The sequence below is a fragment of the Notothenia rossii genome (genome assembly GCF_949606895.1).
Source record: "Notothenia rossii genome assembly, chromosome: 1".
NCBI lineage: Eukaryota > Metazoa > Chordata > Actinopteri > Perciformes > Nototheniidae > Notothenia > Notothenia rossii.
In genome coordinates, this window is record NC_136912.1 from 7753909 (window position 1) to 7875804 (window position 121896).

A 121896-nucleotide genomic window follows, 5' to 3' on the forward strand; every position below is an offset into this window, starting at 1 on the left:
ATAAAATGTATTTGAAAAGAATGAATGAGAATCATATCTGTGTTGTTGATCTGTAATATTAAAGTGTTACGTTGATTTGTTTGTCCTTCTTGGTCCATGCACTACGCATTTAAGTGGTTTTGTGTTAGAAAAAAAAAGCAATCAAATCTTGTTCTGGGTCTCTGGGTAGAATATCCTTCAACCAAGGTATTCTACATCCTTGATAGAAGGCCCTGGCCCTTACCGCGGCGGCGGCAACGGAGGGTGTGTGTGTGTCTACAGAAGGTTCAGTTGTGAAAGATACGGTTTGCCACTGATAAATACATAGGCTATATGTAAGTAATAAATAAAACCATATTGCCCAGCAAACATTAACTCTTAATAAAGATCATAATTATGTATTTAATGTCCAGAAGTACTGCTGCTGCATTAATGTGTGTCGCATTTTACTGCTGATCCAAGAGGCTTTTTAAATAGTGTGTGTAGCCGAAGAAGCAGGATCATTTTGTCGACACATAAAGGGAACAATTCATCCTCAAGTTTATGTTAAAAAGTTACAGGATTTTTCACTGGACCAGAAAGGGTTGAAATATGTCAATCTTAAAAAGAAGTCAGACTAAACAAAATGTCCTCAGTTTAAGTTGAAAATGTGTGTGTGTGTGTGTGTGTGTGTGTGTGTGTGTGTGTGTGTGTGTGTGTGTGTGTGTGTGTGTGACCTCTGTTTTCAGTAAACTTGCCTCTCTGTGTGATGATCCATCACAGCAGCAGAGCGTGGAGAAACAGGAGCTCACATAAACACTGAGACGGGTGATTTAAAAAAGAAGGCTTTGTGTCGTTGCTTTTCTGCACATAGCTCCAACTTAGGCTTTTATTTTCACAGACAACAGATACAAATAGTGATTTATTTACAGGTATTTTTGTTTTCTAATCTTATAAACAGTGCTGGAATCAGGTACAGTTAGTCAACTACTGTCTTAAGTCAAAATTAAAGGTACTTGTACTTCAATTCAGATTCTTTATTTCATGGCAATTACTTACTTCTCCTACAAAATATCTCAAAGGGTTGGACTGTCCTTTCTCTCCCTCACTTCCTGAACACAGTGACATCACTATGTAAAACTTGTGCTGCTCCTATTGGCTAGCGCTCCAACACATTGTACGCGATAGGCTAAGGGGCGGGACATCTCTAAGCGGTTGACCAATCACAACAGAGCCGGCCAGCTAACCAATCAGAGCAGACTGGGCTCTGGTTTCAGACAGAGGGTGAAAAGAGATGCTGCAGCACAGGCAGTACGAGAACAATAAAAATGAACATTTTTTGAACATTAAAGCATGGAGACATGTCCCAGTAGAGACACTACATACTGATATACACCTGAACATCAGCAGGAGAGGACTCTTTAAAGTAGAGACACTACATACTGATACACACCTGAACATCAGCAGGAGAGGACTCTTTAAGGTAGAGACACTACATACTAATATACACCTGAACATCAGCAGGAGAGGACTCTTTAAAGTAGAGACACTAAATACTGATATACACCTGAACATCAGCAGGAGAGGACTCTTTAAAGTAGAGACACTACATACTAATATGAACCTGAACATCAGCAGGAGAGGACTCTTTAAAGTAGAGACATTACATACTGATATACACCTGAACATCAGCAGGAGAGGACTCTTTAAAGTAGAGACACTACATACTAATATACACCTGAACATCAGCAGGAGAGGACTCTTTAAAGTAGAGACACTACATACTGATATACACCTGAACATCAGCAGGAGAGGACTCTTTAAAGTAGAGACACTACATACTGATATACACCTGAACATCAGCAGGAGAGGACTCTTTAAAGTAGAGACACTACATACTGATACACACCTGAACATCAGCAGGAGAGGACTCTTTAAAGTAGAGACACTAGTACATACTGATATACACCTGAACATCAGCAGGAGAGGACTCTTTAAAGTAGAGACACTACACACTGATACACACCTGAACATCAGCAGGAGAGGACTCTTTAAAGTAGAGACACTACATACTGATATACACCTGAACATCAGCAGGAGAGGACTCTTTAAAGTAGAGAAACTAAATACTGATACACAGCTGAACATCAGCAGGAGAGGACTCTTTAAAGTAGAGACACTATATACTGTTATACACCTGAACATCAGCAGGAGAGGACTCTTTAAAGTAGATAAACTAAATACTGATATACACCTGAACATCAGCAGGAGAGGACTCTTTAAAGTAGAGACACTATACTGATATACACCTGAAAACGAGCAGAATGGAGCCCATTTAAGACGATAAAAAGCGGATTTATCTAAATGTCCGACTTTTCTTTAAAAAAAACAAAGCTACAGATGCTTCTAATTAAACTGTAAATGTAGATAAACTGTGTTCATTTAAACCAAGCTGAGAACGACCCTTTCAATAAACAGCCCTTCATCTGTCTTCAGAGTCCAACAAGTTAATTTCCATGAACTTTTTACTTCCCCCTGTGGCCTCGCATACTCTTCCTGCCACCTCTTCAACTTTGACACGAGTTTGTCTATTAAAAAAAACGTGCAGCTGGAGGATCTAGAGTTTGTTGCAACAGAAAACTCCCTGATTTGGTTTGAAAGTCTTGACTGGGGTCAGAATGAAGCCCATTACGGCGGAGGCAGAGTATTTCATTGCAGCGCAGTGATTGCACGCCGGTTCCCAACAGTCCTGTAAAGCCCGTCCATAAATTTAAACAATCCTCGCTGTTTGAACGGAGAGGGGATTTCTACGAACTATGTGAGCGGCGTCCAGGGAACGAGGGGAGAAACGAGCAGACATATTGGCTTGAAGTGGACAGAGCTGACACGGGCCAAATAGTACTGTCATCCTGGGAAGAATTAAGTTTCTGGAGGAGTGTTTTCATTGCTCCATAGCATGTTGAGAAGCTGTAATGCTGCGTGCTGACAGCTCGGCCTGAAGTCTACAAATGAAAGCATTCCTGCGGGTGTCTAGATTTGGAGGGAAAACAGAGCAGCTTGATGAATGTTGACATGCATTAGCATTACCCGACGCAATTAGCTTCTTGATTTCCAGATCCATTGTGTTTGGCTTCTTCTTCTTCTTCTTCTTCTTCTTTGTTTCATCAGATGTGCGTCTTGTTTTGTTTAATCTACGAGACATTAGAGAGAAGCTTCTCTGAGCCCTCAATGAGCGAAGACGTTCATCTGAAACTCAACAACTCACCACAACAAGGTGGTTCTCGCTCGCCTCAGAGAGTCACAAACGGCTCTCTGGCACTTCAGGAAGTTATGTTTTCAGCATGTCTCTAACCAGTGTGAATGGGTGATGGCCAGAGTGCTTTACTGGCAGACTATAGATTAGTCAGTTATTCCACCAAAGCAAACATATCTAAAATAGGACAAATATTGCTTAATTTCCAGGTTCATATTTTGTATTTTGTGTCGTTTTGGTTAGCTTGTCGGCTCTGTTATGATTGGTCCAGAGCTTAGAGACCCTTAGCATATCACGTACAATGTGTTGGAGCGCTAGCCAATGGAGGCGTTTCATGCGGGAAAGTTCCCTCTGTAAGGGACACAGGGATATTAACCTTTGCAGACCATTTACATGCACACATTCTGTATAACACACTACAGAAAAGCATTATAGGGCCTCTTTTCCCTGCTTTTTAAGATCTGTAAAAAGATTGATACCATTAAAAGCTCCTTAACCTGTTAGGCCCGAGAGACCCCGGTACAACATTGTGCAGGAAACAGTGTCTGAGAGCCTCTTAACATTTAATAAACTATGAATGTTTTATATCCATGTAACGGGAAGAAACTCATCTAACTGATCATTTAAAAAAAAAATCAAAAAACCCCACAATGCTAACGCTGAGCCTCTGAATTAGCAACGAGCGAAAGATGCTAACAGATTACTGCGCCGAAATTCACTCATAAAACCTTATCATTTATCCTGTCTGCACATCCAACCCATCGATCTGATCGTGAGATGACACAGAATCGATGGGTACATACATTATCACTATATGATAAGAACTTGCAACTTTATAAACAAAAACAGACATCAAAACATGTGGCGCTAGGTAGCTAAAAACGCTAACATGGTTTACCTGTGTCGTAGTCTGGTCAAAAGTGGTCTTCAATGGCATTAAAACGATAAAAACGCTGCTGAAGTTAATCCATAGGTTAATCCAATGTGTCTGTGTCCCTTTGAAATGATTTCTGATAATCCATAAGCAATAAACCTGCTTTTCCGTTTCCAGATGTCAGAGCGAGAGATTTTTTTAGTTACTAAATCTCTCTAAAAAGGTCAAATGTCACTTGTTTTGTATCAATCTTGATACAGGGTACTTATTATATGTTGTACTTTGGATTCCTAAAGCTTTTAGTACCTTACCATCATCCAAGGGTAGTTTTCACTATAAGTAAAAAATATTTTTGGGATGGATACTATTTTTTTATTTTCAACCTTTATTTATGCAGGTGAATCCCATTGAGATCATTGATCTCTTTTCCAAGGGTGACCTGCTGCAAGTAGGTTCCACATGAATACATATAAACACAACAGAAAAACAAAAAGGACATCATACAGCATTTTTACACTGACTACAGTTTACATAGCTAGTAACATTTACAGGTTCCAACAGTTTCCGATTGGATAGCATCTATCCTTGCTTTAAAAACATTTAGTGGAACCAAATTGCTCAGCTTCCATTCCTTTTGCAGACTTTTCCAAGTTAGGGGAGCTGCTCATCTAAAAGCTATCTTCCCTAAGACAGTATAGCAGTTGGCACATTTAATAAAACCACAGCATTCGATCTCAGGCAGTAGCCACTTACAATTTGCTGTGAGATCAGGGAGCAGATTTAGGATGGAAGTTTCCCTAACATGGCTTTGTATATACAAATGTACCAGTGACTGAGTCTCCGTACAGTTAGTGAAAGCAAACCTGCCCTTGCATACAGGGTACAGTGATGGGTTAATACTTAATACTACACAAATCTCAGTGCACTGTGATAGGCGGCATCTAACTTGATCAGGTAATGGACAGGTGCATTCATATAGATCAGATCACCATAGTCCAGTACAGGTAAAAAGGTCACAGTGACTAGCCTTTTCCTGGCCTCAAGCGAGAAACAGGACTTGTTCCTGTAGAAGAAACCTAACCCTCAGTGTTTTAAGCAGGTTATTGACATGACGTTTAAAAGAGAGACAATCATCAAGCCAGATACCAAGGTATTTGTAAAATGTAACCACTTCAAGTTTTATTCCTTGCGTAGTTACAATATCTAAAACAGGCTCTGGTGTCTTTTTAGCTTTTGAAAAGAGCATTACCTTGGTTTTATCAACATTTAAAAGAAGCTTAAGCTCAGCGAGCTGAGTCTGAATAATGTTAAAAACAGCTAGCAATTCAACAACAGCCATGGATGGACTACTATAATTTACAGTTTTTTACTATGTTCAATCTGAATTTTCTTTAAAATAAAAAACATCTATATTGATTCTGACTTTTCTTCATCCAACTCACAGGTTTATCATTACTTTGAGAAAAAAGATTATTAATTTAACCCTTTTAGAAGGGAAGATATGGTCATTTGTTCTGGGAATGTCATTTTCGAGCCTGAGACCTGAAAAACAGGCTCGGGGCTTAACAGGTTAAAAAGTGTACCTTACAGTGGGAGTGCTTTTGTAAACTTGCAGTGCATAAAACTATTTCACCACTAAGGAAATCTTCAGGGAGTAAAATAAATGCAAAAAGGATAACTGTAAAAAACTTGTTTCCATTTTTAGTTTCTTCCTGATACCTCATCAAAAAGCTGCACACATGCCCCTCTGATGTGACCAGGTAAGAACCCCGAACTTACATAAAACAAAGTGCTGCCTTTCCTCTTCAGCCCCTCAGAAAGTCTGCAGGCCTCTGATTCCACTCTTTGTACTCCACTCAAAAACAAAGGGCTGGGACACCATCTGATAGAGATTACAATGGACCAGTCAGTGGCAATAAATGCAGAATTAGGTCCAGCCCAAACTCACGCAGGCTGCTCACTGGATCGGCCACTTTGTGGGCTAGTCTTGGACGTTCTTCAGATGGATGTGACCGAGCCACTTATCGTAGAGTTTATAGGCCGGTAATGAAACAGTAACTGGAGTCGTTTGCACGCATTAAAGTGGGTGTTGAAGTGGAAATGTGAAGGGAGGCTCGGGAACATTAGACCTGAAGTGCGGCGAGCTGTAAACTGTGTACGCCGGCTGAAGAGCGTCCATGGGAAGTATTTTCAAGCTTGTGATGGAGCAAATGTTGCCCATCTCCGTCTGTTCACCGGCTGCAGCTCAAAGGGAAGACGTCATGTCTGCCTAACTTTACTGTTGTTTGGTCCAGTTTCTCTTTCCCATTCTTCATGTGTGCTAAAAATACCACGAATCCTATCTGAGCCACATCTGCACTGTTTTAAATCAGACATCCAATCTTTCTTCATATCTTTGAACTGAATGAGGGAAAATACTGTATTAAATGCCTCAACCCAAATATTTCCAGCACAGTATAAGAAAAGAAACTAGATACTTAAGTTTATTACAAATGTTTCCAGTGAGTTGCCCTACTTTTGGCTAAATTCTCCCCATTTTGTGTCCGTCGGGAACAAAGAGGCACCCCGCTAAATCACTTATGGAGGCTGAACATAACAAATCCTTCCAAGAGAAAGAAAACAAACCAGTACTCAGGGTCAATCAGCTTAATGGAGCTGATTAAGCTCATGTTCTTAACGAGATGAAGCCTCTTAGGAAGAGCTGTTTTACTACTGTACACACATCTGATATAAACAATGAGGTGGAAGCATTTAGATCGTTTACTTTAGAAAAGGGAAAAATACCACACTGTAAAAAGTTATCTGATAGAAGTCCTTCATTAAAGGTAGGGTGCGCTAGAATTTGAAAATACACAGCCGGAAAAAATCTGCCCCTTCCTTCAGACTTCCTTACAGAGCCCCTCCTCCAACACACACGAACGCGCACATGACCAATGAGGGCAAGAGATAAGTTTGTGCACAGATGGAAGGCTGACAGGCAGGTAGGCCATCCAGTTACTTTAGCCGGGCCGGCTCAGATGATTGGTCGTGCTTTTTACAGCGCTACGGTGATGACATTTTTTAATGTATTTATTGTCAAAGCATTTCATATTTTCATTGCTATCGGGATGTTAAGAGCATTCCATGGAATATAACAAGTGTTTCTGAAGTGGATTACCTACCCCACCTTTAATGACGTTACTGCATTAGAAATATGGAGTGGAGCTCATTTTGAAGTAATGATTATTTCATTATTAATTGATTTATTGTTCTGTTTGTGAAATAAATAGTAAAGACAACATTTCATAAATATCCAGAGCTCACATCAGTTATACAACAATACAGTAATACACAAATAGAAATACAATTATAATAATAAAATAATAAAACAAATGATAATCAAAATAAATAAATGATTGTATTTGGAGGCAACAAGAGGCACAAGAAAATCTTACCAGAGAAGTGACAACCATGATTTTGTTTACGTTTGGTAGTTTTATTTATAACAAAACTCTTCCTATGTTTTGTCTCCAAGAAACTTGAATTATTAAATAAGTGAAGTTTCCAGATATATAAAGTAGCAGGAAAAATAAATACTCAAGTAAAGTTTAAGTCCCTCAATTTGAAGTACAGTACTTGAGACATGTACTTACATTCCTCCACTGGGTTAAAATACCAGTCATTGTTTTCCAGTAACAAGGCCATACATTGCACAGTGACTTAATCAAATAAGCTTTAAATACAGCTTGGGTTTAGAACGATCCCTTTGAGCCTGCAGAGCTGCTAAATCTTGCATCAACAGAAAGATCCTCAAATCAGTAGAAGCAACAAAGAGGTGAATATATTGGTGCAAAATGATCTGTTACATCAGGATGGTTGGAAGCTGCAGGTGCACCAAAAACATAAAACAACTATACTAGAAACTTGACTTGAAATACCACAGACCACAGGGAGAGCAGTAAAAGGCCCATGAATGAAAGAAGCCGTGTTTATACTCACCTGAAAGATCTGCTCGTGAAGTGCAACAACAAGGATCAGTTTCTCCTGCTAGAGGGAGCCTTTAAAGGATTAATCTGGTTATTTGCAACTACTGTAAAGTCTACCGTGGTTTTGTCCCTCATTTCTATGAGGTCTGACCACACACAACAAATTAATAGCGGAGATCCCAAATAAAACGTCCCCTTTAAAGTGCAGCAGGCCATGTTTCGCACGAGTAATTCGGGCAGCAAATGTATTAAAATGACCGTTTATTACAAGGAATATATTGATTCCCTTCATATTGTCACACAGCCCAGATATGTGTTGAACTATAGTGGGCTTGCAAGTCAATTAAAATAACATGTGAACATAATGAGTAGGCCTCTACTCAAATGTTTTAAACATATTTTAAACAAAGGATGGATTAAGTTATATTTTAATGTCCCTATACAGTAGGCACCTTAAAGGTCCTGATATCTCATTTCGATTATTTAACTTTCTTACTACGAGTATTGGAGTCCTAGTCAAAAACTCTGTATTCAGCCAAAGTTAAAAAAATAATTAGGTAATTTTAACATTACAGATTTCTGCCTTGTTTTTATTTGTGGTTTACTACTGGTTTGAAGGGGCAGGGCTAAATCAGAAAGACGTGTGTCATATATTTATGTGTTTTGAATCGGTGTCAGATGAAGGTTGATTGGTACTTTGGTTACTACACAGTCCTGCGATGCACATTTTGTCTTTAATGTTACTTACTGTAGTCAAAAATACGTACGATTTTAAGTTCCCCGAAGTTATCGTGTTACCATCCTGCAAAAATATTTTCAGTATCCAGACCTGAGACCAAAGGTGGATCATCTGTTGTCGTTTTCTGTCCTTTACACACACCTTAAATGCCTTTCTAATAATTGTTTCCCACCAGAATCTCAATGAGAGTTGAATTCCACGGAAAAGGTGTATGTTTTCTGCCAAAGTTAGAATATTTTGGTTATTTTAACATTACAGATGTCCTCCTTGTTTATAGTTGTTGCTTCCTACTAGTTTGAGGGGGCGGGGCTAAATCAGAAAAAGGTGTGTCACCAATCAGGACTTAGATCTGAATCAGTATGGTTGATTGGTTGATTGGTCACTGTCAATCAAATCTGATTAAACCAATCACACAGTCGTGGTTATGCAGATGTTTTAAGTTCAAGGCTCTTGATAAAATATAAGTTTTGCAGGTTTTGTAAAACTTGTGTTACTTATTTGAAGTATTTGAAGTTCTCAGGGGGCTTTTCAGTTTTCAGAAGTCTTGTGCATCCTGCGGAATATTTTTAGTACCCAGGTCTCGTCCAGTAGCGACCCTCTGATTTATAAACTGGTTTAGATTTCAGCAGCTTACAGATGAGTGCTGGTAACTGCAGCGTTGCACCCCGGAGGCTCTCTGGCACTTCTAAGGAGACAGTGATAGATTGGTGAGATTAGAGAGCTGCATATCTGACACTGCTCTCTGATCCGCCGGCCTGAAAGCGCTCAGACCTTTTCTAACGAGCCCCGGATCACATTTCAAAGACGGACAATGTCTACAGGGGGAAAAAAAGAGCCATTCAGCCCACTGCCAATGTAATGTAAAAACCAGGTAGCTGCCTCTTTCCTTCCTGACAGCTCGGCCACAGATTCCTTTCCTCAGTCCATCGAAGCCTGTGTTTTCTTTAGAGCAGCAGCAGGGTATTCTATTCGAAGGCACAGGCCATGAAATATGGTGTGTATCTGTGTTTGGCTGCGAGCCAGGCGGAGGGTCTGCATTTCTGCCCAACAGGACGGTGATGAATCGCTCAGATTTGCCCTCCGTCCACACAGTTGGAGAGCTGGAAACAGAGCTGCACTTTTCTTTTAGAAGACAGTACATGGTGGATTGTTTTTGAATCTCACTGTTTGTCTCCACCATGACGGAATCTAATTTAAAGGTCACCTATTATGCAAAATCCACTTCTTCATGTCTCTTCTACATCAACATGTGTCCCCTCTTCTTCATGTCTCTTCTACATCAACATGTGTCCCCTCTTCTCCATGTCTCTTCTACATCAACATGTGTCCCCTCTTCTTCATGTCTCTTCTACATCAACATGTGTCCCCTCTGTGTAAAGAGACTCTGAAAGTTTCAGGAACAAAGATTCTCTCTCTTATTGTCCTGATCATTTATATAAAAACCTGTCTGAAAATGAGCTGATCAGATTTTGGCCACTTTATGATGTCATGACGATGTTTTGGTTTGTGTAACCATTAGCCAATCACCAACCAAGGTCAAATCTGCTATCATTTTATGCACATGTGTGATTGTTGTATCTTCTTTGGACAGTTGGGTCATGGTCTGGTGTCACCATTTTCTTGGAAATCCAGCAGTGGTGTTCATGCTCAGAGTAAAGTTTGCATGAGAGGACACGTCATGCAGACCCAGATACATGTTTATTAAACACATTTCAATACAAGAAATAGAAATACATTCATGATTGAAAATAGTTGACAAATTTAGAGGTTACTCAAAGTAAACAGTGGGAATCAGTTCTTAATGGCTCCATGCTGGGAAATCCCTCGAATCAGGTCACTTTGGATTGACCGCTAAGGCTGATTTAAAGTTGCCAGTGCCGTTGTGAGCATTACTCTAGGGCCGCAGCGATCACACCACCAACACTAGTAGGGTTTCTATGTCACATGATGTTTCAGTTTGTACTTCAAACTAGTGCTGTGCAGACTAACTGTACTCACAGTAAAGCTGCCTTCACGTGATGCGTGATTTGCTCACGGAAAGATTGGGCGCAGGGCCTCCTCTGCTACAAACAGCTTCCATCTGATTGGTTGCACGTAGAAGGGTCAGCAGCAACTAGGACAACGTTTTAATTATTTGACCTTTGAATGCAACGCTCTGCGACAATTTTAAACAATGTGTGACGCCGAGGGCAGCGCTTACACCAAGTCTTTGGGCACTGCTCTCTCCATAGAAACACAATGGCATCGTCAGCTCGGAGCCGTCTTATGGCTGTTCAGCTTAACGGTTCATTTGTAATTCTGTGTTTGAATCTCACCAAAAAACTCAGCCCCAACAAAACAACAGTGATGAGTTACAGTGTGCTCATCACTACTTCAATCAATGGCAAATTACCAAACCTGATTGTAATAATCCAACAATATCTATCACACCAGAATTTGCTAAATGACATTAGCTTGCAGGCCAATGCTAGGCTGCAGTGGCTAGCCGTAGCTACCAAGTATTTCAATCACGATAGTTGCAATCTCTGAGATTTCCTTAGAGGACGCTTACTATCAAAAGACACACTTGGACCTTATATTTGATCTTATAGGTCATACTTTCAAACACAATTTTTCACTTTTCTGGGAGAAATTCTCTGAGTAAAAGAATACTTCTACCTTTTGTTGGCCCCTTTTCTAGAATTCATGCAACAGTGGAAGACTTTTAGCTGAAAAAAATCGAAATGTTGAGAATAAAGTTGAATGCAAATAATTTTTTCAAATATTTCCAGATTAAAGTTGAAATTTTAACAATAAATCAAACTATTAGCACACACTTCCCATCCTATAACAACTTGTATTGCAGTATTTACATGTTTGTACTTCAGTTGTCTCCACCATCATCTGCTCTAACTCAGTGAATCAGTCACTCTGCATGCATTCTTTTTCCACAGAGCATTCATCTCATTTTAAAGTGAGCTTGTTTTCAGTGTGTGCTCACATCACAGTGTGTGTGTACTGTCGGCCCAGCGGGATGTGACTCGCTAATCCTTCCTTTGGGGAAACGATGGAGGAGGAGAGCTGCTGCTGAAAGCTTCACAAACATCCCCTGCTGCTGCTGCACGAGTCTGGTGTCTCATGTCTCCGAGATAAACTGAGATTTACTGCTGCTCTGCATCTCTGATGTTCATTCCTGATCATCGCAATGGATCATCAGAATCAGAATCAGAAACAGGTTTATTACCAGAGGTGGGAAGTAGTGGAGTACAAATACTTAGTTACTTTACATAAGTACATTTTTCTGGTATCAGTACTTTACTCCACTACTTATTTTTCTGACGACTTTTTACTTTGACTTCTTACATGTTGAACACAAATACCAGCCTTTCTACTTCTTACATTTTCCAAACAGGCTGGTTCCTTTAGTTTGAATGTGTGTTTGGTGGCGTGATCATTATTATTTAGAGTCATTGCGTGCCTATTGATTTGAACAAGATCCGTGTATCCATCATTTCCTGGTCTTCTCTAAAGAAGAGGGACCAATTAAAACGTTGTCATGTTGCCGTTGTTCAGCATGGAAACATTCATTAGCTAACAATGACATTATTGTTCTATTAATATAAAGGGAGGTCAGGTACTCTTTAAAACAGCTGCTAGTTATGGGTACTTTTTACTTAAGCACATTTCAAAGCCCATACTTCTTTACTTTCACTTGAGTATAGGAGTTAAGTCAGTACTTCTGCTTTTACCAGAGTATTTTTAAACATGAGTATCTGTACTTCTACTTGAGGAAAGGATGTGAGTACTTTTGCCATCTCTGTTTATTACCAGGTAGGTTGACACGTACGAGGAATTTGACTTGATGTCGTGGTGCCAACCCGGTATCACGGCAAGACGTGAACATGTGACGATTTCGTCCCTTCCAACGTGACAGTTACACGGTATTGTTAACATGGCCCAAATACCCGGAAATGTCAAGAAAATGTTGTACCACGACAGTCGGTTGTTATTGTCAATATTAATATAATAATGATTTATTTTTTAATAGTCACACTCAATTTCGCCAATTTTCTTGTAATGTAGATAGTATAATAATGTGCAGAATATGACAATTTAACCTGTTAAGCCCCAAGGTCCCCGCCGGTGGGTACTTTTTTGTGTTTTACCAGATTAACGGGAATAATCTCAGCTAACTAAAGATACAAACAATTTTTACCAAAACAAAACACAAGATACAAAGATACCATTATTACTTATCGTAGCTGCACATACAAGATATACGATTAAAGCTGAGGTTCCACAGATTATTTAGGTATATATATCATCACTGAGTGATCCGAACTCTTGACAGGGGAAGCAAACACAGACATCACAACACGTACCTTTACGGAGCTTTTACGGGAGATCTTCTCACCGTAGCTGTCAATCTGATCAAAAGACTTGTTCAATGGCATTAAAACGAGCTAAAACGCGGCTGAATCGGTTAATCCATAGGTTGATAATGTTTCTGGGTAATATTTGTTTTAATTTATAATCCATAATTCAATTTTTATGTAAACATTGGAGAGTAAAAGTTAGCTGCTAATGGTAGCCACCAGTTATCGCAGCTTCCGGTCTTGGCTATATGGCAGTCTCACACACACACATTACCAAATAAGGAGTATGTGGGAGTTCCCCTCGATTCCATTGGCTCTGACGGTTAGAAAGAGATGTCAATCAGCAAAATCGGCCAAGGGGGGTCAGAGATATGGAAAATCCACCCAAATGACCCCAGAAGTGTTTTTTTTTGTTGCTAAATCTCTCTAAAAAGGTCAAATTTCACTTGTTTCGCATCAATCTTGATACAGGGTACTTATTATATGTTGTAGTTTGGATTCCTAAAGCTTTTAGTCTACCATCCCATCATTCAAGGGTAGTTTTCACTATAAGTAATTTTTTTTTTTGACGGACATAATAATTTACATTTTTTTACTGTGTTCAATCTGAATTTACTTTAAAATAAAAAACATCTATATTGAGTCTGACACTTCTACATCCAACTCACAGGAGTAACCTTGCTTTGAGAAAAAAGATTATTAATTTAACCCTTTTAGAAGGGAAGATATGGTCATTTGTTCTGGGAATGTCATTTTCGAGCTTGAGACCTGAAAAACAGGCTCGGGGCTTAACAGGTTAATGGTGGAGGTATAAACAAATATTAATAGATGTCTTGTAATGCACTGTTGAGGAACCTGCGACCTAAATTTTTCATTCATTGCATAACTACACTGTAGTTGTGTATAATATGATATGTCAATAAACCTTAGAAAATCTTGAAATCTTGAAAGGGATGTGCAAAATAGTCATTATATACAGTCTTTAATTAACTCTTAGTAGAGTATAACGAGTAATGAATATACTTTATAGGGATCCTATCAATATGTAATAATACAAATAATAAAATTCAATAACGTGCTTTAACCACCAGGTGTCCCTTTCTATCAGCTGTGCACCGTTATGGTGTAAATATAGCCTACCAATTGGATCAAATATAAAAGTCAGCCGAATTAGTATTGATACTGCAAGGAGAAGTATTGTGTGAAAAGAAATCTAAGATGTTGTTTAATTGCTGATATATTTATGATCCACGTCACGTTTTCAGTTTTGGCGGCAGTTCTTCCTGTTTGTCTAGAAGTCTTCTCATCAGGGCTCTATAAATAGAGAACTACGGCAGATGTGTAATATTTAATGCAACCGAACCGTGTATTACAATGCCATTATGTGATGACTTTCAAAGAGAAAAGCAAGCAGACTCGGAATAAAGTATTATTTAAAAATATGTTTTTCGGACTTCACGTCTCCCAGCATGGTATATCGTCACATGTTCAAGTCTTGCCGTGATACCGGGTTGCATGGTGCATACATAAAAGTAAAACAAAAATAAAAACACAGATAGTAGAAAACTATAATAACATAAAAAATAATAATAATAATAATTACAAAAATAGTCAAATTTGGCAGAATGTACATATCCAGCAGCAGCACCAGACTCTTTTTAGGCTGCTATGGACAATCTTGCACTAACGCACATTTCTTCACAAGTTATTGAAGTAACTGTTATTTTGTACATTGATTGTTGTGCTTTTATTTAGGTCTTAATGTGTGCATATGCATACATGTGTCTGTTGATTGTGTATATATAGGTATATACATATTTTTATATATAGTTCTTTTTGTATTCAGGATTGTGGGAAATGGTATTTCGATCTCTGTCTGTACACACAAACTGAAAGATTGACAATAAAGTTGACGTTGACTTTGATAGAAATATAATGGAATCGTCATAACACCAACCTTTCAAAACCCCACCTCATAATTAAAAGCGTGTTCATAAATATATTGCTCACACACAATACACAAAATGGAGCCGTGTTTTGTTTGCTTTGTGTACAGTTAAGCAGGGGCATCTGTGAAGTGTTTGACTCCAAAACACCAAACAAAATCTTTTTTCCTTAAACTTTCAGAGTCTCATTACACAGAGGGGACACATGTTGATGTAGAAGAGACATGAAGAAGAGGGGACACATGTTGATGTAGAAGAGACATGGAGAAGAGGGGACACATGTTGATGAAGAAGAGACATTAAAAAGTGGATTTTGCACAATAGGTGAAATGTAAAATAAGACATATTTTATTACAAGCCACCTAGCAGTATATAAATGAATTCAATGAAACACTTAATTGAATTGAATTTCTTTATTGTAATTGTACAGGTACAACAACATTGTAAAGTCAAGGAAATGTGGCGGAGTAGAAAAAATAGGTAGAAATACATTGAACATACTCAAAAAAGTACTTCAAAAAATTATATTAAATGAGGCTCTTTGAGTACATTTTACCAGCGATTATGCTACTATTTTATTTATTTAATAATCTAGCATTGGTGCTGGCAGGTGGAGGAGCAGGGATGTTGGCTGGGTGCTGGCAGGTGTAGGAGCAGGGATGTTGGCAGCTGGGTGATGTCCGCTCTCCCTGTCTCTCCTCACTAGCCATGTCCTCTCTTTCTTCACTCTCACTTTCCCTTCTCTCAGTCTCCTCATCCCTTCTTCCCTCATTCTTTGAGACTAATGTAAGTAGAAGACATGGCACTGTTAATTTTCGAAGATTCAAAATATTATACCACTTAAAAATAAGAAATATTACTTTTATTATTAATATTTCAGACTTATTATACCTGTGTCACCTTTCACACTATAGCTGTGATCATCAGCGATGAGCTTTGTAATTACAGGTCCCGGGGTGAATCGTGGTGCAGGGGCCCTCCTCCTTTTGACCACAGGGCGATGCACAAAGATGGTGGGTATAGCATCTGCTCTCAGCCTAGTCTTGCCCTTTTTGGTGTGGACAAACTGGTCTGCCTCAAAATGTGCCTGCAGAGTGACTTCAGGTTGCTTCCCACACACAACAACTCAGTTTTGTCTAACCACATACATATCCCATAGTGGTTGAATGCACAGTATTGGGGAACACTTTATATATATATACTCATTATATACTGTATGTAAAATACAACCAGGAATTTGAGACAAATTCATATCACATCCGTTACTGATGCCATTTGTCATACTTTGTTAAATTCACAAATAATAAAGTTCCATAATTTCAGTTGGGAACAAAGACCACACCTTATCTCCCCAAGGCAATTTCCCATCCAATAGAGAACCGCACTGACACGTCCTAAAACCCGGAAGTAAGTTAGCATTTTTACCACTTCCAGTTCCTTCGACAAAAAGCAATGCAATTTCTCCATAGGAATTTTTTGACACACATTGAAGAGACAGATCACGTTTTGTTCTACGACATTAAATCCATCAGCAGTGACCCCACTGGTGATTTTTTGAAGAGTTTACGTGTCTGAAAAACGATGGTTGTTAACAAGTGTCTGAATAGGACAACAAAAGTTGTCGAGGCCGTTTTACGTCATTACACCGAACACGTAAACACTCCCGCTAAGTTTGTTTGACCTGTTCTGCTTGAAAGCAAGTACCTGCGCTCTTGCAAACTGTTAAAACAAAAGCTTCAACTTGTACAATTTTGAATCTGTATTTTTGAATATGGATCTTAAGTTGGCGTGACGTTGAAGCAGCGACCCTGCTGTAGTTCGTTTATAGCATAACGTTAGCATTTTGCTTCTGGCGACTCGATTTATGATTTGAAATTATAAAAGTAGGGTAGACATGTGGATATTATCCGGCTGAACAAAACGTGATCCATTTCTTAAATGTGTGTCAACCACAGACCTTATTTCAAGCTATTTTCCAAAATCCTATGTAGAAATTGCATCGCTTTTTTGTCAAAGGAACCGGATGGAGTTTACTTCCGGGTTTTAGGACGCGTCACTGCGGTTCTCTATTGGTGTGCTATATAGGTGTGTATAACCCTTTCTCCTGTCTGTTTCTCCCTCTTTCAGCACAAGAACCAGAGGGTGATTCAATATGCGCTTTCACACCGGAGTACTTTTATTCATACTTTTCCCGTTTAGTTCTGAGAGTGCCTGTAATTTTGCGTTCACACCAAAAAGAGTACTTGCTTCAGAGAACCTTTACCTCCATTTTCAGTGCCTGCTAGAGAGGTGGGACTATCCTGGGGAGAAAAAAGGACACATTTCTGATTGGCTGGGAGAATTGCAAACCACGCCCCGTAAAACTCTGAAAAGTTTTTTGAAGCCGCCGTTGTATTTGCTGGCATTAGCATTATTAGCATTAGCCCCGCGCACCAACGGAGAGAGAATAACTTATGGCAACACAAAAAAAAACATGGGAGCGGTGGAGTGATGAGGAGGTGTCGGCGTTCTGGCGATTTACTCGGAAGGCTGACACCAACTCCGGGGACTTCTGGCCGTGACTTCGGGTGGCAGTATACGCGGTGAAGTTGTTTGCGGCCTGCCAGTAAACCCAGAGCCAAAAGTGACGCCAGCGGCTTCATTTGCGTAATCTTCCCCCAGGGAACTTATTCCGGTGTGAACGCGATCTGTACTTCTTTCCATGGGGGTAGTACTAAGTGCTGGGCACTAGGTACGGAAAAGTACTTGGTGTGAAAGCGGCTTTTGGAGCACTGAGACCCTCCCCTGCACCTGAGTCTCAGCTCTCAGAGTTTTTCAAGCCTTTCCCTGTTATTTTTATTCAACCAAAAATTAAGCTTCCCAATGGTGTGGTCTTCGTTTTGTGAAAAAGTGCAAATGCAGTGTTTGAATATGATTACCTCACATATTTTTTTGCTGTTGTTCACTGTTATGATGGTTAAATTGCTCCTGCTGACTTGAGCCAGCCATTTTTTCCTCCTCTCTGTGTCAGTGGGGAAGCCGTACATTCTTACTCCTTTTTCGGAGCGATTGGAGCATCCCCAGGCAGCACAGCAAACCATGGTGGAGACTATATGCCAGGACACGGAGGAAAAGGCACAGACAAACTGCATGACATGCTATACAATGTTTATTGAATTCCGTTTATTTATAATGGATTTTCCTAAAACAACACATTTAACATCATCATGTTGCTGCTGCTAGTCCTTTGATAGTCACCTGTCAGTCTCCAGTCCTTTCTGAATGGGACCACCTGGTTAAATAAAGGTTTGAATGAAAAAAGAAGATAATATTTGTTTTAAAGAATTCAAAGCAATAAACAACAGCAACAGGCTCTTTAACTAAGGCAACGTTAGCCTAACATGTACATTTAACAAGGCAGTTAAGATAGCTGTTCACACAAATCCTAATATTATCCCTAAATATTAGCAAATTATTTTTTATTTTTAAAACATATTGATGTAAATACATACACATATCGGTATTTTGTATAAATATTGCAAATCAAAACCTTTATTGACTATTAATTACCAAAAATCGCAGTTCTATCGCCTGTTATCAAATGGCCCGCCACGAACTTCCAGGAACTATCTGAGTCTCCATGAACAACGTGACGATCAAGCATTTTGGACTTCTGCTGTCGCAACTCTTTTTGATACGACGCTGCATTTTAGACTGAAATCCGCTTAATGCATCTCCATATGTATGGCAAGCCGATTTAGCTTGTATTAATTTCTGGAGGATATCACAAATAAATTCTTACTAGTAAGAATGCGAATTCTTGGCTTGCCATAGTATATGCGCAATTTCCGAACAGCTTTGTCGCTCTTGAAGGCACCGCCGCAAGGAACCCTGGGAATTACAACATGGCGGGACTCCCAAAAACACCGCCGAGTGTCCGAATTCTTCACATGAACAAGATCAACTGTCAATAATAACACATTTCACAACGTAAAAACATCAAACCATCGGTATTCTAATCGTTAACGGCCGCTCACAATGAACCGGGGGAGGGTCGAAGCTCCGTCCGGTCCGCCGGTGAAAACTAACCGACTGAGGAGGAGTTTCAGGCAGACTCAAAACACACAGACCGCGGAGGAGGAAGACTCTCCAATCAGACGAAAGTCGGGTCAGTATTTATTCATTTAAGTATCTTCATGTTAGGTTTCTGTTGGTAAAATACTGAATGTACTCTTCCAATATCAGAGTAGCATGATAACAAAGGTATCCCAACTGCAGCTGTGCACATGACAGGATGTGTGATTACCTAGAAGAGCATCAGGAATGTTGTAGGCATAGGATAGCTATGTGATTAACATGATGATTCAGCCTCTATGGAGATAGACATATGACAAGCATGATAATTTCTGACGTGGAGCTAATCTGAAGTAAACATTGAATACTGCTTTACGTCCCTCCATCTTGTGACTGTGTAACTCTCTTGGATATCAGCATGTGAAGGACACTGTTCAGGAACTAGTTGATGCTCTGTATGTGATGACTACTACCATTCTTGAGAGCATAATAAATACATGGATCCTGAGATTGAAGCTCAAGCCAGAGACCAGTGATATTTAACAGTTTATGAAGTTATTACCTGCCTCTTGTGTCTGCTATGACATAAACATCCAATCCAAGCCCCCAGGAAACCTCCGGCCGATGAAGCCCATATTTCTGCGTGCCGAGAAGAGATTGAAGATTCAAGGCTTTAATTGTCATGTGTGCATAGCTACATACAGTGTAGCTATGACAATGAAAATCTTAGGTCACAGGCTCCTCAAACAGTGCAACACAATAAAACAGATACGATAGTGCAAGTAAATAAAATAAAATAGAATATAGTAGAAATAGTGCAGAATAAGTCATTGGGATATTGATAAGTTGCAACAGATGGATGTTCTTTGAATGAGTCTGTAATGAGTAATGTTGTAATAATAATAATACATTGGATTTTTCTCGCGCTTTTCCTAATGCTCAAAGAAGCTTTACATAAAATCAGAAACGGAAACAGTACAAAGAAAACAAAAAAATAAACAGTAGTCCTAATCAAGTGCGAGTAAAGTGGGGGCATTACTTTTAAATTAGTGAAGTTAAGCAAAAATAAAATGCTGCTTTTTGGGTTTCATGTGGGGTAATTTACAATTTACCTGAAGATCATACAAATCCATGGGAAGGCTTTTGTGTAGACATGTTAACAAAACTATATTTAACTTTCAGACTTTTTAAAAGTAAGAACAAAACATGGAAAGCTAGAATCAGCTGGAGCTTATTTCTGTCTTTAGAAAAACTGCACATCTGTGTAATGATACATAAAAAAAAAGATGATCTATCAGTATATCTGAATTAACTATAGGAAGACATTCAAACCTTGACCTCTGACTTCCTGCAGAGTGCAGAAGAAATAGACAATAGAGAGTTAACTGAAGTTTATTAAGCTGGACATCACTGGTCATCGTTTCTGAATCTGCTTCTGAATCTAAATCAGCTCGTTTCTGTTGCTTCTCAGAATTTAAGTCCCCGACCCGGATCCCGAGGTCCAGGACGGGTGTTTTCAGTGCAGAGTCTCCGCACAACGACTCTGACTTCCAGCAGGACATCATCTGGGACCCCACCTCTCCTTTACCTAACAGATTCGGTAAACACCTGTCTTTGCAAAGTGTTATTGAGAACGTTTGATCAAGTTAATCATTTCAGTAACTGCTGCAGTGACAAGTCAATTCAACTATGAGCTGCTCAACCGAACATTAATCCACAACAAGATATTAATACTGACTTATTGCTGAATTCCTTTTTTAGTAGTGTAAACTGTACATTTTTGTATTTTATTTGTTACTTTTGGTTAAAAAAATATTGATTTTGAGATTTTTGGTTTGTTTTATTCCAGGTAAAAAATCAGCGAGGAAGCAGCCTGTTCCAGTTGTGAACATCTCAGACATCGTAAACAGGATCGCTCCAAAGGTCAGAAACAATCTTTTTTTATGAAGTTATTTGATTGTTTTTATTTGTGTGTCTTAATTACTGCATGTATTAATATTCATGCTGTATTGTTTCCTGTGTCTCTGAAGCATGGCAGACCGATGGTGGCAGAGCCCACGCTGCAGCAGTGGATCGGAGACACCATCCCCTGCACCCCCGACGTTCAGGTCCCCAAACACAAGAGGAAATCCCTGAGGTGGGTTCAGAAGAAGCAACAAACACACATCTGTTCGTTCTAGACTGTAACTGAGCTTCAGGTGTTTATCATAATCCGCTCGTTCGAAATGTATAAGTTTAATTAACGCACAATTAGTGCTGCGTACCGGTACGCCGAACCGGTACTGGACTTGTAAAAAGTTTCGGTTCAAGTCCGGTTAAAACCGGAACGTCGGGAACCGGTACTTACGTATATTCTCCTTTTTGTTCTAAACCATCTAAAACCTTCCATAGATCGAGAAATTTGCGCTGAGAAAAGACGAAAAACATTGTTTTGGCTTCTGATATGGCGGCCATTAAAGAACTCACGAAGTCTCGCAAAATATCGCAACTGCTCGCGAGATCTATGTGACGTCAAGGGAAGCTGGCTTAGACATAGTGGACACTGACAGCGTGGGATGCTGGTTGCCATATATGGTAGTGTAGCTAAGCTAACTCCTTTGTATGTATGGTGATATAGTGTCTGCCGAAAGAGCAACACTTCACCCAGACAATGTCAATATGCTGTTGTTCTTGAACAAGAACACATAGACTTGTACTCTTGCATATTGAGTCTTGTATGTACATCATTATGTATGTAGTTGTGTTGTGTAGTTAGTAACACATGTAGAGTTCTAGGAAAGACATGGTGTAGACACAAGTTGGAAGGGGGCACAATAAACCTGACGAGTTTGAATTTGAGTTGATTATGAGTTTATTTTCAATTGATAATTAGCTCACAGTAAGTTCACTTTAGTTACTCACACAACTTGACACAAGTCCGGACTTATAAGTCCGGACCTGAACCTGAACCTCTGGACTTGAGTCCGGACCTGAACCTGAATGTGAGTCCAGGTACACAGCACTACGCACAATAGGATTTTAAAGTTGTGAAATATTGTTCAATCACCGTTTATATAACTAGTGCACAAGCACAAATTGTATCTGCAACTATAAATCTTTTGCTCATGATCACGTGATTGAGTTTCCACAACAAAAGGTTTTTACCAACACAAATGAATATACAACTACAGGCTTTGAAATTGTTCCTAAAAAACAATTTTTCCAAGTTCAAAATATGTTGTTCTCATTTTCTCAAAAGTAAGATTCAGTGACCTATGCAGGATGTGATTTTTCCAGCATCTCATATCACTTTAACCTGAGTTTGCTGCTAGTAATAATTCCCTTTAGCTCATATAAATACTAATAATAACAATGCACTGAGCCATTTGTCAATACAACAGAGTACACTAATGAAACGCTAGGCAGATCTAATTAAACAAACTGTATCCAATACATATTACGTATACTTCTCCAAGGTCACAACAGGGGAACATATTGCCAAAGGACCAACAGAAATTAGATGTACACATTAGAAAATGGGAGGCTGTGGCTCAGTGGATAGTGTGCTGGACTTGGAATCAGGGGGTAGCAAGTTCGAGTCCCACTGCAGTCAGCATGTCGTTGTGTCCCTGGATTGTCCACAGTACTGAATGTGTGTAAGTTGCTTTGGATAAAAGCGACTAACAAATGACATGTAATGTAATAATGTAAAAAAGGAAAAATATCAAAACGTCTACCAGAAATATATTTAATAAGTAAAAAATAATAATTACAAAAATTCAACATATGAATGCTTAATTAACGCACATAACATAACATATTGTGGAAGCAAAATAAACAAAGCAAACAAATTAGTAAAAGGACAGTTTTTACAGCCTCTTCAAAATAGGAAATTGCACCTTATTAAAAAAATAAAGGCAATTGGTTTCCTTCTGTCAGATTTCATGTATGGACGTTGCATTTGCCTGAAAGCAAAACGAATAGTCACATTAGGAGTACGTTTTGTTTTCAAACCCCAAAGAATAAACTAATTGTTCCGTTTTTTCCCGACAGGCTGAACGGGGTGGACGACCTGCTGAAGCTCGCCAAGCAGTTTGACTTCAACATGTTTCATCAGGAAGAAGACAAGAAAGAAGAGCTGAAGGACCTTCATCAGCAGAGCCTGGAGCTCCTGCCAGACGACATCTTGGATCAGAACGACTTCTCCCCTTCTCTTCCTGGAAACCAGCCCCCAGCCGTGAGAGCAGGTCCAGACGTTCAGCTGCACCTGATGGACCAACACATGGAGGACGATTTGGACTTCCTGTTCGACGGACCGACCCAACATTTAAGCGGAAACTTAAGTCAGGTGTTGTCAGCTCAGCCGTCACAAGCGAAACCAGCAGCCAAAGAGGCTTCTGGGAAAACGTCTGCTTCCTCTCACACTCCCACTCCCGTTGTTCCCACGTCGAACACTAAGGACGACTTTGACGACGATTGGGAAAACGACGACTTGCTCAATGACTCTTTAGTGTTGGAGATGACGCAGAACCCTCATAAATTCATCTCCCCAAAGCACGCTTCAACCCAGAACCAACCCACTCAAGTCACATTTCCAAGAGAAAGTCAAAGAAATGTGGTTCAATCGGCTGTTTCTGAAGTGGAGAAGGGCAACGTGAGGCAAAGAGCGAGTTTCAAACTGGAGCCTAATCCTAATTTCCCTGTCAAACTAACCCAGACGGACACATGGGCAAATTCTAATGTGGATTCCAGCTCCAAAAAAGCAAATAAAGACACGTTTTCATCCGGAAACAGTGTTTTAAAAGTACCAGGTTCTCAGTATACCTGGAAAACATCAAACACAGTGAAATCACAACCACTGAAACCCCAATTTAATCAAAAGTCTACTTCTTCCACTGCATCAAAAATACAAACGTCAAACACAATGAAGTCAGATCCACCAAGACAACAGTTCAATCCAAATAATTCTGTTTCTAAATACGACTTGACTTCTTCTACTGCGTCAAACACTTCAAAAACAGCTGCTCAAAGTTTTCCAATAAAACCCGCAGTAGTTTCAACGCCCGCTGTCTCTGAACACCAAGAGGAGGACCTGTCGATTTTCTTTGAGTCCGACCCGGTTTGGGACGACCTCGCTGACGACGACCTGCTGTGTGAAATGTGCGAAGACATGGAGAACCAGATCCAAAACGTGCCAAAAGTTTCAACAAAACGGCCTCTTCCCGCAGGTCCAGTGGCCAACCAGAGAGCGTCGCTGCAGCCGTACAATCAGCAGACTTTCATGCCTAAAAAACCAACTCCTACAAATGTTTCCTTTGCCTCGGGAAGAGCAGCTGGCAGTTCATTGGCTGCTGGGTTCGTCTCTAACGTCGGTGCACAGATGACGAATTCTTTCAGATCCACACAAGTGAAGAACTCGTCTGGATCCACGAACAGCTCCATGCAGTCAGGAGGAAACCACAGAGAGAAGTTCACCTTCAAGAAGCCGAACAACCCGGTTTCTACTGTGACAAGTAATGGTAATATTCTACCCATTTCCTCCTTTAAAGGTCAATTAATCTCTAAAATCCTCTTCTTCATGTCTCTTCTACATCAACATGTGTCCCCTCTTCTTCATGTCTCTTCTACATCAACATGTGTCCCTTCTTCTTCATGTCTCTTCTACATCAACATGTGTCCCCTCTTCTTCATGTCTCTTCTACATTAAAATGTGTCCCCTCTTCTTCATGTCTCTTCTACATCAACATGTGTCCCTTCTTCTTCATGTCTCTTCTACATCAACATGTGTCCCCTCTTCTTCATGTCTCTTCTACATCAACATGTGTCCCCTCTTCTTCATGTCTCTTCTACACATGGTTCCCGCGGGGTCTTAAAAAGTCTTACATTTGATAATCTGAATTTAAGGCCTTAAAAAGGTCTTAAATATGACCAAAAAAATAAGAAAGGTCTTAAATATGATTTAGAAGGTCTTAAAAATGATGGGATTTGAAAGGTACTTCTGTGTTGCGATCGCGTCTAAAATGTGTTTTTGGGAAAATGTCCGGGCTGCAAAGTAACCAGTACGGTAATAGCCTTTCAGTTCCCCCCAACAATTTGTATTGAAATAAATCAACAAGGAACCAGTAATCAATAACTTTGTTTCCCCCGGCCCCTTATCGGAGAACACCCAGCTAGTAACCTAGCAACCAAGCTTCAGCTAGCGGCAGTCAGAAACTCATGTCTCTTTGAATCTACTTACAAATTAATATGGGGAAATGTAAGTTCAAACGTATTTGGTTGGAAAACATCTAATTTAGTGCTTGGTTGAAACCAGTGGAGGGGAACGTGTTTGAAGCCCGCCGCACCATTTGCAAAAGAAATCAGCGTTTTTTTTAGCTAATGTAGCGTTAGCTAGTGGAGCGTTAGCTAGTGCAGCAGCTCCCGCAGCAACACCGGGGGACCTCCGGGCGACGTTTGGGTCTAAGTCAACCCTATAAACGGAGGTGCTGTAGACGCTAAATACCGTAGTTAAACACCAATCATACAACAGCAATGATGAAAGATTGTAACCAAGGCAGCAGAGCTCTGAATATAGCTCTTGTTACTCTCTCACACACACACACACACACACACACACACACACACACACACACACACACACACACACACACTAGGGCTGCTCGATTATGGCAAAAATCATAATCACGATTATTTTTGTCAATAATTGATATCACGATTATTAAATAGGATTATTCATTGACTTTGAAAACATCCATTTATTGAACTTTAAAACAAATAATAAGTTGAACTTTATCTTTTTAACTGTTGATTACCCTGAACATATAATTCAACTGAAAAAGTAATACAAAAATTAAATAACTGATATATTTCAATAAATAATATCAAAATAATAAATACCAATACACAAGATCAACAAATATTTTGGAGCGCACTTCCACAAGCTACTAGACATATATAAATATGATAAATAAATATAAATTAGACTCAAATTAATTAGATTAAATATTTTGTCACTGTCACAACCTAGCAAAGCTAAATAATTGTTTTTTTCGATTATGTTGTTTTTGTAATTGTGGCAGGCCAAAATCGTAGTTGCGATTAAAATAGGATTAATTGCACAGCCCGAACACACACTCAAGCACACACACACTCACACACACACACACACACACACACACACACACACACACACACACACACTCAAGCACACAGAGACACAGAAACATACACACTTTTTGGCTAACACAGTTCTGTACTGTTATGCTGTTATGTTCAGTCATTGTTCTTATGTTGAACATGAATACATTTACTTTGTAAGTAATTATGGGACGTATTTCTTCTTTCATAGCAATTTTCCTTCATACTTTCTTGCCTTGAGATAGATCTTAAATTCTATTCAAAGTGGTCTTAAAAAAGTCTTAAAAAGTCTTAAATTTGAGTTGGCGAAACCTGCAGGAACCCTGTCTACATCAACATGTGTCCCCTCTTCTCCATGTCTCTTCTACATCAACATGTGTCCCCTCTTCTCCATGTCTCTTCTACATCAACATGTGTCCCCTCTTCTCCATGTCTCTTCTACATCAACATGTGTCCCCTCTTCTCCATGTCTCTTCTACATCAACATGTGTCCCCTCTTCTCCATGTCTCTTCTACATCAACATGTGTCCCCTCTTCTCCATGTCTCTTCTACATCAACATGTGTCCCCTCTTCTTCATGTCTCTTCTACATCAACATGTGTCCTCTCTTCCTCATGTCTCTTCTACATCAACATGTGTCCCCTCTTCTTCACGTCTCTTCTACATCAACATGTGTCCCCTCTTCTTCATGTCTCTTCTACATCAACATGTGTCCTCTCTTCCTCATGTCTCTTCTACATCAACATGTGTCCCCTCTTCTCCATGTCTCTTCTACATCAACATGTGTCCCCTCTTCTTCATGTCTCTTCTACATCAACATGTGTCCCCTCTTCTTCACGTCTCTTCTACATCAACATGTGTCCCCTCTTCTTCATGTCTCTTCTACATCAACATGTGTCCTCTCTTCCTCATGTCTCTTCTACATCAACATGTGTCCCCTCTTCTTCACGTCTCTTCTACATCAACATGTGTCCCCTCTTCTCCATGTCTCTTCTACATCAACATGTGTCCCCTCTTCTCCATGTCTCTTTTACATCAACATGTGTCCCCTCTTCTTCATGTCTCTTCTACATCAACATGTGTCCCCTCTTTGGAAAGAGACTCTGAAAGTTTCAGGAACAAAGATTCTCTCTCTTTTTGTCCTGATCCATTTCTATAAAAACCTGTCTGATCTGTCTGATCAGATTTTGGCCACTTACGATTTTTTGGCTTGAGTAATTAGCCAATCACCAACCAAGGTCCATTTTAAACTGTTAATATCCTTACATTCGTGTTAAATTATGAGTAAAGTTCAAATCTTCCCAGGACTTTGCAACCCTAACAAATCATGTGTTACCAGGTTAGTTAACTTAAAAACGTAATGTTTTAAACCGCATTTAACGTTTTAGGAACATCAGCCCTTAAACGCTTTACACCCCTCTTGATTGAAATTGACACCGTATCTTCTGTGTTTCCAGCAGATGTTGGTAAATGCTCGGCAGCAGAGATCGCTCTGAAGAAGCAGCAGGCGATGGAGAAGAGACGCCAGCGACTGCAGGCCCAAAACCTCCGAGCTCCGACCTGAGGAGGCAAACACACCTGTCTCCCTTCACCTGTCTGAAGCAAGCAGCTGTCAGAGATCCACCTGTGCAGTAGTGCTCTTAATAGCATTCTGAGGACTTAAATGTAAGGGTTAAGATATCCGAATAATCCAGACCGACATTTCCTGTACAGATTTATGTTAAAATTAAACTAATGATGTTTATGTCAAGTTCTAATCTATCAGATTTCTCTATTAAAGCTGTTATTTTCTTTCAAATCATGTCACATTTTTGACAGTTTTCGTGGGTGTTTTAAGTAAAGAGCTGGGATCATGGTTAGGCTAGTTTAGCATAAACACTGAAGGTAGGGGGGAACTGCTAGCTTGTCACTGTTTAAAGTATAAAAACACATCTAACTTTGCCTCTAATACTCACTGAAGCAAGGCTAGCAGTTTCCCCCTGCTTCCAGTCGTTATGCTAAGCTAGGCTAACTACGTCCTGACCCCACAGACGAGATCTCCTCAACAGAATAAGTGTGTTTCCTGAAACGCTAAACCATTGCTTTAATGCCAGATTACATAACGATAGTACAAATGTTTATTTCAATCTGTTTTAAAGAAGGATAAATATTCCTAATTCAAGCAACTACAAATTCAAGATGTTTGTGTGTTTTGTTCTTTGGCTCTTAATGTGTGTCATTTTATATTTGTAGGGACCAAACTCTTTTTGCACATCAATAAAAAGTAATTAGTCTTCTGTCAGAAGATGGATTTAGTTTTTAGTTCACATCAGTTTTCAGTTATCGTGCTAAGCTAGGCTAACCTCACTGTTCGGATTCTTGCTTTTCTAACCTTTTCCCTGTTTTCTACGTTGCTGTAATTTCACTTTATTTCCTGTAAAGCACTTTAACTGATTTCAAAGTGTTTCTACCAATAAAACGTTTCATTGTTGGTATCATTGCTGGTTGCTGTTATTGTTTTAAAAAAAAAATCTGACTCATCTAAAGGAGGCTCAGAAAAAGACATATTTCCATATTTGATAAATATGTTATTATCTGCATGAAAGATAACAACTATTAAACAAACTGTAGAGATACGAGTAGCATTGATGAACCAACATTAATTCTATATCACAAAACAGAAAAGTAGGACCACATATCTAAAAGGCTGACGAAACAGTATTATTTATTATAACACAGTACAAATAGAAATACTGCATTAACATACAAGTACCTCAAAACCAGAGGTGGTAGAATAATTCAGATCTTGTACTTGAGTAAAAGTAGAAGTACTCAGATCGTGTACTTGAGTAAAAGTAGAAGTACTCAGATTGTGTACTTGAGTAAAAGTAGAAGTACTCAGATTGTGTACTTGAGTAAAAGTAGAAGTACTCAGATTGTGTACTTGAGTAAAAGTAGAAGTACTCAGGTCTTGTTCTTGAGTAAAAGTAGAAGTACCAGAGTGTAGGAATACTCTGTTTCAGTAAAAGTCCTGCATTCAAAATGTTCCTCAAGTAAAAGTAGAAAAGTATTCTCATCAAAATATATTGAAAGTAGCGACAGTAAAAGTAGTCATTGTGCAGATTGGTCCATTTCAGAATAATATATATGATATGTTTTATAATGATTGATCATGAAAGTGTTCTCAAAGCTGGTAAGGGAGCAGCTAGTTTGAATGACTTTGTATACTGCAGGGTAGCTTGTGAATTTACTCCAGGTGGAACTAAAGTCTGATTTAACACTTGATTATATTTCACATCATTCATCCACATCTGTAAAGTAACTAAAGGTGTTGAATACATCTGTATTAATGTCATGTCTTTCATTTTTCATAAAAATACAAGTTTATACATTTTAAAATCCCTAATTGTTGATTGTATCTCTGTAGCAGCTTCAATCAATCGATCAATGTTTATTTATATAGCCCAATATCACAAATGTTACATTTGTCTCAGTGGACTTCACAGTTTGTACAGAATATCCGTATGACAATACGACACCCTCTGTCCTTAGACCCTCTGTCCTTAGACCCTCACATCGTACAAGGAAACACTTCCAGAGAAAACCCACAGTTTAAAGGGGAACATGGGAGAAACCTCAGGGAGAGCAACAGAGGAGGGATCCCTCTCCCAGGACGGACAGACGTGCAATAGATGCCGTGTGTAAATTGAAAAGATAATACATTTACAACATAGGTAGACCAAATGTTTGGAAATGCATGTGTGTATAATAGGAAGATGAATCCACGAGGATATCCATCCAGGACTTATGATCCAGGACCACAGCCACGACTCAAGATCCAGGACTCGCGATCCATGACACAGGACCGCAGGATCATCCATGACTCCGGATCCCGGCGTATATAGACACCAAAAAGAAAGACATTTGGGGAAGCTGGGTTAATCGGAACATGAGAGTACACAGGTATAGACAGAGAGAAAGAAGAAGTAAGATGTCCCCCGACAAACTAAGCCTATATCAGCAAAACTAGGGGCTGAATCTAATCTGCCCTAACTATAAGCTTTATCAAAAAGGAAGGTCTTAAGCGCACTCTTAAAAACGGATAGGGTGTCTGCCGTCCGAACACAAACTGGAAGCTGATTCCACAAAAGTGGAGCTTGATAAGAAAAGGCAGCCAGAACAGGAGTAATGTGGTCCCTTTTCCTAACTCTGGTTAGTACACGAGCTGCAGCATTTTGAATCAGCTGAAGCGACTTGACTGACTTCTTGGTACACCCTGATAAGGAGTTACAATAATCCAGCCTTGAAGTAACAAATGCATGGACTAGTTTCTCTGCATCGTTTTGAGGCAAGATATGCCTGATTTTTGCAATGTTACGTAGATGGAAGTAGGCGGTCCTTGAAATTGATTTTATGTGGGCGTTAAAGGATAAATCCTGATCAAATATAACACCAAGATTCCTTACAGTCTCACTGGAGGCCATATTAATGCCATCCATAGTTAGTATATCTTTAGATAATTTGTAACCAAATCTCCCAAATTAGAGATTTGTTTCGTTGATTCTTTGGGCCAAGTACAATAACTTCAGTTTTGGTCGTGTTTAACATCAAAACATTTAAGGTCATCCACGTTTTTAAGTCCTTAGCTTCACCTGAAGATCAGGGTTTGGGTTGTACTTTTTTTTTTGGGGGGGGGGGGGGGGCTTCATTAAGTCTGGCAGCTGTCTGATGGAGCAGATATATGTACAGAATTACAGATCCTCGCTCAGGTACTCGCTCCGACCGGTAAACCGAGCCTCGCTATCAGCAGACAGGTGTGTAACTGTAGTCAAATCACAGGCACACTGATGATATCTGCCTCGCTCTAATCACGCTGTCTTTGTCCCAAAAACCAACTCCACGATCCACTTTACTCCGTCTGTAAAATAACGTTTCTCTTTGCCAGGCAGCAGAAGACGTTTCTTTAATTAAAAAGGAACTCATTTTGGCTTTCAGAGTCAGTGTGTGAGACATCAGCTGTAACAGTGTGTGATGGGAGGGATTTTTTGTAATATATTTTATGTTTTTTATTGGGGTTAACATTTGTTTTAACTACATTCTGTTTTTTGTTGATCACGAAGAAGAAATAATCTCATTGGGTGAATTAAACCTAGTCAATAAAACACCTGCTGTGTTATTATTAATCATGTTCTTTACACAGTGCGTAGTATGGAAATGGCCTCTTTGACTCTTACTGTATATACCCTATTACATGTAGTGTGTTCTTCAAATCACAGAAGTTATTGTTGTTGTTTACAAAGCTTCATCGTGATTTGGTCTACAGAGGGGTTCGGGAATGAGTCCTAAAATACCGAAATTAGTCAACATTTCAATTTCAAATACAAATGTTTTTATTCAATTGGATTTTATGTCAAACATTTCCGAAGCTTCTACGTCTCATAAAAACAACGGTTGCTAACAAGTCAGCCAGCGAGCATTAGCCGCCTTTAGCTTAGCATTGGTGACGTTATGTCACGTGATCTTGATGTAGTTCCTTTTTTAGCCTTTCTGTTAGCTTTTCCTTCCAGTGAATGCATTTACAGTTCAAAAATCATAAATTGGTAATATGTGTGAATATCCTGCTGAGCCTCATAGACGTTTGTTTTCCAAAGATTTTATATTATACAAAAATCGAATGGAAAAATTACATTGGCTTTTTGATGTGGAAAGCAGTAAGATGTTAACTTCCGGTTTAATACTCTACCACTGTATGGTCTATATTAGGCCTATTCAACTGGCGGCCCGCGGGCCAGATGCGGCCCAGAACCAACTCCCGAGTGGCCCAGCCTCCCGTAGCCAAATTCCTACACTAGTACAGACCTTGAACGCAACACTCCACGTTGCATACAAACCACCAAACCACAACGCAGCACGTTTTTTGAAAGTGCATCTAGTGGAGCTAGTAACGGTGGTCCTATGATAGCAACTCTAAAACATGTCTCTCTCAACTCTGAAGCGTAAACAGAGACAAAACGGTCATTGATCTTGTGGAGCAGATCCAAGTCAAGCTGGACCTTTTCGCGACCGACTTGAGCACGGGTCGGATACTGCATTTTCCGACGCTCCCCAAACACATCACATCTCCGGCACAAATCACGGATGTGATGACAGATTTCATTGCGAGGTTGAAAGAGAACTTTGCCGGTCGATTGGATGGACTTGCTCTGCCCACAGAGGTGATGATGGGCTTTGCCAGAGACCCCTTCACTGTTGCAATAGAGGGGGACGTATCAACCAGAGCAAAGGAAGCGGTCCCCTGCATCGACAAGGGGAAATATACACTGGAACTTATTGACATGCAGCGCACTAACGGGCAAGCGAAGTTTTGGAGTGATGTCAAAAAACAGCAGTTCCCTGACGTTCAGAAAGTAGCGATCTGTGTGCTCAGTATGTTTGGATCAACATACACATGTGAATCAAGCTTTTCACACATGAACTCAATCAAAAGTAGCACTCGCTGCTCCCTGACTGACAGCACTCTTCACCAATTTCTTAGGATTGCATTGACATCCTATGAGCCAAAAATCACTGCTCTTGTTCAAAACAAAACATTTCCCTTCTCCCATTTAGAAAGTCAGCGACTACAAATCACAAATGAGGTGATAGTAAGCACCTAGTTTACTATAGTAGACGTGTAGTGTAGTATTCATTCATATGTTAGTTACCCGTATCCCTTGTTATGGGTTTGTGCACTGAAGGGTAACTTGACAGTTCTTTCTGTATTCATTTAAATGCACTTTGTAATGTGTCTCGGTCAAATGTGACCAAAACGTATGATTTTTTTGTTATTACTTGAAAAGTGAAAAAATAGTATTGCTACAGTACTACCTCTTTGTGTTGCATTGAAGCTCTTTTGCTGTTTTTTTTGTATGTGAGGACATTTATTAAGACTGCTATTATTGTATTCTGTAAATGCACTTTGTGATGTGCCTGGTTCAAAAAACATAACCTGACTATTTGACTTCTAAAGCAAACAAATGTAATGCTACAACTGTGCACTTTTTTTTCAGATTCTGTTAAATTAATGCTAATTTGTTTTGTTTTTATGCACTTTTTGACCTACCTTTGTTAGATGAACAATGAATAAAAGTTGCATGTTTTTCATCGCAGTAATATGTGTTGGTTTAAAATGTGTCACTACCCGCTTTTTACAGGCCGCTGAATGTCTGGCCCAGCTGAATTTTGTAGTTATAAAATCTGGCCCAACTGAATGTGTAGTTGAATAGCCCTGGTCTATATCATGATTTTTTTTAGGTTTTATATGTGCTGGGATATAAAAACCATATGTATTAGCAATTACAAACTTTTTCATTATCTTTTCCCAAAATGCTAATATCATACCTATTTAGCCAGATTCTTATTTGTCTTTCATTTATCCTCTGGTCACACCCCCCGAATGCAGCTTTGAGTTTGTCCAACCATTATCAAAAGTGATAGAAGAAGAAAACCAACCAATCCCTATCTCAGGGTCAGGTCACACCCACCCACTACTGTATCATTGCCGCCAAGTATCAAATTCAAGCAGTTGGAAATAAGGTATGTATTCATATTATAATAAAAGCGCATTTATTGTCACTATATCTATACTGTTGGGTACAAAAAATCAATGAATCTTTTAAGCTACCTTAATACTGCGAAACCTGCGAGGTAGACCATGGCATGTGCAGCCGCTAGCTTAGCAAATGCTAACGTAACATAAGCTAACGTGCTAGGTTGGGCTACCAACTGATACTTTGTCGTAAACGGAGAACGCTTGCACAGTGTGGGAATTTCAACCGCGTAGTGTAGTCTCAAATGTCACACGGTTGCTGTGTCACAATGACATCGTCAGCATCGCGGAGCTAGAAAGCTAACAGCCACTTCCGGTTAGCTAACATTTGGGTTAGCAAATCATTGCACACTAGGGGTTTCACCAACTAGTCGACTACCTCTACCACTAGTTGGCGCTGTAGGCCCTAGTCAAGTAGTTGTGAACAAAATGGAGACAAACGTGGGAGATGATGATGCCGACATTGGTGCTGAGGTGCTGCAAAATGCTCCGGCAAAACACGTCTGACATTCAGGGGTCCTCATCTTATGCGCAAATGCGCCGCAATTATGCGCTCTACAGTTTCAGTTTTAGCTCCGGCACTAAAAGTTCACGAGCGTGCTCCACTACTAACCCCCCGTTTGAACAGCTATTCGGACCTCATTTTGAGAGCAACAACAAAAAACGGGTCAACAGTGGCGCGGATGAGCTATGGGATTACTGCCAGCAGACACCCAGTATTTGCCCTATATATAGTGGCGGTGCAGCGCCGCTGCTGAAATATGCACGCCGCTGCTAGGGGGCGCCAGCCAGGTTCCCAAAAAACCTTTTTTTGACCATTGTCGCTCATCCTATTTTTCGGCCTTGATGTAACAACATTCGTAATTAAGTAAATGTAACACCCTTTTCACCCCGGTTACACTTTTCATTTTCCCTGTTCGATGGCCGCTGTAAGCTTATCAGGCGCCCTCAGCTCACAGCCAAAGTGCGAGCGTGGGAGCGAGAGAGCGAGCGAAGGAGAGAGAGAGAGGGTGCACCGGTACCGGCGCTGTTGTTATTAGAATCTGGTGCTGCGCTAACGGACATAAAAAGTAGATGTTTCTACAACCAGGGTGGAGGAGAGCTCTCCTGTCAGACTGAGAGGCTCAGTGAGGTAAAGGACTCTCTGAGTGTTTAGATAAGTTAATTTTAGTCTATCTTATCTAGAGGCTGCTGGGAGTCCCAGCAGCTTCTACTGAAGCCAGTCCCCAACTCCGGGGACTTCCGGCCGGGGACTTCGGGTGGCAGTATACGCCGTGAAGTTGTTTGCGACCTGCCAGTAAACCCAAAGCAGAAGAAGAAGAAGTTACGTCAGCGGCTTAATTTGCCTAATCCTCCCCCGGGGACTTATTCCGGTGTGAACGCGATCTGTACTTAGTTCATCAGAACTAAAGAGTTCTGATGAACTAAGTTCTGATGAACTAGCAATGAATAACAACAATGAAACCTAGCCAAAGTAGCTAGATAGCATTAAACATATAGCTGCTAATGCTATCAATATATTGCCAATTGAAGAATGCTGGTCACAGAAAAGAGTGTAAGCTACATTAAGTTATAGTAAAAAAGAAGAACGGCCTCAAGGAAAATAATTGTCATCCAGGCAGCTAAACTCAAACAATAGTTAGCGGTTCAACATTGGCAAAACATATTTATTTAAGTTAAAACATATTTATTTAAGTTAAAACATATTTATTTAGACCCCTAGCTTGCTCACATTATGACAATATCTGCTCACTTTGTTAAAAACGTTTTGTTTCTGTGTAACTTGCCTAGTGTTAGACTCTCCTCCGCTGAGACATCCATCCTCCACAGCAGCCAGAGTAGAGTAGAGGAAGAGAGGAGAGTAGAGTAGAAGGGAAATGGCAGTTTGGACGTTTGATGGACAGTTGGACAGTTGAAGGTCGTGCCAGCACCACCGGCTGACCATAATCCAAACGGTTCACAGAAACGCGCTCGGCCTTACCACCCAGGTCGACCACAAGGTGTTTGTCCCCGTGCTCCAAAACACGGAAAGGTCCGTCGTAAAGGGGCCTTAGAGGACCCCTGTGCGCATCATGCCGTATGAAAACGTGCTTTGCCGAGCGGAGATCCGCAGGAACCCGGGACACTTGAGTACCATGTTGGGCAGTGGGAATCGGAGCAAAAGTCTCGGGGGTGTCCTGCAGGCAAACCCGCTGTGCTGACACCGACCAGGGAACCGATGTGTTAGGGAGGAAATCCCTTGGAACTCTCAGCGGCTGACCGTAGACCATCTCAGCCGTGGAACACTGCAGATCTTCCTTGGGCACGGTCCGCAGGCCCAGCATTACCCAAGGCAGCTTGTCGACCCAATTTCCGTCCTTCAGGCCGGCTCTGAGTGCTGCCTTCATGGAGCGATGGAAACGTTCACAGAGGCCGTTAGCCTGAGGGTGATAAGCGGTTGTCCTGTGAAGCTTAACCCCCAGAACCACACGCCACGGAGTTCAAGAGCTTAGACGTGAACTGCGAACCCCGGTCAGAGGAAATGTCCGATGGGGTGCCAAACTGACACACCCACGTTGCAATGAAAGCCCGGGCTATGTCAGCCGCCGACGTCGACACGAGAGGAACCGCCTCCGGCCAACGGGTCGTCCTGTCGACCATGGTGAGGAGGTAGGAAAAACCCTGAAAGGAGGGCAATGGACCCACCAGGTCGATGTTGACGTGGTCAAACCTCCTCTCCGGCACCATGAAACTTTCCAAAGGGGCCTTCGTGTGGCGATGACAAGCCACGCACTCACCAGTCCAAGTCCTCACGTCCTTTTTAAGTCCCCGACAGACGAACTTCGCGGCCACCAAGCGCACCGAAGGTTTACCGCCGGGGTGAGACAGGTCGTGGACCGCCTCGAAAACGGAGCGCCTCCAACTGGCGGGAACGACCGGCCGCGGCAGGCCTGTGGAGACGTCGCACAGGAGAGTAACGCCTGCGTCACCGAAAACCACGTCTTCCAAGCGCAGACCCAAGCTGTCCTCCTTTAGGGCCTGTACGCAGGGGTCCGTGACCTGGTCCGTCGCCATGCGGGTATAGTCCAGGCCCAACTGGACGGCCCCGATGACGACCCTGGAGAGGTAATCTCCAACCAGGTTTGATTTGACAGACACGTGCTTAATGTCTGTGGTGAACTCTGAGATGTAAGACAGCTGCTGCTGCTGACGTGCAGACCAAGGCTCAGCCACTTTCGACATGGCGAACGTGAGCGGCTTGTTGTCGACAAACGCCATAAATTCACGGCCTTCCAGCAAAAAACAGAAGTGCCACACGGCCAGCCAGAGTCCAAGGAGCTCTCGGTCAAAGGCGCTGTACCTGCGTTCCCTGGGCGTCAGCTGACGGCTGAAAAAGGCAAGTGGCTGCCAAGCGCCCTCCACCCACTGCTCGTGCACCGCACCAACTGCGCAGTCCGATGCGTCCGTGGTAATGGAGATGGGAGCCGTGGATGATGGGTGTGCCAACAGGGCCGACTGAGCCAATGCGGTCTTGACCTCCGTAAAAGCAGACTCAGCTTCCGCCGTCCAGTCGATCGCCGGGATGGGGGTCGTACCCTTCAAAGCCTCATACAGCGGCCGCATAATGTGGGCGGCCCGGGCGATGAAACGGTGGTAGAAAGTCACCATCCCCAGGAACTCACGGAGCGACCGGGCTGTGAGCGGGCGAGGAAACGGGCTCAACCTTCGCCGGCAGGGGTGCTGCACCGCCTTTGGTGATGCGGTGTCAGAGGAAGTCAATGTCAAACACCCCGAACTGGCACTTTGCAGGATTGATTATCAACCCGTGTTGGCTGAGCCTCGTGAAAAAGGCTCGGAGGTGTGACCGGTGCTCTTCCACCGAAGCGTTGGCGACAAGTATGTCGTCCAGGTAGACAAACACAAACGGTTGGTCCCGCAGCACCGAATCCATCAGGCGCTGGAACGTTTGAGCGGCGTTCTTGAGCCAAAAAAGGCATCTGCAGGAACTCAAAAAGTCCAAACGGCGTTATGACTGCCGTCTTAGGAACATCCAGGGGATGCATGGGCACCTGGTGGTATCCGCGCACCAGGTCCACTTTAGAAAACACCAACGTACCGGCCAGATGTGCTGAAAAGTCCTGAATGTGCGGCACCGGGTAGCGGTCAGGTGTCGTGGCGTCGTTGAAGCGGAGGTAATCCCCGCACGGGCGCCAACCGCCGTTCGGCTTGGGAACGACATGTAGAGGAGAGGCCCAAGGACTGTCAGAACGGCGGACGATACCCAGCGTTCCATGGTTGAGAACTCCGCCCTCACTACTGCAAGCTTAGAAGGGTTCAACCGCTGGGCCCTGGCGTAGACTGGTAGCTCCCGATAGCGAGCCCAACAGCCCGTCGTACACCGCCTTGCCAAGTGTACACACGAGGGAGGAAAACGTCAAGGCATCAACGAAGCGTTTATTTTTCAGGTCCACCAGGAGTCCGTGACCACATAAAAAGTCTGCCCCGAGGAGGGGAAAAGAAATGCCTGCCGTCACAAAATCCCAGTTGAACCGCTGTCCTCCAATACAAAAACACATAGGCCTCACGCCGTACGTGCGAATGGGGCCGCCATTAGCCGTCGTCAACCGCGGTCCATGTCCCCCACGAGCGACGTCTTCCCTCTACGCAGGAACAACACTCCGTTGAGCTCCTGTGTCACACAGAAACAAGCTTCCTGAGACTCTGTCGCTGACGAAGAGAAGCCTGCTCGTGCTGCCAACGCTCAGGGCCACTACTGAGCGCCGGCTCCTCCGTTTCCCGGAGGCTTGTAACTGCAGGGAGCGACACACTTCTTCGCCCTAGCCCCGAACCGCGCATGTTAAAGACACTCTCCTGTGTCCCCACGTGGCTCCTGTGTCTTGGTACCGTCACGTCTAGCCTCCCCCAAGCCTTCTGAACTGTAGAGGGGGCGCAGAGCGTCACAGCTAACGCCTCTGCACCGGACTGCTGGGTAGCCAGGAAAAAACTGTCGGCCTCTTCAGCCAAGGCACGGGGCTCCGTAATAGACATGTTGGCTAGCGCCGTCTGAACCCGGGAAGGCAAGTTGCGCAGGAACGTCTCCATGAATAAAATCCGGGGGTCTTCCCCCCCTAGCAGATTTAGCATTTTCTCCATTAGCTGAGATGGCTTGCTGTCTCCTAGGCCTTGAATGTCAAGTATCTGGCGGGCCCTTTCCTTAGCAGATAAGCTAAATGTCTTAAGGAGAAGGGCCTTAATCACCTGCAACCACGTGGAAATATTTCAAATCCCTAGGGATGGGTACCGAGAACCGGTACTAAGTCAATACCGGTACCTGATTGGACGGTATCGGTATACCGTTAAGCCGCTGGACAAACGGTGCTGCTATCGGTATATGTGTTGTGTCTACTTCCTTAGTTTAACTTTAAACCATTCTGGTTGGTTGGGAACCCTCATCTGTGTGATGTATCCGTTTGAGACCCCTCTGATTGGCCACTATAAATGCCACTCGTCATCTCTCTCAACAGCGCTCTTATTATTGTTGTGAGACTCCCGCAGGCATGAAGGACAGAGCGAAGTGATCGAAGGTCTGGGTGCACTTTTAAAAAATGTAGTGGCGATAGTACAAGGTGCAATCTATGTACTCAATTAGTTGTTTGTAAAGGGCGTAACACAAGCAACTTAATGAAGCATTTGCAAACGAGACACTCATTGAATCTAAAACGGTGCTAGCGATACTGCTAGCCTAGTAATAATAGTGCTAGCGGGCTTCAGCCGCGCCGTGTGTAAATGTGACCTGAGTAAAGGCTCGCAGGCAGGTTAGCTGCTGCGCACAGGCAATATGTTTTGTTTACCTGAGTGCAGTCTTGCAAGCACATCGCCTTGTCTTTTTTTTTGTTTATTAACACTCACAGTGTATTAATGTGAGGTCCTACACCTATAATAATTTGGTCTTTCATTGAATGCTTTATAAATCAGTTAAACTTAAAGATGTCATTGTGAGATGGAAAACTGCATTTAAATGTTGTTAAAGGTCAACGTTTCAATGTATGTATCAGCAATTGTTGGTCGTTTACTAGGAATTGACATATTTTAAGCTCAAATATGTTGTTCTATGTTTAAACCTTCAAACACATTTTGACGTGTTTCAGTTCAGCACATCATTTATTTTTGTGATGATTTAAAAGTACAATCCAGAATAATATACGTACTCGCCTTTATCTTTTTGCCATCTTAGCCTTTTGACCAATTTCTTCATATCACAGTTTTGCATGATGTCACTGTAGGACAATGTTTTAAGGATCTCCTCTCGAGCTAGGTTGTCAGTTTGAAATGTCTGGATGAAGATGTAAATGATTTACAAATGTTAAAAAAAAAAGCTTCTTTTCATCCTCTATCTGAGGGAAAACCCCAAAAAGCATGAGAGGGCAAGCCAGGCCACTTTAAGTTATTTTATTTATTTGTGTCTGCTTCTGAGAAGCTAATGTATAAGTTATACAGTTATTTCTGCAAGAAAATTACAACACAATTACTGTTTAATCTTCACATCTTGTATTCATGTCTATAATTTTGAGCACCAAATTATTGAAAAGTATCAATAAGAGTATCGAATAATACCGATACCGATAAGCAGTACCGGTACCGATAAAATCCTAACGATACCCATACCTACAAATCCCTGTCACGGACTTGTCGGCAGGCAAAGTGTGCCTCCGCGTGTGCAAACCACGCCGCAGCGGCATAATCCCAAAACGCCGGCAGCTTTACAAAAAAATTGCAATCAGACATGTTCATTGAGTCTCCGGAAACTTTCTCGAAAACGTCAGGGTCACCAGTGTAGAGCCGATGAACGGGAGTCAGAGGCGGTGTATTCAGAATGGACTTCCACACTTTGTTATCCATTAATCAACAACAGGTAAGTACTGCTCTGCATGACAAGCTAGCATGAATGACCTCAAACCCCGGTACCCTCACTAACGGGTCCGGGTTGCAACACAATAATCTCATTGGTGAATTATGTATCATAACGTGTCACCACAATATCATACTATTACTATAGGAGTGTTCTATAGTGTGTTAAAAAAACAACTACAGAAACGCTATATATTATACTATAGTTAAGTTATGCTATTTAAAATAATATAGGAATACTACAAAGATCTAGATACATAGTATTACTATTGAAATATTATTGGGCTACTATAGCTAATGAAATGGCACTACAGAAAAAACTATAGTATACGATAGCTGGTGAAAAATACTATAGAACACTACAAACTTACTATAGGTGACTATACAACTCTTATAGTATACTAATACTATAGTTCATTTTCGTATCAGGGTGAACGGAGAAAAACCCAGTAATGCACGACTCAACAGCAGACTCAGATTCGCAAAATCGCAAAATAACCCTTTTTTTGTGATCAACATGTTTTATTAAAGCAAAAGACACCACTTTACACAAATATAACACATACAAACACCAGTACTGCAATGATTACGCAGTCCATGAGAAAAGAGGGGGGGGGGGGGGGGGGGTGTCTACATGACTCATATGACTCAAATGACTCCGGATTTTCCATCTCTAGTTGTAACCACAGAAGAACCATCTCTATTTGAAACAGACGAATAGGAAGTTTTAAAATGCTGACTTATTTCCGGGTTTTAGGACTCATTCCTGCACCACTCAGGTTACCTGAGGTTAAACGACCAGTATCTGTCAGTTGATGTGAAAGTCTGCTGCCCCCTAGTGGCCACAAGTTAAATTATGCAGATTTAAAGGAAACCACTATTTAAACATGTAATACCAATGCAACAAAACAAACAATGATTCCCTTTTTATAGGTTTAATAAATGCACCACACACACACACACACCCACCCACCCACGCACGCACACACGCACACACACACACACACACACACACACACACACACACACACACACACACACACACACACACACACACACACACACACACACACACACACACACACACACACACACTCTGGTGGTGTGTGTGTGTTTTCCTGGCCTCACCTGACACTAGAACATGGCAGAAATTGTTTACGGCGGGTTTTTCCCCCCGCTGCAGCCGACACTTACCTGCAGGTGAAATGAAGTTACCTGAGAGATACACTGAACTCTGAATGACTCCCCCTTTACCTCCCCCCTTACCTCACCACCTCATTAATAATTCCCGGGCCAAACCCAGTGACAGTTTGGTGTGTGTCCAGCTCTCTCAGACGACAGCCACTCTGATAAAGAGCCGGACAGGTTTTTACTGTAAAGACCTTTTTCTGACGTCTGTGATATGTTAACGTCAGCGGAAAAACAAACTACTAAACTAGGAACGGGTCATTTAAGAGTGTTGAACTCTGGTGATACCTAGTTTAATCAAATATAAGAGCAGGTTAAAGAGTAGAACAGACACAGAGGAGCATTAAGTGCTTCTACATTTCAATATAACACATTTTAATACTCTTTTTATTGTCATTTTTGTAAACATTCAGACATAACATACAACATACACCCGCATACGTACTCAAATGTGTGCAGAATAGTTACTGAGCATATAACGTACATCTCTCCATGGGTGATAATAATCTCATCTTAATCATGTTTACAAGATATCTATGTATATCTCAGCTTACATACCAATTACTTCAATAAAAGCACAGAGAAAATTCATAAAGAATAATAAATGATAATAATAGTGGCCTCATTACAGTGAGAAACATCAAATAGAAGGGAAAGAAAAAAAAGATATATACTAATAATAACAAATACATTTATTTTTTCCTTTACACATCATTGTATCTCTGTTCAGGATCATTTAAAGAAGGATTGCCAAGAAAGAAGTTTTAATGTTAATTATTGGTAAATCATACAACCAAATTGGGATCAATAAAGTTCTATCTTATCGTATCTTATGTAAATACAATTATACATTTATTTGGGTAATTTTTTGTTGTTGAATTTAGAATTGGAGGATGAAACCCTCTTCATTTTTGTCACACAGTGAAATTTGGTCTCTGTTTTTAACCAATCCTAATACTAGGAATACTTATTTTAGGTCTGTTCAGGGAATTGAACCGGCGATCATACGATTCCCAGTCCAAGCCCCTTCTGACTGAGCCTCGGCTGGATGAATAAAGTTTATGCAGGTCCTGTCATATAATTGTGATATGAGTAGGAGTATAGTGGGCTATTAAAATGTCATATTAAACAAAAGTATGTCATGAAAATGTCAAAAGAAGCATGACATACAAATGTTCAACTTCACAAGTTATTTAAAAAAAAAAGTCCAAGTATAGTGGGTGTGATATAATGTCATTAAAGTAAGCCATAAAAATGTCAAAAAAGGTTTGTCCCACTATAATGTAATGTATGCCATGAAAAAGTTATTTAAATAAAAGTAAAAAAAGTTTTAGTATAAATAGTCATTGAACTCATATGTCATAAACGTGTGATATGTGATAAATAGTCCTGGTATGGTATGTTATACACAACAACAATACTACACTATATACTATACTAACAAGTATAGTATGTCATAAATGTCACACAAAACGTACGCTAGGAAAATGTCAAACAAGACCTTTATTTAGTATATAGTTGAAAAAGTAATGTATATTTCGTCAAAATAAGATAGTTTAGTTTATCGATGTACTTTGTCCGTTATCTTTCAATGTTGGTATAACGAGGAAGATTACTCTATTCACAATACAAGCTTATTAACACGAGACCTATTTCTTGCAATATTAAGCATTTGTTTTGGCTGGACATCAAAGAGAGACATTATGGAAAACTTGGATTTTGGGTTGTTTTCCAAGAAGAGCTGCAAACAGCAGCTTGACATATCTGATGTTATTAGAAACAGTGATTTATTTTCGAAGAAATGTACATCATTGGTTGGCTTTGTAATAGGATACATTTGGACTGTGGCTGCGAGGGAGTGCGGTCGTCTTTTAATGGTTGATGGTTCGATCCCAGCCTGGCATTCAACATGTCGATGTGTCGATGTATCTTGTGAAAGATACTGAACCCTGAGTGTGTGTGTGTGTGTGTGTGTGTGTGTGTGTGTGTGTGTGTGTGTGTGTGTGTGTGTGTTTGTGTATGTGTCTGTGTGTGTCTGTGTGTATGTGTCTGTGTGTGTGTGTCTGTTGTGTGTGTGCATGTGTACGTGTCTGTGTGTGTCTGTGTGTGTGTGGCGCTTTTAGGGGTCATATAGAGCGCTATATAAGTACAGTCTATTTATCCAGAAAAAAAACAAAATACATAAATATTGGCCTAAAAATTACAGCAAACAGGTCATAGTATATATATATCTCTATATGACATATATATATATATATATATATATATATATATATATATATATGTCATGTAGAACATTAATAAAAACAAGTCATAATATTAATTATGCCCGTTGATGTCATACTAGCCTACAGTGTGTCATAAACATGTCGTAAAAAAGTCCGAGTATATTTTGTTTTTTCTTAAGTCACATTTTTCAGTTCCCATGATAAATAAACTGTGTTTTCTATACATTTGTAACATTTTCTGACTTGTCTCTGTCTATCCTGAGGCTGCTGAGTGTAAATCATGTTTCTAAGAGCAGTGTTTCTGTAGTTTCTCGGCCGTTATGGTGCAGATTGTTTGAGAGAAGACTTTTTTCCGAGACTCTGGCTCAGAGGCTTCCATGTTGGTTCGTGTGAAAATAAAACCTGAGTGCAAATCACAAACAGATGAGAGTTTGAGGAGGAGGCGGAGGGTCCAAGAGCAGCAGAGAGATTATGAATGAGACTTTTAATTGTTAGTGACGGCAACAACTCGCCCACTTCTTCTTCTTCTGCTGCTCCATTAGAGGCAGTCAGACCTGAAACATCAATTATCAGATGCTGTGGCACAGAATATAAAACAATATGAAGCATTAAGGAAAAGCAGTGGCGGCGCCAGAGTATTTCCCAAACGACACACCCACATTGCAATGAAGGCCCGGGCAACGTCTGCGGCCGACGTCGAAACGAGCGGGACCGCCTCCGGCCAACGGGTCGTCCTGTCCACCATAGTGAGGAGGTAGGAAAAGCCCTGAGAGGAGGGCAATTGTCCAACCAGGTCGATGTTGACGTGGTCAAACCTCCTCTCAGGCACCAGGAAACGCTCCAAAGGGGCCTTCGTGTGGCGGTGCACCTTAGCGCTCTGACAAGCCACGCAGTCACCAGCCCAAGTCCTCACGTCCTTCTTCAGCCCATGCCAGATGAACTTCGCGGCCACCAAGCGCACCGAAGGCTTAACGCCGGGGTGTGATAGTCTGTGCACCGCCTCGAACACAGGGCGCCTCAAGCTGGCGGGAACGACCTCAGCAAAAGCGACGTCCGCCTCTGCTGTCCGGTCGATCGCCTGGACGGGGGTCTTGCCTTTCAACGCTTCATACAACGGCCGCATAATGTGCGCGGCCCGGGCGATGAAACGGTGGTAGAAGGTCACCATCCCCAGAAACTCACGGAGCGACTGGGCTGTGAGCGGGCGAGGAAAAGCCGCAACAGCCTCCACATTCGCTGGCAGAGGTGCCGCACCGCCCTTGGTGACGCGGTGCCCCAGGAAATCGATGTCAGACACCCCGAACTGGCACTTTGCAGGATTGATGATTAATCTGTGTTCGTTGAGCCGCGTGAAAAGGGCTCGGAGGTGGGACAGGTGCTCCTGCACTGAAGCGCTGGCGACGAGTATGTCGTCGAGGTAGACAAACACGAACGGCAGGTCCCGCAGCACCGAATCCATCAGGCGCTGGAACGTCTGAGCGGCATTCTTGAGTCCAAAAGGCTACCGCAGGGACTCAAAAAGTCCAAAAGGCGTTATCACTGCTGTCTTGGGAATGTCCAAGGGGTGCATGGGCACCTGGTGGTATCCACGCACCAGGTCCACCTTGGAAAACACCACCGTACCGGCCAGATGCGCCGAAAAGTCCTGAATGTGCCGCACCGCATAGCGGTCAGGCGTAGTGTCGTCGTTGAGTCGGCGGTAATCCCCGCACGTTCGTGCAGGGGGGAAGCCCAAGGACTGTCGGAGCGGCGGACAATGCCCAGGCGCTCCATGGTTGCAAACTCCGCCCTTGCTACAGCCAGCTTAGAAGGGTTCAACCGCCGGGCCCTGGCGTAGACAGGAGGCCCCTCGGTAGTGACGTGGTGCTCCTGGCCATGCTTAGTGGAAAGCGCAGAGAAGGTGGGCAGCGACAGGTCCGGAAACTCGGCCAACAGTCTAAGAAACGTGTCCTCCCCCGACAGCGAGCCCGACAGCCCGTCGTACGCTGCGCTGCCAAGTGTGCACACGAGGGAAGAAAACGTTAAGGCATCAACCAAACGCCTATTCTTAACGTCCACTAAGAGTCCATGAGCACACAAAAAATCCGCTCCGAGGAGGGGAAAAGAAATGCCCGCTGTCACAAAATCCCAGCTGAAACGCTGTCCTCCGATGCACAAACACATGGGCCTCACGCCGTACGTGCGAATGGGACCGCACTCAACGCGGGAAATACGCTCTGTTGAGCGCCCGTGTCACACAGAAACAGGCTCCCTGAAACGCTGTCGCTGACGAAGAGGAGCCTGCACGTGCCGCCGACGCTCAGGGCTACTACTGAGCGCCGGCACCTCCGTTTCCCGGGGGTTTGTAGCTGTACGGAGCGATGCATCTCTTCGCCCTTGTCCCGAAATGTGCATGGTAAACGCACTCTCCGGTGTCTCCATGCCGGCTCGATACAGCCGTGTCCGGGCCTCCGCCATGCTCTCTTGACTGCAGATGAGCCGCTGGGCGTCGCGGCTAACGTCTCTGCACTGGGCTGTTGTGTAGCCAGGAAAAAACTATCCGCTTCCTCAGCCAAGGCACGGGGCTCCGTGACAGGCGTGTTGGCCAGCGCCGTCTGGAACCTAATAAAATATACTTTAAACACCAAAAATAAAAAGGCATAATATGTAGTATGACCAATTTAAAGACATTATATAAATGAATTATTATTATTGATGTATTAATCTGTTTATGTGTTCATTCATACTGCTGGTAAATGTAGAGTTATGTTATTTGTACTATCTATAATGCCGGTTAGGGTCCGAATACATAACAAATGATTGGTTGATTACATTTTGTAATATTAGTTTACATTTTGATCGTTAAAGTAACTAAAGTAATCAAATACATGTAGTATAATAGTAGGTGGTGCTAGTTTTAATTACTGCCGGTTAGTTAAATATATAAATAATACATCAAACAAAATATGAAATATATTTAGCATTATTAATTAAAACTATTAACTTAAAAAATTTAAATACATGTAGTAGAATAAAAACAACAACACAGGCCTTTCACATGTGGAGTAGAAGTATAATAAAGAAGTATAATGTAGAATAAAATGTAAATAAATAACAGTAACTCAACATTTTAAACTATTCTCTCAAATGTAATTGTATGCTGGAATATTATGAGTTAAGATTATGATTGTTCAGGTACTAGGAAACTAAACCAGGAAGTATAAAACTAAACAGGTGTCCACAAACATCAGCGTGAGTTTCTCTCCACGTGGCCTCAAGCTGCCCCCTGCTGGTCAGAGGACAGTATTACATGTTTAAATTGTTTAAATCCATCACCTGTTTTTAATCATAATGCAGGTAACTATGAATGTCTCAGGCTCACAGGAAAGTTGTTTATTTGTGTTTCTCTTGACTTATGTGCTTACATATTTTTTGTCAAATCACCAGGTCCAGTAAAAGTAACTGTAAAATACTCTGATATAAGTAAAAGGAAAATGACAGTCCCGTAAGTGTAATTGTTGTACCTGTATGTTATCTATCGCCACTTTTTAATTTAACCCTAACCCTCCTCTGAAACAAAAGAAAAAGTGCGTATTTAGAGTGTCTGAAAAATAGGCACTTTTTTGTTTTTTCAGAGTCTCTAAATATGCACTTTTTCTTTTGTTTCAGAGGAGGGTTGGGGGTTAGCACTTTTTAGTTTTTTCAGACTAAATTCTCACTTTTTTTTTTCATTCTCTAAATACGCACTTTTAGGTTTTTTCAGACTCTAAATACGCACTTTTTTTTCAGACTCTAAATACGCACTTTTTTGCTTTTTTCAGTCTCTCTAAATACGCCCTTTTTTGTTTTTACAGACTCTCTGTACACAATCAAGCCTATGTGGAAAGAGATTACAAACCTTTGAAGTGTATATAACTGAGTTTAGTAATGATAACAAGGCTACAGAGATATGAGGAAAACTGATGGACACTTACAACGCAACTTCTGCTCCTTGTCACCTTTGACGCTGAACTGGGAGACTCCTTCGATGAACTCTGTTGAAGGATAGAAACATCATCATCAGTTAAAACTGCTGTTAGACAATAAACCTCCTGCTAAATAATAAATATCATTTATACACCCAAAATAAACAACACTGGTTGGGGAAAATGGTGTTGTTGTTATTGGAATAAATACAAGACAATGCACTGAACAATAACTGAATTAAATAGTAAATAATATAACACATTTAAAGATTCATGTAGAAATCTAAATACAGGTGGTGATTCAGAAAGTAATGGCTTCGATGCAATTCAGATATTACTAGTACAATTACCTAAGTACACATTTAAAGTACTTTGAATTCACCCCAGGCTGCAGAAAGGTGCAGCTGACTGCTGTATTTACATTATTCTGTGGCCAGGGAAGTGTCCATTCAATTCTGTCATTATGTGTGCCACAGTAATATAACACGTGGATATATAGGCGTTTAATTATGAATATGATATATATTTGTTTCAAGCAGGAAGAAATTATTCGTAGCATAAGTCATGACATCAGAGGACTTCATTTATTGATTGGCTGTGATACTTTCTTGATGAAAAAGTTTAAACTACATTTAGTTATCAGTCTGGAAAATGCAGCTGCGATCAGTGACAGATTTCTGTAAATACTGCATTTGATTTCTGGATACACGGACAGTACTTCATGCATTCAAGGGAATTTAGAAGCACTTTCCAATGTGCAGTAATCTGTACTTGCTCTTATGGGGAAAAAGCTTCTTAAACTTTAAACACATTTACACTTGATTACTCCATTGTGATAGTGCTGATATCAGATAGATATTGTGAAACATTCCAATGACATAATCAAGGATAGAGGGCATTTCTTGCAAAGGTTTTTCACCAAGTTCTACAAAAAATGCACCCACCTCTAACTGATTCATAAGTTAATGGTAAAGCACTTAATAATGATCTTAAATTGACAAACGTCAGACTTCTCATGCCAGATGTTGTGCATATGCCAGCCCATTGCATTTCAATCAGAGGACAGTCAGGAGCAGACAGACTGTATCTTCAACACAAACGGGTCATTTTGAGGACACTGAGAAAGGATACTGTTAACACATTTTCATTTTAAAAACAAAGGGAATACCGGAGGGAGTAGGGAAACAGTTTCATGATTAATTTACCTTTAAAGTTGACTTCTCCGTTTCCATCGGTGTCGAATATGTCGATGACTCGCTGCACGTTCTGCTGGAGCTCTGGTAAGGACATGAACTCCTCCACACTCAGGGAGCCGGAGTTATCGAGTTTCTTAAATCTCTTTCCTAGCCTCTTAATCTCATCGGCATCAACTGAAATGAAAACAAAGACAAAGAGAGAGAGAGTTATTAACAGCGGCTAAAACAGACAAAGTCTTCGGATAACAGGAGGAGATTTGGACAAATATTATCATGTTTTGGCGATACTTGAAACCTGTGGACTTAAGCACACAGGAGGAGTTAGAACACCTGTTATCCACCTGTATTCCATCCTCTTTCTGTAAAGGCATTTCTCCCAAACGTACCTGGTTTCTTGTTCCTACTGGCCATGGTTGTTCAGAGCTACTGGTCTCAGATATCCTGTCCTTTAATATAATCAAACATTTAAAGAAGTTTGGCCCAAGGTGATACAAAACATCACAAAGCTCATTGCTAAAAGCTATCAGCAAACAAGTGGCGTTCAAAACAATTATTAAAAGACAATAAAATGCCTTTAAATAAAACCTGGTCTCCTTTCCTGCAGTTTTTAGGAGCCGTTCCCTCTTTGCAGCTGATGGCTAGACCCATAACAACAAAGCAACTTGATGTGATGAACTAGTCCGTTATCCTTTGCTTTTGCCTTGTTTTTGTATTGATAAATATAAATATTTGTTTGAATTATTTACCATTTTACTGTTAGTACATTTTGTTTTTCAAATTCCTTTGGTTTGTTTTTTTTCCACTATGAAATATTATAATAACAAATATAAAAATGACTACATTCAAACAATACTACATGACAAAACATTTATAATACAAAGTCAAATACATATAAAACTGATTAAATTGAAGTTAAAATGGCAAATTAAAACTAGGAGCAGTGCATTTTCACTCTACTTCCTCTACTGCAGTGTTTCTTCTTGCAGGTAACAAGACTGACAACAATTATAACTTAAACTTGCTATCTTCTCTCTGAAAGTAATCTGAGAGTGATTGGTTTGTAAGTACAGAAAAACATAAATAATTGTAATTCTGATTGTTTCTTGAGATCTGACAGCCTTCCTCTTCTACACTTCTATATGTCATCACACAGAACGACCACTAGATGGATCACAAGACTGAGATATGATGAGACAAAGGTTACTTCTTACTCAAAAGGCAAACAATTACATGAGTCAACAAACCTTCAAGTGAGGATAATCACTTATACAAGGACATGAAATATAAACAACCTAAGAGAAATCTCAAGAAAGAGACCCCAGCTAATCTTTGCCAGTTTATCAACAAAGTTTGAGAGTTTATTTCTTTAATAAAATCCTTTAAATAAAGTTCCCCTGCACTTTTAGAAGTAGAATTAACTCACAAAGTGATCCCCTTTTTATAAACACAGTTTTATTACATACCTCTAGATACAAATTCATGCTAAATAATACACCAGTCCTGCCACAGATATGGTATCAATGAGGAGAGGTTCCAATGAAATAAACTGTTCTGGTTAAAGTATAGCTGAGACAGTTTCAACATAATAAAGAAAAACATTTTCACATATCTCACTCTCTCCACTGTTAGCACCAACTTTGCTCCATTTTAACCTGAAGAGTCGCTGGTATTTCCCAACACCTGTGTGAATCAGAGGGAGGGAACACAACCAGCTACAGTGAGAGGAGGAGCTACAGAGGAAAGAGGAGAGCTTACACGTCACACTCAGGAAACGAAAGCTATGTTAGTTAGAGCGTCAGCCACACTGCAGTCGAGACTAGTCTCTGTTTCTGTCTAAAGAAAATACAAACTGAGTTCATCAGATCTTTCTCAACAACACAGCAGAGTCTCTGTCAAACACTGGTGAGTACAGCTGATTATATTTACACTGTCAACTAAATATGATATAAGTATGGTGTTGTTTGTCTTCAGGCCTACGGTTCAGCCCTCTGGATTTAACTAACCTGTAACTGAATATCTGCGGTTTGGAGTTTGTCCTCATTCCTGGTTTCCTGACATTATTACTGTTTACTGATTACTCCCTACATCCTGCTTACTCTTTTTCGTATTGGTGTGTCGTATTAAAAGCTCACCACCAAAGAACCAGTTTGAGGTTTAAAATGTGAGGCAGCCAGGTGTGTCACAAAGTACTGAGAGCTTTGTTATCAGTGTTATTTTTTAATATAAGTCGGTCTACACTAAGGCTAATGTTTATCAATATTATATCATCATCTGGATATTAGACTAGATATAGTGTTTTTCAAAGTGGGGGGGCGCGAGAGACCAGGAGGAGAACTGGTTATTTAAAAAAATCATAAAAGTTATTGATTCGAAAATAATATGATACAGTACAATTACGTCTGGGTCTCTGTTTCATTCAAGCTCGGCTCTGTGTGTGTGTGGAACGAGCCATTGTGTGTGCGTGAGCGAGAGAGAGAGAGAGCGCGCACCGGTACCGGAGATCGTTGTTGTTAGCTTCTGGTGCTAGCGAGCTACGCTAACGGATATTAGGAGCTTTTTCAACAACAAGGTGGAGGAGAGTCAGACTGAGAGGCTCAGTGAACTAAAGGACATTAGAGGTTTCTCAATACTCTAATTTTCCCTCCTCGACTCCTTTCCTCGACTCCTATCCTCGAGTCTTGGTGCCGCCCACAGGAGATGCGAGCGGAGGACTGAGGAGGGGAACCGAGGAGAGAGGAGGGGAAGCAGCAGACGTTTAGAGAAATGAGAACTCCTCTCCTCTGAACAGTCATTTTTAAAGAGCCGTCCATCAATGATGACAGGAGGCACAGCAGCCCTCTGTCTGATGGACAGATGTGTTCATGACCACTTATATATTTACTTTAATTCATTCACAGTGCGGTATAATGAGACAATAACAGGCTACAGATGCGGACATATACACACATATATTTATATAAATATATACAATTTCAGAATCAAACAAGTATGAGAGCACTCATAATACGTAACACAATCAGAGACTGGATATATCCCCCCCCCCCCCCCCCCCCCCCTCCTCTCTCTCTCTCTGGTCGCTGAAATGGGGAATTGAAATTACGGGCCAAAAGTTGTATTTACAAGTATTAAAAGTAAGCAGAGGACACCAAACCAACTGAGACCCGTCTGTCCGCCGCATCTACGCACTGTACAACACACACACACCTACACACTGTAACACACCTACAGCTCCTAAAGCATAATCAGGCTGCAGCCGTTGTGTATTTTATTATGTGAAGCACTAAATGGTCTTAGAAAGATATCGACTCTTTGTTTGTAGATATCTACTAAACTAAAGCAAATAAAGAGAGTAGGCCTGTTATACTGAGTGATATATGTGACCTGCTCCATCGAAATCAGTCGCATTGACCCAAAGACACATTTTGATACACTATTGGAAAGAGGAGATTCCTAGCTTTCTAATGATATATGGATTGTTTTTGTACTCCAAATATTAAGCAAAATATGTCACATTATATAATGAATGTCACAGAGTCATCATTTTGAGAAAAAGGCCTTTAAAGTTTCCTCTTCTCTGGAATCCATCGATCTGATTGATCATTAGCAAATGATCCAAATACTACTGAGGTATATCTTCGTTTGGATTACTGGTCTGGGGGAAGCTCATGTGTGTGTGTGTATAGGTGTTTGTGTGTATTGTGTTTGTTTCCCGGGGAAAACACTCACGAGAAACACCGGCTGTTGTTAAGCCTTCTGTGACGCCAAATGACTCCGTTTTCCGCCTGTAATTATGTTACTCCGTTCTCCGCTTGTAATTATGCCGTTACAAGCTTCAAAGTTGTATTTATCATCTGAATTTGCCGAAACAAGTTTAATATTCCGAAAGCCAAGACTTTGTTTATTTGAAATTAGATAAAAACAAACTGTAACGGACCCTGCCGTGTTATCTATGATTACTATACGCCTTACATTCATAATTTCAGCCGGAGGGAGGGGAAGCTGCGCTACGGAACAGCAGAGTGGCGAGTGAGAGCTGTCATCTTCCCGTTACAAGCTTCAAAAAATAATGTATCGTGTGATTTTGGAAATAAAAGTTTCATATTCTGAAAGCCAAGACTTTGTTTATTTAAAATCAAACAAAACAACCAAACCCCGAAAAACTATTTTTTTTACAAAAATCCACGTTTATTTTGAAATGAGCCATTGCGACTTCCGACTGATGTCGATAGAGCAGGTCACATATATTATACACACTGCTCTGCTTTCTGCACGGACCTCACAGCTGTTCTCACTGTAAACATCGCGTGCCGTTCAAGCGGTTACTAAAATAATGTCCAGGGGATGCATGCAGAGCTGTGATTGGCTGAGATAAGTCCGGCCGTGCGTAACGCTTCCACCGTTCCCGGAAATGCATCCGTGGAGGACCCATCAGTGTCTCCTCGGTTAGAACTCCTCCAGAGAGCCTCCTCGATGCTCGATGCTCGGTCCTCGAAGTGCATTTAGAGAAATGAGATGTCCTTCAACATGGCGCGCTGAAATCCATTTCCGGGTCACAACCGGAGGACCGAGGAGTCGAGGAGGGGAAATAGTTAACTTTAGTCGAATTTATCTCAGTGGGTCTCAAACGTTTTGGTCACGATTAATGTAAACAATTATTTCTGAGGCACACGTTTATATGATCATTATAGTTATAGAAAAATAAGAGAATAAATTAAAAACAGGTATGAAATACTATATGACAGTAAAACAAGAATAAAGTTTGAAATGGTGATTTGTAAAATATCCATAAACAAAAAGTAAATCTGTTTACAGTTCTGTTTGAAAAGTGTTGAGAGTGCACCAGATTGATGCTTTTAACAATATTTAAAAGAAAATCCGTGAGCTGATTATCGAGCCTTCATTGTAACAGTCACACTGTGTGTTTGTGTGGGGATTGTTGCAGTAGAAAATTCCACTGTAGCGCCCGGTACCTTAATGGGAAACCCTAAATGTTTGAGCACCCTCTATGAAACGTCAAGCTACCCCACAGCACCCCCAAAATAAATCTCTGGCGCCGCCACTGATCCTGCACCCCCGTTTTGAAGAAATGTGCAAAACAGGCTCATTGCAGCCGCTAATGATCAGACACACTTTCTGCCAAATATCAGCGTTTTCTTTGCAAAGTATTATAACTTATTGTTCTAGCAAAGGAATGCTCACATTAATATTGATGTATTTTAATAAATATTAACTTGGTCCATTACGTGACTATTTGTGTTGGGGGAGGCCCGACTTTTTCTTTTCTCCAAAGGGGGGACATGACAGAAAATGTTTGAGAACCACTGGACTAGATATAGTCTAAATATAGTAAAACTGCATGAGGGTAATTTCCTGGCTTTAAGGCTAAATTACACTTAATCATTAAAACCTCATTGCGAATTAACATTGATCAAAAATATCATTGTGTAAATATTTTGTGCCCCAATAGTCAAGCCCACAATATGCGTTTAGTCAAAAATGTTGTGATGGGCAATATTCTCCATATCGCAAAGCCCTAGTCTAAACAACAGGATGTGGACATGCTGTATGTATTGCTGTATTGCCATGATAGCCATCTTAAACTTATTATCCTGACTTGAATGGTTAGCTTGAAGATCAGCACAAAGCATATACAATTTAAAGTTACTCTGTCTACTATCATTTCATGTATTAATCCCACTTCTTTCTTTTTCAACAAAAGAAGTGTATTTTAAATATGTTATTTTTCCATACGACAGGTATTAATATGGCTGCTGCAAACTATCTGACATCTGAAGATCAGTTCCTCTGCTCCATCTGTCTGGATGTGTTCACTGATCCAGTCAGCACATCATGTGGACACAACTTCTGTAAAGACTGCATCACTGAACACTGGGATAGAAGTGACAGGTGCCAGTGTCCAATGTGTAAAAAAGAGTTCAACACAAAACCTGAGCTGCAAGTCAACACTTTGTTCTCTGAGATGGTAGCTCAGTTCAGACAGTCGGCTCAACAGAAAGCCAGCAGCAGCAGCTCAGAGCAACAAGTCTTCAGACCAGGAGAAGTTCCCTGTGACGTCTGCACTGAAACCAAACTGAAGGCCCTGAAGTCCTGCCTGGTGTGTCTGACCTCCTACTGTGAGACTCACCTGGAGCCTCATCTGACAAAGTCAGTCCTGAAAAGACATCAGCTGATCGACCCTGTGGAGAACCTGGAAGACAGGATGTGTCCGAAGCACGATAAACCTCTGGAGCTGTTCTGTAAGACCGACCAGACATGTGTCTGTATGCTCTGCACTGTTTTAGACCACAAGATGCATGATGTGGTTCCTCTGAAAGAAGGATATGAAGGGAAAAAGTCAGCGCTGGGCAAGACGCATGCTGAAACTCAGCAGATGATCCAAAAGAGACAACTGAAGATTCAGGAGATCAAACACTCAGTGGACCTCAGTCAGGAAGAAGCAGAGAGAGAGATAGCAGAAGGAGTTCAGGTCTTCTCTACTCTGAAGGAGTCTGTTGAGAGAGGCCAGGCCAATCTCATCAACACGATCAAAGAGAAGCAGAAAACAACTGAAAACCAGGCGGAAGATTTCATCAAAGAGTTGGAACAGGAAATCTCTGAGCTGAAGAAGAGAAGCTCTGAGGTGGAGCAGGTCACACACTCTGAAGACCACCTCCATCTTCTCCAAAGATTCATGTCCCTTAAAGTTGCTCCACCCACCAAGGACTGGACAGAGGTCAGCATCCATTCATCACATGAGGGAACTGTGGTGAGAGCTGTGGTTCAGCTGGAGGAGACTTTCAGTAAAGAGATGAAGAAGCTGCTTGAAGCTGAGCTGAAGAGGGTCCAGAGGTACGCAGTGGATGTGACTCTTGATCCTGATACAGCATATCCTGAACTCATTCTGTCTGGTGGTGGAAAACAAGTGAGTCATGGTGATGTGAAGAAGAATCTCCCAGACAACCCAGAGAGATTTTCTTATTATTATTGTGTTTTAGGAAAGCAGAGTTTCTCTTCAGGCAGATTTTACTTTGAGGTTCAAGTTAAAGGAAAGACCGAGTGGAATCTAGGAGTGGTCAGAGAGTCAATCAACAGGAAGGGAGATATCACACTGAGCCCTCAGTGCGGTAACTGGACTATATGGTTGACAAATGGAAATGAGTACAAAGCTCTTGATGATCCTCTAGTCCTTCTCTCTCTGAAGTCTCAGCCTCAGAAGGTGGGGGTGTTTGTGGATTATGAGGAGGGTCTGGTTTCCTTTCATGACGTAAATGCTGCGGCTCTTATCTACTCCTTTACTGGCTGCTCCTTCACTGAGAAAATCTATCCATACTTCAACCCAAGTATGAATGATGGTGGTAAAAACTCTGCACCTCTGATCATCTCCCCTGTCAGAGTAAACTAATCACTTCTCCTATATTGATTTATTTCCATTCAAGGTAATAAACAAACATATTTAGTATCAAAACTGTATAACTTCCATCTTGTTTTCTACAGAATCTGTTTACTCTGGCAAATTGATTTACACAAGTCAACATTGTAAATTGCTGCATTAATCTTTGTGGAGAATATCTATTTAAACATCTGATGAAGCAACAAACATTATGTTTTACTTCCAGAAGGAATCACTGTTTCTGATACCATGAAATATATTCCCTTAGGTGTGATGAAATTGTTTTTTCTATTTGTTGTGCAGCCAAAAAAATGTTTACTTTTCTAATGTAACGGGGCCTTTATTAGGTATAAGGGATATTACATGCTTTTAGTGTCTACAGAATAGAGTATTCAATTGGTATCAGCATAAAAGGTTGGACTACATTTCTAGAATAAATGCCAGCAACATTTTCTACTTTGTGTAAAAGGTGGTTTGGTTAATTACTGATAACTTGAATTGAAGACACATCTGTGAATATGTTTGTAAAATAAAAAAACCTGTAAAATAAACTTTTTGTTGAACAACAGACCTGAGTGAGCAGTGACTTGAGCATCCAACACTAAACAGATTAGTCTGGTTTAAACGTTAAGTTGTATTTCATGATACATTAATTTAGTTTGAATGAATCCAGCTCAGGAATGATGGACTCGGCCACTACCTATGAACACTACTATATACAGAGAGGAAGTCACTGCATTTAATTAATGAATATATATCTTTGACAACTATAAATAGTATGAAAAATGCAGTTTCATTTAATTAAAATCTCCTTGTTTATAATTATTTGACCTCAGCTCTATCGAGGGATGGGTGAAATGGCTAAAATCAACTATACCCATTATAGGTCATTTCATCCCCATAAGTATAAGGGGTTTAACAATACCAACAACTCAAGGTATGATAATATAAGGATAACAAGTCAATGATATTTGTCAAGATTAGAAAAATAAATTAATATCCTTCATAAATATATGAATCTGATGCATCAGCTTTTGTATTCATATGAAATTAGTTTAATATTTTAACTTGAAACGGCATCCATTTTCCTTCTTTGAGTTTATTTCTTAAAAAAACAAAACTCAAATGAAGTTTTAAATGTAGAGTTAACTCACAATGAGGTCCTCTTGTGAGAAATCTAATCAGTTCCCAGTTTTATTTTGTACATCCAGATCAAACTAATGCTAAATAATACACCAGTCCTGCAATAAATATAATGGGCATCAATGAGGATAGATAACAGGAAAAGGTCAAAAGTAGTCACATATCTAAAATGATCTTATTTGACATTACATTGTATATTACTATTATTAAAATACTAGATTGATATTGCCTGGGTGAAAAAGCAAAAAAATCTGTGTCTCCAAGAAACTAAATTGTTCTGGTTAAAGGGGACCTATCATGCAAAATGCACTTTTTGATGTCTTTTATACATAAATATGCGTGTCGGGGAACTCACGCAGCGTCAAAAAATAAAACCCTGATCCATGATATGGCGTTTCATCACGGCAGTATTTTAGACAGTAGCTGCCGGGTCCCGCATGAGCTCAGCCCCCTCCTTTTTTTGTTGCTGTTGCTTTTCTTAAAGCTTTATAGCCAAAATCAGCACTTTTGAAACAGGAAGTGAAATAGAGGGATATGAGGCATGGCTAGAATGGGTGATCTGTTTGGTATTTAGATAAAAACTAAAAAGTGCATATTTAGAGAGTCTGAAAAAAAGTGCATATTTAGAGAGTCTTAAAAAACACATAAAAAGTGAAAGATTTAGCAATGTTCAACTTACATTTTTCATTTCATTTCAAACCTTTATTTAACGAGATTGGTCCCATTGAGATCATAGATCTCTTTTTCAAGGGAGACCTGCAGCATATAGGTTCCACATGAAACATAAAACAATAAAGGACATCATACATTATATTTACAGGATACATTTACATAGTTATAGACATTTACAAGTGCCCATAGTATCAACGAGCATTTCATTTAGCCTAGCTTTAAAAACATGCAGAGGAAGGAGATTGCTCAGTTTCAATTCTTGCTGAAGATTGTTCCAAGCAAGTGGAGCTGCGCACATAAAAGCTGTCTTACCTACAGTAAGACAGTCCTTGCTCTTGGCACATCTAACAATACTACATCATGTGATCTCAGACAATAGCTGCTTGCAACTCTCTGTGTTATCAGAGAGCAGATATAATACGGGAGTTTACCCAACAAAGCTTTATAAATAAACATGTACCAATGACTGAGCCTCTTTACAGTAAGTGATGGCAAACCTGCCTTGGTATACAGTGTACAGTGATGAGTAAGTGCTTTACAATCAGACAAATCTCAGTGTGCTGTGATAGGCGGCATCTAACTTGATCAGGCAATAAGCAGGTGCATTCATATACAACCAATCACCATAGTCCAGCACAGAAAGAATGATTGGTTGGTAATGTTCAGTAAAACATAAATAATTGTAATTCTGAATGTTTCTTGAGATCTGACAGCCTTCCTCTTCTACACTTCTATATGTCATCACACAGAACGACCACTAGATGGATCACAAGACTCAGATATGATGAGACAAAGGTTACTTCTTACTCAAAAGGCAAACAATTACATGAGTCAACAAACCTTCAAGTGAGGATAATCACTTATACAAGGACATGAAATATAAACAACCTAAGAGAAATCTCAAGAAAGAGACCCCAGCTAATCTTTGCCAGTTTATCAACAAAGTTTGAGAGTTTATTTCTTTAATAAAATCCTTTAAATAAAGTTCCCTGCACTTTTAGAAGTAGAATTAACTCACAAAGTGATCCCCTTTTTATAAACACAGTTTTATTACATACCTCTAGATACAAATTCATGCTAAATAATACACCAGTCCTGCCACAGATATGGTATCAATGAGGAGAGGTTCCAATGAAATAAACTGTTCTGGTTAAAGTATAGCTGAGACAGTTTCAACATAATAAAGAAAAACCTTTTCACATATCTCACTCTCTCCACTGTTAGCACCAACTTTGCTCCATTTTAACCTGAAGAGTCGCTGGTATTTCCCAACACCTGTGTGAATCAGAGGGAGGGAACACAACCAGCTACAGTGAGAGGAGGAGCTACAGAGGAAAGAGGAGAGCTTACACGTCACACTCAGGAAACGAAAGTTAAGTTAGTCAGAGAGGCAGCCACACTGCTATCGAGACTAGTCTCCGTTTCTGTCTAAAGAAAATACAAACTGAGTTCATCAGGTCTTTCTCAATAACACAGCAGAGTCTCTGTCAAACACTGGTGAGTACAGCTGATTATATTTACACTGTCAACTAAATATGATATAAGTATGTTGTTGTTTGTCCTCAGGCCTACGGTTCAGCCCTCTGGATTTAACTAACCTGTAACTGAATATCTGCGGTTATGAGTTCATCCTCATTCCTGGTTTCCTGACATTATTACTGTTTACTGATTACTTCCTACATACTGCTTACTCTTTTTTGTTAGGTGTGTCATATTAAAAGCTCACCACCAAAGAACCAGTTTGAGGTTTAAAATGTGAGGCAAGGTGTGTCACAAAGCACTGAGAGCTTTGTTATCAGTGTTATTTTTTAATATAAGTCGGCCTACACTAAGGCTAATGTTTATCAATATTATATAATCATCTGGATATTAGACTTGATCAGTGTTTTTCAAAGTGGGGGGCGCGAGAGACCAGGAGGAGAAATGGTTATTTAAAAAAAATCATAAAAGTAATTGATTCGAAAATAATATGATACAGTACAATTACGTCTGGGTCTCTGTTTCATTCAAGCTCGGCTCTGTGTGTGTGTGGAACGAGCCATTGTGTGTGCGTGCGTGAGCGAGAGAGAGAGAGCGCACCGGTACCGGAGATCGTTGTTGTTAGCTTCTGGTGCTAGCGAGCTACGCTAACGGATATTAGGAGCTTTTTCAACAACAAGGTGGAGGAGAGTCCTCTCCGGTCAGACTGAGAGGCTCAGTGAACTAAAGGACATTAGAGGTTTCTCAATACTCTAATTTCCCCTCCTCAACTCCTTTCCTCGACTCCTATCCTCGAGACTTGGTGCCGCCCACAGGAGATGCGAGCGAAGGACTGAGGAGGGGAACCGAGGAGAGAGGAGGGGAAGCAGCAGGCGGTTAGAGAAATGAGAACTCCTCTCCTCTGAGCGGTCATTTTAAAGAGACGTCCATTAATGATGACAGGAGGCACAGCAGCCCTCTGTCTGATGGACAGATGTGTTCATGACCACTTATATATTTACTTTAATTCATTCACAGTGCGGTATAATGAGACAATAACAGGCTACAGATGCGGACATATACACACATATATTTATATAAATATATACAATTTAAGAATCAAACAAGTATGAGAGCACTCATAATAACTAGGGATGCACCGAATATTCGGCCGCCGAAAATTATCGGCCGAAAATGGTTAAAAAGGCCCTTTCGGCTTTCGGCCGAAAGGGTTCGAGCACCGAAAAAATATCACCGAATGTCAGGGAACAGGGTTACGTTGGTAAGCTAACGTGTTGTTGTGATGACGTACTCAAAACGCGGCGACAAGCACGGCGCGCGACCATGCTCGCGGCTGGCTCACAGCTCGAGGACAGCTCAACACCCGGACAAATATGCGGAGTAAGATCAAATCACAAGCACTGACAGCGAGAGACTGTTCAGCGCTGCCTCTCATGTGCTTGATGAGAAGAGGAACAGACTTATGGCTGATAAAGCAGAGAAGCTACTGTTCATTAAAAAGAACCTCCCACTTTTCCTTAATAAGTAGACAAGGCTGGCTTATCATAAGCTTATCTAGTTCTACATGTCTACTCTATACCCACTTTCCTGAACAATTTTCATTGTGAGTTATAATTCACCATCTCAGGTTATCATTAGGGGGAAATGACAGCAGCAGTGTTCAATATATTGTACTTTCGGTATCTAAATGATACAATGTTGTTTACATTGCTCATGAGGACAGACCACCTTATTTGCAGATTCTTGAAATTGTAATTTAATTTGTAATTGATTGTGGATTTTGTATCCAGTTTTCACTTTATGTATCTTTATACAATGTTTACTACTTTTTCTTATGAGGACAGACAGCCTTATTTAGATTCTTGAAATTCAATTGTAATTTCATTTGTAAATATTTACATTCATGTGGATTTATCCAGTTTGCACATTTGTATGCATGCACTTATAGGTGCATTTGTTGTTGTTGAAGGCCTGGCTGTTACAGTCTTTATTTCCACTATTTTGTTGTAGGCCGACTGGCCTAGTTGTTTATGCAGTTTTAAAGCACCTTGGCTTTGTTCTGAATGCACTTTGTTGTAGTTATCCTACAGAGAAAAATAAAATACACTTGACTTGGAATTAATGTACTGTATGCATTCAAAAGTGCTGAATAAATGTTTTATGGACCCATAATAGTGATTATTATTTAAGTTAAGTTTTGCCATAATCATTTATTTTTCCATAATCAGGTAGCTGAACAACATTGGTAAAAAATGTATACATTATATATATATATATATATATATATATTTCTATTAATCATTTTCGGCCTTTCGGCATTCGGTTTTCGGCCAACTGTTTCCTATTTTCGGTATCGGTTTCGGCCAAGAATTTCCCATTCGGTGCACCCCTAATAATAACGTAACACAATCAGAGACTGGATATATCCCCCCCCCCCCCCCCCCCCCCCCCCCCCCTCCTCCTCTCTCTCTCTGGTCGCTGAAATGGGGAATTGAAATTACGGGCCAAAAGTTGTATTTACAAGTATTAAAAGTAAGCAGAGGACACCAAACCAACTGAGACCCGTCTGTCCGCCGCATCTACACACTGTACAACACACACACACACCTACGCACTGTACAACACACACACACCTACACACTGTACCACAGACACACACCTACACACTGTACCACACACACACACCTACACACTGTAACACACCTACTGCTCCTAAAGCATAATCAGGCTACAGCCGTTGTGTATTTTATTATTTGAAGCACTAAATGGTCTTAGAAAGATATCGACTCTTTGTTTGTAGATATCTACTAAACTAAAGCAAATAAAGAGAGTAGGCCTGTTATACTGAGTGATATATATTATACACACTGCTCTGCTTTCTGCACGGACCTCACAGCTGTTCTCACTGTAAACATCGCGTGCCGTTCAAGCGGTTACTAAAATAATATCCAGGGGATGCATGCAGAGCTGCCATTGGCTGAGATAAGTCCGGCCGTGCGTAACGCTTCCACCGTTCCCGGAAATGCATCCGTGGAGGAGCCGTGGAGGACCCATCAGTGTCTCCTCGGTTAGAGCTCCTCCAGAGAGCCTCCTCGATGCTCGATGCTCGATACTATATGACAGTAAAACAAGAATAAAGTTTGAAATGGTGATTTGTAAAATATCCATAAACAAAAAGTAAATCTGTTTACAGTTCTGTTTGAAAAGTGTTGAGAGTGCACCAGATTGATGCTTTTAACAATATTTAAAAGAAAATCCGTGAGCTGATTATCGAGCCTTCATTGTAACAGTCACACTGTGTGTTTGCGTGGGGAGTGTTGCAGTAGAAAATTCCACTGTAGCGCCCGGTACCTTAATGGGAAACCCTAAATGTTTGAGCACTCTCTATGAAACGTCAAGCTACCCCACAGCACCCCCAAAATAAATCTCTGGCGCCGCCACTGAGCCTGCAACCCCGTTTTGAAGAAATGTGCAAAACAGGCTCATTGCAGCCACTAATGATCAGACACACTTTCTGCCAAATATCAGCGTTTTCTTTGCAAATTGGCAAAGTATTATAACTTATTGTTCTAGCAAAGGAATGCTCACATTAATATTGATGTATTTTAAAAAATGTTAACTTGGTCCATTACGTGACTATTTGTGTTGGGGGAGGCCCGACTTTTTTTTTTCTCCAAAGGGGGGCATGACAGAAAAAGTTTGAGAACCACTGGACTAGATATAGTCTAAATATAGTCAAACTGCATGAGGGTAATTTCCTGGCTTTAAGGCTAAATTACACTTAATCATTAAAACCTCATTGCGAATTAACATTGATCAAAAATATCATTGTGTAAATATTTTGTGACCCAATAGTCAAGCCCACAATATGCGTTTAGTCAAAAATGTTGTGATGGGCAATATTCTCCATATCGCAAAGCCCTAGTCTAAACAACAGGATGTGGACATGCTGTATGTATTGCTGTATTGCCATGATAGCCATCTTAAACTTATTATCCTGACTTGAATGGTTAGCTTGAAGATCAGCACAAAGCATATACAATTTAAAGTTACTCTGTCTACTATCATTTCATGTATTAATCCCACTTCTTTATTTTTCAACAAAAGAAGTGTTTTAAATATGTTCTTTTTCCACACGACAGGTATTAATATGGCTGCTGCAAACTATCTGACATCTGAAGATCAGTTCCTCTGCTCCATCTGTCTGGATGTGTTCACTGATCCAGTCAGCACATCATGTGGACACAACTTCTGTAAAGACTGCATCACTGAACACTGGGATAAAAGTGACAGGTGCCAGTGTCCAATGTGTAAAAAAGAGTTCAACACAAGACCTGAGCTGCAAGTCAACACTTTGTTCTCTGAGATGGTCACTCAGTTCAGACAGTCTGCTCAACAGAAAGCCAGCAGCAGCAGCAGCTCAGAGCAACAAGTCTTCAAACCAGGAGAAGTTCCCTGTGACGTCTGCACTGAAACCAAACTGAAGGCCCTGAAGTCCTGCCTGGTGTGTCTGACCTCCTACTGTGAGACTCACCTGGAGCCTCATCTGACAATGTCAGGTCTGAAAAGACATCAGCTGATCGACCCTGTGGAGAACCTGGAAGACAGGATGTGTCCGAAGCACGATAAACCTCTGGAGCTGTTCTGTAAGACCGACCAGACATGTGTCTGTATGCTCTGCACTGTTTCAGACCACAAGATGCATGATGTGGTTCCTCTGAAAGAAGGATATGAAGGGGAGAAGGCTGAGCTTGAGACAGAAATTCATCAGATGATCCAGAAGAGACAACTGAAGATTGAGGAGATCAAACACTCAGTGGACCTCAGTCAGGAAGAAGCAGACAGAGAGATAGCAGAAGGAGTTCAGGTCTTCACTGCTCTGAAGGAGTCTGTTGAGAGAGGCCAGGCCAATCTCATCAACACGATCAAAGAGAAGCAGAAAATAACTGAAAACCAGGCAGAAGATTTCATCAAAGAGCTGGAACAGGAAATCTCTGAGTTGAAGAAGAGAAGCTCTGAGGTGGAGCAGGTCACACACTCTGAAGACCACCTCCATCTTCTCCAAAGATTCATGTCCCTTAAAGTTGCTCCACCCACCAAGGACTGGACAGAGGTCAGCATCCATTCATCACATGAGGGAACTGTGGTGAGAGCTGTGGTTCAGCTGGAGGAGACTTTCAGTAAAGAGATGAAGAAACAGCTTGATGCTGAGCTGAAGAGGGTCCAGAGGTACGCAGTGGATGTGACTCTTGATCCTGATACAGGACATCCTGATCTCATTCTGTCTGGTGGTGGAAAACAAGTGAGTCATGGTGATGTGAAGAAGAATCTCCCAGACAACCCAGAGAGATTTTCTTATTATTATTGTGTTTTAGGAAAGCAGAGTTTCTCTTCAGGCAGATTTTACTTTGAGGTTCAAGTTAAAGGAAAGACCGAGTGGAATCTAGGAGTGGTCAGAGAGTCAATCAACAGGAAGGGAGATATCACACTGAGCCCTCAGTGCGGTAACTGGACTATATGGTTGACAAATGGAAATGAGTACAAAGCTCTTGATGATCCTCCAGTCCTTCTCTCTCTGAAGTCTCAGCCTCAGAAGGTGGGGGTGTTTGTGGATTATGAGGAGGGTCTGGTCTCCTTTTATGACGTAAATGCTGCAGCTCTTATCTACTCCTTTACTGGCTGCTCCTTCACTGAGAAACTCTACCCATACTTCAACCCAGGTGGGAATGATGATGGTGAAAACTCTTCACCTCTGATCATCTCTCCCGTCAGAGTAAACTAATCACTTATATCCTATATTGATTTATTTCCATTCAAGGTAATAAACAAACATATTTAGTATCAAAACTATATAACTTCCATCTTATTTTCTACAGAATCTGTTTACTCTGGCAAATTGATTTACACAAGTCAACATTGTAAATTGCTGCATTAATCTTATTGGAGAATATCTATTCAAACATCTGATGAAGCAACAAACATTATGTTTTACTTCCAGAAGGAATCACTGTTTCTGAAACCATGAAATATGTTCACTTAGGTGTGACAAAATTGTTTTCTATTTGTTGTGCAGCCAAAAAAATGCTTACTTTTCTAATGTAACGGGGCCTTTATTAGGTATAAGGGATATTACATGCTTTTAGTGTCTACAGAATAGAGTATTCAATTGTTATCAGCATAAAAAGTTGGACTACATTTGTAGAATAAATGCCAGCAACATTTTCTACTTTGTGTAAAAAGGTTGTTTGGTTAATTACTGATAACTTGAATCGAAGACATCTGTGAATATGTGTTTGTAAAATAAAAACACCTGTAAAATAAACTTTTTGTTGAACAACAGACCTGAGTGAGCAGTGACTTGAGCATCCAACACTAAACAGATTAGTCTGGTTTAAACGTTAAGTTGTATTTCATGATACATTTATTTAGTTTGAATGAATCCAGCTCAGGAATGATGGACTCGGCCACTACCTATGAACACTACTATATACAGAGAGGAAGTCACTGCATTTAATTAATAATTATCTATCTTTGACAACTATAAATAGTATGAAAAATGCAGTTTCATTTAATTAAAATCTCCTTGTTTATAATTATTTGACCTCAGCTCTATCGAGGGATGGGTGAAATGGCTAAAATCAACTATACCCATTATAGGTCATTTCATCCCCATAAGTATAAGGGGTTTAACAATACCAACAACTCAAGGTATGATAATATAAGGATAACAAGTCAATGATATTTGTCAAGATTAGAAAAATAAATTAAGATCCTTCATAAATGTATGAATCTGATGCATCAGCATTTGTATTCATTTGAAATTAGTTTAATATTTTAACTTGAAACGGCATCCATTTTCCTTCTTTGAGTTTATTTCTTAAAAAAACTAAACTCAAATGAAGTTCCCTGCCATTTTAAATGTAGAGTTAACTCACAATGAGGTCCTCTTGTGAGAAATCTAATCAGTTCCCAGTTTTATTTTGTACATCCAGATCAAACTAATGCTAAATAATACACCAGTCCTGCAATAAATATAATGGGCATCAATGAGGATAGATAACAGGAAAAGGTCAAAAGTAGTCACATATCTAAAATGATCTTATTTGACATTACATTGTATATTACTATTATTAAAATACTAGATTGATATTGCCTGGGTGAAAAAGCTAAAAAATCTCTGTCTCCAAGAAACTAAATTGTTCTGGTTAAAGGGGACCTATCATGCAAAATGCACTTTTTGATGTCTTTTATACATAAATATGCGTGTCGGGGAACTCACCCAGCGTCAAAAAATAAAACCCTGATCCATGATATGGCGTTTCATCACGGCAGTATTTTAGACAGTAGCTGCCGGGTCCCGCATGAGCTCAGCCCCCTCCTTTTTTTGTTGCTGTTACTTTTCTTAAAGCTTTATAGCCAAAATCAGCACTTTTGAAACAGGAAGTGAAATAGAGGGATATGAGGCATGGCTAGAATGGGTGATCTGTTTGGTATTTAGATAAAAACTAAAAAGTGCATATTTAGAGAGTCTGAAAAAAAGTGCGTATTTAGAGAGTCTTAAAAAACACATAAAAAGTGAAAGATTTAGCAATGTTCAACTTACATTTTTCATTTCATTTCAAACCTTTATTTAACGAGATTGGTCCCATTGAGATCATAGATCTCTTTTTCAAGGGAGACCTGCAGCATATAGGTTCCACATGAAACATAAAACAATAAAGAACATCATACATTATATTTACAGGATACATTTACATAGTTATAGACATTTACAAGTGCCCATAGTATCAATGAGCATTTCATTTAGCCTAGCTTTAAAAACATGCAGAGGAAGGAGATTGCTCAGTTTCAATTCTTGCTGAAGATTGTTCCAAGCAAGTGGAGCTGCGCACATAAAAGCTGTCTTACCTACAGTAAGACAGTCCTTGCTCTTGGCACATCTAACAATACTACATCATGTGATCTCAGACAATAGCTGCTTGCAACTCTCTGTGTTATCAGAGAGCAGATATAATACGGGAGTTTACCCAACAAAGCTTTATAAATAAACATGTACCAATGACTGAGCCTCTTTACAATAAGTGATGGCAAACCTGCCTTGGTATACAGTGTACAGTGATGAGTAAGTGCTTTACAATCAGACAAATCTCAGTGTGCTGTGATAGGCGGCATCTAACTTGATCAGGCAATAGGCAGGTGCATTCATATACAACCAATCACCATAGTCCTGCACAGAAAGAATGATTGGTTTGTAAGTACAGTAAAACATAAATAATTGTAATTCTGAATGTTTCTTGAGATCTGACAGCCTTCCTCTTCTACACTTCTATATGTCATCACACAGAACGACCACTAGATGGATCACAAGACTGAGAAATGATGAGACAAAGGTTACTTCTTACTCAAAAGGCAAACAATTACATGAGTCAACAAACCTTCAAGTGAGGATAATCACTTATACAAGGACATGAAATATAAACAACCTAAGAGAAATCTCAACAGAGACCCCAGCTAATCTTTGCCAGTTTATCAACAAAGTTTGAGAGTTTATTTCTTTAATAAAATCCTTTAAATAAAGTTCCCTGCACTTTTAGAAGTAGAATTAACTCACAAAGTGATCCCCTTTTGATAAACACAGTTTTATTACACACATCTAGATACAAATTCATGCTAAATAATACACCAGTCCTGCCACAGATATGGTATCAATGAGGAGAGGTTCCAATGAAATAAACGGTTCTGGTTAAAGTATAGCTGAGACAGTTTCAACATAATAAAGAAAAACATTTTCACATATCTCACTCTCTCCACTGTTAGCACCAACTTTGCTCCATTTTAACCTGAAGAGTCGCTGGTATTTCCCAACACCTGTGTGAATCAGAGGGAGGGAACACAACCAGCTGCAGTGAGAGGAGGAGCTACAGAGGAAAGAGGAGAGCTTACACGTCACACTCAGGAAACGAAAGTTAAGTTAGTCAGAGAGGCAGCCACACTGCAGTCGAGACTAGTCTCTGTTTCTGTCTAAAGAAAATACAAACTGAGTTCATCAGGTCTTTCTCAACAACACAGCAGAGTCTCTGTCAAACACTGGTGAGTACAGCTGATTATATTTACACTGTCAACTAAATATGATATAAGTATGGTGTTGTTTGTCCTCAGGCCTACGGTTCAGCCCTCTGGATTTAACTAACTTGTAACTGATTATCTGCGGTTAGGAGTTTATCCTCATTCCTGGTTTCCTGCCATTATTACTGTTTAATGATTACTTCCTACATCCTGCTTACTCTTTTTTTTTTATATAGCTGTGTCATATTAAAAGCTCACCACCAAAGAACCAGTTTGAGGTTTAAAATGTGAGGCAGCAAGGTGTGTCACAAAGTACTGAGAGCTTTGTTATCAGTGTTATTCTTTAATATAAGTTGGTCTACACTAGGGCTAAGGTTTTTATCAATAGTATATCATCTGGATATGATATATAGTCTTGGATTTCTGAGTAAAACTGTATGAGTGTCATTTCCTTGTTTAAAGGCTGCATTACAATAAAGTAACTTTCTTAAACTTCCAGACATTTCCATCCGTTTTATTATTTGCTTTTTTTCCTGATTAGTTATCAATGTATATATTTATTATTACATGGCTTGGTTGAATACTCAATTCTGATTAGTCAATTCAGAACACATGACACGTTGTTATTCCAGTAGTACAGACCGCTGTGAAGGACTTATTGACCGTTGCTAAGGACGCTCACATCTGCAGAAAGCAGCCCGGTCGATTGAACTGTATACAGTTTGGCCGAAAAGCAAACTGCATGCCGTTTGCTTTTCGAACTGTTTGCTTGTCTTTAGTTTTCCGTTGTCTCCCGTCTGAGAGCAACATGGAGGATTTTAATATTAATTTTAATATATTTGGAGAGCACAGGATGAATGGTTAGTGGCTGGTGATGAGTCCCCAGTGAAGAAAATAAAAAGACAAGAGGGACAAGAAAACAGCGGAGAAGTAAGAGAGGCGAAAAGACGGACAACATTATGGGCTATGAAACTATTTAAAGGTGACCTATCATGCAAAATGAACTTTTGTACGTCTTGTATACATCAATATGTGTCCCCGGTGTTCCAGGGAACTCACCAAGTGTCAGAAAACACAACCCTCTCTATTTTCCTCCATACCCAAATCTCTTAAAAAGGGGCTGCAACGGATCTGATACAGACTGATCCAGATTTGAACACTTCTATGACGTCAGGACGGTGGCGCTACGGCTATTGGGCCAACTCCACCAATCAGGAGGAGACAGCCACGGACATTGCCGTTTGAAAGCGCTGGAGACGCTGTAGTACATATGCCAGGCCACCAGATGGTGCTGTTCTCACAGAATCCGAGCATGAAAGGCAGTGTTAAATTGAGCGAAATGAGGAATGGCTTAAATGGATGATCTGTTTGGTATTTTGAAAAATAAAAAGTATAAATATACCTTATATAGGTATGGTCCTACACTATATTATTCAAATATAGCATGATAGGTCCACTTTAAAGACTGGCTGATTAGCTACGGGGCATAAACCCTCAACAGGAGCTGCGGTCCTTTTTACGTAATGGTCCAGACATCAGACGGCAAAACCTATTCAGTTGCCAGTTACTTTGGTATTAGGGCAGGGATATCTGGATACCTAATGAATTGTGTTACTTTTAAAGCAAGCAGCGATGTTTTAAAATCTGTAATCAAAAAGCTCCTCAAAACGCTATCGAAGCAGTTCCTGCCGTTGCTACGTAATTCAAACGGTAACAACGGACTATTTTTCTTAGCGGATGCATGTAATTTTAAATCAATAATACTATTTTTTAAATCAACAAAAGCTTTTCAATTAATATTGGGAGTCATGTCGTTACTTTGTTGAGAATGTGGCCATGTAATAAGCGGGATAATGTGCAGCGACTTGGTCATTACGGGTAAAAGAACACCCGACAGGCTGATCTTCGCGTTGGGCTTCTGATCTGACCTCGGGACTGTGGGAAACAGTATTTCGATCTTTCTGTGTGTACAAACATATTTTGAGATTGACAATAAAGTTGACTTTGAAAAATGTCATATATACAAATACAAATAGTCAATGTACAATATTGTTAGAGGTGTTAGGGGGGGGGGGAATTTTGGTGATTTATATTCTCAATATCACCTTATACATATCAAATATAGCCTTTACAACAAGATGTGGATATATTCATTGCTGTTTTGCCTTGAATTTATTATGTCTTGAATATTGCTCAAGCTTGGCTTGGTGCAAGTCAAAAGAGCATAAATTGTAAAGGACTCTGGCCTTTATTAATCCCACTTCTTTATTTTCCTGTAACTGCATTATAAGGAACATGTGTTTCCTTCCACACTACAGGTGTAGATATGGCTGCAGCAAGCTACCTGCCATCTGAAGATCAGTTTCTCTGCTCCATTTGTCTGGATTTGTTTACTGATCCAGTCACTATACCATGTGGACACAACTTCTGTAAAACCTGCATCACTGAACACTGGGATAAAAGTGACAGGTGCCAGTGTCCCATGTGTAAAAAAGAGTTCTACACAAGACCTGAGCTGCAAGTTAACACTTTGTTCTCTGATATGGTCGCTCAGTTCAGACAGACGGCTCAACAGAAAGCCAGCAGCAGCAGATCAGAGCAACACGTCTTCAAACCAGGAGAAGTTCCCTGTGACGTCTGCACTGAAACCAAACTGAAGGCCCTGAAGTCCTGCCTGGTGTGTCTGACCTCCTACTGTGAGACTCACCTGGAGCCTCATCTGACAATGTCAGGTCTGAAAAGACATCAGCTGATCGACCCTGTGGAGAACCTGGAAGACAGGATGTGTCTGAAGCACGATAAACCTCTGGAGCTGTTCTGTAAGACCGACCAGACATGTGTCTGTATGCTCTGCCATGTTTCAGACCACAAGATGCATGATGTGGTTCCTCTGAAAGAAGGATATGAAGGGGAGAAGGCAGAGCTTGAGACAGAAATTCAGCAGATGATCCAGAAGAGACAACTGAAGATTGAGGAGCTCAAACACTCAGTGGACCTCAGTCAGGAAGAAGCAGACAGAGAGATAGCAGAAGGAGTTCAGGTCTTCACTGCTCTGAAGGAGTCTGTTGAGAGAGGCCAGGCCAATCTCATCAACACGATCAAAGAGAAGCAGAAAACAACCGAAAACCAGGCGGAAGATTTCATCAAAGAGCTGGAACAGGAAATCTCTGAGCTGAAGAAGAGAAGCTCTGAGGTGGAGCAGGTCACACACTCTGAAGACCACCTCCATCTTCTCCAAAGATTCATGTCCCTTAAAGTTGCTCCACCCACCAAGGACTGGACAGAGGTCAGCATCCATTCATCACATGAGGGAACTGTGGTGAGAGCTGTGGTTCAGCTGGAGAAGACTTTCAGTAAAGAGATGAAGAAGCTGATTGAAGCTGAGCTGAAGAGGGTCCAGAGGTACGCAGTGGATCTGACTCTTGATCCTGATACAGCACATCGCAGTCTCATTCTGTCTTGTGATGGAAAACAAGTGAGTCTTGGTGGTGGAAAGAAGAATCTCCCAGACAACCCAGAGAGATTTTCTGATTGTATTTGTGTTTTAGGAAAGCAGAGTTTCTCTTCAGGCAGATTTTACTTTGAGGTTCAAGTTAAAAGAAAGACCGAGTGGACTTTAGGAGTGGTCAGAGAGTCGATCAACAGGAAGGGAACGGTCACACTGGGCTCTCAGTGGGGTAGCTGGTCTATATGGTTGAGGAATGGAAATGAGTACAAAGCTCCTGATGATCCTCAAGTCCTTCTCTCTCTGAAGTCTCAGCCTCAGAAGGTGGGGGTGTTTGTGGATTATGAGGAGGGTCTGGTCTCCTTTTATGACGTAGATGCTGCAGCTCTTATCTACTCCTTTACTGGCTGCTCCTTCACTGAGAAACTCTTCCCATACTTCAACCCAGGTAGGAAAGATGATGGTGAAAACACCTCACCTCTGATCATCTCTCCCGTCAGAGTAAACTAATCACTTCTCCTATATTGATTTTTTTTCCATTCAAGGTAATAAACAAACATATTTAGAGTCAAAACTATATAGTTTCCATCTTATTTTCTACAGAATCTGTTTATTCTGGCAAATTTATTTACACAAGTCAAAATTGTAAATTGCTGCATTAATCTTTGTGGAGAATATCTATTTAAACATCTGATGAAGCAACAAACATTATGTTTTACTTCCAGAAGGAATCACTGTTTCTGATACCATGAAATATATTCCCTTCAGCGTGACGAAATTGTTTTCTATTTGTTGTGCAGCCAAAAAAATGTTTACTTTTCTAATGTAACGGGGCCTTTATTAGGTATAAGGGATATTACATGCTTTTAGTGTCTACAGAATAGAGTATTCAATTGTTATCAACATAAAAGGTTGGACTACATTTGTAGAACAAATGCCAGCAACATTTTCTACTTTGTGTAAAAGGTGGTTTGGTTAATTACTGGGAACTTGAATCGAAGACATCTGTGAATATGTGTTTGTAAAATAAAAAAACCTGTAAAATAAACTTTTTGTTGAACGACAGACCTGAGTGAGCAGTGACTTGAGCATCCAACACTACACAGATTAGTCTGGTTCAAACGTTAAGTTGTATTTCATGACACATTTATTTGGTTTTATATAAATCCAGCTCAGGAATGATGGACTCTGCCACTACCTATGAACACTACTATATACAGAGAGGAAGTCACTGCATTTAATTAATATTGTTATGTTATATCATCATCTGGGAGTTCAACAACTTTTAATCTCAATCAGATCCGATCAGATTTTGAAATCCCATTTTTTGTGATCCAGGATCAGACAAATCGGCCAGATGTTGTCCCTGTAGTTCAAAGCATTTCAGGATAGGATCACCCTGGTCCAGATTCAGACTTTTCAAGATTACTAGATCCTGAATATCAGTGCTTTAATCTTACCGATCGCCATCTCGTGGATATGAAAAATAAGTCAAGGTAGACAAGAGACCACATTGCAGAGACATCTATAATGTCTAATTATATTTTATAGATGATGGACTTTTTTTTTGTTGAAGATGTTTTTTACTTTAATCGAAATTACAAATTATTGATTGACAACCTTTGCTGTGATACTTTTATGACACACATTTATGTCATCAACATTTGGTTGAAAACAAAATAGGCCACCACAAACATGAGCAAAAATGGAAAAATAAAATGTATTTCCCATGAAGGCTAAAAATTGTGTATTATTTCAGTTAACAAACTTTGCCATCTTATTTAAATTGAAACATATTTTAAATAAATTGTACAGTACATTTTGCTCTGGTAATCCACTGGAAATCCACCCCTCTCAATCCTGTGTTGTCGGTTTGAACTACCCGTTTTCAAGATTTGATCCAGATTAAAGCTTGGATTGATCGGATATCAAAGTGATCCTAATCCAGTTTTTTGGTTTTGAACTACCCAAAATCCAAATCTGATCTGATCTGATCAGATAGGGATTAAAAGTGTTGAACTCCTGGGCCCAGAAGATTGGATTTCCAGTGGATTACCAGAGCAAAATGTATTGTGCAATTTATTTAAAAATAGGTTTCAATACAAATAAGATGGCAACGTTTTTTAACTGAAATAATGCACCATTTTTAGCCTTCATGGCAAATCAATATTTTTCATTTTTTGGTCACGTTTGTGGTGGCCTATTTTGTTTTCAACCAAATGTTGATGACATAAATGTTTATGCTCATAAAAGTATCACAACAAAGATTGTCAATCACAAATATAATTTAGATTAAATAAAAAAATTTTTAAAAGTCCATCATCTGTCAACACCTTTCAAAAGTAGTTGCGGAGAATAGCATCTCGCATTGCACCACCAGTCAGTCTTTCATTTAGAGGGAAATCCATAGGTGGGCCTAGTGGGAGTTCTTTTTTGTTATTCCATTATGATTTGATGTCCTTTATGTATTTAAAAATATAATTAGACATTATAGATGTCTCTGCAATTGGGTCTCTTGTCTTCCTTGTATTCTTTTTTATATCCACTAGATGGAGATTGGTAGGATTAAAGCACTGATATTCAGGATCTAGTCATCTTGAAAAGTCTGAATCTGGATCAGGGTGATCCTATCCTGGATTGCTTTGAAATACTGGGACAAAATCTGGCCGAGTTGTCCGATCCTGGATCACAAAAAACTGGGATTTCAAAATCTGATCGGATCTGATTGAGATTAAAAGTTTTTGAACTACTGGGCCCAGATGATGAGAGTAGACATAATCATGGATTTCGGTAAAACTGCACGAGTGTCATTTCCTGGTTTAAAGTCTGCATTACAATAAAGTTATGTCTTGTTCTTAAATTACCAGACCGTTCTATCAGTTTTATTATTTGTGTTGACCCACTTAGTCATTATATCACCATTGATTATTATGATGATTTATCAAAAATATACACGTGAAAAAATGTGTGCACAAATAGCAAAGCCAACAATATGACTTAGAGGTATTTAGTGAAAAACGTTGTGATGTTTTATATTCTCCATATCACCAAGCCCTAGTCTATAAAACAGGTTTATGGACATATTCATTGTGTATTGCCATGGTAGCCATCTTGAAGTTATTATCATGACATGAATGGTTAGATGTCAAAACAAAGCATATACAATTAAATCCCTCTTTTTTTTCAAAAAAAATAACTGTATTTTGAATAAAATGTTCTTCTTTCACACAACAGGTGTAGTAGATATGGCTGCTGCAATTTCTAACTTTTGACATTTCAATGGGTCAGTTTCCAGGGCTGAATTTTAGTCCCAGTCCGCCCCTGCTTGAAGCTGAGCTGAATGGGATCCAGAGGTACGCAGTGAATTTGACTCTTGATCCTGATATAGCACATCCCAGTCTCATTCTGTCTGATGATGGAAAACAAGTGAGTCATGGTGATGTGAAGAAGAATCTCCCAAACAACCCAGAGAGATTTTCTGATTGTAATTGCATTTTAGGAAAGCAGAGTTTCTACACAGCAAGATTTTATTACGAGGTTCAGGTTAAAGGAAAGACTCAGTGGGATTTAGGAGTGGCCAGAGGGTCAATCAACAGGAAGGGACAGATCACAGCGTCTCCTCAGAAAGGTTACTGGATGATACTGTTGAGGAATGGAAATGAGTACCAAGCTTGTGCTGGTCCTGGAGTCCTTCTCTCTCTGAAGTCTCAGCCTGAGAAGGTGGGGGTGTTTGTGGATCATGAGGAGGGTCTGGTCTCCTTTTATGACGCAGATGCTACAGCTCTGATCTACTCCTTCACTGAGAAACTCTACCCATTATTTGGTCCCTGTAATAAAGATGGTGGTCAAAACTCTTCACCTCTGATCATCTCTCCTGTCAGAGTAAACTAATCACATTATATTGCATGTATTGATTTGATTCCATTCAAGGTAACAAACATAAATATTTAGTCTCAATATTTGAATATTGCAAAATTACCTTAAAGAAAAGTTATTCTGTTATTTGATGTGCAGCCGAAAAAACACATGTTGGAATATTTCAATGTCAATTAGGCTATGCCTATTCCATGCCTTCAACATGTAGAGAACACACTTTTTGTTATTGTTATGCTAGCATATAACATTTTTATGACAAATGAAATTAAAGTATACATGCCAAAGTAATTGTCCTTTTTGTAGGAGAGGTGGTTTGGATAATTATTAATAACTTGGTGTAAGTAATCTATAAAAATGTGACAGTTAAATCAAAACTGTAAAATAAACTAGTTATTGAACATAAGGCTGGTTTACAACCTCTTAGGCCCCACGGACCCGGTTCCGGGGCCGAAATTGCGTCATTTGTAGGAAACAATGTCGAAGGAACCTTAATATTTAATAAACTATGAATATTTAATATCCATATAACAGGAAAAAACTCATTTAACTGATCTTTTTCATTTTTTTTTCTAAAAAACCACACAATGCTAACAGTGAGCCTCTGAATTAGCCCCAAGCGAAAAATGCTAGCCTATTACTGCACAGAAAATCACTCCTAGCTCCCTTATTACTTATCCTAGGTGCACATCCAACACATCGTTTATGATCGTAAAGCCGAATCTAACGGTGCCCACCTCAACACTGAAAGATACAAACTTGCGACGTTATCAACAAAAAAGTACATCAAAACAAGTGGCGCTAGGTAGCCCACAACGCTAACATGGCTTACCTTCGTCTTTGTCTGTTCTAAACTGGTCTTCAATGGCATTACAACGATAACAACGATGATGTAGTTCATCCATAGGTTAATATCCAATGTGGCTGTGTCCCCTTTGAAATGTTCTGATAATCTATAAGCAATAAAACTGCAATTCCGTTTAAAAATAGTAGAGTAGGCCATTCCTACGCTCTGTAGTTTCATTGAATGCGCGAAGACGGCATCTTCTTTTTTTAACATGAGTGTGTGAGGGATGATTTCCCTTCCATTCTATTAGCTCTAACGATCAGAAAGAGATGTCACATGTCAAAATCGAAGAAAGTGGGGCAGAGATATGGAAAATCCACCCAAATTGCCCCAGAAGAGGTTTTTTTGCTAAATCTGTCTAAAAAGGTCAAATGTCACTTGTTTTGCATCAATCTTGATACAGGGTACTTATTATATGTTGTCCTTTGGATTCCTAAAGATTTTAGTCTACTAACCCATCATCCAAGGTCAGTTTTCACTATAAGTACAACATATATTTTGGACGGACACTATAATTTACAGTTTTTTACCAGGTTCAATCTGAATTTTCTTTCAAATATAAAACATCTATATTGGTTCTGACTTTTCTACATCCAACTCACAGGTTTATCATTACTTTGAGAAAAAAGATTATTAATTTAACCCTTTTAGAAGGGAAGATATGGTCATTTGTTCTGGGAATGTCATTTTCGAGCCTGAAACCTGAAAAAATGGCTTGGGGCTTAAGAGGTGGGGTAGGTAAGTTTGAGAAACCGGCTCGAGATACACTTTATGTTATATTCCATGGAATGCTCTTAACATCCCGATAGTAATGAATATCTGAAGTGCTTTGACAAAAAATCCATTAAAACATTTCATCTGTGGAAGCCGTAGTACTGTAAAAAGCACGACCAATCATTTTAGCCGGTCCGGCTAAAATAACTGGATGGCCTACCTGCCTGTCAGCCTTCCATCTGTGCACAAACTTATCTCGTGCCCTCATTGGTCATGTGCGCGTTCGTGTGTGTTGGAGGAGGAGCTCTGTAAGGAAGTGGCAGATTTTTTCCGGCTGTGTATTTTCAAATTCTAGCGCACTCGAGCTGGTTTCTCCAAAATGACCTACCCCACCTTTAAGTTTTTTTTTTTTTTATGACAAATGCATTGGTTTCCCTGTAAACCCTTTATCAATCCAGCACAGGAATGATGGACTCTGCCACCATGAAGCGTCATCTGTCTTTCTATTTCAAGAATTGTACCAATCATTAACCTGTTAAGCCCCATTATGTCACAAAACTGTGTCTTAGGGCATCTTAACATTTAATAAACTATGAATGTGTCATACCCACTTAACGGGAAGAAACTCAGCTAACTGACGATATGAACCATTTTTACCGAAACAAAACACAAGTCTCACAAGAAGCGTCTAAATGAGCCCTGAGCGAAGAAATGCTAACGCAGTTAGCACAGAACCCATGGTATAAATACTTTATTACTTATTGGATATGCACAAACAAGATATTAGCTAGCAAGCTGAGATTCCACAGATTCCAGATGTATAAGTATCATCATTGAGCGATCAGAACTTGTGACAGGGGAAGCACACAGACATCACACGACATAGCTTTACGGAGCAAAAACGGGAAATAGTCTTACCGTCGCTGTTGTTCTGATCAAAAGTTGTGTTCAATGGCATTAAAACGATAAAAACGCTGCTGAAGATTAATCCATAGGTTAATCCAATGTGTCTTTGTCACTTTGAAATGATTACTGATAATCCATCCTCATATTTATGTCAAAAACTGAGTTTTCATTATGTAGCTGCTATCATAGCTACGAGAGTGTATGACAGCTTCCTGTTTTTGGCAATCTGGCTTGGCATCACTCATTCACCAATGAGTAATGGTTAGATTGATTTTTAGGAACTTCCCCTCGATTATATTGGCCAGAGATATGGAAAATGCACCCAAATGACCCCAGAAGTGGTTTCTAAATCTCTCTGAAAAAGTCAAATGTCACTTGTTTTGCATCAATCTTTATACAGGGTACTTATATGTTATAGTTTGGATTCCTAAAGCTTTTAGTCTACTATCCAATCATTCAAGGGTGGTTTTCACTATAAGTAATTTTTTTTTTTTTTTGATGGACACTATAATTTAAATAGTTTTACTATGTTCAATCTGAATTTACTTTAAAATAAAAAGATCTATATTGATTCTGACTTTTCTACATCCAACTCACAGGTTTATCATGGCTTTGAGAAAAAAGATTATTAATTTGCCCCTTTTAGAATTGGAGATATCGTCATTTGTTCTGGGAATGTCATTTTTGAGCCTGAGACCTGAAAGACAGGCTCGGGGCTTAACAGGTTAAAGAATATCAAACATAGACATTAATGAAACTATTATTTCTTGTTGTTAAGTTTCATTGATTAAAAGGCAAAGACAACACAATAGAATATGCTACAGGTGTTGTTCAACTCTGTTATTTTTCAATGTGCTATAGAAATAAAATGGATTGTATTGGATGCAGTGTAAATCAAAGTAAGAATGGGTGACGTTATTATTATTATCTGAAACAAGCAAACATTTAAATAGTTAATTAAAATAAATTGTAAAAATAATGCTGGTGTTATTTTATCCATTATCAATCTATTAGCTGGTTGTACTTCAGTAACACCAGCATCCATGTACACCACTTCCTGGTGTTATGGTGCAGAGTGTCCACTGGATGGAGCACAACACAAAGGAGAGATAAGCATGGAGTCACTGTACTGCAAACCAAACCCTGATATATGAGGAGACACAGTTTGTTACACATGTACAGGATGACCTCTCATGTTGACCAAGGACAAAAGTGGTTTTAAATGGTGGTCTATTTAATAGTCCAACAATGCCCATACTTTATTTTTTGAATTTGTCCTTACTTGTTGAACAGTATAAAAACAGTTGCTGGATAAATGTCAAAAGGTTTATGTTAGAGATAAAAACTGAGTGAATATTTTACTTCATACAACAACAGTTATATTTTGGATTAATCCTAAAATTGTGTTTTCGATTTTAATTTTTATTGTTTGCTTTCCAGGCACATCACAACACCAGACATCTAGTAAATCTAATTAAGGTCCATCTTACCTTATCTTTGTAGTAGTCAATTCAAAAAGCAGTAAAATACCACAATTCTCATTAGGTGATATGATACCATAGTAAAAAAAAGACTTTAAAGATGGAGCTGTTGTTAGGAAGTGATTTAAAACGGGTCGCCATTCCCTTTTTACATATCCTACTTTTGCTCCAATACTCATTGTGAATGGAGAGAGCTTTGATGTATAATAGTGTAACTCAATGCGAGCCCTGCTCTGGTACCTGCAGTACTTTATAAAAACAATTACCACTACGTTTTGGGGATTTTGGCATCAACTTGGTACAGAAAAATCAGTTCTCATGACATCCCTACTTATATTTATGTGCCCTTTTAACAATTGTCCAGTTATTTGTTTGGTCTGCTAATATTACACTCTACACAGCTCTGTGCTACGCCTCAAAACGTTTACTCAATAAATGAATTTGGCACGTACCACACACACCTTATTCTTGTAAATCATCAAAATCATGTCCTTACAAGAAGAATACAATACTATTATTAAGACCGGCAGGAAGGGGTAGAGAAATCCAGGAAAGAGGAGCGCTACAACGTCACAATCCAGAAATGAAAGTTAAGTTAGTCAGAGAGGCAGCCACACCGAAGTCAAGGCAAGTCTCTGTTTCTCTCAAAGAAAACTCGAACTGAATTCATCAGATCCCTCTCAACAACAGCAGAGTTTATGTCAAACACTGGTGAGTACAGCTGATTATATTTACACTTTCAACAAGCAAGATTAATACTAAACTTTAGCTCTACTCAGGTGAAGGCTCCACTCTTAATGTAATACTTTGGAAAGTGTTAACAAGATAACTACGGCTATCTGTCCTCAGGGTAACTATACAGTAGCCCACTTTCACAGCTTCTGCTAGCTTCTTTCACAATCTCTCCGTGTCCGTTTTCAGAACTTTTAACCTTTAACTGAATCTTTGTGGTTGGGAGTTTAGCTTCACTCCTGCCAACATTTCTACATCCTAGATTTCGTCCAGCTGTTTCACATAAAAGTTGTCCCCAGGAGAACCAGCGGGAAGCTCTTTATACGAAGCAGGAAAAGGGAAATAAATCAAATGTTGTTATCAAGTTAGTACAGCTTTCTTTCAGTGCTATCTTAAATATAAAATGGTTTGCGCAACAGGGTGCAGTGTTTCCCCTAGGTTTACTGCTTTGGGGTGGGGTGCTGCCAGGTCGGGATGAGGGCGGTCCGATGATGGCGACATAGGGTCTTACAAATAATATATATCTACTAAGTATATAAAATATCAAGTACAGCCAAACTAGTAATTACACTGCATCAAGATTATATATATTAAGAAAAATATGTTGGTTTATTTGAGCTATAAATGGGGTTTTTCGGTTGGTCCTTTCTTTTTTGGTTACTGTGATCTTCTACAGTACATTGTTGGTTACTGTGATTATCTACAGCAGTGGTTCTCAACTGGTGGGTCGCGACCCAAAAGTGGGTCGCGGACCCGTTTCGAGTGGGTCGGGGATGTGTGAGTGAAGAACAAAACAAAAAAAGGGGGGGGGGGGAAGTCAAACTTTTATTTTGAAGGCCCGATTTTCTAACGCTGTGCATGCAGTCGGCGTTGGACTGGAAGTACCGGAGACCATAAACGGTTTTGAAAACCTCTGTCACGTAGTGATCATCTTCTCAATAAAATATCTTTGCTGAGGTTTTTTTTCGAGTCTTCTGGCCAATCAGAATCAAGATTGTTGCCGGAAGTCCCCACGGAGAATAACTTTGCAGTAGAACTCTGCTTTATACATCCATGGGTACAACTTCAGATAAAAATGAACACATAATGAAATATGACCCCCGGTTTGATGATTGACAGGTCACAGAACAATGGGAGCTATCTACCCTTACCCACAATTTAAAGTAAGTCACACAGACACACATCTCCTCTTCACTCTTCTCGCAGCAAGATGTCAGAACAAAGTGAAAAACAAACAATGGCATAAAATATTATTAATATGTCGGGTAGTAATAGATTTATTTATTTTCTTCTCAGAGTGTACCGGAATGCATAGTTTGTTAGTATTTCTAAAAATCTCCTGGGGGAGAATCCCCGCAGAACCCCCTGCTGGGGTTGGGTTTTCAGCATGTGTGCCTTTTTATATAGTTCAGCTTTGATTCCATCATCTCATTAAACCTTTTTTAAAAGCATACTTTAGTTCTGTGAAGGGATATATATGCACTGTACTTCACTTGTATTAATATTGTATGCTGTAAAGCGTATTACAGCACGTTTTTTTGTCGAATAGATTCAATAGAGTGCTTCAAAATGTTGGGTCACGATGTATTGACCAAGTAAAAAGTGGGTCCCGAGGCCTGACCAGTTGAGAACCACTGATCTACAGTACATTGTAGGTTACTGTGATATTCTACAGTACATTGTTGGTTACTGTGATTATCTACAGTACATTGTTGGTTACTGTTATTATCTACAGTACATTGTTGGTTACTGTGATTATCTACAGTACATTGTAGGTTACTGTGATTATCTACAGTACATTGTAGGTTACTGTGATATTCTACAGTACATTGTAGGTTACTGTGATCTTCTACAGTACATTGTAGGTTACTGTGATTATCTACAGTACATTGTAGGTTACTGTGATTATCTACAGTACATTGTAGGTTACTGTGATATTCTACAGTACATTGTAGGTTACTGTGATCTTCTACAGTACATTGTAGGTTACTGTGATCTTCTACAGCACATTGTTGGTTACTGTGATCTTCTACAGTACATTGTAGGTTACTGTGATCTTCTACAGTACATTGTAGGTTACTGTGATTATCTACAGTACATTGTTGGTTACTGTGATTTTATACAGTACATTGTTGGCTACTGTGATTTTATACAGTACATTGTTGGTTACTTTGATTATATACAGTACATTGTTGGTTACTGTGATTTTATACAGTACATTGTTGGCTACTGTGATTTTATACAGTACATTGTTGGTTACTTTGATTATATACAGTACATTGTTGGTTACTTTGATTATATACAGTACATTGTTGGTTACTGTGATTTTATACAGTACATTGTAGGTTACTGTGATCTTCTACAGTACATTGTTGGTTACTGTGATCTTCTACAGTACATTGTTGGTTACTGTGATCTTCTACAGTACATTGTTGGTTACTGTGATTATCTACAGTACATTGTAGGTTACTGTGATCTTCTACAGTACATTGTTGGTTACTGTGATCTTCTACAGCACATTGTTGGCTACTGTGATTTTATACAGTACATTGTTGGCTACTGTGATTTTATACAGTACATTGTTGGTTACTGTGATTATCTACAGTACATTGTAGGTTACTGTGATTATCTACAGTACATTGTTGGTTACTGTGATTATATACAGTACATTGTTGGTTACTGTGATTTTATACAGTACATTGTTGGCTACTGTGATTTTATACAGTACATTGTTGGTTACTGTGATTTTATACAGTTGGGACGTTACTACTGATATTTCTACAGTAACTCCAGAGTTGCTGTAATTTTTGGTTGGAAACACGGTATTATACTCTAAAATGGTATACAGTCATTTACTGTGCACAAACACTGTAAATAACTGTGGATTTCACAGCCATTTTTTACAGTGAAGGAAAAAACGATGAAACAATACAGATTTCAGTATTCTGAGCCCCTACTCTCCCCATAACTGACGGCAACAAAAGTCCTACATTATTCAATTAAAATAAAGAAGTAAAAAAAAATGAGTGTGGCTTGATATTGAGTAAGAAAAAGGTTGATAAACTCTGTGAGAATGGATCTGCGGAGAGCATTTCGCCGCGATCCCAACTCGTCTATTACCAACGTTCAGGGAGCTCTATGCAAGTCAATGGGACGCCCTGCCCGTTGAAAACGGACTCTTAAGGGGTACCCTGTGCGGGATAGAGTGACAGGGAGGGGCCCTGACCGACCGTCAACTTGTGACAGGTTGGGAGTGAGAACGTGTTGGCCACACACAGAGGCTGTGTGTTCCTCCGTGACGATGACGGCTTGAGGTTAAAAAATTATAATAATTGAATTTGAAAGTGGGTGGGGACACAAACCGGATTTTGAATAGTGGGGCGGACATGTGAAAATTACGAGTCCTTACATGATGACCAACAGCAGAGCTCGGGGCCATAATGCAGATTTGTTTGACTTTTTTACACTTTGTTGTTCTCCTCCTTTCCTCTGCTCTTGTCTCTAATTGTGAGTGTGTGTATTCGTATGTGTGTGTGTGGGGAGCTATGCCCCGCCCTTCGGAAACAGAGCGGAGGAGAGAATGTGAATGCGCAAAGCAATGCAGTGGACACTGAAACATGCACATAAATTGGATAAATAACATAAGCATTTAGTTTATTTAATAAAAGAGCACATGTTCAATGTGAGAAGTGACCGTAGATAGATTATTTCAGTTTCGATTTGGCGCTATATATATATATATATATATATATTAACCCCCCCCCCCTACTGCCTGGCATTGATCAAGTACACACAAAAAGTATATGATTCCATATATAACTCTGCCTAAGTTTATATTTAAAAGAACATTAATCATACTTGTTTATTTTAAACACATTTTTTTCTTCTTTATGCTTTCACACTACAGGTGTAGAAATGGCTGCTTCAAACTACCTGCCATCTGAAGATCAGTTCCTCTGCTCCCTCTGTCTGGATGTCTTCACTGATCCAGTGAGTATACCATGTGGACACAACTTCTGCAAAACCTGCATCACTGACAACTTGGATAGAAGTGACAGGTGCCAGTGTCCCATGTGTAAAGAGGCTTTTAATACAAGACCAGATTTAAAAGTCAACATTTTCATCTCTGAGATGGTCGCTCAGTTCAGACAGTCGGCTCAACAGAAAGCCAGCAGCAGCAGCAGCTCAGAGCAACACGTCTTCAAACCAGGAGAAGTTCCCTGTGACGTCTGCACTGAAACCAAACTGAAGGCCCTGAAGTCCTGCCTGGTGTGTCTGACCTCCTACTGTGAGACTCACCTGGAGCCTCATCTGAAAATGTCAGGTCTGAAAAGACATCAGCTGATCGACCCTGTGGAGAACCTGGAAGACAGGATGTGTCTGAAGCACAATAAACCTCTGGAGCTGTTCTGTAAGACCGACCAGACATGTGTCCGTATGTTCTCCACTGTTTTTTCAGACCACAAGATGCATGATGTGGTTCCTCTGAAAGAAGGATCTGAAGGGGAGAAGGCTGAGCTTGAGGTTCAAACTCAGCAGATGATCCAGAAGAGACAACTGAAGATTGAGGAGATCAAACACTCAGTGGACCTCAGTCAGGAAGAAGCAGACAGAGAGATAGCAGAAGGAGTTCAGGTCTTCACTGCTCTGAAGGAGTCTGTTGAGAGAGGCCAGGCCAATCTCATCAACACGATCAAAGAGAAGCAGAAAACTACTGAAAACCAGGCAGAAGATTTCATCAAAGAGCTGGAACAGGAAATCTCTGAGCTGAAGAAGAGAAGCTCTGAGGTGGAGCAGGGCACACACTCTGAAGACCACCTGGATCTTATCCAAAGATTCATGTCCCTTAAGGTGTCTCCAACCACCAAGGACTGGACAGAGGTCAGCATCCATTCATCACATGAGGGAACTGTGGTGAGAGCTGTGGTTCAGCTGGAGGAGACTTTCAGTAAAGAGATGAAGAAGCTGCTTGAAGCTGAGCTGAAGAGGGTCCAGAGGTACGCAGCGGATGTGACTCTTGATCCTGATACAGCACATCCTGATCTCATTCTGTCTGATGATGGAAAACAAGTGAGTCATGGTGATGTAAAGAAGAATCTCCAAAACAAGCCAGAGAGGTTTTCTTATTATACTTGTGTTTTAGGAAAGCAGAGTTTCTCTTCAAGCAGATTTTACTTTGAGGTTCAAGTTAAAGGAAAGACCGAGTGGGTAATAGGTGTGGCCAGAGAGTCGATCAACAGGAAAGGAGTGATCAAACGGACCCCAAAAGATGGTTACTGGATGATATGTTTGACGAAAGGAATACAGTACAAAGCTAATGATGCTCCTCCAGTCCTTCTCTCTCTGAAGTCTCAGCCTCAGAAGGTGGGGGTGTTTGTGGATTATGAGGAGGGTCTGGTCTCCTTTTATGACGTAGATGCTGCAGCTCTTATCTACTCCTTCACTGGCTGCTACTTCAATGGGAAACTCTACCCACTCTTCAGTCCCTGTAATATTAATGGGGGTAGAAACTCATCCCCTCTGATCATCTCCCCTGTCAGAGTAAACTAATCACATCCTATTGCATGTATTGATTTATTTCCATTCAAGGTAATATACAAACATATTTAGTATCAAAACTGTATAGATTTCATCTTATTTTCTACAGAATCTGTTTACTGTGTGGATTGGTTCAAACTAAATTGTTAAGATTTTTGATATGATGTATCCCATTACATAGTCAACACTATAAATTGATGCATCCATCTTTGTAGAGAATGAATATCCAGTCAAACCTCTGATGAAGCCACACAAATTATGTTTCACTTCCAGAATAAATCACTTTTTCTTATCAAATATATCACATTTGAATGTTGCTAAATAACTTTAAAGCAAAATTATTTTTATTATTTGATGTGCAGCAAAAAAACACATGTTGGAATATTTCAATGTCATTAAGGTTCTGCTTATTCCTTGCCTTCAACATGTAGAGAACACCGTTTTTGTTATTGTTATACTAGCATATAACATTTTTGTGACAAATGAAATTAAAGTATACATGCCAACGTAATTGTCCTTTTTGTAGGAAAGGTGATTTGGATAATTACTAATGACTTGGTGTAAGTAATCTGTAAATATGTGAGTGTTAAATCAAAACTGTAAAATAAACTAGTTATTGAACATAAGGCTGGTTTACACTTAAGTTGTTTCTTTATGACAAATGCATTGTGTTTCCTGTAAACCCTCCATCAACCCAGCACAGGGATGATGGACTCTGCCACCAAGAAGAATCATCTGTCTTTCTTTATTAATTAAAACATTTCAAGAATTGTACCAATCATTAAAGGATATCAAACAAGGCAAATATGTGTTCATTCATACTGAGTTTCATTGGTTAAAAGGCAAAGACAACACAATTAATGTGAAGTGTAAATCAAATTAAGAATGGGTAGCTTTATATCATCTGAAAAAAACAATTTAAATAGTTAATTAAAATATATTGTAAAAATAATGCTGGTGTTATTTGATCCATTATCAATCTATTAGCTGGTTGTACTTCAGTAACACCAGCATCCATGTACACCACTTCCTGGTGTTCTGGCGCAGAGTGTCCACTGGATGGAGCACAACACAAAGGAGAGATAAGCATGGAGTCACTGTACTGTAAACCAAACCCTGATATATGAGGAGACACAGTTTGTTACACATGTACAGGATGACCTCTCATGTTGACCAAGGACAAAAGTGGTTTTAAATGGTGGTCTATGTAATAGTCCAACAATGCCCATACTTTATTTTTTAAATTTGTCCTTACTTGTTGAACAGTATAAAAACAGTTGTTGGATAAATATGTCAAAATGTTTCTGATGGAGATAAAAACTGAGGGGATCTTTTACGTGATACAACAACAGTTTTTATTTTGGATTAATCCTAAAAATGGGTTAAATTATATTTTGTAATTGTTTGCTTTCCAGGCGCATCACAACACCAGACATCTAATAAATCTAATAAAGGTCCATCTTACCTGATCTTAGTAGTAATCAATTCAAATAGCAGTAAAACACAACAGTTCTCAATAAGTCGTTCAACACCATAGTAAAAAAAACATCAAAGATAGAGCTGTTGTTCGGAAGTCCAGGCCATTATTCCCTTTTTAATATCCTACATTTGCTCCAATACTCATTGTGAATGGAGAGAGCTTTGATGAATAATAGTGTAACTCAATGCGAGCCCTCTTCTGGTACCTGCAGTACTTTATAAAAACAATTACCACTACGTTTTGGGGATGTTTATAATTTGTGGGGGAAACTTCTGAAGCAATTGGAAACAGGACTCAAATGGCGCATTCACACTGCAGGCCTCGCTCGGTTTGGTTAGGCCTTATTAGGCCCAGCTCACTTTAATGCTGCGCTCACATTACAGTTTAGGAACTGGGGTAGTTACTATAGTAACGCAGTGTAGGCGGGGCGATCGGCTTTTTGGCGGGCGGAGCGGAGACGTCATCTTCAATGCGACACAACTCACAAAACACACAACAACAATGGAGGATGTGGAAGCCATCTTGTCCTTGCTTCTTGGTATGTGGCTTTTTCTTCTTAGGTCCACTGTTTTCAAAAATGCTGCAAGCGTCCCTTAATATATGCGACACTAGGGATTAAGTTGCGCGAGAATTGTGACGATTCTCTCTGACCAATCATCAGTCGTCACTAGTTTAAAATATTCCACCCAGTTGTTGGCCCCGCTTGTTGGCCTCGATAGAACCACGATTTAGTCGGGCCAGAAAAAAGGTGAAAAAGTAGCCCCGGGCCAAAACCAGGCCAAGTGTAAGCGCAACCAAAAACGGGCCCCGCACGGCTCGGCACGCTTAAAGCGAGCTCCGCGCTGCAGTGTGAATGCGCCAAAAGAGACACGATGGAGAGCTGGAGCTTTGATGGCAAACACTGACGATTTATTTGGAGCTTCTACCGGAGAATTCAAAAGACATTTCAAAGGGCCACGGTCTGACCACACGGTTGAGATGCCACAATCCAGGGCCGGCCCTAGACTTTTGGGGGCCCTAAGCGAGCTTTGGCTTGGGGGCCCCCCTCACTCTAGTTCTCACTACACACTACACGGAACCAACTTTTGTCTTATAATGTTAGCATAAGCACACATATTGTATAAATAAGCATGTAAACACCGTGGACCTAACCTCCTCTAGGGTGGTCCGGGGGCATGCTCCCCCGGGAAGATTTGTTTTTAAATATTGAAGTTAAAAGCATCAATCTGGTGCACTTTGAGAGCAAAATTAAGAGATCTATGGATACATCTCTCAACACCCATATGAAACAGAACTGTAAATAGATTTTTCTTTATGGATATTTTACAAATCACTCCCCTTTCAAACTGTATTCTTGTTTTGTGATATAGTACAGTATGTCATAGCTGTTTTTCATTTATTCTCTCTGGCTGTCCATCTCATAATGTTCACATAGAAACTAGCTGTCAATAGGAATATCATTCAGAAGAATTATAATTTCATGCAAAAATCTGTCACAAAAAGAGGTTGCACATTTAAATTCAGGTGTTGTTATGGCAACGTCAGTGGCCAAACAGCCACATCTACTGCTGCAAATACATTCAAACATGCTGTCGACACGTAAAGCAGTGGCAACTATGCCACTATTTCAGCTGACTTTTTCTCAGAAATGCTGTCAAATAACATCCATATATTTCAGTGCTACGTTGATGCTTAGCTAAGCTAACTATGAAACACTTTAACTGACAGGACTCCGGATCAACTGTGTACTGTAAGGTAGCTTCTAGCTTCATCGAACAGTAAGTCAACATTTCCCAGAGAGCTTTCTTTGAAATCACCAGGTAACGCTAAAAAACATTACATTTACATTGTATGACAAAGTATTTAATATATCTGGCTAGCTATAGCTACTTGCTAACGGTTTAGCTTACCCCCGCGATTCAAAGTAACGTCAACGTAGCTGTAATTTATGCTTTGCTTACATGTTCGCATAACTTCGAAGCTTACTGACATTTACATACCTTGTTTACCTGGCTCAAGCGGTGGCTCTGGGGTTATTGTGTGAGCTACCACTTGAGAATTGTCGTCTTTTTTAAGAAAAAATGTTCTTATGTCCATCTTCAAAAACTCTGAGTCTGACTGACAGTTTATTTTAAACATTGTCACAGCTCACAGGATAGGTACCTGTCAGCCAATAAGACAGATGTTTATTTCCATTCAACTCTCTGGTTGGTCTGGTGTATTGCCTCTGTTGCATTCACTGAACATGGGAAATTACATTCCTGCCGTCCTCTCTCCTGTCATGATGAGGTTCAGGTAAAGCACGGTTAATGTATTATATTATTCACTCAATAATATAATACATGACTTCGAGAGTATAGGCAATCAAGGCATATTAACAAAATTAATTAAATATAGCCTACTGAGATTTCTTTTTTTCATTTTTTCATTTTTGTTGTTGTTGCTAGGGGGCCCTAAGCGGCCGCTTATGTCGCTTAATGGTTCGGGCCGGCTCTGACACAATCAATTCTGAAGACCCCTCCTGTAGCTCCATGTTTGAACTAGTTCAGAGTGTAATAATCAACATTCTTCAATAGATAGACTAAACAGCTGAGGACACTGAATCACATTTGTTGTCGAATATGGCTCGGGGTCATCTACACCCCGAGAAGGATGTGTTCCAGGTGTCCCACAACAATATCTATCTCTAATCGAGAGTTGCCCGGTCACAAACTGGTAACAACGACAACTTGCTAGGGCAGCCCCTCCTTAAAGGAGATAACGGCAGCTCAAGGCTGGTCAGCTGCGTCAGAGGGCAAAACGTAAACATGTGGGGCAAAATTATTACGTTTTTTTAAATGTTGGCATCAACTTGGAACAGAAAAATCAGTTCTCATGACATCCCTACTTATATTTATGTGCCCTTTTTTACAATTGTCCAGTTATTTGTTTGGTCTGCTAATATTACACTCTACACAGCTCTGTTCTACCCCTCAAAACTTTTACTCAATAATTGAATTTGGACCACACACACCTCATGCTAAGCCAGGCAAATTCTTGTAAGTCACCAAAATCATGTCCTTACAAGAAGAATAAAATACTCTTAAAACCGGCAGGAAGCGCTAGAAAACTCCAGGAAAGAGGAGGGCTACGACCAGGGTTCAAATTATAATCTGAGTTGTATGGGGGTCTTTAAAAGTAACATAAGTGCACGCACGCACGCACGCACACACACAGCAGCAGCAGCCCTCTACTTGCTAAGAAATTAAATATGAAAAGTTTCAAGTACGCACACCACATAACACATCTCGGCTTGTGCAGCACGTTCACATGCATAGATTGCGCAATAATTTATTGCGCACCTTGGAGGTGAAGTGCAGGCATATTGTCATTCAAGATACAATAGCCTACGATGCGTAGTTCTTTTGGAAAAAATGTTTTTGTTTTAACCTATTTACCCCGTTAACATTGACACATGCATAATTTCTGATTAAAATAATGGTTGTTGGTAATGTATTATAGCGACCCCTACAGATGTATGATTTCACTGCTTTCATAGGAGCTCAGACCCCTCCTTATGGGAGCTCAGCTCCCATTGGCTCCCACATAACTCGAACCCTGGCTACAACGTAACACCCCAAAAAGTTAAGTTTGTAAGAGAGGCAGCCACACCGAAGTCGAGGCAAGTCTTTGTTTCTCTCAAAGAAAATACAAACTGAATTCATCAGATCATTCTCAACAACGGCAGAGTTTCTGTCAAACACTGGTGAGTACAGCTGATTATATTTACACTTTCAACAAGCAAGATTAACACTAAACTTTAGCTCTACTCAGGTGAAGGCTCCACTCTTAATGTAATACTTTGGAAAGTGTAAACAAGATAACTACGGCTATCTGTCCTCAGGGTAACTATACAGTAGCCCACTTTAACAGCTTCTGCTAGCTTCTTTCACAATCTCTGTGTCCGTTTTGAATCTTTGTGGTTGGGAGTTTAGCTTCACTCCTGCTTTCCTGCCTACGTTTCTACATCCTAGATTTTGTCCAGCGGTCTCATATAAAAGTTGTCCCCAGGAGAACCAGCGGGAAGCTCTTTATACGAAGCAGGAAAAGGGAAATACAATTTTTTGTTATCAAGTTAGCACAGCTTTGTTATCAGTGCCACCCATCAGGGATGGGCGGGTGACCCAACTGCCTCTTCACCCTCCTCCCTGAAGGCAGGAGGGTGAAGAGGCAGTTGGAGGGATGGGTGGGGTCACCCACAATGCTGAGTGCTTTGCGGGTGAGGCGGGTGTTGTAGAGGTCCAGGAGTGACGTGAGTGAGGCACCGATATATTCTTAAATATAAAATGGTCTGTGCAACAGGATGTGGACATAATCTGTTTCTGGTTTTCCAGTGCAGAATCAATTAAGATAAGATGACTTAAATGGTCGCAGTTGCTTACAGCCTGGCATTGAGCAAGTAAAAAAAAACTCGGCCTAAGTTTATATTTAAAAGAACATTAATCATACTTATTTATTTGAAACAAATTATTTTTCTTGGTTTTTCTTTATGCTTTCACACTACAGGCGTAGATATGGCTGCTTCAAACTATCTGCCATCAGAAGATCGGTTCCTCTGCTCCCTCTGTCTGGATGTGTTCACTGATCCAGTCACTATACCATGTGGACACAACGTCTGCAAAACCTGCATCACTGAACACTGGGATAAAAGTGACAGCTGCCAGTGTCCCATGTGTAAAGAGGCTTTTAATACAAGACCAGATTTGAAAGTGAATACTTTACTCTCTGAGATGGTAGCTCAGTTCAGACAGTCGGCTAAACAGAAAGCCAGCAGCAGCAGCAGCAGCAGCAGCAGCTCAGAGCAACAAGTCTTCAGACCAGGAGAAGTTCCCTGTGACGTCTGCACTGAAACCAAACTGAAGGCCCTGAAGTCCTGCCTGGTGTGTCTGACCTCCTACTGTGAGACTCACCTGGAGCCTCATCTGACAATGTCAGGTCTGAAAAGACATCAGCTGATCGACCCTGTGGAGAACCTGGAAGACAGGATGTGTCTGAAGCACGATAAACCTCTGGAGCTGTTCTGTAAGACCGACCAGACATGTGTCTGTATGCTCTGCCATGTTTCAGACCACAAGATGCATGATGTGGTTCCTCTGAAAGAAGGATATGAAGGGGAGAAGGCTGAGCTTGAGACAGACATTCATCAGATGATCCAGAAGAGACAACTGAAGATTGAGGAGATCAAACACTCAGTGGAACTCAGTAAGGAAGAAGCAGACAGAGAGATAGCAGAAGGAGTTCAGGTCTTCACTGCTCTGAAGGAGTCTGTTGAGAGAGGCCAGGCCAATCTCATCAACACGATCAAAGAGAAACAGAAAACTACAGAAAACCAGGCGGAAGATTTCATCAAAGAGCTGGAACAGGAAATCTCTGAGCTGAAGAAGAGAAGCTCTGAGGTGGAGCAGGTCACACACTCTGAAGACCACCTCCATCTTCTCCAAAGATTCATGTCCCTTAAAGTTGCTCCACCCACCAAGGACTGGACAGAGGTCAGCATCCATTCATCACATGAGGGAACTGTGGTGAGAGCTGTGGTTCAGCTGGAGGAGACTTTCAGTAAAGAGATGAAGAAGCAGCTTGAAGCTGAGCTGAAGAGGGTCCAGAGGTACGCAGTGGATGTGACTCTTGATCCTAATACAGCACATCGCAGACTTTTTCTGTCTTGTGGTGGAAAACAAGTGAGTCATGGTGATTTAAAGAAGAATCTCCCAGACAACCCAGAGAGATTTTCTTATTGTATTTGTGTTTTAGGAAAGCAGAGTTTCTCTTCAGGCAGATTTTACTTTGAGGTTCAAGTTAAAGGAAAGACTGGGTGGACTTTAGGAGTGGTCAGAGAGTCGATCAACAGGAAGGGAATAATCTTACCGAGCCTTAAAGATGTTAGCTGGACTATATGTTTGAGGAATGGAAATGAGTACAAAGCTCTTGATGATCTTCAAGTCCTTCTCTCTCTGAAGTCTCAGCCTCAGAAGGTGGGGGTGTTTGTGGATTATGAGGAGGGTCTGGTCTCCTTTTATGACGTAGATGCTGCGGCTCTGATCTACTCCTTTACTGGCTGCTCCTTCACTGAGAAACTCTATCCATACTTCAACCCAAGTATGAATGATGGTGGTAAAAACTCTTCACCTCTGATCATCTCTCCCGTCAGAGTAAACTAATCACTTCTCCTATATTGATTTATTTCCATTCAAGGTAATAAACAAACATATTTAGTATCAAAACTATATAACTTCCATCTTATTTTCTACAGAATCTGTTTACTCTGGCAAATTGATTTACACAAGTCAACATTGTAAATTGCTGCATTAATCTTATTGGAGAATATCTATTTAAACATCTGATGAAGCAACAAACATTATGTTTTACTTCCAGAAGGAATCACTGTTTCTGAAACCATGAAATATATTCCCTTCAGCGTGATGAAATTGTTTTTTCTATTTGTTGTGCAGCCAAAAAAATGTTTACTTTTCTAATGTAACGGGGCCTTTATTAGGTATAAGGGATATTACATTCTTTTAGTGTCTACAGAATAGAGTATTCAATTGGTATCAGCATAAAAGGTTGGACTACATTTCTAGAATAAATGCCAGCAACATTTTCTACTTTGTGTAAAAAGGTTGTTTGGTTAATTACTGATAACTTGAATCCAAGACATCTGTGAATATGTGTTTGTAAAATAAAAAAACCTGTAAAATAAACTTTTTGTTGAACAACAGACCTGAGTGAGCAGTAACTTGAGCATCCAACACTAAACAGATTAGTCTGGTTCAAACGTTAAGTTGTATGTCATGATACATTTATTTAGTTTTAATGAATCCAGCTCAGGAATGATGGACTCTGCCACTACCTATGAACACTACTATATACAGAGAGGAAGTCACTGCATTTAATTAATAATTATCTATCTTTGACAACTACAAATAGTATGAAAAATGCAGTTTCATTAAATAAAAATCTGATTGTTTATAATTATTTGACCTCAGCTCTATCGAGGGATGGGTGAAATGGCTAAAATCAACTATACCCATTATAGGTCATTTCATCCCCATAAGTATAAGGGGTTTAACAATACCAACAACTCAAGGTATGATAATATAAGGATAACAAGTCAATGATATTTGTCAAGATTAGAAAAATAAATTAAGATCCTTCATAAATGTATGAATTTGATGCATCAGCTTTTGTATTCATATGAAATTAGTTTAATATTTTAACTTGAAACGGCATCCATTTTCCTTATTTGAGTTTATTTCTTAAAAAAACTCAACTCAAATGAAGTTTTAAATGTAGAGTTAACTCACAATGAGGTCCTCTTGTGAGAAATCTAATCAGTTCCCAGTTTTATTTTGTACATCCAGATCAAACTAATGCTAAATAATACACCAGTCCTGCAATAAATATAATGGGCATCAATGAGGATAGATAAAAGGAAAAGGTCAAAAGTAGTCACATATCTAAAAGGATCTTATTTGACATTACATTGTATATTACTATTATTAAAATACTAGATTGATATTGCCTGGGTGAAAAAGGTAAAAAATCTCTGTCTCAAAGAAACTAAATTGTTCTGGTTAAAGGGGACCTATCATGCAAAATGCACTTTTTGATGTCTTTTATACATAAATATGCGTGTCGGGGAACTCACGCAGCGTCAAAAAATAAAACCCTGATCCATGATATGGCGTTTCATCACGGCAGTATTTTAGACAGTAGCTGCCGGGTCCCGCATGAGCTCAGCCCCCTCCTTTTTTTGTTGCTGTTGCTTTTGTTAAAGCTTTATAGCCAAAATCAGCACTTTTGAAACAGGAAGTGAAATAGAGGGATATGAGGCATGGCTAGAATGGGTGATCTGTTTGGTATTTAGATAAAAACTAAAAAGTGCGTATTTAGAGAGTCTGAAAAAAAGTGCGTATTTAGAGAGTCTGAAAAAAAGTGCATATTTAGAGAGTCTTAAAAAACACATAAAAAGTGAAAGATTTAGCAATGTTCAACTTACATTTTTCATTTCATTTCAAACCTTTATTTAACCAGATTGGTCCCATTGAGATCATAGATCTCTTTTTCAAGGGAGACCTGCAGCATATAGGTTCCACATGAAACATAAAACAATAAAGGACATCACACATTATATTTACAGGATACATTTACATAGTTATAGACATTTACAAGTGCCCATAGTATCAACGAGCATTTCATTTAGCCTAGCTTTAAAAACATGCAGAGGAAGGAGATTGCTCAGTTTCAATTCTTGCTGAAGATTGTTCCAAGCAAGTGGAGCTGCGCACATAAAAGCTGTCTTACCTACAGTAAGACAGTCCTTGCTCTTGGCACATCTAACAATACTACATCATGTGATCTCAGACAATAGCTGCTTGCAACTCTCTGTGTTATCAGAGAGCAGATATAATACGGGAGTTTACCCAACAAAGCTTTATAAATAAACATGTACCAATGACTGAGCCTCTTTACAGTAAGTGATGGCAAACCTGCCTTGGTATACAGTGTACAGTGATGAGTAAGTGCTTTACAATTTGTGACAAATCTCAGTGTGCTGTGATAGGCGGCATCTAACTTGATCAGGCAATAGGCAGGTGCATTCATATACAACCAATCACCATAGTCCAGCACAGAAAGAATGATTGGTTTGTAAGTACAGTAAAACATAAATAATTGTAATTCTGAATGTTTCTTGAGATCTGACAGCCTTCCTCTTCTACACTTCTATATGTCATCACACAGAACGACCACTAGATGGATCACAAGACTGAGAAATGATGAGACAAAGGTTACTTCTTACTCAAAAGGCAAACAATTACATGAGTCAACAAACCTTCATGTGAGGATAATCACTTATACAAGGACATGAAATATAAACAACCTAAGAGAAATCTCAAGAAAGAGACCCCAGCTAATCTTTGCCAGTTTCTCAACAAAGTTTGAAAGTTTATTTCTTTAATAAAATCCTTTAAATAAAGTTCCCTGCATTTTTAGAAGTAGAATTAACTCACAAAGTGATCCCCTTTTTATAAACACAGTTTTATTACATACCTCTAGATACAAATTCATGCTAAATAATACACCAGTCCTGCCACAGATATGGTATCAATGAGGAGAGGTTCCAATGAAATAAACTGTTCTGGTTAAAGTATAGCTGAGACAGTTTCAACATAATAAAGAAAAACCTTTTCACATATCTCACTCTCTCCACTGTTAGCACCAACTTTGCTCCATTTTAACCTGAAGAGTCGCTGGTATTTCCCAACACCTGTGTGAATCAGAGGGAGGGAACACAACCAGCTACAGTGAGAGGAGGAGCTACAGAGGAAAGAGGAGAGCTTACACGTCACACTCAGGAAACGAAAGTTAAGTTAGTCAGAGAGGCAGCCACACTGCAGTCGAGACTAGTCTCCGTTTCTGTCTAAAGAAAATACAAACTGAGTTCATCAGGTCTTTCTCAACAACACAGCAGAGTCTCTGTCAAACACTGGTGAGTACAGCTGATCATATTTACACTGTCAACTAAATATGATATAAGTATGGTGTTGTTTGTCTTCATGCCTACGGTTCAGCCCTCTGGATTTAACTAACTTGTTACTGATTATCTGCGGTTAGGAGTTTATCCTCATTCCTGGTTTCCTGACATTATTAATGTTTATTGATTACTTCCTACATACTGCTTATGTTATGCCCCTAATATGGGGAAAATATAAGACAAAGGAAACAGAGACGATGTTAGCTTGCTTCAAGTCTTATGTATTATGCCCGCCAACAACATGGTACACATAGCACGCTGTATAATACAGAACATGGATTCTTGATATAAAACAACCACTAACAATGCGCGTACTGCAAACATACATCCAATTTAACACACAAGATGTCACTTTTTAAATGCACAGTACAAACATACATATCCAAATTAACACCCAAACTCCCCTTCTTGGAGCTAAACTACACTATCATAGCTAGCTGCGCTAGCATAGCTAACGGCGCTCGCAAAGCTAGCATACACAGCTACAACAATTACAGAACCTAGAGAAACCCTCCAAAAATACCTCTAACAACTATCACTATTCACATTAATATTATACACAGTCAGTCTACATATATAACGTTTCTCAAGGATGAACTCACCTAATATGGGGAAAATATAAGACAAAGGAAACAGAGACGATGTTAGCTTGCTTCAAGTCTTATGTATTATGCACCCGCGGCAAGCAACACGCGCCCTCTGCTGGACAGACCCGGAAGGTCATCAACCATGACTTATATCTATTACACTTACTCTTTTTTGTATAGCTGTGTCATATTAAAAGCTCACCACCAAAGAACTAGTTGGAGGTTTAAAATGTGAGGCAACTAGGTGTGTCACAAAGTAATGAGAGCTTTGTTATCAGTGTTATTCTTGAACATAAATTGATCTACACTAGGGCTAAGGTTGTTATCAATATTATATCATCATCTGGATATGAGACTAGATTGTCAGATCTTTCTGAAGTAGTCAAACGGAATGAGTCATTTCCTCGTTTAAAAGGCTGCATTACAGCAAAGTGATGTAACGTTCTTAAACTTCCAGACATTTCCATATTTGCTTTTTTTCCTGATTATCCATCAAAAATGTTATTGTGTAAAAATGTTTTGCACAAATAGCCAATCTACAATATTGTTAGAGGTGTTGGGGGAAATGTGTTGTGATGTTTATATTCTCCATATCACCCAGCCGTAGTCTAAACAACAGGATTTCTGCAGGTCTCCCTTGAAAAATAGATCGTTGATCTCAATGGGATTTGACATGGTTAAATAAAGGCTACAACATTAGGATGTACTCATTGCTGCTTTGCCATGGTATCCATCTTGAACCTATTATGTCTTGAATGTTGACGGCCCGTACACACGGCAGCGTCGCATGCTTCAACGGAGATGCTACCCATTCACTTTCAATGGGGTGACGTCACGCTTTGCCGAAGTGAAGTGTAGAAGTGTATTTTAAATATGTTCTTCTTCCACACGACAGGTATTAATATGGCTGCTGCAAACTAGTGTTGCTACAAAAGTATAAATTAGGCTTACTAATAAGACAACTCAGATCTGAAGCTACACAGGAATCTGCTGCCAAAGTGCAATAAAAAAGACAAAATTAATAGAATCAAACCCATTTTTTGTTGCATTTTATTAGAGTATAAAAATAAATGCCTTTTTTAAAATAGGATGCAAGCAACACTAGTTTCATAACCTGAATTGATAATAGACTATAATCAATGTAAACAGAACAGATCTTAATGTTTGCATTCTTATACCATTTTGTACAATAATTATAATGAATAAGTTCAAACAAAGTAAAACTTACAGCTGATTAATAACGGTACCTAACTTGAGTTTTTATTATATCAAAAACCTGTTGAAATGCTAATGTTATTTTTACTGTCCCCCAAAAGCGAGTCGGCAGCCTCCAGGAATGCTTCTTTCACAACTTCGCCGTCTTTGAAAGACTTCATGTGTTTCGGAAAAACGTGACTGACACGATAAGATCCTATGGTAGCAGCCTTGCTCTTGTTGTTGGGCCTGGTGAAAATGGACTGCTGTGCATTTATCTGTCCTTTCAGGCCCCTCCCCTTTTGGGAGCGTAGGGCAGAATTAGGAGGGAATTCCGTCTCGTAGCTTGTGTGCACTGTTTTGAAATGCCGCTCCTAAATGGCCCTTCTTCGATAAAGCCACGCTCGCATTGCAGATGAGACAGATGGACTTTGAATTGGAATTGATACCAAAATAATCATCCTCCCACTCGGAGTGAAAATTATATATTTTGGGCTTTTTTGCTTCAGCCAAAATTGCGGTCTTGTGTGTGTGCGGGCTGTCACTCCTTTTGCCACGGACAACGTCAGCAAAAATAGTGCCCACTGCCCACCAGCTACGCCCCGACACATCGGGTCGAAAATTATGTTATAGGACATTAACGATAAAACAGAATATTGTTGTTCTATTTTTAGACACATCTCGCGATCGACTGGAAATCTCCCCGCGATCAACCGGTTGGGCACCCCTGCCGTAACGGTTGCTCAAGCTTGGCTTAGTGAAAGTAGAAACAAGTTCAACATATATTAAATTGTAAATGACTCTGGCCAAAATCAATCCCAATTCTCTCTTTTTCTGTAACTGTATTATAAAGACATTGTTCTTCCTTCCACACTACAGGTGTAGATATGGCTGCTGCAAACTATGTACCATCTGAATATCAGTTTCTCTGCTCAATCTGTCTGGATGTGTTCACTGATCCAGTCACTATACCATGTGGACACAACTTCTGCAAAACCTGCATCACTGAACACTGGGATAGGAGTGACAGGTACCAGTGTCCCATGTGTAAAAAAGAGTTCTACACAAGACCTGAGCTGCAAGTCAACACTTTGTTCTCTGAGATGGCTGCACACTTCAGACAGTCGGCTCAACTGAAAGCCAGCAGCAGCATCAGCAGCTCAGAGCAACAAGTCTTCAAACCAGGAGAAGTTCCCTGTGACGTCTGCACTGAAACCAAACTGAAGGCCCTGAAGTCCTGCCTGGTGTGTCTGACCTCCTACTGTGAGACTCACCTGGAGCCTCATCTGACAGCTTCAAGTCTGAAAAGACATCAGCTGATCGACCCTGTGGAGAACCTGGAAGACAGGATGTGTCTGAAGCACGATAAACCTCTGGAGCTGTTCTGTAAGACCGACCAGACATGTGTCTGTTTGCTCTGCCATTTTTCAGACCACAAGATGCATGATGTGGTTCCTCTGAAAGAAGGATATGAAGGGGAGAAGGCAGAGCTTGAGACAGAAACTCAGCAGATGATCCAGAAGAGACAACTGAAGATTGAGGAGATCAAACACTCAGTGGACCTCAGTCAGGAAGAAGCAGACAGAGAGATAGCAGAAGGTGTTCAGGTCTTCACTGCTCTGAAGGAGTCTGTTGAGAGAGGCCAGGCCAATCTCATCAACACGATCAAAGAGAAGCAGGAAACTACAGAAAACCAGGCAGAAGATTTCATCAAAGAGCTGGAACAGGAAATCTCTGAGTTGCAGAAGAGAAGCTCTGAGATGGAGCAGGTCACACACTCTGAAGACCACCTCCATCTTCTCCAAAGATTCATGTCCCTTAAAGTTGCTCCACCCACCAAGGACTGGACAGAGGTCAGCATCCATTCATCACATGAGGGAACTGTGGTGAGAGCTGTGGTTCAGCTGGAGGAGACTTTCAGTAAAGAGATGAAGAAGCAGCTTGAAGCTGAGCTGAAGAGGGTCCAGAGGTACGCAGTGGATGTGACTCTTGATCCTAATACAGCAAATCGCAGTCTTTTTCTGTCTCGTGATGGAAAACAAGTGAGTCATGGTGATGTGAAGAATCTCCCAAACAACCCAGAGAGATTTTCCAATTGTGTTTGTGTTTTAGGAAAGCAGAGTTTCTCTTCAGGCAGATTTTACTTTGAGGTTCAAGTTAAAGGAAAGACCCAGTGGACTTTAGGAGTGATCAGAGAGTCGATCAACAGGAAGGGAGATATCTCACTGAGCCCTCAGTGGGGTAACTGGTCTATATGGTTGAGAAATGGAAATGAGTACAAAGCTAATGATGATCTTCAAGTCCTTCTCTCTCTGAAGTCTCAGCCTCAGAAGGTGGGGGTGTTTGTGGATTATGAGGAGGGTCTGGTCTCCTTTTATGACGTAGATGCTGCAGCTCTTATCTACTCCTTCACTGGCTGCTCCTTCACTGAGAAACTCTACCCATACTTCAGTCCCTCTAATAAGGATGATGGTAAAAACTCTGCCCCTCTGATCATCTCTCCTGTCATAGTAAACTAATCACTTATCCTATATTGATTTATTTCCATTCAAGGTAATAAACAAACATATTCAGTATCAAAACTTTATAACTTCCATCTTGTTTTCTACAGAATCTGTTTACTCTGACAAATTGATTTACACAAGTCAACATTGTAAATTGCTGCATTAATCTTTGTGGAGAATATCTATTTAAACATCTGATGAAGCAACATTATGTTTTACTTCCAGAAGGAATCACTGTTTCTGATACCATGAAATATATTCCCTTCAGCGTGATGAAATTGTTTTTTCTATTTGTTGTGCAGCCAAAAAAATGTTTACTTTTCTAATGTAACGGGGCCTTTATTAGGTATAAGGGATATTACATGCTTTTAGTGTCTACAGAATAGAGTATTCAATTGTTATCAACATAAAAAGTTGGACTACATTTGTAGATTAAATGCCAGCAACATTTTCTACTTTTTGTAAAAGGTGGTTTGGTTAATTACTGATAACTTGAATCGAAGACATCTGTGAATATGTGTTTGTAAAATAAAAAAACCTGTAAAATAAACTTTTTGTTGAACGACAGACCTGAGTGAGCAGTGACTTGAGCATCCAACACTACACAGATTAGTCTGGTTCAAACGTTAAGTTGTATTTCATGATACATTAATTTAGTTTTAATGAATCCAGCTCAGGAATGATGGACTCGGCCACTACCTATGAACACTACTATATACAGAGAGGAAGTCACTGCATTTAATTAATAATTATCTATCTTTGGCAACTATAAATAGTATGAAAAATGCAGTTTCATTTAATTAAAATCTCCTTGTTTATAATTATTTGACCTCAGCTCTATCGAGGGATGGGTGAGATGGCTAAAATCAACTATACCCATTATAGGTCATTTCATCCCCATAAGTATAAGGGGTTTAACAATACCAACAACTCAAGGTATGATAATATAAGGATAACAAGTCAATGATATTTGTCAAGATTAGAAAAATAAATTAATATCCTTCATAAATGTATGAATCTGATGCATCAGCTTTTGTATTCATATGAAATTAGTTTAATATTTTAACTTGAAACGGCATCCATTTTCCTTATTTGAGTTTATTTCTTAAAAAAACTAAACTCAAATGAAGTTCCCTGCCATTTTAAATGTAGAATTAACTCACAATGAGGTCCTCTTGTGAGAAATCTAATCAGTTCCCAGTTTTATTTTGTACATCCAGATCAAACTAATGCTAAATAATACACCAGTCCTGCAATAAATATAATGGGCATCAATGAGGATAGATAACAGGAAAAGGTTAAAAGTAGTCACATATCTAAAATGATCTTATTTGACATTACATTGTATATTACTATTATTAAAATACTAGATTGATATTGCCTGGGTGAAAAAGCTAAAAAATCTCTGTCTCCAAGAAACTAAATTGTTCTGGTTAAAGGGGACCTATCATGCAAAATGCACTTTTTGATGTCTTTTATACATAAATATGCGTGTCGGGGAACTCACGCAGCGTCAAAAAATAAAACCCTGATCCATGATATGGCGTTTCATCACGGCAGTATTTTAGACAGTAGCTGCCGGGTCCCGCATGAGCTCAGCCCCCTCCTTTTTTTGTTGCTGTTGCTTTTCTTAAAGCTTTATAGCCAAAATCAGCACTTTTGAAACAGGAAGTGAAATAGAGGGATATGAGGCATGGCTAGAATGGGTGATCTGTTTGGTATTTAGATAAAAACTAAAAAGTGCGTATTTAGAGAGTCTGAAAAAAAGTGCATATTTAGAGAGTCTTAAAAAACACATAAAAAGTGAAAGATTTAGCAATGTTCAACTTACATTTTTCATTTCATTTCAAACCTTTATTTAACGAGATTGGTCCCATTGAGATCATAGATCTCTTTTTCAAGGGAGACCTGCAGCATATAGGTTCCACATGAAACATAAAACAATAAAGGACATCACACATTATATTTACAGGATACATTTACATAGTTATAGACATTTACAAGTGCCCATAGTATCAACGAGCATTTCATTTAGCCTAGCTTTAAAAACATGCAGAGGAAGGAGATTGCTCAGTTTCAATTCTTGCTGTAGATTGTTCCAAGCAAGTGGAGCTGCGCACATAAAAGCTGTCTTACCTACAGTAAGACACTCCTTGCTCTTGGCACATCTAACAATACTACATCATGTGATCTCAGACAATAGCTGCTTGCAACTCTCTGTGTTATCAGAGAGCAGATATAATACGGGAGTTTACCCAACAAAGCTTTATAAATAAACATGTACCAATGACTGAGCCTCTTTACAGTAAGTGATGGCAAACCTGCCTTGGTATACAGTGTACAGTGATGAGTAAGTGCTTTACAATTTGTAACAAATCTCAGTGCACTGTGATAGGCGGCATCTAACTTGATCAGGCAATAGGCAGGTGCATTCATATACAACCAATCACCATAGTCCAGCACAGAAAGAATGATTGGTTTGTAAGTACAGTAAAACATAAATAATTGTAATTCTGAATGTTTCTTGAGATCTGACAGCCTTCCTCTTCTACACTTCTATATGTCATCACACAGAACGACCACTAGATGGATCACAAGACTGAGATATGATGAGACAAAGGTTACTTCTTACTCAAAAGGCAAACAATTACATGAGTCAACAAACCTTCAAGTGAGGATAATCACTTATACAAGGACATGAAATATAAACAACCTAAGAGAAATCTCAAGAAAGAGACCCCAGCTAATCTTTGCCAGTTTCTCAACAAAGTTTGAGAGTTTATTTCTTTAATAAAATCCTTTAAATAAAGTTCCCTGCACTTTTAGAAGTAGAATTAACTCACAATGTGATCCCCTTTTTATAAACACAGTTTTATTACATACCTCTACATACAAATTCATGCTAAATAATACACCAGTCCTGCCATAGATATGGTATCAATGAGGAGAGGTTCCAATGAAATAAACTGTTCTGGTTAAAGTATAGCTGAGACAGTTTCAACATAATAAAGAAAAACCTTTTCACATATCTCACTCTCTCCACTGTTAGCACCAACTTTGCTCTATTTTAACCTGAAGAGTCGCTGGTATTTCCCAACACCTGTGTGAATCAGAGGGAGGGAACACAACCAGCTACAGTGAGAGGAGGAGCTACAGAGGAAAGAGGAGAGCTTACACGTCACACTCAGGAAACGAAAGTTATGTTAGTTAGAGCGTCAGCCATAATGCAGTCGAGACTAGTCTCTGTTTCTGTCTAAAGAAAATACAAACTGAGTTCATCAGATCTTTCTCAACAACACAGCAGAGTCTCTGTCAAACACTGGTGAGTACAGCTGATTATATTTAAACTGTCAACTAAATATGATATAAGTATGGTGTTGTTTGTCTTCATGCCTACGGTTCAGCCCTCTGGATTTAACTAACTTGTTACTGATTATCTGCGGTTAGGAGTTTATCCTCATTCCTGGTTTCCTGACATTATTAATGTTTATTGATTACTTCCTACATACTGCTTATGTTATGCCCCTAATATGGGGAAAATATAAGACAAAGGAAACAGAGACGATGTTAGCTTGCTTCAAGTCTTATGTATTATGCCCGCCAACAACATGGTACACATAGCACGCTGTATAATACAGAACATGGATTCTTGATATAAAACAACCACTAACAATGCGCGTACTGCAAACATACATCCAATTTAACACACAAGATGTCACTTTTTAAATGCACAGTACAAACATACATATCCAAATTAACACCCAAACTCCCCTTCTTGGAGCTAAACTACACTATCATAGCTAGCTGCGCTAGCATAGCTAACGGCGCTCGCAAAGCTAGCATACACAGCTACAACAATTACAGAACCTAGAGAAACCCTCCAAAAATACCTCTAACAACTATCACTATTCACATTAATATTATACACAGTCAGTCTACATATATAACGTTTCTCACGGATGAACTCACCTAATATGGGGAAAATATAAGACAAAGGAAACAAAGACGATGTTAGCTTGCTTCAAGTCTTATGTATTATGCACCCGCGGCAAGCAACACGCGCCCTCTGCTGGACAGACCCGGAAGGTCATCAACCATGACTTATATCTATTACACCTACTCTTTTTTGTATAGCTGTGTCATATTAAAAGCTCACCACCAAAGAACTAGTTGGAGGTTTAAAATGTGAGGCAACTAGGTGTGTCACAAAGTAATGAGAGCTTTGTTATCAGTGTTATTCTTGAACATAAATTGGTCTACACTAGGGCTAAGGTTGTTATCAATATTATATCATCATCTGGATATGAGACTAGATTGTCAGATCTTTCTGAAGTAGTCAAACGGAATGAGTCATTTCCTGGTTTAAAAGGCTGCATTACAGCAAAGTGATGTAACGTTCTTAAACTTCCAGACATTTCCATATTTGCTTTTTTTCCTGATTATCCATCAAAAATGTTATTGTGTAAAAATGTTTTGCACAAATAGCCAATCTACAATATTGTTAGAGGTGTTGGGGGAAATGTGTTGTGATGTTTTATATTCTCCATATCACCCAGCCGTAGTCTAAACAACAGGATTTCTGCAGGTCTCCCTTGAAAAAGAGATCGTTGATCTCAATGGGATTTGACATGGTTAAATAAAGGCTACAACATTAGGATGTACTCATTGCTGCTTTGCCATGGTATCCATCTTGAACCTATTATGTCTTGAATGTTGACGGCCCGTACACACGGCAGCGTCGCATGCTTCAACGGAGATGCTTCCCATTCACTTTCAATGGGGTGACGTCACGCTTTGCCGAAGTGAAGTGTAGAAGTGTATTTTAAATATGTTCTTCTTCCACACGACAGGTATTAATATGGCTGCTGCAAACTAGTGTTGCTACAAAAGTATAAATTAGGCTTACTAATAAGACAACTCAGATCTGAAGCTACACAGGAATCTGCTGCCAAAGTGCAATAAAAAAGACAAAATTAATAGAATCAAACCCATTTTTTGTTGCATTTTATTAGAGTATAAAAATAAATGCCTTTAAAATAGGATGCAAGCAACACTAGTTTCTTAACCTGAATTGATAATAGACTATAATCAATTTAAACAGAACAGATCTTAATGTTTGCATTCTTATACCATTTTGTACAATAATTATAATGAATAAGTTCAAACAAAGTAAAACTTACAGCTGATTAATAACGGTACCTAACTTGAGTTTTTATTATATCAAAAACCTGTTGAAATGCTAATGTTATTTTTACTGTCCCCCAAAAGCGCGTCGGCAGCCTCCAGGAATGCTTCTTTCACAACTTCGCCGTCTTTGAAAGACTTCATGTGTTTCGGAAAAACGTGACTAACACGATAAGATCCTCTGGTAGCAGCCTTGCTCTTGTTGTTGGGCCTGGTGAAAATGGACTGCTGTGCATTTAGCTGTCTTTTCAGGCCCCTCCCCTTTTCGGAGCGTAGGGCAGAATTAGGAGGGAATTCCGTCTCGTAGCTTGTGTGCACTGTTTTGAAATGCCGCTCCTAAATGACCCTTCTTCGATAAAGCCATGCTCGCATTGCAGATGAGACAGATGGACTTGGAATTGGAATTGATACAAAAATAATCATCCTCCCACACGGAGTGAAAATTATATATTTTGGACTTTTTTGCTTCAGCCAAAATTGCGGTCTTGTGTGTGTGCGGGCTGTCACTCCTGTTGCCACGGACAACGTCAGCAAAATAGTGCCCACTGCCCAACAGCTACGCCCCGACACATGGGGTTGAAAATTATGTTATAGGACATTAACGATAAAACAGAATATTGTTGTTCTATTTTTAGACACAAGTTCAACATATATTAAATTGTAAATGACTCTGGCCAAAATCAATCCCAATTCTCTCTTTTTATGTAACTGTATTATAAAGACATTGTTCTTCCTTCCACACTACAGGTGTAAATATGGCTGCTGCAAACTATGTACCATCTGAAGATCAGTTTCTCTGCTCCATCTGTCTGGATTTGTTCACTGATCCAGTCACTTTACCATGTGGACACAACTTCTGTAAAGACTGCATCACTGAACACTGGGATAGGAGTGACAGGTGCCAGTGTCCCATGTGTAAAAAAGAGTTCAACACAAGACCTGAGCTGCACGTTAACACTTTGTTCTCTGAGATGGCCGCTCACTTCAGACAGTCGGCTCAACAGAAAGCCAGCAGCAGCAGCTCAGAGCAACAAGTCTTCAAACCAGGAGAAGTTCCCTGTGACGTCTGCACTGAAACCAAACTGAAGGCCCTGAAGTCCTGCCTGGTGTGTCTGACCTCCTACTGTGAGACTCACCTGGAGCCTCATCTGACAGCTTCAAGCCTGAAAAGACATCAGCTGATCGACCCTGTGGAGAACCTGGAAGACAGGATGTGTCCGAAGCACGATAAACCTCTGGAGCTGTTCTGTAAGACCGACCAGACATGTGTCTGTATGCTCTGCACTGTTTCAGACCACAAGATGCATGATGTGGTTCCTCTGAAAGAGGGATATGAAGGGGAGAAGGCAGAGCTTGAGACAGAAATTCAGCAGATGATCCAGAAGAGACAACTGAAGATTGAGGAGATCAAACACTCAGTGGACCTCAGTAAGAAAGAAGCAGACAGAGAGATAGCAGAAGGAGTTCAGGTCTTCACTGCTCTGAAGGAGTCTGTTGAGAGAGGGCAGGCCAATCTCATCAACACGATCAAAGAGAAGCAGAAAACTACAGAAAACCAGGCGGAAGATTTCATCAAAGAGCTGGAACAGGAAATCTCTGAGCTGCAGAAGAGAAGCTCTGAGGTGGAGCAGGTCACACACTCTGAAGACCACCTCCATCTTCTCCAAAGATTCATGTCCCTTAAAGTTGCTCCACCCACCAAGGACTGGACAGAGGTCAGCATCCATTCATCACATGAGGGAACTGTGGTGAGAGCTGTGGTTCAGCTGGAGAAGACTTTCAGTAAAGAGATGAAGAAGCTGCTTGAAGCTGAGCTGAAGAGGGTCCAGAGGTACGCAGTGGATGTGACTCTTGATCCTAATACAGCAAATCCCAAACTCATTCTGTCTGGTGATGGACAACAAGTGAGGTATGGTGATGTAAAGAAGAATCTCCCAGACAACCCAGATAGATTTTCTTATTGTATTTTTGTTTTAGGAAAGCAGAGTTTCTCTTCAGGCAGATTTTACTTTGAGGTTCAAGTTAAAGGAAAGACCCAGTGGACTTTAGGAGTGGCCAGAGAGTCGATCAACAGGAAGGGAGGAATCACACTGGGCCCTGGGTGCGGTAGCTGGTCTATATGGTTGAGAAATGGAAATGAGTACAAAGCTCTTGATGATCCTCCAGTCCGTCTCTCTCTGAAGTCTGAGCCTCAGAAGGTGGGGGTGTTTGTGGATTATGAGGAGGGTCTGGTCTCCTTTTATGACGTAGATGCTGCAGCTCTGATCTACTCCTTCACTGGCTGCTCCTTCACTGAGAAACTCTACCCACTCTTCAGTCCTGGTCCTAATGATGGTGGTCAAAACTCTGCACCTCTGATCATCTCTCCTGTCAGAGTAAACTAATCACTTATCCTATATTGATTTATTTCCATTCAAGGTAATAAACAAACATATTTAGTATCTGAACTATATAACTTCCATCTTGTTTTCTAGAGAATCTGTTTACTCTGGCAAATTGATTTACACAAGTCAACATTGTAAATTGCTGCATTAATCTTTGTGGAGAATATCTATTTAAACATCTGATGAAGCAACAAACATTATGTTTTACTTCCAGAAGGAATCACTGTTCCTGAGACCATGAAACATGTTCCCTTCAGTGTGACAAAATTGTTTTCTATTTGTTGTGCAGCCAAAAAAATGCTTACTTTTCTAATGTAACGGGGCCTTTATTAGGTATAAGGGATATTACATGCTTTTAGTGTCTACAGAATAGAGTATTCAATTGGTATCAGCATAAAAAGTTGGACTACATTTCTAGAATAAATGCCAGCAACATTTTCTACTTTGTGTAAAAGGTGGTTTGGTTAATTACTGGTAACTTGAATCGAAGACATCTGTGAATATGTGTTTGAAATAAAAAAAACCTGTAAAATAAACTTTTTGTTGAACGACAGACCTGAGTGAGCAGTGACTTGAGCATCCAACACTACACAGATTAGTCTGGTTTAAACGTTAAGTTGTATTTCATGATACATTAATTTAGTTTGAATGAATCCAGCTCAGGAATGATGGACTCTGCCACTACCTATGAACACTACTATATACAGAGAGGAAGTCACTGCATTTAATTAATAATTATCTATCTTTGACAACTATAAATAGTATGAAAAATGCAGTTTCATTTAATTAAAATCTCCTTGTTTATAATTATTTGACCTCAGCTCTATCGAGGGATGGGTGAAATGGCTAAAATCAACTATAGCCATTATAGGTCATTTCATCCCCATAAGTATAAGGGGTTTAACAATACCAACAACTCAAGGTATGATAATATAAGGATAACAAGTCAATGATATTTGTCAAGATTAGAAAAATAAATTAAGATCCTTCATAAATATATGAATCTGATGCATCAGCTTTTGTATTCATATGAAATTAGTTTAATATTTTAACTTGAAACGGCATCCATTTTCCTTCTTTGAGTTTATTTCTTAAAAAAACTAAACTCAAATGAAGTTCCCTGCCATTTTAAATGTAGAGTTAACTCACAATGAGGTCCTCTTGTGAGAAATCTAATCAGTTCCCAGTTTTATTTTGTACATCCAGATCAAACTAATGCTAAATAATACACCAGTCCTGCAATAAATATAATGGGCATCGATGAGGATAGATAACAGGAAAAGGTCAAAAGTAGTCACATATCTAAAATGATCTTATTTGACATTACATTGTATATTACTATTATTAAAATACTAGATTGATATTGCCTGGGTGAAAAAGCTAAAAAATCTCTGTCTCCAAGAAACTAAATTGTTCTGGTTAAAGGGGACCTATCATGCAAAATGCACTTTTTGATGTCTTTTATACATAAATATGCGTGTCGGGGAACTCACCCAGCGTCAAAAAATAAAACCCTGATCAATGATATGGCGTTTCATCACGGCAGTATTTTAGACAGTAGCTGCCGGGTCCCGCATGAGCTCAGCCCCCTCCTTTTTTTGTTGCTGTTACTTTTCTTAAAGCTTTATAGCCAAAATCAGCACTTTTGAAACAGGAAGTGAAATAGAGGGATATGAGGCATGGCTAGAATGGGTGATCTGTTTGGTATTTAGATAAAAACTAAAAAGTGCGTATTTAGAGAGTCTGAAAAAAAGTGCATATTTAGAGAGTCTTAAAAAACACATAAAAAGTGAAAGATTTAGCAATGTTCAACTTACATTTTTCATTTCATTTCAAACCTTTATTTAACGAGATTGGTCCCATTGAGATCATAGATCTCTTTTTCAAGGGAGACCTGCAGCATATAGGTTCCACATGAAACATAAAACAATAAAGGACATCACAAATTATATTTACAGGATACATTTACATAGTTATAGACATTTACAAGTGCCCATAGTATCAATGAGCATTTCATTTAGCCTAGCTTTAAAAACATGCAGAGGAAGGAGATTGCTCAGTTTCAATTCTTGCTGAAGATTGTTCCAAGCAAGTGGAGCTGCGCACATAAAAGCTGTCTTACCTACAGTAAGACAGTCCTTGCTCTTGGCACACCTAACAATACTACATCATGTGATCTCAGACAATAGCTGCTTGCAACTCTCTGTGTTATCAGAGAGCAGATATAATACGGGAGTTTACCCAACAAAGCTTTATAAATAAACATGTACCAATGACTGAGCCTCTTTACAGTAAGTGATGGCAAACCTGCCTTGGTATACAGTGTACAGTGATGAGTAAGTGCTTTACAATTTGTAACAAATCTCAGTGTGCTGTGATAGGCGGCATCTAACTTGATCAGGCAATAAGCAGGTGCATTCATATACAACCAATCACCATAGTCCAGCACAGAAAGAATGATTGGTTTGTAAGTAGGCCTACAGTAAAACATAAATAATTGTAATTCTGAATGTTTCTTGAGATCTGACAGCCTTCCTCTTCTACACTTCTATATGTCATCACACAGAACGACCACTAGATGGATCACAAGACTGAGATATGATGAGACAAAGGTTACTTCTTACTCAAAAGGCAAACAATTACATGAGTCAACAAACCTTCAAGTGAGGATAATCACTTATACAAGGACATGAAATATAAACAACCTAAGAGAAATCTCAAGAAAGAGACCCCAGCTAATCTTTGCCAGTTTATCAACAAAGTTTGAGAGTTTATTTCTTTAATAAAATCCTTTAAATAAAGTTCCCTGCACTTTTAGAAGTAGAATTAACTCATAAAGTGATCCCCTTTTTATAAACACAGTTTTATTACATACCTCTAGATACAAATTCATGCTAAATAATACACCAGTCCTGCCCAGTGGCGGTTCTACGGGGTGGCACGGGGTGGCAGCTGCCACCTCAGAAAAATGCCTTGCCACCCCAGCTGCCACCCCATTTGGCAGCTTTGTTTTGAAAGACAAGTTGTGGCTCATCGGACATTTATGAGAGAAAATCTCTAATGTCCGAGTACAAGTGAATGCAGCACAAGACGCGAGCCTTGTAACCCCCCCCCCCCCCTGGCGCGAGCTTGGAAATATGATTGGCGGCGATTTCATTTGAACGGGAGGACAGCGCAAAACGAGAAGCATTTCGGATACAAGTAGACAGAAGGAATGAGGTATTTGTGGTCAGGGTATGGCTGGGGTAGGCCACAGCCATACCAATAAATGGCTTAGCCCCACCATGAAACATGATGTTAAAGTAAGCAAAATAAAGTCTGCCAACTCGCGCGGAGTAAATTGCAGAGACAGCAGTTAGTAAGATTGATTTCAGTAGCCACTTGTCTGGACATACCGAAGACTAGAAACGGTTTTGAAAACTTTTGTCAAGTAGTGATCGTCTTCTCAATAGAACATCTTTGATAATGTCTTCTGGCCAATCAGAATCAAGATAACAGCGTGGTGTTGTTGCAGGAAGTCCCGACGGAGAATACTTTTGCTGTAGTACATCTCGATATACATCGGTACAATTATAAGACCCCACAGTTTGATGATTGATAGGTGTGTGGGCTGTCTTTCATTTTGACACACAGAACAATGGGGGCTATCCACCCATATCCACAAGGTAAAGTAATTCACACAGCCTCTTCCCTCTCCTCTCTGTGAGGAGCAGCAGGTTCAGCTTTCAGAACAAAGTAACAAAAAACTAAAATGACATTCATTTTTTAAAATACGTTGTGTAGTAATATATATTTATTTATTTTTCTTCTTACGAGAGCACCAGAATGTGTATTTGATGTTAGTATTTCAAAAAATCTCCTGGGGGACAATCCCCCCGGACCCCCCTGCAGGGGTTGGGTTTTCAACTCTTTCACGTGTCGGGAAATTGCAGGATTGGCTCCAGGTCACCCTTTTTATTTACTACAAGACAAATGTGCCTTTTTATTTCATACAGTTCAATTTGGATTGAGACAGGAAAATAATCTAAACCTCACGCGTGGCGTTTCACTGTCAAGGGGAGCGTGTATGTAATTACATTGCAAATACTGACTTGAGCCCCACCACTGTATGGGTTAGCCCTACCATAGATTACCCAACACAAATACTCTGGCGCCGCAACTGTTTGCGGTCTACTATGACAGAGAAGAGCCTATCAAGTTTGGCTGTACTCAGCATTGAATCAAAACGCACCATAGCTTTAAATCTTAATAAGTTTTTGCTGATCAAGATGGTAATCGCCACATTCAGCTGTTATAGGCATGCCAACTTGATGCTCTGCTCACGGATGAGAATAATAAACTATGTAAAATGATGACCTTACATGTGTAAATATATGTTTCTTCTTTGTGGGGGTCTGCCCCCAAAAAACAGTTTCAAGTCCTGAGAAAGTCAATTAAGATGGTGTGTAAAACTACACTGCCCAGCCCAAAAAAAGTAACCACTTTGATTTAACTAGGCGAGTAGGTAAGGACTTTCCACTGGATAATAACTGCAGCGATGTATGTTTTAGCTGAATACAGTTTTTTTTAACCCTAATTGATGCAGTTAGTCATTTCTTTAATGTTTGTTCTTTCTTATGTAAAGTCAAGGTTGTAACTGTTTGCAATGAAGTCGTGGGGCGCTGAACTGTTCCTTTGATTCTTTTGAATTATGATAGTAATTACTGGTCTTTCAAATTTGAAGGAGGGTGAGCAAGCATCTTGAGGAACGTTCATCATTAACTCCTCCAAAAAAATATAGTTTATTTAATAATAACACTGAATATGTGAATCATAACAGTGATTGACAGCTGATAGGAATAATATGATTGTTAATATTATCATATTCATAAAGACAAACATTGATGAGACGGTTAATTAATGTACTTATTGCAGCAGTCTGCATATTTGGTACCCCTGCTGGTCTAAGATTTAAACCAACTCATTCAGTTAAAATTCATTAAATTACGTGTGCCACCTTATATATTTATATTTAAGGCTTTACTGATGTGCTACAATAATCTCACCTAATGTTATTTTGTTAAAATATCAATATTGTGGATTTCCAAGTTAACATTGATTGATATGACTGCGATTAAATCAGAATATACTTCTGCCAGCGGATGCCACCCCTCAAATTCTCCTGCCACCCTCTTGCCACCCCATGAATATTTGTCTAGATCCGCCCCTGGTCCTGCCATAGATATAGTATCAATGAGGAGAGGTTCCAATTAAATAAACTGTTCTGGTTAAAGTATAGCTGAGACAGTTTCAACATAATAAAGAAAAACCTTTTCACATATCTCACTCTCTCCACTGTTAGCACCAACTTTGCTCCATTTTAACCTGAAGAGTCGCTGGTATTTCCCAACACCTGTGTGAATCAGAGGGAGTGAACACAACCAGCTGCAGTGAGAGGAGGAGCTACAGAGGAAAGAGGAGAGCTTACACGTCACACTCAGGAAACGAAAGCTATGTTAGTTAGAGCGTCAGCCACACTGCGGTCGAGACTAGTCTCTGTTTCTGTCTAAAGAAAATACAAACTGAGTTCATCAGATCTTTCTCAACAACACAGCAGAGTCTCTGTCAAACACTGGTGAGTACAGCTGATTATATTTACACTGTCAACTAAATATGATATAAGTATGGTGTTATTTGTCTTCATGCCTACGGTTCAGCCCTCTGGATTTAACTAACTTGTTACTGATTATCTGCGGTTAGGAGTTTATCCTCATTCCTGGTTTCCTGACATTATTAATGTTTATTGATTACTTCCTACATACTGCTTATGTTATGCCCCTAATATGGGGAAAATATAAGACAAAGGAAACAGAGACGATGTTAGCTTGCTTCAAGTCTTATGTATTATGCCCGCCAACAACATGGTACACATAGCACGCTGTATAATACAGAACATGGATTCTTGATATAAAACAACCACTAACAATGCGCGTACTGCAAACATACATCCAATTTAACACACAAGATGTCACTTTTTAAATGCACAGTACAAACATACATATCCAAATTAACACCCAAACTCCCCTTCTTGGAGCTAAACTACACTATCATAGCTAGCTGCGCTAGCATAGCTAACGGCGCTCGCAAAGCTAGCATACACAGCTACAACAATTACAGAACCTAGAGAAACCCTCCAAAAATACCTCTAACAACTATCACTATTCACATTAATATTATACACAGTCAGTCTACATATATAACGTTTCTCAAGGATGAACTCACCTAATATGGGGAAAATATAAGACAAAGGAAACAGAGACGATGTTAGCTTGCTTCAAGTCTTATGTATTATGCACCCGCGGCAAGCAACACGCGCCCTCTGCTGGACAGACCCGGAAGGTCATCAACCATGACTTATATCTATTACACTTACTCTTTTTTGTATAGCTGTGTCATATTAAAAGCTCACCACCAAAGAACTACTTGGAGGTTTAAAATGTGAGGCAACTAGGTGTGTCACAAAGTAATGAGAGCTTTGTTATCAGTGTTATTCTTGAACATAAATTGGTCTACACTAGGGCTAAGGTTGTTATCAATATTATATCATCATCTGGATATGAGACTAGATTGTCAGATCTTTCTGAAGTAGTCAAACGGAATGAGTCATTTCCTGGTTTAAAAGGCTGCATTACAGCAAAGTGATGTAACGTTCTTAAACTTCCAGACATTTCCATATTTGCTTTTTTTCCTGATTATCCATCAAAAATGTTATTGTGTAAAAATGTTTTGCACAAATAGCCAATCTACAATATTGTTAGAGGTGTTGGGGGAAATGTGTTGTGATGTTTTATATTCTCCATATCACCCAGCCGTAGTCTAAACAACAGGATTTCTGCAGGTCCCCCTTGAAAAAGAGATCGTTGATCTCAATGGGATTTGACATGGTTAAATAAAGGCTACAACATTAGGATGTACTCATTGCTGCTTTGCCATGGTATCCATCTTGAACCTATTATGTCTTGAATGTTGACGGCCCGTACACACGGCAGCGTCGCATGCTTCAACGGAGATGCTACCCATTCACTTTCAATGGGGTGACGTCACGCTTTGCCGAAGTGAAGTGTAGAAGTGTATTTTAAATAGTTCTTCTTCCACACGACAGGTATTAATATGGCTGCTGCAAACTAGTGTTGCTACAAAAGTATAAATTAGGCTTACTAATAAGACAACTCAGATCTGAAGCTACACAGGAATCTGCTGCCAAAGTGCAATAAAAAAGACAAAATTAATAGAATCAAACCCATTTTTTGTTGCATTTTATTAGAGTATAAAAATAAATGCCTTTAAAATAGGATGCAAGCAAAACTAGTTTCTTAACCTGAATTGATAATAGACTATAATCAATGTAAACAGAACAGATCTTAATGTTTGCATTCTTATACCATTTTGTACAATAATTATAATGAATAAGTTCAAACAAAGTCAAACTTACAGCTGATTAATAACGGTACCTAACTTGAGTTTTTATTATATCAAAAACCTGTTGAAATGCTACTGTTATTTTTACTGTCCCCCAAAAGTGTGTCGGCAGCCTCCAGGAATGCTTCTTTCACAACTTCGCCGTCTTTGAAAGACTTCATGTGTTTCGGAAAAACGTGACTGACACGATAAGATCCTATGGTAGCAGCCTTGCTCTTGTTGTTGGGCCTGGTGAAAATGGACTGCTGTGCATTTATCTGTCCTTTCAGGCCCCTCCCCTTTTGGGAGCGTAGGGCAGAATTAGGAGGGAATTCCGTCTCGTAGCTTGTGTGCACTGTTTTGAAATGCCGCTCCTAAATGACCCTTCTTCGATAAAGCCACGCTCGCATTGCAGATGAGACAGATGGACTTTGAATTGGAATTGATACCAAAATAATCATCCTCCCACTCGGAGTGAAAATTATATATTTTGGGCTTTTTTGCTTCAGCCAAAATTGCGGTCTTGTGTGTGTGCGGGCTGTCACTCCTTTTGCCATGGACAACGTCAGCAAAATAGTGCCCACTGCCCACCAGCTACGCCCCGACACATCGGGTCGAAAATTATGTTATAGGACATTAACGATAAAACAGAATATTGTTGTTCTATTTTTAGACACATCTCGCGATCGACTGGAAATCTCCCCGCGATCGACCGGTTGGGCACCCCTGCCGTAACGGTTGCTCAAGCTTGGCTTAGTGAAAGTAGAAACAAGTTCAACATATATTAAATTGTAAATGACTCTGGCCAAAATCAATCCCAATTCTCTCTTTTTCTGTAACTGTATTATAAAGACATTGTTCTTCCTTCCACACTACAGGTGTAAATATGGCTGCTGCTGCAAACTATGTACCATCTGAAGATCAGTTTCTCTGCTCAATCTGTCTGGATGTGTTCACTGATCCAGTCACTATACCATGTGGACACAACTTCTGCAAAACCTGCATCACTAAACACTGGGATAGGAGTGACAGGTACCAGTGTCCCATGTGTAAAAAAGAGTTCAACACAAGACCTGAGCTGCACGTTAACACTTTGTTCTCTGAGATGGCTGCACACTTCAGACAGTCGGCTCAACAGAAAGCCAGCAGCAGCAGCTCAGAGCAACAAGTCTTCAAACCAGGAGAAGTTCCCTGTGACGTCTGCACTGAAACCAAACTGAAGGCCCTGAAGTCCTGCCTGGTGTGTCTGACCTCCTACTGTGAGGCTCACCTGGAGCCTCATCTGACAGCTTCAAGTCTGAAAAGACATCAGCTGATCGACCCTGTGGAGAACCTGGAAGACAGGATGTGTCTGAAGCACGATAAACCTCTGGAACTGTTCTGTAAGACCGACCAGACATGTGTCTGCATGCTCTGCCATTTTTCAGACCACAAGATGCATGATGTGGTTCCTCTGAAAGAAGGATATGTAGGGGAGAAGGCAGAGCTTGAGACAGAAATTCATCAGATGATCCAGAAGAGACAACTGAAGATTGAGGAGATCAAACACTCAGTGGACCTCAGTAAGGAAGAAGCAGACAGAGAGATAGCAGAAGGTGTTCAGGTCTTCACTGCTCTGAAGGAGTCTGTTGAGAGAGGCCAGGCCAATCTCATCAACACGATCAAAGAGAAGCAGGAAACTACAGAAAACCAGGCGGAAGATTTCATCAAAGAGCTGGAACAGGAAATCTCTGAGCTGCAGAAGAGAAGATCTGAGGTGGAGCAGGTCACACACTCTGAAGACCACCTCCATCTTCTCCAAAGATTCATGTCCCTTAAAGTTGCTCCACCCACCAAGGACTGGACCGAGGTCAGCATCCATTCATCACATGAGGGAACTGTGGTGAGAGCTGTGGTTCAGCTGGAGGAGACTTTCAGTGAAGAGATGAAGAAGCTGATTGAAGCTGAGCTGAAGAGGGTCCAGAGGTACGCAGTGGATGTGACTCTTGATCCTGATACAGCAAATCCATATCTCATTCTGTCTGATGATGGAAAACAAGTGAGTCATGGTGATTTAAAGAAGAATCTCCCAGACAACCCAGAGAGATTTTCCGATTGTATTTGTGTTTTAGGAAAGCAGAGTTTCTCTTCAGGCAGATTTTACTTTGAGGTTCAAGTTAAAGAAAAGACTGGGTGGACTTTAGGAGTGGCCAGAGAGTCGATCAACAGGAAGGGAGATATCTCACTGGGCCCTCATTGGGGTAACTGGACTATATGGCTGAGAAATGGAAATGAGTACAAAGCTCTTGCTGGCCCTTCAGTCCTTCTCTCTCTGAAGTCTCAGCCTCAGAAGGAGGGGGTGTTTGTGGATTATGAGGAGGGTCTGGTCTCCTTTTATGACGTAGATGCTGCAGCTCTTATCTACTCCTTTACTGGCTGCTCCTTCACTGAGAAACTCTATCCATACTTCAGTCCCTTTAATAATGATGATGGTGAAAACTCTTCACCTCTGATCATCTCTCCTGTCAGAGTAAACTAATCACTTCTCCTATATTGATTTATTTCCATTCAAGGTAATAAACAAACATATTCAGTATCAAAACTTTATAACTTCCATCTTGTTTTCTACAGAATCTGTTTACTCTGACAAATTGATTTACACAAGTCAACATTGTAAATTGCTGCATTAATCTTTGTGGAGAATATCTATTTAAACATCTGATGAAGCAACAAACATTATGTTTTACTTCCAGAAGGAATCACTGTTTCTGATACCATGAAATATGTTCCCTTCAGTGTGACGAAATTGTTTTCTATTTGTTGTGCAGCCAAAAAAAAGCTTACTTTTCTAATGTAACGGGGCCTTTATTAGGTATAAGGGATATTACATGCTTGTAGTGTCTACAGAATAGAGTATTCAATTGGTATCAGCATAAAAAGTTGGACTACATTTGTAGAATAAATGCCAGCAACATTTTCTACTTTGTGTAAAAAGGTGGTTTGGTTAATTACTGATAACTTGAATTGAAGACATCTGTGAATATGTGTTTGTAAAATAAAAAAACCTGTAAAATAAACTTTTTGTTGAACAACAGACCTGAGTGAGCAGTGAGTTGAGCATCCAACACTACACAGATTAGTCTGGTTTAAACGTTAAGTTGTATTTCATGATACATGAATTTAGTTTGAATGAATCCAGCTCAGGAATGATGGACTCTGCCACTACCTATGAACACTACTATATACAGAGAGGAAGTCACTGCATTTAATTAATAATTATCTATCTTTGACAACTACAAATAGTATGAAAAATGCAGTTTCATTTAATTTAAATCTCCTTGTTTATAATTATTTGACCTCAACTCTATCGAGGGATGGGTGAGATGGCTAAAATCAACTATACCCATTATAGGTCATTTCATCCCCATAAGTATAAGGGGTTTAACAATACCAACAACTCAAGGTATGATAATATAAGGATAACAAGTCAATGATATTTGTCAAGATTAGAAAAATAGATTAAGATCCTTCATAAATGTATGAATCTGATGCATCAGCTTTTGTATTCGTATGAAATTAGTTTAATAGTTAACTTGAAAAGCGTCCATTTCCCTTCTTTGAGTTGATTTCTTGAAAAAAAGAAATCCCTGATATAAAGTTCTCTGCACTTTTAAATGTAAAGTTAACCCACAATCAGTGTTGGGCAAGTTACTTCAAAAATGTAATATATTACATATGACTTATTACTGTCTTTTGAAAGTAATAAGTTACACTACGTTTTACTTTACTTTCACCAAAATAACCGCAAAAGAATGGCTAGGTATTTTAAATGCTAAAATGTAGTTTAGTGCAGCTCATTATACATCCAGTGAAGGGCGATGTGGTATAGCATAACAACTGTGTAGGCCCTTAAGGCTACTAACAACTTGTATTACACGGCTTAGTTGAATACTCGATTCTGATTGTAAATTCTTAACATGTGACACGTTATTAATACCGTACAGACCACTGTCAAGGACTATAATGAAAGTTGCTAAGGAGGATCAAGAAAGAGAAAGGAAAAGAGGTTAAAAGACGGAGCGCTGGACGTCAGATAAATCACCAGAAGAAGGCAGACAGGAAGTAAACACTAACAGGACAGGGAATGGGCTCTGTAGTTTGGTTAGTATATGGCCGTGTACAGGCCCGGTTCCAGAACAAAATGACTCAGGGTGCCTCTGAGATTACAGGGGGCGCAGCAGTAGTAGGTTTACATGAGCAATAGTGGCCGGCAACAGCAATGAAAAATAGCATTGATGGTCCCCAATGAACAGATTATGGCATTTGTTATGTTTTGAAACCAAGCAAGTAAGAACATTTCAAGTGAGTTAAAAAGTGCAATCCTGAAATATTTCATATAGTCCAAAGTGGACTATGGCAAAGAAAAGCTTCAAAACTGATAAAACAAATGAGAACATATTGTAAATCAAGACAAATATTATTTGATCCAGCTCATGGTTTGAAATGGCAAACATTAAAAGGCAAAAGTATTATTAAAACCATGTACTACATCATCACCTTGGTCCCATCATATACTCTGGGAAGAGAATATTTGCTGTGCTTAAAAACTGGTATCACATCATCATGTGAGGCTAACTTTGTGACCTGGAGAACCTTTCAGCTGCAACATCAGCTCGTTGATGAGCTTGGGATATGAGATAGTTTTGTAGCCATTCGTGGTGTGCTATTGTGTGCATTATTTTTGATCCAACATTTCTACAGGCATGGCAGAATATGGCGCTATTTTCACATGCATATTCCATTGTCTATTTTTATACCACGAGCTGCAAAATGACCGCTTAACCCCACTGTACAGGCGGGTACTTGATTAGATATACCTGGGCAGGCTCTGTTTTGCCGCAGGGGGGCGGCGTAGTTTTGGGCGACGAAGACTGCTGCTCCCGGGGCGAGGGCGGCGAGTCAGGCGGGAGTAGCTAGTGTCCACAACGGAGGACACTAGCTGATGTCCCAGTTCCTGACG

At 39.9% G+C, this 121896-nt stretch overlaps 8 protein-coding genes and 1 long non-coding RNA gene across 13 annotated transcripts; 8 read left to right on the forward strand and 1 right to left on the reverse strand.

Annotated features, from left to right (window-relative positions):
- Positions 1 to 15415: 15415 nt before the first annotated feature.
- LOC307024475 lies at positions 15416 to 18790 on the reverse strand. The gene is made up of 4 exons (XR_013803907.1): positions 18640 to 18790; positions 18328 to 18361; positions 15982 to 18178; positions 15416 to 15871 (listed from the first exon to the last, which is right to left on the reverse strand). It is a non-coding gene; the product is annotated as an uncharacterized lncRNA (long non-coding RNA).
- Positions 18791 to 18966: 176 nt separating this feature from the next.
- On the forward strand, positions 18967 to 28736 carry LOC307024464 (uncharacterized protein). 2 transcript variants are annotated; one of them, XM_079658592.1, is made up of 6 exons: positions 18967 to 19237; positions 20615 to 20743; positions 20993 to 21066; positions 21174 to 21280; positions 23176 to 24641; positions 27717 to 28736. In XM_079658592.1, exons 1-6 carry the CDS (start codon positions 19108 to 19110, stop codon positions 27821 to 27823), a joined length of 2013 nt encoding a protein of 670 aa, XP_079514718.1. In that variant the 5' UTR covers positions 18967 to 19107; the 3' UTR covers positions 27824 to 28736. The 2 variants fall into 2 exon arrangements, with proteins under 2 accessions (XP_079514718.1, XP_079514719.1); XM_079658593.1 differs by having other exon boundaries at positions 27720 to 28736.
- Positions 28737 to 51001: 22265 nt separating this feature from the next.
- Positions 51002 to 73460, forward strand: LOC307043232 (E3 ubiquitin-protein ligase TRIM21-like). 2 transcript variants are annotated; one of them, XM_079687546.1, is made up of 2 exons: positions 51002 to 51172; positions 71339 to 73460. In XM_079687546.1, exon 2 carries the CDS (start codon positions 71347 to 71349, stop codon positions 72973 to 72975), a length of 1629 nt encoding a protein of 542 aa, XP_079543672.1. In that variant the 5' UTR covers positions 51002 to 51172; positions 71339 to 71346; the 3' UTR covers positions 72976 to 73460. The 2 variants fall into 2 exon arrangements, with proteins under 2 accessions (XP_079543672.1, XP_079543671.1); XM_079687545.1 differs by lacking the exon at positions 51002 to 51172 and adding an exon at positions 68866 to 69044.
- Positions 53128 to 102379, forward strand: LOC307043138 (E3 ubiquitin-protein ligase TRIM21-like). Of its 2 annotated transcripts, none has more exons than XM_079687403.1 (2): positions 53128 to 57129; positions 102361 to 102379. In XM_079687403.1, exon 1 carries the CDS (start codon positions 55005 to 55007, stop codon positions 56670 to 56672), a length of 1668 nt encoding a protein of 555 aa, XP_079543529.1. In that variant the 5' UTR covers positions 53128 to 55004; the 3' UTR covers positions 56673 to 57129; positions 102361 to 102379. The 2 variants fall into 2 exon arrangements, with proteins under 2 accessions (XP_079543529.1, XP_079543528.1); XM_079687402.1 differs by lacking the exon at positions 102361 to 102379 and adding an exon at positions 66195 to 66293.
- On the forward strand, positions 59867 to 66293 carry LOC307043175 (E3 ubiquitin-protein ligase TRIM21-like). The gene is made up of 2 exons (XM_079687474.1): positions 59867 to 59972; positions 64097 to 66293. Exon 2 carries the CDS (start codon positions 64105 to 64107, stop codon positions 65734 to 65736), a length of 1632 nt encoding a protein of 543 aa, XP_079543600.1. The 5' UTR covers positions 59867 to 59972; positions 64097 to 64104; the 3' UTR covers positions 65737 to 66293.
- On the forward strand, positions 75745 to 76356 carry LOC307045420 (zinc-binding protein A33-like; the record flags this gene model as incomplete). Its single annotated transcript, XM_079691083.1, has 1 exon — positions 75745 to 76356. The coding sequence occupies one exon, from the start codon at positions 75745 to 75747 to the stop codon at positions 76354 to 76356; it is 612 nt and encodes a 203-aa protein (XP_079547209.1).
- LOC307045426 (uncharacterized protein) lies at positions 80871 to 94790 on the forward strand. Its single transcript, XM_079691099.1, has 3 exons — positions 80871 to 80997; positions 84926 to 86566; positions 92582 to 94790. The coding sequence occupies exons 1-3, from the start codon at positions 80985 to 80987 to the stop codon at positions 94231 to 94233; spliced, it is 3306 nt and encodes a 1101-aa protein (XP_079547225.1). The 5' UTR covers positions 80871 to 80984; the 3' UTR covers positions 94234 to 94790.
- LOC307043184 (E3 ubiquitin-protein ligase TRIM21-like) lies at positions 97453 to 102446 on the forward strand. Of its 2 annotated transcripts, none has more exons than XM_079687486.1 (2): positions 97453 to 97562; positions 100268 to 102446. In XM_079687486.1, exon 2 carries the CDS (start codon positions 100276 to 100278, stop codon positions 101905 to 101907), a length of 1632 nt encoding a protein of 543 aa, XP_079543612.1. In that variant the 5' UTR covers positions 97453 to 97562; positions 100268 to 100275; the 3' UTR covers positions 101908 to 102446. The 2 variants fall into 2 exon arrangements, with proteins under 2 accessions (XP_079543612.1, XP_079543613.1); XM_079687487.1 differs by lacking the exon at positions 97453 to 97562 and adding an exon at positions 100106 to 100180.
- LOC307045428 (uncharacterized protein) lies at positions 97510 to 119970 on the forward strand. Its single transcript, XM_079691113.1, has 4 exons — positions 97510 to 97562; positions 107824 to 109451; positions 117571 to 117628; positions 117776 to 119970. The coding sequence occupies exons 2-4, from the start codon at positions 107832 to 107834 to the stop codon at positions 119413 to 119415; spliced, it is 3318 nt and encodes a 1105-aa protein (XP_079547239.1). The 5' UTR covers positions 97510 to 97562; positions 107824 to 107831; the 3' UTR covers positions 119416 to 119970.
- Positions 119971 to 121896: the final 1926 nt, after the last annotated feature.

What these genes read in the sequence shown, in the direction of transcription:
- LOC307024464 (XM_079658592.1), top strand. Translation starts at nt 19,108, where the DNA reads ATGAACCGGGGGAGGGTCGAAGCTCCGTCCGGTCCGCCGGTGAAAACT. An exon ending in TAAACAGGATCGCTCCAAAG is followed by an intron (nt 21,067 to 21,173) that starts GTCAGAAACAAT and finishes GTGTCTCTGAAG; the next exon opens with CATGGCAGACCGATGGTGGC. An exon ending in TTCTACTGTGACAAGTAATG is followed by an intron (nt 24,642 to 27,716) that starts GTAATATTCTAC and finishes CTGTGTTTCCAG; the next exon opens with CAGATGTTGGTAAATGCTCG.
- LOC307043138 (XM_079687403.1), top strand. Translation starts at nt 55,005, where the DNA reads ATGTTATTTTTCCATACGACAGGTATTAATATGGCTGCTGCAAACTAT.
- LOC307043175 (XM_079687474.1), top strand. Translation starts at nt 64,105, where the DNA reads ATGGCTGCTGCAAACTATCTGACATCTGAAGATCAGTTCCTCTGCTCC.
- LOC307043232 (XM_079687546.1), top strand. Translation starts at nt 71,347, where the DNA reads ATGGCTGCAGCAAGCTACCTGCCATCTGAAGATCAGTTTCTCTGCTCC.
- LOC307045426 (XM_079691099.1), top strand. An exon ending in CTCCCCTGTCAGAGTAAACT is followed by an intron (nt 86,567 to 92,581) that starts AATCACATCCTA and finishes TTCACACTACAG; the next exon opens with GCGTAGATATGGCTGCTTCA.
- LOC307043184 (XM_079687486.1), top strand. Translation starts at nt 100,276, where the DNA reads ATGGCTGCTGCAAACTATGTACCATCTGAATATCAGTTTCTCTGCTCA.
- LOC307045428 (XM_079691113.1), top strand. Translation starts at nt 107,832, where the DNA reads ATGGCTGCTGCAAACTATGTACCATCTGAAGATCAGTTTCTCTGCTCC. An exon ending in TGATCATCTCTCCTGTCAGA is followed by an intron (nt 109,452 to 117,570) that starts GTAAACTAATCA and finishes TTCTATTTTTAG; the next exon opens with ACACATCTCGCGATCGACTG. An exon ending in ACCGGTTGGGCACCCCTGCC is followed by an intron (nt 117,629 to 117,775) that starts GTAACGGTTGCT and finishes TCCACACTACAG; the next exon opens with GTGTAAATATGGCTGCTGCT.